The sequence below is a fragment of the Pseudophryne corroboree genome, chromosome 8 (assembly GCF_028390025.1).
Source record: "Pseudophryne corroboree isolate aPseCor3 chromosome 8, aPseCor3.hap2, whole genome shotgun sequence".
Lineage (NCBI taxonomy): Eukaryota > Metazoa > Chordata > Amphibia > Anura > Myobatrachidae > Pseudophryne > Pseudophryne corroboree.
This window is the reverse complement of record NC_086451.1, coordinates 389,305,174-389,449,352: the sequence shown is the minus strand read 5'-3', so window position 1 is coordinate 389,449,352 and position 144,179 is coordinate 389,305,174. Positions and strand designations below refer to the sequence as shown.

At 47.9% G+C, this 144,179-nt stretch overlaps 1 protein-coding gene across 2 annotated transcripts; it reads left to right on the top strand.

Moving 5' to 3' along the window:
• The first annotated feature begins 35,586 nt into the window (after positions 1-35,586).
• Positions 35,587-136,004, top strand: LOC134947842 (uncharacterized). 2 transcript variants are annotated; one of them, XM_063935698.1, is made up of 6 exons: positions 35,590-36,010; positions 60,654-60,787; positions 87,369-87,499; positions 115,833-115,941; positions 124,426-124,539; positions 135,760-136,004. In XM_063935698.1, the coding sequence occupies exons 1-6, from the start codon at positions 35,719-35,721 to the stop codon at positions 135,895-135,897; spliced, it is 918 nt and encodes a 305-aa protein (XP_063791768.1). In that variant the 5' UTR covers positions 35,590-35,718; the 3' UTR covers positions 135,898-136,004. The 2 variants fall into 2 exon arrangements, with proteins under 2 accessions (XP_063791769.1, XP_063791768.1); XM_063935699.1 differs by lacking the exon at positions 124,426-124,539 and having other exon boundaries at positions 35,587-36,010.
• Positions 136,005-144,179: the final 8,175 nt, after the last annotated feature.

Here is a 144,179-nt window from a genome sequence, read left to right as displayed (position 1 = left end):
CGATGCCAAAATATCTCGATGTCGTAAGAGCTTTGAAAATTTATGTCGCCTGAACGGCTCAAATTAGGAAATCAGAGGCTCTGTTTGTCCTATATGCTCCCAACAAAATTGGGGCTCTTGCTTCTAAGCAGACTATTGCACGCTGGATCTGTAATATGATTCAGCATGCCCATTGTACGGCTGGATTGCCGTTGCCGAAGTCAGTGAAGGCCCATTCTACCAGGAAGGTAGGCTCATCTTGGGCGGCTGCCCGAGGTGTCTCGGCACTTCAACTTTGCCGAGCAGCTACGTGGTCGTGTTCAAACACTTTTGCTAAGTTCTACAAGTTTGATACCCTGGCTGATGAGGACCTCATGTTTGCTCAATCGGTGCTGCAGAGTCGTCCACACTCTCCCGCCCAGTTTGGAGCTTTGGTATAGACCCCATGGTCCTTTTTGGAGTCCCCAGCATCCTCTAGGACGTAAGAGAAAATAGGATTTTAATACCTACCGGTAAATCCTTTTCTCCTAGTTCGTAGAGGATGCTGGGCGCCCGTCCCAGTGCGGACTGTTACTTGCAGTTGTATTGATGGTTGTTGTTTCGGTTACACGAAGGTTGTGTATCGGTTATATCCAGCTTGTTGCTGTTTTTAGTTCATTCTGTTAACTGGTATTGCTTGTAAACCATGTTGTACGGTGTTTGGTGGTGTGAGCTGGTATGTTTCTCACCCTTGGTTAACAAAAATCCTTTTCCTCGAAATGTCCGTCTCCCTGGGCACAGTTCCTATAACTGAGGTCTGGAGGAGGGGCATAGAGGGAGGAGCCAGTCCACATCCATTCAAAGTCTTATAGTGTGCCCATGTCTCCTGTGGATCTTGTCTATTCCCCATGGTCCTTTTTGGAGTCCCCAGCATCCTCTACGGACTAGGAGAAAAGGATTTACCGGTAGGTATTAAAATCCTATTTTATATATATATATATATATATAGAGAGATCCAGAAGAAACAGCGGCACTCGAGGATTTTCGTGAAGCAATGAAAATTGTATTCAAAAAAGGTTACAGATCGGCTATCTGTAACCTTTTTTGAATACAATTTTCATTGCTTCACGAAAATCCTCGAGTGCCGCTGTTTCTTCTGGATCTCTGCATTTCTTCCACAGAAGGCACCGGGGTACCTTTACGCCAGTCAGGAGAGTGCCAGTCCCATTTGGGATATATATATATATATATATATATATATACACATACATACATACATACATACATACATACATACATACATACATACATACACACATACACATACTAGATATGGCCTGGCTTTCCAGATGATTAGGATAGTGGTCCCTGGTGCCCTCACGTTCCAATGAGGAACGGATATTCTGACAAGTGTGCGGCACTCGGGTACATAACTTCAAACGGCACCACTGGCAGATATGGGTTTGGCATGGGTGACCGGCGCTTGGGATCCCGCGATCACCATACCAAGGCTGGGATCCCAGGGATTAGAATGCCGGCGAGCGGGAGGGGAGGCGAGCGCAACAAAGCCCTTTGCGGGGTCGGTGGCGAACACAGGTTGGTTTTATTCCCACTCTCTTGGTGTCGTGGACACCCAGGAGTGGGAATAGTCCCTGTTAGTCGGCATTTTGAGGTGGCGGGATGTAGGCGTCGGTCTTGTGACCACTGCCGGTCACATAACTACATCCCGTAAATATAACCCTCTGTTGGTGATATATGCTGAAAATTATTAATGTAATGGTCTGTACATTTTATAAATGAAGGCTACGCTGATAACCTCAGCACATGCAAAAGCTTAAACGCCTACAATTTAGTAGAGAGCGCCCCCTTGTGACCTTACCAGCATCATTGCTAAGTATTGTTTGAATATTTTAACATAGAACAGTTCTCCTCAACATTAAATAATACACACAATTCTCATTTAGTATTTATTGAACCCACTATGAAATATATATAGATTTGCACCACAGATATTGATCCTGTAAATAATACAATTATCAAGCTCATAGCAATACCAGACACATAAATAAATACTAAGGGACCACACAAAGCGATTTAATTTAACCGCTTTTTACCGGTCACATCAATGAGTATTATATGTTTGTCTGTCCCCTAATTATATTATTTTTTAATAATAAAAGTTAAGTTTACCATTTACAATTTCTACAAGCATGCCCCACAGAGTGTTCTGTCTGTGTCTAACATATCTTTTATTGTGTAGGTATTTTGCTGACGCAAAATAATTTCTTTTTAATAAAATGAATACATGTATTTTACAATACATTGCACCACACATAGGGCCTGATTCAGAGATGTACTCAAACATAATGGTTTACGTACCTCTCTGATGGTTATAGTTCTGCGCCTGCACAGGATCAGCACTGCGCATGCGCAGATCAGTCAATGCAAAGACGGTCGCAGTGCCCCCTAACCTGAAACATGATGACTTGCCACTGCCGCTTAGGGACACGTGAGACCAGTGGGAATTTTAAGAACAGGGGCGTGACTGCCCAATTTTGTAGGTGTGACAAGGCCAGGGTCTTCAGATGCAGATTTCCTGGCCTCTGCTGCAAGTTTACACCAGGCATCCTTGGTGACCTGATGATCTGATGCCGCATCTTCAGACGGAGCAGAGACTCAAGAAGCCGACAGGCAGGGCCGGTTCTAGACCTTGTGGCGCCAAGGGCGAAAGTTTCCCCCTGTAGCTGTGCCCTCAGTAGTTGTGCCCCCAGTAGTTGTGCTCCAAGTACTGTGCCCCCAGTAGTTGTGCTCCCAGTACTGTGCCCTCAGTAGTTGTGCCCCCAGTGCTGTGCCCCCTGTAGAGTTGTGCCCCTAGTAGCGCCGCTTATTATCAAAAAAATTAAAAATACTCACTAGCCCCGCTCTTGCTTCCCAACTGCTGCTGGCGCCGCTCCTCAGATCTATGGGAGAGACGTCATGACATCTTTCCCATAGCACAGCACAGACACTAGAGGTCAATTATGACCTCTAGCATCTACAGCAACTCCCACAATGCCGTGTGGTGCGCGATGATGTCAAGCACCAGTAGCGGGGAAAGGTCCTCTCCACGAAGGGAAACTAGACGCTACCCCAGTAGCGGCTCTTGCCACGGCGGCGGCGCCACAGGGACAGTGGCGCCCTGGGAAAAAAGCCTGCTTGCCCGTGGCAAGAGCCGCTACTGCCGACAGGAATCGCCTATTTACACAATCCGCCTCCTTCAGCATTAGAGAATTATCGCATAGCAGCTGCTGCTCTGTGATCTGAATCCACCTCTGAATCAGCCCCATAAACAATATGCAAGTATACCTGGTCAATAAAGCCGATTCTGATTCTCTTCATTCTCCTTTAGAAGTACAAGTGTAACAGAAATGCATTGGACTCTGGGAATGCCAGAAACACATCGGCTATACATGATTACGTTCCATGGACTCATATGTGACCAGAGAGTTAGAACTGGGCTGCAATGGGGCATTGGTTCAGTATGATTTACCGACGGACACAGTACCGATGGTCATAATCCCGACAGCCACTGACCTACAATCAAAATACAGACATGGGGGTATATTTACTAAAATGGGAGTTCTATTTAAGATGGGATGTTGCCCATAGCAACCAATCAGATTCCAGGTATTATATTCTAGAAGGTGCTAGATAAATGAGAAGAAGAATCTGATTGGTTGCTATGGGCAACATCCCATCTTAAATAGAACTCCCATCTTAGTAAATTTACCCCATGGTCACAATACCGACATTCATTGTGCCGACATGTTCAAAATGCCAACATAGTCAGGATACCGACATGAGTTTTTTGTGGGTTTTTTGTGTCAATGTCAACATGGACGCCGTCTAAGTGTACTGTGTCCCCGTGCATTGCTCGTGCGGGCACACTATTATATTACCCCTGCAGGTCCACTGGGATGGCAAAGTATGAACAAGTCTGTTTTTGGGCAAAAACTCCTTAAAAACACGTCTGCATTTCAATTGTCGGTATTCTGACCAAGTCGGCATGTTGGGCATGTCGGTATTTTGACCGTGTCTGTATTTTGACTGTCGGTCAATGGCTGTTGGGATTATGACCATCTGTAAATCAGTTGCTACCCATCCAGGGAAGTACAGGCTATGTAAAGCTGTTTTCAGGAGTATCAATTGCACCAAGTATAGGCTGGTGCACATCTGCAGTGACAGTCATGATAAGCAGGGGTGTAACTCCCACAGGCAATGGAGATACCTGCCTCTGGGCTCTAAGCTCTAAAGGGGCACCTGTGTGGTTCACACCAGTGGGATGAAGGTGTGACTACTGCTCTTCCAACGGAGCTTATTGGTGTGCCCACTGCTGCAGAGCTAATCATCTCTGTCCCAGGAGTCCTTCTAATACCTGCAATGGGGACAGGACAGCTCCTGCCGGTACAGATCAGCCTGCACTACAGCAAGAGACGGTGCACCTGGACTATGAGATGGGACCCACCGGTGAATTCTGCATGCTGCAGATGACTGAATCTCATGAGCATAGCATAGCTTGAGCTCTGTCAATTCACTTCAGGCGCTAGTGCCTGTAGACTGACTGAGAGAGATATCTATATAATTATGATATCTATATAACCCCAGATGATAAGTACTAGTTGTCAAGTATAGAGGACAGATGTAATGCAAGGGGATGCAGTTAAAATGTCGGCTTTCAGGTGACCGACGCCAGAATCCCGAGAGACGGAGAAATACCGATGGACGGAATCCTGAACGCCGCCCGGTATTCCCACTCGGTTGGTCGGTCGACATCACCAACCAAGGGGTTTATTTACTAATATTCATGTTTCAGTCGGTTTGTGTAGTGTTTAAACTCATTTTTTAGCAACTTTTTGAAACTATGGGGGTAATTCCAAGTTGATCGCAGCAGGAAAGTTTTTAGCAGTTGGGCAAAACCATGTGCACTGCAGGTGTGGCAGATATAACATGTGCAGAGAGAGTTAGATTTGGGTGGGTTATTTTATTTCTGTGCAGGGTAAATACTGGCTGCTTTATTTTTACACTGCAAATTAGATTGCAGATTGAACACACCACACCCAAATCTAACTCTCTCTGCACATGTTATATCTGCCTCCCCTGCAGTGCACATGGTTTTGCCCAGTTGCTAACAGAATTCCTGCTGCGATCAACTTGGAATTACCCCCAATATACGCTAATTTACGAAGCAGTCGAGTTGTAGGTTTTCGTGTTTTCCGATATCGATGCCAGTCGGGTTTTTTTTTAGCACATTTACGGCCATCAGTTTATTTGCGTTCGTGTTTTTGATGTTTTTACTGGTTTATTTTCTATGTTGAACGCGGCAGGGTTATTTATGAACCACGGCCGCATTTTCACTTTTAGTTTTGATTTTCATCTCCGTTCGTGATTGGTTGTGTTTCAGATGTAGGAGTGTCTGTGCGCAACCATGTAAATACGCCCCAAACCATCCGCACCTCGTGGGTTTAGTTAGTGGTGAGGAGGGAGCTTGTGCTGTGGAGGTTGGTGAGTAGTTGGTTTGGTGAGGAGTTTTTGGGCGATTTCTGAGTGTAGTATTGTGTTTGAAAGTAGTCTTGTCATTCTTGTAGTCTTGTTTTTTTTGGTTTTGTCTCATTTTTTGTCCAAGTTTTTTTGCTCCAGAGTCCCTTGTCAGTGTGTGTGTGTGTGTGTGTGTGTGTGTGTGTGTGTGTGTGTGTGTGTGTGTGTGTGTGTGTGTGTGTGTGAGAGAGTTGTGCAGTGGTAGTGGAGGAGTGTGTTGTTTGTCTTATTTTTTTTCTGTGTTAATTGTTGAACCACACAATTATGTCTGCCTCAGAGGTGGGTGAGGTGGCTGAGATGAGTGAGGTGTGAGTGATGGGGAGGAGGTTGGTCAGGTGGAGGGGGTGAGTGAGAGTGAGGTTAGTGAGGTGGGTGAGGTTGCTGCAGCAGCCTCAAGTGACAGTGATAGTGACAGTAAGACAGCTCTGCAGCCACGCACCACTACTAAGACTGGGCGGAATGTAAAGTTTAGTTACAGTATGCTGAAAATGTGGCATTGGTGCGGGATCTGATGAAGTATCAGCGGCAGCTATTTGGGCCTGAGTCCGCCAAGGTGCCAACACGGAAGAAGACGGTGTTGTGGGCGAAAGTTGTTGCTGCTGTAAATAGTGAGGGGATGGTCAAGCGGACGGAGGACACGTGCCGCAAACGGTACTATGACATAAAGCGACGTGTCAAGTCCAAAATGGCCAAGGAGGCGAAGTCGGCTCACAAAACCGGTGGTGGACAGCCCTATATTGCCAGATATCTGGACTATGAGGAGACCATGCAGAGTTTAATACCTCCTGAAGTAGTGTCTGCAACCCATGTCCGTGATTCCGATCTGCCCAGGAAGGATGGTGAGCATGTGTATTTGTCTTAACATTCTATTACATTACTTCTGTCGTAATTTTTTGGGTAAATGTGTGTCATGTGACGTTGCATATTACTCCCATCTTCATGTGTGCGTCAGCAAAGACATTGTTTTGGGTAATGTTTTCTACAAAAGCCAATGTGAATAGTACTTTATTGTATGTCATGTGGTTTTTTAACAGTACATTTTCCATGTGTAGTTTGGACTTGGTGTGTCATTGAATTGTCCAGCAATAATGTTTTCCTTTTGCACATGTTACAGTTTGCAAGTTGGACTATGTTTTTTATTTCAGTTATCCATGTGCAATGTTTCAAAAACAGTGGTTGACATATTAGAGGCTGGAGTAGTGCAAAGTGGCTTTGAAGCCAGTTACATGTGTAATTTCAGTAGTACTGTATGTAATCTTGTTTTACACAAACCCACTATTTTTTGGTTAATTTTGAGTAGTGACGAGCGGGTTCGGTTCCTCAAGATCCGAACCCCCCCAAACTTCACCCATTTTACACGGTTCTGAGGCAGACTCGGATCTTCCCGCCTTGCTCGGTTAACCCGAGTGCGCCCGAACGTCATCATCCCGCTGTCGGATTCTCGCGAGATTCGTATTCTATATAAGGAGCCGCGCGTCGCCGCCATTTTCACTCGTGCTTTGGAGATGATAGCGAGAGGACGTGGCTGCGTTCTCTCAGTTTCTGTGTTCAGTGTGCTGCAAATATCTGTGCTCAGTGTACTTGCAAATATCTGTGCTCAGTGTGCTGAAAATATCTACGTTCTCTGCCTGAAAAACGCTCCATATCTGTGCTGCATTGTAGTATATAGTAGGAGGACAGTGCAGAATTTTGCTGTGACCACCAGTATATACTGTATATAGCAGTACGGTACAGTAGTCCACTGCTCTACCTCTGTGTCATCAAGTATACTATCAATCCATACCTGTGCTGCATTTTAGTTGTGTGCAGTATATAGTAGGAGGACAGTGCAGAATTTTGCTAACCACCTGTATATATATATAGCAGTACGGTACAGTAGCCCACTGCTCTACCTCTGTGTCGTCAAGTATACTATCCATCCATACCTGTGCTGCATTTTAGTTGTGCGCAGTATATAGTAGGAGGACAGTGCAGAATTTTGCTGACCACCAGTATATATATAGCAGTATGGTACAGTAGTCCACTGCTCTACCACTGTGTCGTCAAGTATACTATCCATCCATACCTGTGCTGCATTTTAGTTGTGCGCAGTATATAGTAGGAGGACAGTGCAGAATTTTGCTGACCACCAGTATATATATAGCAGTATGGTACAGTAGTCCACTGCTCTACCTCTGTGTCGTCAAGTATACTATCCATCCATACCTGTGCTGCATTTTACTTGTGCGCAGTATATAGTAGGACAGTGCAGAATTTTGCTGACCACCAGTATATATATAGCAGTACGGTACAGTAGTCCACTGCTCTACCTCTGTGTCATCAAGTATACTATCCATCCATACCTGTGCTGCATTTTAGTTGTGCGCAGTATATAGTAGGAGGACAGTGCAGAATTTTGCTGACCACCAGTATATATATATAGCAGTACGGTACAGTAGTCCACTGCTCTACCTCTGTGTCGTCAAGTATACTATTCATCCATACCTGTGCTGCATTTTTGTTGTGCGCAGTATATAGTAGAAGGACAGTGCAGAATTTTGCTGACCACCAGTATATATATAGCAGTACGGTACAGTAGTCCACTGCTCTACCTCTGTGTCATCAAGTATACTATCCATCCATACCTGTGCTGCATTTTAGTTGTGCGCAGTATTTAGTAGGAGGACAGTGCAGAATTTTGCTGACCACCAGTATATATATAGCAGTACGGTACAGTAGTCCACTGCTCTACCTCTGTGTCGTCAAGTATACTATCCATCCATACCTGTGCTGCATTTTAGTTGTGCGCAGTTTATAGTAGGAGGACAGTGCAGAATTTTGCTGACCACCTGTATATATATATAGCAGTACGGTACAGTAGTCCACTGCTTTACCTCTGTGTCGTCAAGTATACTATCCATCCATACCCGTGCTGCATTTTAGTTGTGCACAGTATATAGTAGGAGGACAGTGCAGAATTTTGCTGACCACCAGTGTATATATATATATATATATATATATATATAGCAGTATGGTACAGTAGGCCATTGCTATTGATATATTACTGGCATATAATTCCACACATTAAAAAATGGAGAACAAAAATGTGGAGAGTAAAATAGGGAAAGATCAAGATCCACTTCCACCTCGTGCTGAAGCTGCTGCCACTAGTCATGGCCGAGATGATGAAATGCCATCAACATCGTCTGCCAAGGCCGATGCCCAATGTCATAGTAGAGAGCATGTAAAATCCAAAAAACAAAAGTTCAGTAAAATGACCCAAAAATCAAAATTAAAAGCGTCTGATGAGAAGCGTAAACTTGCCAATATGCCATTTACGACACGGAGTGGCAAGGAACGGCTGAGGCCCTGGCCTATGTTCATGGCTAGTGGTTCAGATTCACATGAGGATGGAAGCACTCATCCTCTCGCTTGAAAAATTAAAAGACTTAAGCTGGCAAAAGCACAGCAAAGAACTGTGCGTTCTTCTAAATCACAAATCCCCAAGGAGAGTCCAATTGTGTCAGTTGCGATGCCTGACCTTCCCAACACTGGACGGGAAGAGGTGGCGCCTTCCACCATTTGCATGCCCCCTGCAAGTGCTGGAAGGAGCACCCGCAGTCCAGTTCCTGATAGTCAAATTGAAGAGGTCACTGTTGAAGTACACCAGGATGAGGAAATGGGTGTTGCTGGCGCTGAGGAGGAAATTGACAAGGAGGATTCTGATGGTGACGTGGTTTGTTTAAGTCAGGCACCCGGGGAGACACCTGTTGTCCGTGGGACGAATATGGCCATTGACATGCCTGGTCAAATGACATAAAAAATCACCTAGTCGGTGTGGAATTATTTTAACAGAAATACGGACATTTGTCAAGCCATGTGTTGCCTTTGTCAAGCTGTAATAAGTAGGCGTAAGGACGTTAACCACCTAGGAACATCCTCCCTTATACGTCACCTGGAGCGCATTCATCAGAAGTCATTGACAAGTTCAAAAACTTTGGGTGACAGCGGAAGCAGTCCACTGACAACTAAATCCCTTCCTCTTGTAACCAAGCTTCTGCAAACCACACCACCAACTACCTCAGTGTCAATTTCCTCCTTAGACAGGAAAGCCAATACAGGTTGAGTAGCCCTTATCCAAAATGCTTGGGACCAGAGGTATTTTGGATATCGGATTTTTCCGTATTTTGGAATAATTGCATACCATAATGAGATATCATGGTGATGGGACCTAAATCTAAGCACAGAATGCATTTATGTTACATATACACCTTATACACACAGCCTGAAGGTAATTTTAGCCAATATTTTTTATAACTTTGTGCATTAAACAAAGTGTGTCTCATTCACACAATTCATTTATGTTTCATATACACCTTATACACACAGCCTGAAGGTCATTTAATACAATATTTTTAATAACTGTGTGTATTAAACAAAGTTTGTGTACACTGAGCCATCAGAAAACAAAGATTTCACTATCTCACTCTCACTCAAAAAAGTCCGTATTTCGGAATATTCCGTATTTCGGATATTTGGATATGGGATACTCAACCTGTAGTCCTGCAGGCCATGTCACTGTCAAGTCTGACGAGTCCTCTCCTGCCTGGGATTCCTCCGATGCATCCTTGAGTGTAACGCCTACTGCTGCTGGCGCTGCTGTTGTTGCTGCTGGGAGTCGATAGTCATCCCAGAGGGGAAGTCGGAAGACCACTTGTACTACTTCCAGTAAGCAATTGACTGTCCAACAGTCCTTTGCGAGGAAGATGAAATATCACAGCAGTCATCCTGCTGCAAAAGCAGATAACTCAGGCCTTGCCAGCCTGGGTGGTGTTAAACGTGTGTCCGGTATCCACCGTTAATTCACAGGGAAGTAGACAATTTATTGAGTTAGTGTGTCCCCGGTACCAAATACCATCTAGGTTCCACTTCTCTAGGCAGGCGATACCGAGAATGTACACAGACCTCAGAAAAAGAGTCAACAGTGTCCTAAAAAATGCAGTTGTACCCAATGTCCACTTAACCACGGACATGTGGACAAGTGGAGCAGGGCAGACTCAGGACTATATAACTGTGACAGCCCACTGGGTAGATGTATTGCCTCCCGCAGCAAGAACAGCAGCGGCGGCACCAGTAGCAGCATCTCGCAAACGCCAACTCGTTCCTAGGCAGGCTACGCTTTGTATCACCGCTTTCCATAAGATGCACACAGCTGACAACCTCTTACCCTCTTACGGAAACTGAGGAACATCATCGCACAATGGCTTACCCCAATTGGACTCTCCTGGGGATTTGTGACATCGGACAACGCCACCAATATTGTGCGTGCATTACATGTGGGCAAACTCCAGCACATCCCATGTTTTGCACATATATTGAATTTGGTGGTGCAGAATTATTTAAAAAACGACAGGGGCGTGCAAGAGATGCTGTCGGTGGCCCAAAGAATTGCGGGCCACTTTCGGCATTCAGCCACCGCGTGCCAAAGACTGGAGAACCAGCAAACACTCCTGAACCTGCCCCGCCATCATCTGAAGCAAGAGGTGGTAACGAGGTGGAATTCAACCCTCTATATGCTTCAGAGGATGGAGGAGCAGCAAAAGGCCATTCAAGCCTATACATCTGCCCACGATATAGGCAAAGGAGGGGGAATGCACCTGACTCAAGCGCAGTGGAGAATGATTTCAACGTTGTGCAAGGTTCTGCAACCCTTTGAAATTGCCACACGTGTAGTCAGTTCAGACACTGCCAGCCTGAGTCAGGTCATTCCCCTCATCAGGCTTTTGCAGAAGAAGCTAGAGAGATTGAAGGAGGAGCTAAAATGGAGCGATTCCGCTAGGCATGTGGGACTTGTGGATGGAGCCCTTAATTTGCTTAACCAGGATTCACGGGTGGTCAATCTGTTGAAATCAGAGCACTACATTTTGGCCACCGTGCTCGATCCTAGATTTAAAGCCTACGTTGTATCTCTCTTTCCGGCAGACACAAGTCTGCAGAGGTGCGTAGACCTGCTGGTGAGACACTTGTCAAGTCAAGCGGAACGAGACCCGTCAACAGCTCCTCCTTCACATTCTACCGCAACTGGGGCTGCGAGGAAAAGGCTAAGAATTCCGAGCCCACCCGCTGGCGGTGATGCAGGGCAGTCTGGAGCTAGTGCTGACATCTGGTCCGGACTGAAGGACCTGCCAACGATTACTGACATGTCGTCTACTGTCCCTGCATATGATTCTGTCACCATTGAAAGAATGGTGGAGGATTATATGAGTGACCGCATCCAAGTAGGCATGTCAGACAGTCCGTACGTATACTGACAGGAAAAAGAGGCAATTTGGAGGCCCTTGCACAAACTGGCTTTATTTTACCTAAGTTGCCCCCCCTCCAGGGTGTACTCCGAAAGAGTGTTTAGTGCAGCCGCTCACCTTGTCAGCAATCGGCGTACGAAGTTACTTCCAGAAAATGTGGAGAAGATGATGTTCATCAAAATGAATTATAATCAATTCCTCCGTGGAGACATTCACCAGCAATTGCCTCCAGAAAGTACACAGGGACCTGAGATGGTGGATTCCAGTGGGGACGAATTAATACTCTGTGAGGAGGGGGATGTACACAGTGAAAGGGGTGAGGAATCGGAGGATGAGGAGGAGGTGGACATCTTGCCTCTGTAGAGCCAGTTTGTGCAAGGAGAGATTGATTGCTTCTTTTTTGGTGGGGGCCCAAACCAACCAGTCATTTGAGTCACAGTCGTGTGGCAGACCCTGTCGCTGAAATGATGGGTTTGTTAAAGTGTGCATGTCCTGTTTATACAACATAAGGGTGGGTGGGAGGGCCCAAGGACAATTCCATCTTGCACCTCTTTTTTTCTTTCATTTATCTTTGCATCATGTGCTGTTTGGGGACTATTTTTTGATGTGCCATCCTGTCTGACACTGCAGTGCCACTCCTAGATGGGCCAGGTGTTTGTGTCGGCCACTTGGGTCGCTTAGCTTAGCTTAGCCATCCAGCGACCTTGGTGCACCTCTTTTTTTCTTTGCATCATGTGCTGTTTGGGGACTATTTTTTAAATCTGCCATCCTGTCTGACACTGCAGTGCCACTCCTAGATGGGCCAGGTGTTTGTGTCGGCCACTTGGGTCGCTTAGCTTAGTCATCCAGCGACCTCAGTGCAAATTTTAGGACTAAAAATAATATTGTGAGGTGTTCAGTGTTCAGAATAGACTACAAATGAGTGGAAATTATGGTTATTGAGGTTAATATTACTATGGGATCAAAATGACCCCCAAATTCTATGATTTAAGCTGTTTTTGAGGGGGTTTTGTAAAAAAAACACCTGAATCCAAAACACAACTGAATCCGACAAAAAATTTTCAGGGAGGTTTTGCCAAAACGTGTCCGAATCCAAAACACGGCCGCGGAACCGAATCCAAAACCAAAACACAAAACCCGAAAAATTTCCGGTGCACATCACTAATTTTGAGTCTGTATTTGTACCCTGACACAACACTGCAGACTTAGTTACCTTACTATTCTGATGTTTGTTTTTTGGGGGGGTTTTGTTTTTGGCTCATATTGTGCTAATGTGTGTTTGGAGTGCCACATCACAGAGCATTTTCTATATTGCATCTTTCATTAATTACATAACATTTTTAAATGAAGATGTATGTGTTTTGGCTTGTTAGTGTATGTATTTGTAATTGTGTCCTATGTCTGTGTCCTGTACATTATTTCCTGTGTTGCACTTTCCATAGTGCATATGGCTATTGGCCAATGTGTGTGTTTTAAAACATTATTTATGTTTTTGGTCAGAAATTATTCCTACAGAAATAAACATTTTTTAAAGATTTAATGCTTATAAACATAATGGGTGGATGTATCAACAATAGCATGAATAAATGAGTTATTTTATTTGTTTAATTATTTACAGTGTTAAAAAAAGCAGTACTGGTCAGCCTACAGTCACTCCCATGACATCTGATGATGATGACGCTGCGGAAGCAGGTAAAGTGTCCATTGTAGTATAGGTTATGTTGTAAAGGAATGGCCATAACAAAAGTACACTTTAAATCCTAGATCCATCAAAAGAAGTCTTGAGCAGCAGAAGGAGGACTCCTGTAGCACACCAAACAATAATACATGTGGCAACAAAGAAAGCAAGGTCTGATGTCCAATCACAACCACAGCAGTCTACCCCGCCACTACAGTTTCTTCGGTCCCACCACTCCAAATTTTGGACACACCTCCAAGACGCCAACCACACTCCCCTCATCTTGATTGTGAGTAAGAAACTGTAATGAATAAAAAAAATTCTCAGCTCATAATAATCCATTTAATTAGACTAATTCACTCAAAATTCATCAAAATCTGCTATACTTACCGAAAACAATAAAACATCAAATGGATTCTGAGCAAAATGGCCTTGTCCACATCCAGTAAAGATATGTCCACTTCAGCCATACAGCAGCAGATTGTGTGGAAGATGCTGCAACATAAACACATGTGTAACCTTGGCAAATAGTAAGGTTTTTTTCCTCAATTTCACTTACGTGTTTGTCCTAACATTGGCACCAACATGCAAAAACATTACTTTGTTTTTGTTGTAAACACTATAAGGCAACACATTATGATTTAAAGTGTGTTTTTATGGTGGAGTATGTCTGATCTACCATACAACTCATGTGCTTGCTTTAAGAATGAAGTAACCAGACACATTTGCCACAAACAGGAATATGTCTGTATTTAAGTTCTGAGTGATGATATTGCTATGCTGAATATCTGAAAGCACCATTTAAATACATGTGTTTCATGTTTATTGCTTTGTTTTCATTTCTCAAACATATGTCTAACTAACGCCAAAATGATTCTAATTCCAGATTCTAGTACTGGTACCAGCATCCCGACGCAACAGCAGCAACACAGTGACACGGATGAGACAATCATTTTACAAATGCAGCCAGTAATCGAATGAATCAGCAACCCAGCACCTGTGAGTACACTACCACAGCAAAGCACTCCACCACCACAACACAGCCCAACAACACCAGTAGCACAAGGCCCTGATCAAGTGTTTTGGGACAGTTGGGCTACACAGCAGGCCACTAATCAAGATTGCCTGCGTAGGCAGACCCAAATTTTTGCTAACCTACCATCTCACCTCAGAAGAATCAGCAGAAATATCAGTCGCCAAAATGAACCAACCACCAGAATTGCCAATACCATGGAAATCATGCGTGCAGACATTACACATGTCATGGGCAACTTACAACGCATAATGGAAGAACAGCACAGACAACAGCAAAGCTACATCAACATCTTAGAAAACAATCAAATGATCAATGAATCTATCACTAGAATTTTAGAAAATTAAAATGCTGCAACACGTGAACTCAATGCCACCCTCACTAACCTCAATGAAACACTCAGATCCCAGCACCAATAGCAACCAAGCAGCAGTTCTGGTACGACTACTCCTATTCTATCGCCAGTGTCCTCACCACCAAGGCGCTCTACCAGATCACGCCAACACGACAGTGGTAAAGGCAAAGGCCAGTCCAAGCAGCCAACACAAAAAAAATAAAAAATAGAGACACCGGTTTCTGTATAGAGAAGAAAATAAACACAGTTAGTAAGTGTAGGTTTGTCACAATATATATAACACTTAGCACCTTCTCAATTTGTTCAACATCATTAATTATAAGTGTTACAAACAACAACAGGATTTTCTCTGAAGTCCTAGTGGATGCTGGGGACTCCGTAAGGACCATGGGGAATAGCGGCTCCGCAGGAGACTGGGCACAAAAGTAAAGCTTTAGAACTACCTGGTGTGCACTGGCTCCTCCCCCTATGACCCTCCTCCAAGCCTCAGTTAGATTTTTGTGCCCGAACGAGAAGGGTGCACACTAGGTGGCTCTCCTGAGCTGCTTAGTGAAAAGTTTAGTTTTAGGTTTTTTATGTTCAGTGAGACCTGCTGGCAACAGGCTCACTGCATCGAGGGACTAAGGGGAGAAGAAGCGAACTCACCTGCGTGCAGAGTGGATTGGGCTTCTTAGGCTACTGGACATTAGCTCCAGAGGGACCGATCACAGGCCCAGCCATGGATAGGTCCCAGAGCCGCGCCGCCGGCCCCCTTACAGAGCCAGAAGACAGAAGAGGTCCGGAAAATCGGCGGCAGAAGACGTCCTGTCTTCAACAAGGTAGCGCACAGCACTGCAGCTGTGCGCCATTGCTCTCAGCACACTTCACACTCCTGTCACTGAGGGTGCAGGGCGCTGGGGGGGGGCGCCCTGAGACGCAATAAAAACACCGTGGATGGCAAAAAATGCATCACATATAGCTCCTGGGCTATATGGATGAATTTAACCCCTGCCAGAATACACAGAAAAACGGGAGATAAGGCCGCCGAGAAGGGGGCGGAGCCTATCTCCTCAGCACACTGGCGCCATTTTCCCTCACAGCTCCGTTGGAGGGAAGCTCCCTGGCTCTCCCCTGCAGTCACTACACTACAGAAAGGGTTAAAAAAGAGAGGGGGGCACTAATTACGCGCAGTATTAAAAATACAGCAGCTATAAGGGGAAAAACACTTATATAAGGTTATCTCTGTATATATATAGCGCTCTGGTGTGTGCTGGCAAACTCTCCCTCTGTCTCCCCAAAGGGCTAGTGGGGTCCTGTCCTCTATCAGAGCATTCCCTGTGTGTGTGCTGTGTGTCGGTACGTTTGTGTCGACATGTATGAGGAGAAAAATGATGTGGAGACGGAGCAGATTGCCTGTAATAGTGATGTCACCCCCTAGGGGGTCGACACCTGAGTGGATGAACTGTTGGAAGGAATTACGTGACAGTGTCAGCTCTGTATAAAAGACAGTGGTTGACATGAGACAGCCGGCTACTCAGCTTGTGCCTGTCCAGACGTCTCATAGGCCGTCAGGGGCTCTAAAGCGCCCGTTACCTCAGATGGCAGATATAGACGCCGACACGGATACTGACTCCAGTGTCGACGGTGAAGAGACAAATGTGACTTCCAGTAGGGCCACACGTTACATGATTGAGGCAATGAAAAATGTTTTACACATTTCTGATAATACGAGTACCACCAAAAAGGGGTATTATGTTCGGTGAGGAAAAACTACCTGTAGTTTTCCTGAATCTGAGAAATTAAATGAGGTGTGTGATGATGCGTGGGTTTCCCCCGATAACAACTGATAATTTCTAAAATGTTATTGGCATTATATCCTTTCCCGCCAGAGGTTAGGGTGCGTTGGGAAACACCCCCTAGGGTGGATAAAGCGCTCACACGCTTGTAAGAACAAGGGCTCTACCCTCTCCTGAGATGGCCGCCCTTAAGGATCCTGCTGATAGAAAGCAGGAGGGTATCCTAAAATGTATTTACACACATACTGGTGTTATACTGCGACCAGCAATCGCCTCAGCCTGGATGTGCAGTGCTGGGTTGGCGTGGTCGGATTCCCTGACTGAAAATATTGATACCCTAGATATGGACAGTATATTATTGCCTATAGAGCATTTAAAAGATGCATTTCTATATATGCGTGATGCACAGCGGAATATTTGCCGACTGGCATCAAGTCTAAGTGCGTTGTCCATTTCTGCCAGTAGAGGGTTATGGACACGACAGTGGTCAGGTGATGCGGATTCCAAACGGCATTTGGAAGTATTGCCTTATTAAGGGGAGGAGTTATTTGGGGTCGGTCTTTCAGACCTGGTGGCCACGGCAACAGCTGGGAAATCCACGTTTGTACCCCAGGTCGCCTCTCAACATAAGAAGACGCCGTATTATCAGGCGCAGTCCTTTCGTGGGCAAGCGGGCAAAAGGTTCCTCATTTCTGCCCCGTGACAGAGGGAGAGGAAAAAGGCTGCAGAAAGCAGCCAGTTCCCAGGAACAGAAGCCCTCTCCAGCCTCTGCCAAGCCCTCAGTATGACGCTGGGGCTTTACAAGCAGAATCAGGCACGGTGGGGGCCCGTCTCAATGAATTTCAGCGCGCAGTGGGCTCACTCGCAATTAGACCCCTGAATCCTTCAGGTGATATCTCAGGGGTACAAATTGGAATTCGAGACGTCTCCCCCTCGCCGTTTCCTAAAGTCGGCTTTACCGATGTCTCCCTCTGACAGGGAGGCAGTTTTGGAAGCCATTCACAAGCTGTATTCCCAGCAGGTGATAATCAAGGTACCCCTCCTGCAACAGGGAACGGGGTATTATTCCACACTGTTGTGGTACCGAAGCCGGACGGCTCGGTGAGACCGATTCTAAATCTAAAATCTTGAACACTTACATACGGAGGTTCAAATTCAAGATTGAGTCTGACTGAGTCAGAGCAGTGATTGCGAACCTGGAAGAAGGGGACTACATGATGTCTCGGGACATCAAGGATGCTTACCTTCATGTCCCAATTTACCCTTCTCACCAGGGGTACCTCAGTTTTGTGGTACAGAACTGTCACTATCAGTTTCAGACGCTGCCGTATGGATGGTCCACGGCACCCCGGGTCTTTACCAAGGTAATGGCCGAAATGATGATACTCTTTCGAAGGAAGGGAATTTTAGTTATCCCTTACTTGGACGATTCCCTGATAAGGGTAAGATCCAGGGAACAGTTGGAGGTCGGTGTAGCACTATCTCAGGTAGTGTTGCGGCAGCACGATTGGATTCTCAATATTCCAAAATCGCAGCTGATTCCGACGACTCGTCTTCTGTTCCTAGGGATGATCCTGGACACAGTCCAGAAAAAGGTGTTTCTCCCAGAGGAGAAAGTCAGGGAGTTATCCGAGCTAGTCGGGAACCTCCTATAACCGAGCCAAGTCTCAGTACATCAATGAAAGGGTTCTGGGAAAAATGGTGGCTTCCTACGAAGCAATCCCATTCGGCAGATTCCACGCAAGAACTTTCCAGTGGGACCTGCTGGACAAATGGTCCGGGTCGCATCTTCAGATGCATCAGCGGATAACCCTGTCACCAAGCACAAGGCTGTCTCTCCTGTGGTGGTTGCAGAGTGCTCATCTTTTAGAGGGCCGCAGATTCGACATTCAGGACTGGGTCCTGGTGACCACGGATGCCAGCCTGCGAGGCTGGGGAGCAGTCACACAGGGAAGGAATTTCCAAAGTTTATGGTCAAGCCTGGAGACATCACTTCACATAAATATCCTGAAGCTAAGGGCCATTTACAATGCTCTAAGCTCAGCAAGACCTCTGCTTCAAGGTCACCCGGAGTTGATCCATTCGGACAACATCACGGCAGTCACCCACGTAAACAGACAGGGTGACACAAGAAGCAGGAGGGCAAGGCAGAAGCTGCAAGGATTCTTCGCTGGGCGGAAAATCATGTGATAGCACTGTCAGCAGTATTCACTACGGGAGAGTGGGGACTTCACCCAGAAGTCTTCCACATGTTTATAAAACTCGACAAGTATTGCGCCAGGTCAAGGGACCCTCAGGCAATAGCTGTAGACGCTCTGGTAACACAGTGGGTGTACCAGTCAGTGTATGTGTTCCCTCCTCTGCCTCTCATACCCAAGGTACTGAGAATTATAAGATGGAGAGGAGTAAGCACTATATTCGTGGCTCCGGATTGGCCAAGAAGGACTTGGTAACCGGAACTTCAAGAGATGCTCACGGGGGATCCGTGGCCTCTACCTCTAAGAAGGGACCTGCTCCAGCAAGGACCCTGTCTGTTCCAAGACTTACCGCGGCTGCGTTTGACGGCATGGCGGTTGAACGCCGGATCCTGAAGGAGAAAGGCATTCCGGATTAAGTCATTCCTATCCTGATCAAAGCCAGGAAAGATATAACCGCAAAACATTATCACCGCATTTGGCGAAAATATGTTGCGTGGTGCGAGGCCAGTAAGGCCCCGACGGAGGAATTTTCAACTAGGTCGATTCCTACATTTCCTGCAAACAGGAGTGTCTATGGGCCTGAAATGGGGGTCCATTAAGGTTCAAATTTCGGCCCTGTCAATTTTCTTCCAAAAAGAACTAGCTTCAGTTCCTGAAGTTCAGACGTTTGTGAAAGGGGTACTGTATATACAGCCTCCTTTTGTGCCTCCAGTGGCACCTTGGGATCTAAATGTAGTTTTTGGGTTCCAAAAGTCACATTGGTTTGAACCACTTAAATATGTGGAGTTAAAATATCTCACATGGAAAGTGGTCATGCTGTTGGCCCTGGCCTGGGCCAGGTGCGTGTCAGAATTGGCGGCTTTATCCTGTAAAAGCCCTCATCTGATTTTCCATTCGGACAGGGCGGAATTGAGGACTTGTCCTCAGTTTCTCCCTAAGGTGGGTTTCAGCGTTTCACCTGAATCAACCTATTGTGGTGCCTGCGGCTACTAGGGACTTGGAGGACTCCAAGTTGCTAGACGTTGTCAGGGCCCTGGAAATATAGGTTTCCAGGACGGCTGGAGTCAGAAAATCTGACTCGTTGTTTATTCTGTATGCACCCAACAAGCTGGGTGCTCCTGCTTCTAAGCAGACTATTGCTCGTTGGATTTGTAGTACAATTCAGCTTGCACATTCTGTGGCAGGCCTGCCACAGCCAATATCTGTAAAAGCCCATTCCACAAGGAAGGTGGGCTCATCTTGGGCGGCTGCCCGAGGGGTCTCGGCTTTACAACTTTGCCGAGCAGCTACTTGGTCAGGAGCAAATACGTTTGTAAAATTCTACAAATTTGATACCCTGGCTGAGGAGGACCTGGAGTTCTCTCATTTGGTGCTGCAGAGTCATCCGCACTCTCCCGCCCGTTTGGGAGCTTTGGTATAATCCCCATGGTCCTTACGGAGTCCCCAGCATCCACTAGGACGTCAGAGAAAATAAGAATTTACTTACCGATAATTCTATTTCTCGTAGTCCGTAGTGGATGCTGGGCGCCCATCCCAAGTGCGGATTGTCTGCAATACTGGTACATAGTTATTGTTACCAAAAAATCGGGTTATTGCTGTAGTGAGCCATCTTTTCTAGAGGCTCCTCTGTTATCATGCTGTTAACTGGGTTTAGATCACAAGTTATATGGTGTGATTGGTGTGGCTGGTATGAGTCTTACCCGGGATTCAAAATCCTTCCTTATTGTGTACGCTCGTCCGGGCACAGTATCCTAACTGAGGCTTGGAGGAGGGTCATAGGGGGAGGAGCCAGTGCACACCAGGTAGTTCTAAAGCTTTACTTTTGTGCCCAGTCTCCTGCGGAGCCGCTATTCCCCATGGTCCTTACGGAGTCCCCAGCATCCACTACGGACTACGAGAAATAGAATTATCGGTAAGTAAATTCTTATTTTTTGCAACACATTTATTCTTTAACATCTTTGTATTTGTTTGGAGGAGGAAAAAGTTATTTGATCTGCACATTGATCTTAGCGTGCAGTAATAATACCACTTGATTTTTTTCTAATAATTACTCTTTCTAGATTCCAATCATTCTCATATCCTGCAGACAGACTAATTGGCAGCCATGCAGATTCATCCATGACCAATACAACTTACAATGTGAATTTTAACTCTTTTACATTTCTTCTGTAGACGACATTACAAGAATAACACAATTGAGTTGACTAAAAAGGTCCTAATATGTTGTGTAAACATTTAGATAATTCAGTCCCAAAATGAATGACATTATTGTTGTGCCATGTTTGTGTGTGTTAAAAATGATTAATTATATTCTTTCTTACACATGATGCATAAACAAAGAAATTGTAAATATTTTAATGTACAAAAATAATGTGTTTAATAATGGATATATGTTGAAAACTGTGTATTGACTTACAAATCTGCAAGTTTACTCCAGCAAACATAACAAAATAAATAATTTTGGATGATACTAAGTTTGTGTCCCTTAAATACGATGGAGCATCACACATAGGGACACATGTATTCCTCAAGGCTAACATATTATATGTGGAGAAGTGTTACATTAGGACGTTACACACATTCATAAAGTAAACAACAGATTATGAGTGACATGCCTGAAGTCTGGATAAGGGTTAATAAACTTGTACTGATAATGTCTTAAAAACACACATAATCCACATAGTAATTTTTTTATTATTTTAGAGATTTTAAATAAAAAACACAATACACATGCTACATTTGTTTTGCATAAAGCGAGGGTATGTTTGTATGTCTCAAGGAGACAGACACATTCTGAGTAATGGTTTTTAAACAAAAAATGTGGCAACATATATTTAGGCTTACACAACAAATGAAAGAAGCCAACAAAACTTACCTTAAAAATTACTATGTATGAGGTCTTGCCTAATCTGCCTCCCTACATCTGTACTCCCAAGTATCACCAGATGTCTCTAATTCCTCTGCTTGCTGGCTGCTTTCTTCATCCTCCTCCTCCTCATCAACATGTGGCAGATCTTGTTGCAAACACATGTTATGAAGAAAGCAGCAGAACACAATTTGAGTCACCTTCAAGGGACTGTACAACAAAAGGCCACCAGACTTATCCAGACACCGAAACCTAGATTTCAGCACACCAAAACATCTTTCTATCACATTCCGCGTGGACTTATGTGCATGATTGTAATTGTGTTCAGCAGGGGTATCAGGTCGGGACAATGGAGTTGGAAGCCAAGAGAAACAGCCATATCCTCCATCACCTGAAAGACAGATATAATAACGTGATTCATGTTAAGATACAGCAACACATAAGTAACACACTGTATTTGGCCAAAGTATACACAGGCCTACACATATCAAATTACATACCCAGCAGCCATCCATCTGGCATTTGTCCGTCCTCAAACTTATCAAAGAGGGATGACTGACTGAGGATGAAGGAGTCATGGCAGCCCCCAGGGTAACCAGCAACAACACTCATTATTTTGAGTTTTGCATCACAAACCACCTGCTCATTTGTGGAGTGGTCTAGATGACGATTAGTATAGATGTGCTGCCTGCCCCTAGGTGGTCTCAGCTGAATGTGTGTGCATTCTATGGCTCCCATCACATTGGGCATGCCAGCAAGCTCATAGAAATCTACCCTGACGGCATGCCACTGAGACTCCTGGGTAGGGAAGCAGATTGAGGCATCGATGTGGGGCTGCAAAACAGCCAACACCTGTGTGTATATTTGATAGAAAATAAAACATGAGATTTTAGGACAGAACTGGCCACTGAGAGTAAGTAAAACCAACCCAAAACAGAGGAGGTAGTTAGGTATACATCACCTGTGTTAATATTCTTGAAAATGAGGGCTGTGAGGTTCCAATGACATCCCCAGACACAGCCTGAAAGCTCCCAGTAGCCATAAAGTGCAACACAGCCAGGAGTTTGTGCAGGCCTGAGACAGGGCGAGAGCGTGCTGTCTCAGGGTCTAGGCCCAGTTTGACAAGGTCATACAGATGGAAAATGTTGTTACGATTTAGACTGAACATCTGTATGACCCTGTCATCGGACAATGCGTTCAAGTTTAAACACACCCTAAAAAAACTAGGCCTGTGCAGCCTCCGTGGAACCTGTACAACCTGCTGACCATGTTCAGTTTCTTGGCCCTGGTTACTTACAGGCTGATGTCTGAGTCTGAGGAATCCCACAGCACACAAAAGATCACTGGTCCACAGTCCTGCTGCCATTTCTGAGTGTAGGTTGTTTGAAATGGGCCTAAGATCCTTTCATAGGCATCTTAATTCAGGTGTGAATGATTTGTAAGTGGCAACACATGTAAACACGCCTGAAAAAAGCAGGTCTATTTTTTTTGCTGCTTTTTTTAACGAATCGCAAAAAAATACGACCGCAATTGAGCACTCAGAGACTAACACCCAAATACGAATGAATAGTGAATACCCATGTTGTATGAAATAACAGCCGCGTTTGACCGATGGTCTATTCATTTGTATTTCTGAACTTTGCCGGTAAAACCATTACGAATAGCCCAAACACTGCCGAGATTTGTGCTCAGTGAATTCCCGTGTTGGGACTTAGCAAAAAAAAACACAAATCGGACAAACTCGAATTATTAGTAAATATAGGCCCAAGTGGGAATAGAACCTGTGGCAAGCGATGCATGCCACCGTCCCCCAAAGCGTGGTGAGCCCGCGAGGGGACTCGCTGCCGGGATTCCGACAGACGGGAGGCTGGCATCCCGTCTGTCGATAACACATACCGAATCCAACGCAACATGTACCCAACACTGCAATTTTTCCAAAGCGCTATTGAACAGCAGCTTAATATATTTGTTTCCTCCTGCCCAAATGCTGTCACCCTTCTGACAACTCAGACGTATCTGTGGCAAACTCTTGTACAAAAATTGCGCTTGATTCAGAGTTGCACACAAATTGTCTGAATCTATACACTTCCTGGTTAATGTAAATATCGAATAAGCCAATCATGTGTCAACAACTGAATGCATAAAAACATGCAGACATGGTTAAGAGGCTCAGTTGTTGTTTAGGCTAAACACCGAAATGGGGAAGAAATGACATCTAAGTGGCTTTGAATAAGGAATGATTGTAGGTGCCAGATGCGGTGGTTTGAGTAACTCAGAAACTGCTGATATCCTGGGATTTTCACACACAGCAGTCTCTAGAGTTTACAGAGAATGGTGGACAGAGCAATAAATATCCAGTGAGCAGTAGTTGTGTGGGTGAAAATGCAAATAAGAGTAATAAGAGAAACCCCCTGACTGGTTCAAACTGAAAGGAAGGCGAAAAGAACTGAAATATTCATGCGTTACAACACTGGTATGCAGGAGAGCACAGCACGTAGAACCTCAAAGTGGATGGGACACAGCAGCAGCAGACCTCACTCAGTTCCACTCCTGCTAGGAACTGGAAACAGAGTCTACACTGAGCAGAGGCTCACCACAACTGGGCAGCTGAAGGTTACATAATGTAGCCTGGTCTGATGAATCTGCAACAACATGCTGATGGTAGGGTAAGAATTAGGTGTAAATAACATGAATCCATGGATCCATCCTGGCATGTACGTGGGTTGAAGTATGTGAAATTAGATTCAGTGCATTCTCATCAGTGACAGAACAACCAGGACTATGGGACATAAAAGATGTGGCCAGAGGACAGGATGTGGCTTAAGCATACTTACCTACTCTCCCGGATTCTGCGTGAGACACCCGGTTTCTCGGGTAGTCCCCCGCAGCCCCGGAAGAGTGGGCACCCCTCCCGCATTCTGCCCACTTCCTATTGAAGTGGGCAGAATGGGGATGATAATAATACAGCAAAATAGAGGACCTGGCAGAGGAGGCGATGGAATTATATGCTAATTGCATCATTTCAGCTCCACCTCCTATGAAAATATCACCCAATCCCGGACTTTTCCATGTGTGTGGGCGGGGCCTAATGGTGTCATTAGATCGGCACCGCCCACCTGCTTCTCCTCTCCAGGCATCTCCCGGAGAGATTAAAGAAGTCGGCAAGTATGGGCTTAAGGCATAATTGTGGCGTTGCATCTACAGTTTGCACTGGGATAAGCCCAGAACTGCAGAGTAGGACAGACACCTATACAGGTTGAGTATCCCATATCCAAATATTCCAAAATACGGAATGTTACGAAATACAGAATTTTTTGAGTGAGAGTGAGATAGTGAAACCTTTGTTTTCTGATGGCTCAATGTACACAAACTAACACACAAAGTTATCAAAAATATTGTATTAAATGACCTACAGGCTGTGCGTATAAGGTGTATATGAAACATAAATGAATTGTGTAAATGTACACACTTTGTTTAATGCACAAAGTTATTAAAAATATTGGGTAAAATTATTTTCAGGCTGTGTGTATAAGGTGTATATGAAACATAAATCCATTCTGTGCTTAGACTTAGGTCCCATCGCCATGATATCTCATTATGGTATGCAATTATTCCATAATACGGAATATCCAAAACACTTCTGGTCCCAAGCATTTTGGATAAGAAATACTCAACCTGTACTACACAGAGGAGAGCATACATATTCTACGACTGGCTTCCAAAGCACAGTGCAGATTAAGACATGTAGCTTCTGGGAAATAAAAAAACACATGTAGAAATCAGTACAGAGTAATGAAGCTCAGTTTCTTTCTAACAGATCTACAAAAATGATGCTATGGAAGGATAGGGATGGGTAGGGTGTAACAGAGGAACTGGCGAGACTAGGAAGCATATATTCTAACGATCAAATTTGAGACTTTAATTTTTATGGGATGTTATTTGCAACAGTCATAAATGTAATAGGGAAAGCATGTATCACTGAACACATGCAGAGACAGGGACTGCAAAAATAATTAGGATTAGTAATCACTTTACTTTCATTTATCGTGGTTGTTGCACTATTCTGCATGTGCAGCCTGCTGACTGTGCATGCAAAAGTAGAGTGTAACCCATAGGCTATAATGGCTTCTGTGTGCTGACTCTCTTGTGTAATATCGCTATAAAGTGGGTTCGTACCTGAAGCTCTGTCGTTTTTGTGGTCGGCCGTATCCACTCTTTTACGATGTCGAGGCCAGCGACTATTCTTCCCGTCACCTGTAAGGCTGGGACAGAAGGACCAGGAGAACCCCGGAAGGACAACCCAAACACAATATGCTCAAGGACCACTACACATGGAGCCGGTGACATTATTGAGCTGAAAATATCAGTCACCGCTATAACTCAATTTTTACTATGAGCAATTGCAAAGGTCGAACATCATTTCAATACCCTGAATCTTTCCCTGTCTATAACAGTATTTGCAGCTTAGGTATCTCAAAGGCATGACAACAATCTGATCAAACAATCATACATACTGTATCACATACTATAGTAATTATTTGAACGATAATGATATTTGGAGGTAAGAAATGTCCTGACAGTAATTTGGAAGCACTCCCTAAACCGTCCATAAGATGGCGTTACACGCTGGGCACTAATGTTCAGTTCCTGCGCCTCAGTGGGCGTTTGCGGTCAGTGTCCCTTTTAACAGAACTTCCACCCTAACAGAGAACTCCTGGGAAGACGTCAGTGGGCGTTAGGTCAGTATTCATAGGAAGGTGTGCAGAACTAACTGTTGGTAATACAACACAGCAGCAATGGCTAACGTTACTAACCGTATTTGTATCCATGGAAAAGGTAAGTCACTGAGGGTCACTCTACTCCTAAGCAAAATATCGCCCCAGGCAGACGGGCACGCCGTAGAAGCTGGTGGCTCTCTACACAGCTTGGCTTTTAGAGGAGCTCACACAGAAATAGCTCATACAGAGTGTCACTGTAAGGGCCAGGTATGATGGAAGCTGAGGGGAGCTTTTTAAGACTGGAATGGGCAGGGGCGTCCCCGTTTGTACCCTGTACATTTTATTACAGCTGGACCTCACTGACCCAGTACCTGCTACAGGAGTGGACGCTCCTGTTGATTGTCTCGCTTCTGTATGTGGCAGCAGCTTTTCTTGTCTTCTCCTGCGCGACGGTGCTTCCTGTCTGCACCTGTCGCGGCTCTTACTCGGCAGCCTCGGACGTTAGGTCCGCTCCCCCCTAGTGCCGTGTAGTGGTAGTCGGCGGCGCCTCCCTGGCTGACCGCGTTCTCTCTCCGCTGCCTGAACCCCTTGCTGGCGGCAGCTGACAGGTGTCCGCTCTCTGTTCCCCGCTGTGGCTGGCGGCTCCCTGTTCTCCTCTGCGGAGGCCCTGTCACGTGGCTTCCACCTCATGTGCGGCTCTGCTCACCCGCGCTCTCCACAGCCACCTCTCCTTTTAAGACGTCCCCTCCTCTTCTCTTGGCGCCTTTCAGTCCTCCAATCCCTGGGGCTCCAGATCTTCCCGCTCTCCGGGGTCCGGCGGCTGTCCTGGGTCCCAGTGCCCTCAGATGTTAACAGGCAGCAGGTAGGGAATATAACCCTATCAGTGCCAGTGAAATAACCAAAAGGGTCTTTAGGCAGCACTGGCTGCAGTTAACGCCATGAGGGGGGGTACTAGGGGTATCCCCAAACATGGGTACCACATGTCCCCCTGGTGAAAGGATGCGTGTCCTCACGCATGTGCAGTAAGTCAAAGTCTTTAACATGAATCTCTCAATTCAAAAATAACATTAAACACGTGCAAACGAATCAGGTATAAGTATACATAAAAAAACAGTTAACATTTTACTCTCTATACCTGTGTGCTACATCTCGACCTTCTGGTCTCGACTACAGGAATGTCGCTCTCACTAGGAGTGGTAATTAGACTAGGCCGATCCTGGCTTTCAACAGGCCCGTCAAACACCGGGTCTGGAGCTACAGGGGGTGCTGAATACAGTGGTGGTAGGCCGCCCATGAACACTAAGAGTTCCATGGGATCGTGTAAGGGTATGCCCCCCAGGGTCTCCCGTCCCTCTGCCACAGGTAAGTCTGCACTCTTCGTCGGTAGTTCTATGGTACAAAGTTTGAGTTGGTCTCTTGGTACAATGCTGACTGGACCTTCGGGCCCTTACGGATCTCGTAGGTATACCGTTCGCCCTCAGGAACGCTGACCACGACCTACGGGCAACTCTCCCACATAGCGTCAAGCTTGCTGGTGCGTTGATTCCGTTTCTTCCAGACAAGGTCTCCAGTCTTCAATGCCTCAGGTCGGATGTTGGCATTGTAGTTCATCTCCTGGCGATGCTGAGCATGCTCCACTCTTTTTGTTACAATTTCTCGGGCAGCTTCTATTCTTTGCTGGTGCTTACGAACCCAGTCGGTCCTTGGATCGACGGGAGGGACCACTGCAGGGGCCAATTCCAGGTCCTGGGGTAATTTGCCTCGTCGGCCAAACATGAGGTAGTACGGCGTGAAGCCGGTAGAGCAATGTTCAGTGTTGTTGTAGAGGTAGGTTAAGTCGGAGAGTACGGTCGGCCACTTTGTGCGATCTTCGGTTGCCAGGCTCCGGAGCATCCCGATGAGGGTTTGGTTAGCTCGTTCGCACAGCCCATTCCCCTGCGGGTGATAGGCTGTTGTTCGAGCTTTCCGGAAGCCGTAGTAGGAACAAAGTTAGTGAAATAACTGTGACTCGAAGGCAGGGCCCTAGTCGGTCAAGATGCAGTCTGGGTACCCGTAAGGTCTGGCGAAGTGCTTTAAAAATAGTTTGGCCGTGGTTTTAGCAGTGAGATCTTTGGCCGCGACGGCTACTAGGAATTTACGGTAGTGATCCGTTATTGTAAGGGCATACAGATATCCATTGGTGCTCGGTTCCAATTTCACATGGTCCAGGGCAATGATCTGTAGTGGATGTCGGCTCTTAATGGGATGCAGAGGGTTCTTTTGGGTAGCGTCAGGCTGTCTTTTCTTTGTACATAGGACACAGTCACGGCACCATCTTTCCACATCTTCTCGCATGCCCACCCAGAAATACCGCGTGCGTAGGATGGCTTCAGTCTTTTGGGTGCCGAAGTGTCCGGATTTGTCATGGTAGGCTGTGAGCAGAAGGGTGTTCTGATCTTTAGGGACAATCACCTGAGTGACTGGTTGGTGGGTACTTGGATCTATGCTGGCACGCACCAGGATCCCGTCTTCCAGACGAATGCGTTCCCTGTGCCATAGTAACTTGATCAGTTCTGGGTCAGCTTTGGGCCATTGGATCCGAGTTAGCTGGCATTGCTGTCGTGCTAAGGCCATGAGTTCCCTCAGGACTGGACTCTTCCTCTGTCTCTCGCGCCAATCGACTGTGGGAGCATCAAGTATGGCGTTTCCCGCCAGTGGAATTCCTGTGACTGACAGGGGTCTGATGTGACCATTCGTCCCTTTCGAGAGACTTTAAACACCGGGGTTTCGACATCCTTATCCACATCTCTATCTTCCTCCGCTACATCTACAGTGGGTAATTGGGAGAAGGCGACAGCGTTCCTGTTGGACTTCCCACTTCTGTAGGATACGGTGTACTGGAAATTTGCTAGTCGGGATACCCATCTCTGTTCAAGAGCTCCGAGCTTAGCAGTAGACAGATGTGCCAGCGGGTTATTATTCGTTATGATGACGAACGGTGTGGCTGCCAGATAATGTTTAAATTTCTCGGTGACGTCCCAGATGAGGGCGAGCAACTCCAGCTTAAATGCGCTGTAATTCTCACAGTTCCGCTCAGTCTTGCGAAGGCTGGCGTATGCGATAACTCTTTCACGCACATCCTGCACCTGGGAGAGTACGGCTCCTAGCCCCCGGTGACTGGCGTCTGTGTACACTTGAAATGGTTTTTCATAATCGGGATAGGCCAATAACGGGGCTTCGATTAAGGACATTTTCAACTGGTGAAAGGCTCGCTGCTATTCCTCTCCCCAACATACCAAGGACGACCCTTTTCGCTCATGACCCGATCGGCCTCCAAGTAATTCATGCAACGGGGCCACCACTGCGGCAAATTGTTCAATGAAGCATCTATAGTAGCCCACGAATCCCAAATAACTTCGGACATCTCTGACGGTCTTGGGGACTGGCCAGTCCTGAACAACTCTGATCTTCTCCGGATCAGGCATCACACCCTCGGCGCTGATGACATGTCCAAGATACTGGACTTTGAACTTGAGCAGGTAACATTTGCTCGGTTTAAGCTTCAGGCCGCAGTTGGTCAATTGTTTGAACACTTCTTCCAAGTGTCGCAGATGGTCCTCGTAGTTTCTCGAGAAGATTATCACATCGTCGAGGTACAACAGGACCATCTCGAAGTTGCGGTGTCCAAGACAGTGCTCCATGATGCGCTGGAAGGTGGCCGGAGCATTGCAGAGCCCAAATGGCATCCTCATAAACTCGAATAAGCCCACTGGCGTTGTGAAAGCCATCTTCTCGATGTCTTCAGGGGCCATTTGGACCTGCCAGTAGCCGCTGGTGAGGTCCAGTGTGGAGAAATACGCTGCCGTCTTTAAGGCCGTCAGAGATTCTTCGATTCGGGGAAGCGGATAGGCGTCCTTGTGAGTTGCAGCATTGAGCCTGCGATAATCTACGCAGAAGCGCAGACTACTGTCTTTCTTCTTCACTACCACTAGTGGAGCGGCCCATGGGCTGTGGCTTTCACGGATGACCCCAGCCTCTTTCATCTCCGCGATCATGTTCCTCACTGACTGGTACATGGCTGGAGGGAGGGGTCGTGTCGTTCCTTGATAGGAGGGGCTGTCCCTGTGGGGATGTGATGATACACTTCGTCCGCTTGCCCAAAATCAGAAGGGTGTTGGCTGAATGCTGCAGCGTTGCGTCGCACAATCTGTAATACTCTGTCTCTTTTATCAGTAGGGGTGTCAACATCACCGATCTGGATCTCAGCACACCATGGGGTTCTTCCTCAGTCGCGACGGTTCTTCGTCTGCCGCTCCGGATTGAGCTGCGGTTACACCCTGTCTCATGATGTCTTGGAAGTCGATCCAACTGACCTTCGTCACAGGACAGTACTTGTAGAGTCTGATGGCGTACGAGTGTGGGTTCAGAAGACGGACCGGTACCCTCCCGTGTACCACAGCGAATGGCTGTTGTCCATCCCAGTCACAGGGTTCCACCAGAGCCTCGTAGTCCCCCCCCCCCCCGGACCAATTCTTGTTTTGCACCACACCACTTGCTCAAGGTTCGGTTTCAGTATAACAGGTTGGCGGTCAGTGATTCGGTCCTTTCCAATCTCACCCTGACCATTAACGAATTTCCTTCGGCCCTCTAGCACTTTGACGGTCTGTTGTAGGGCCTTTCGTTCCATAGGGGCCGCGGTCTTCATCTCGTGTCATAGGGCCTCTACTAGCTCCTCTGGACAATTTCTCAGAATGTTCATGCCCAGGATCACGGGTGGCAAGTGCGCGCTGGGCGCGGTGGTGATGAGGTATCCTTGGCGGGTCAAGGCGGCGTTTCCTACTTCCACATCGGCTTCCCAGTAGCCCTGGAAGGCGATGGGTTGTCCACTGCTGGCTAGCAGGTGGTGCCATGTAGTGGGTGGGGACACAATGGTGGCTTCGTCCCAGTGTCGAAGGAACTCCATGAGTCGGATTGTAGAGACTTGTAAGCCCGTATCCAAAAGAGCCGGTATCTTGGTCCCATCGATGCGGATGTTCAGGTGGGGGCACTCTCCAACACACTGGGGCCACCAACCCCGTGACAGCGGACCTGTCAGTGGTTCTCCTCCCGAGGGTCATCCCTCGCCTCGGGGTCCCCCCGTTTAAAGGGTCAGGTGGACAGTTTTGTTTGATGTGTCTGCTCTGGTGACTACCCCTACAAATCGGTCGACCCTGTGGATCAAACCGATCGGTAGGCCGTCGGCCTGACTCCCTCGTGACCTCCCATCGAGGGTGGTTTCTTCCACCGCGTTCTTGACACCATTCTCTGCGTCGGCTTCCGCTTGGTTCTTTGCCAAGTTCTTCTAGCCTCTGGTTCATCAGGGACAGGCTGAGCGTCACTTCTGACATCTGTCGTTTCAGGGCTTTGATAGGGTCTGGCCCTGGTGGGGCCTGTGCCTGCTGAAGGACTGCCCCCGCTTGGGTGGCGGCATCTACATTTTTGTACGGAGTGGTGCTCTGGAGGTTTTCTTCGTCCACTTTCCTTGGTGCCTCGTCGTCTTCAGTCCCCTTGCCCTGATTCAATCCTAGTATCTGTAGAACATCTTCTTTAAATGCAGAGAAAGAACTGTCTGGCTTTTGGCATCTCCACATTCGTAATTGTGACCGAATTGCTTCGCCTTGTGCTCCTTCAATAAATAAATTAATTAGGGTGTCATCGGTCAGTCCAACATCCAGTGGGTCCAGCGCTTGTACTGCCCTCAAGGCTTCCTGTAGGCCGAGTCCAAATTCCCGTAAAGATTCACCTGGTCGTTGCTTTCTCGCATATAGACGGCTCTTTAGTTCTGCTACTGTTTTGCATTCAAATATGTTCCTTAATTTCTGGAGTATACAATCTGCACTCTTCTTCTCATTATCCTCCCATGCTTCTACTTCCCTCAGTGCTGGGCCTGTTAATTGTCCCTTCAGGATCTCTACTTTTTGTTCTTCCGTGAGTGTATATAGGCGAAACATGGAGAGCATTTTGTCTCTGAATGCCTTGAAAGTACTTGAGCCAGGGACTTGTTTTCCTGCGTATGTCGGCAACCATGGGGCCCCAAAGTAATATGGCATGGTAATAGGTGATGCAGTTGTCCCTGTCGGGTTTCCGGGTGCCGCTGGTGGTTGTCCCTGTCCCGAGGACGACTCAGGAATGTCTGGGTTCGACATCTTGAAACGATCCTGTTCGCGGACGCCAAGTATAACATCTCTATAAAGTGGGTTCGTACCTGAAGCTCTGTCGTTTTCGTGGTCGGCCGTATCCACTCTTCAACGATGTCGAGGCCAGCGACTATTCTTCCCGTCACCTGTAAGGCTGGGACAGAAGGACTAGGAGAACCACGGAAGGACAACCCAAACACAATATGCTCAAGGACCACTACACATGGAGCCGGTGACAACCATTTATTGAGCTGAAAATATCAACCACCGCTATAACTCAATTCTTACTATGAGCAATTGCATAGGTCGAACATCATTTCAATACCCTGAATCTTTCCCTGTCTATAACAGTATTTGCAGCTTAGGTATCTCAAAGGTATGACAACAATCTGATCAAACAATCATACATATCACATACTATAGTAATTATTTGAACGATAATTATATTTGGACGTAAGAATTGTCCTGACAGTAATTTGGAAGCACTCCCTAAACCGTCCATAAGATGGCGTTATACGCCGGGTACTAATGTTCAGTTCCTGCGCCTCAGTGGGCGTTTGCGGTCAGTGTCCCTTTTAACAGAACTCTTCCACCCTAACAGAGACTCCTGGGAAGACGTCAGTGGGCGTTAGGTCAGTATTCGAATGAAGGTGTGCAGAACTAACTGTTGGTAATACAACACAGCAGCAATGGCTAACGGTACTAACCGTATTTGTATCCACGGAAAAGGTAAGTCACTGAGGGTCACTCTACTCCTAAGCAAAATATCGCCCCAGGCAGACGGGCACGCCGTAGAAGCTGGTGGCTTTCTACACAGCTTGGCTTTTAGAGGAGCTCACACAGAAATAGCTCATGCAGAGTGTCACCTTAAGGGCCAGGTATGATGGAAGCTGAGGGGAGCTTTTTAAGACTGGAATGGGCATCCCCCTTTGTACCCTGTACACTTTATTACAGCTGGACCTCACTGACCCAGTACCTGCTACAGGAGTGGATGCTCCTGTTGATTGTCTAGCTTCTGTATGTGGCAGCAGCTTCTCTTGTCTTCTCCTGCGCGACGGTGCTTCCTGTCTGCACCTGTCGCGGCTCTTACTCGGCAGCCTCGGACGTTAGGTCCGCTCCCCCCTAGTGCCGTGTAGCGGTAGCCGGCGGTGCCTCCCTGGCTGACCGCGTTCTCTCTCTGCTGCCCGGACCCCTCGCTGGTGGCAGCTGGCGGGTGTCCGCTCTCCGTTCCCCGCTGTGGCTGGCGGCTCCCTGCTCTCCTCCGCGGCAGCCCTGACACGCGGCTTCCACCTCACGTGCGGCTCTGCTCACCCACGCTCTCCACAGCCGCCTCTCCTTTTAAGACGTCCCCTCCTCTTCGTTTGGCGCCTTTCAGTCCTCCAATACCTGGGGCTCCAGATCTTCCCGCTCTCCGGGGTCCGGCGGCTGTCGTGGGTCCCAGTGCCCTCAGATGTTAACAGGCACCAGGTAGGGAATTTAACCCTATCAGTGCCAGTAAAATAACCAAAAGGGTCTTTAGGCAGCACTGGCTGCAGTTAGCGCCATAAGGGGGGGTACTAGGGGTATCCCCAAACGTGGGTACCACACTTGTCCTATGGCACGAAGACCCTGAGATGCCAGAGGTGCACCCTCCAACCTAGCAAGAGCAATATTGTGCATGTGCAATTCTCTGTGCATCCTTTCTTCCTTTACACCGTCCATAGTATACAACATGCGCCTGAGTGTTTCCACATAGAACAGACTGTATACAGCACCAAAGAGACCCCAAATACCGCTGTCACCACTGCTATTACCAGTCCGCTACCACCACTGCATATGTGCTTACCATGGGTGCACTACAATGCCCAGCATTAACCCTATACCCAGCAACTGGATATCCTGCATCCTGTGCCTGCTGCATATAACATTAACCCGGTGTTATTCTTTACCTGCTATTTGTTAAGTTTATCTACTGTGTGGTCTAACCTCCATCACACCTACTACCATCATAGGATCTGCCTATACAGATGCTGTTAGCTATCGGGACCTAACTCCGGAATGGCTTGGTACATTCGGCAAGAAAGCAGCCACCATAGGGCCTAATTCAGACCTGATCGCAGCAGCAAATTTGTTCTCTAAAGGGCAAAACTCTGGGGGTCATTCTGACCTGAATGCTCGCTGCAGTTCTTCGCAGCGCAGAGTTCCAGGTCAGAACAGCTGTCATTGCCTAGTGATCGCCTCTGCCTAATTGACAGGCAGAGGCGGTCGCTGGGCAGGAGGGGGCGACACGGCGTCGTTTGGCCGTCGTTTTGTGGGCGTGGTCTGGCCCACTGCTAGAATTATTTAATCGCAATTCTGCTAATCTTTCGTTCGCAATTCTGCTATGCTAAGATACACTCCCAGAGGGCGGCGGCCTAGCGTGTGCAATGCTGCTAATTGCAGCTAGCGAGTGAACAACTCGGAATGAGGGCCAATGTACATTGTTTTTGGGCAGATATCTGTTGTGGTCCCTTGTAAATATGTTTGAGAATACTTAATATTTGCCAGTATCCACTGGCGTTTCTATAATGGGTGTAGTGTGTGCGGTGCAATATGCCGTGTCGATACCGGGTTATTTGTGCGATGTGAGAGGGGTATTAAAGCGCCCCTGCCGGTGTCCCCCGAAAAAGGGTGTTATTGTGTGACAGCCCGCAAATAATAATTGATAAATAGGCCCTATGCAATGTATTTTTAGGCATAGGGTGATGAAGAGGATAAATGAAACATTTTGCATCCTATTCAGGAAGAATCATACAAGAATATATTAAAGCAATCTAAATACAAGCATTTCTATAAACTGCGAGATTCTGTAATAAGTGTTTGCATTTATATGCTGATGCTTAATGAATACACTGTGAACAGTTGAGGGCTATGTGTTGTGTGTATATAGCGGTATATACTGTATATCTTCTGCTCGGGGGATTATGATGGTAATTGGCTGGGTTGCTAGGTGGCAGTGCTGCTTTTGTATAATGTGAGAAAACAGCTTTTCTCCTCTGAGAGGCAGAGAGCGGCAGGGGGAGTACAGAAAATGAAGGGAGGGGAATTAAGATGAATACACTGTGAGCCGTGCTGCTCGTTATTAAGAATATCAGCTAAGCCGGGGCGAATGAGGACGTTTCTGGGGTCTTACAAGACCCCGCATAAGAAAGCGAACACATTTCTCAGCCACCCAATGGCTGCTGCTGCTGACCATCGAATGGACGCAGGGATTGTCAATACCTCGGTGGGATCCGCATTGGAGACCGGAGCAATGGTAGGAGAAGGGGTGCAGGAGACAGAGGAGATGAGGAACGAGGGGTCTCTGGTGCTATGGGGCGAGTTCCAAGGGACACAGCAGAATGAGGCAGAGGGGGCGAGTGACTGGCACACGAGTGGCCTACATGGATGTGGGCCTGAAGGTAAGGATCAGTCTCTGTGTCATTTATCACAGCCGATGGGTATTGTTGTTCTGTTATATATAGAAATGACTGCAAATACATGTATGGTAATAAAGATGGGTCTACGTCATTGTCAGGTATGCGTCATGCTAAGGTGATACGTGCATTTTATTTCACAATGTTTCCGCACATTCCATACACTGCACATATGTCTTTTTTACATATTACACGTATGTAGATATTATATACAGTATGTTCCACAACTGGCACTTTACATACCAAACATAATATCACATGCCATTGCTGGTAAACCAAGATTAATGGTCTTAACCCCTCGCACCAGCCCCTCTAATCCCCCATAATGCTACAGTGTATATGCAGGAATACTAATGTACAGGCTAAATCTGTGTGACCTGGAAATAAAGTGTCTGTTTCTTGTACCACGTGCTGTATAGGTAATAATAATATTCTCTGCTCTCTAGTACAATACCCTGCTGTGTGATACACTGTAATTCGGCCAGTAAGGAACCAGTGCAGAGTGTCAGGAGTTTATACCCCCTCCCTGTAGATCCATTGTATTTACAAGGTGTAGTGTAGACAAATGATAGGAACTGCTTACTGTTCTTTGTTATTAAACAATCTGACCTATGGGGTTATTTGTGTAATGGCCAGCTTATTATGATTTTATACATGGTCAAGTCACATTATTATGACCACCTCCTACATTTGACTTTGGCAGCACGTAGCCCGTGAAGTATGTCACGTGTGGTGTGCTGTCTTGGTGGGTATGTAAGGTGTGTGACAGGCCGTCTGCACACCTACCACTCGTTGCTGTCATGGGAAAAGGGGTGAGTTGCAAAAATGGATGATTATCAACTTTCAGGCCAAGGATGGCAGTATTCCTGAAACAGAGCAGATTTATGAACTGGCCGCGTGCTGCTGTGGTGAAGGTGTATAGTGACTGGACAAATGGCACCGTTGCAAATAAGCAACGTGGAAACTGCGGAGCACCATGTACCAGTGACGTGCGGTGGGGTGAGGCAGAGCCATTCCTGTTATACTTACGTTTGTGCCAGAGTTTTGACTGTATAAAGTATATGATAAATACAAAGAATATGTTAAAAATATCTCCTTTGCATTATTCTAATAATTTTTATAACCAAAACTGTGGAGTAAAAAGTCTATGGTAGGGGAGGCAGTGCCTCACCTGTGTATCTTTTCCGCACATCTCTGATCAAAACTCACCAAATTTCCAGGAGTTTATACTGCTGCACCTGTGTATAATGCCCAGATGTACCCTTTGGCTCATATATTGTGTGTAAATCTGGCTCTGGGACCAGCTAGTGCCTCCTGAGCCATTTAGCTCACTGCACGTCCCTGCCATGTACCATTGATGTGAGAGGTGGACGTCAGCTACAAAGGTGCATGAGGGATGACTGACATGCTACAGTGGAGCACCTCACCGTCAAAATGAACCTGGGGGCTACCAGACGTGTGTCTAAAACGACAGTTTGGCCCATCTAGCTGCTGACCGTGCTGCATACAGGGTTTTCTGGCTATTAGCTGGTGGTCACAATAATGTGACATGTGCAGTGTCGGACTAAGGCATGTAGGGCCCCGGGAAAATGCCGTGGTAGGGGCCATACGCACACGCAGGGGGGGTTTCCCGAGTACCTAGAAACCCCCCTGGCCGTCGATCTATCGCAGACCTGACCAATTTTTTTTTTTTCATACAGTCCGGAGTTCCAGTAGTGTTATGGCCCTTCTGCTGCTGCGGCTGCCTCCTTACATACACAGTGACACTGCAAGGATGGCAGCTGGATGCATGTAGAGGGCGCTGAAGCGGGAGTGCGCAGCTCCTCTCAGGAAACTGCATTCTTAGCATGGGGATTTAGGTGAGGAGCATGCAGTTACGTCACTCCCAGAGGCAATGGAAGGATTTGCCTCTGGGCGCCAGCTGTCAAGAGGGCATAGTGTAAGTAACAGGAGCCGTGCGAAGGGCCAGTGCACGCCGGGACCAGTGCGGGTTTACTGAAACAACAATACTGGCAACCACCCCAATGGCCTGTCTGTATGTAGTTTAGGACCGTTTTATTTTTGTTTTTCTAAGCTTTCTTTTTTTCTCACATTGACTTGTGAGAGGGGAAATCAGGAGCATTCCGGAGGACTCTGCTACGATTCAATCTGAGGCAGCAGCAGGGGAATCCCTGCAAATGCAACTCTCACTCACTGCAGTGCCCAGTCTCTCCCATTATCTCAGCACAAGGATCGGAAGAGCATGTGCTGAGCTCTGATTGGAAGAGCTCGGCACATGCTGATTAGAAGAGACCCTGATTGGTGGAGACTGACACCTGCTTCCCTGACCCCCTGGGACATTGAGGATCTGTCAGCATGGTACCCTTCTGTAAGTAATCAGGCTGCTCCTCTGTCCCCACGGTTAATGCTCATGTTCCCATAGCTCCTGCATATATCTTCCACCCTCTGTTCACTGCTTCTGTCTCTCTCCATCTTCTGCATGTTTCTGTCTCTCTATATTCTATGCCCACCATCTGTGTCCCCCTCTCTCTGCCCAGCATCTGCCCCCCATCTGTAGCCACCATCTGTCCCCCCATCTATCTGCCCACCAGCTGCCTCCTCCTCTCTTTGCCCACCATCTGTTCCCCCGTCTCTCTGCCCACTATCTGCCACCCTGTCTCTCTGCCCACCAGCTGCTTCTCCCCTCTCTCTGCCCACCAGCTGCCTCCCCCCCCTCTCTGCCCAGCATCTGTCTCCCCCTTCTCTCTGCCGAGCATCTGTTTTCCCCCACTCTCTCTGCCCAGCATCAGGCTCCCCCCTCTCTCTGCCCACCAGCTGCCTCCCCCTCTCTCTGCCCGGCATCTGTCTCCCCCCCCCCCCCACTGCCCAGCATGTTTCCCCCCTCTTTCTGCCCACCATCTGCCCCCCCCTCTCTGACCACCGTCTGCCAACCCTCTCTCTGCCCACCAGCTGCCTCCTCCTCTCTCTGCCCAGCATCTGCTGCCCCTTCTGCACAGCATATGACTGCATCAATTAATTGGAAACCCCCCTTTAAAAAATCCTGCGTTTGCCACTGGGGGCCCATGTTAGGGGTGTGGCCAGTCTGCAGAGGGGGTGTGGCCTGCCACCTCATTGGTTTGACTAACCATTAGAGCAGTGGTAGCCAACCCTGGTCCTCGAGAGCTACCAACAGTTCACGTTTTCCATCTCACCTAGCAGGTACACAGGTGCAGTCATTACTAACTGACACATTTTAAAAGATCCACAGTTGGAGCTTAATTACTTAACTTGTGATTCTGTGAGGAGACCTGGAAAACGTGAACTGTTGGTAGCTTTCGAGGACCAGGGTTGGCTACCCCTGCCTGCACTAGAGAGTGCAACTTTTGGGCCCCTTCAAAAATATAAACAGTAAATTCAGCTGCTGCATGCATGATAATGTACCAGATTAATAACAGATTAATAACAACTATGCACTGTAGAAAATACACCATAGTCCAGTATAAGGTAACATATGTTTCTCTTACGTCGTAGAGGATGCTGGGGACTCCGTAAGGACCATGGGGTATAGACGGGCTCCGCAGGAGACATGGGCACTATAAAGAACTTTTAGTATGGGTGTACACTCCCTCTATGCCCCTCCTCCAGACCTCAGTTAGATCCTGTGCCCAGAGGAGATTGGGTGCACTACAGGGGAGCTCTCCTGAGTTTCTCTGAAAAAGAATTTTGTTAGGCTTTTTATTTTCAGGGAGCACTGCTGGCAACAGGCTCCCTGCATCGTGGGACTGAGGAGAGAGAAGCAGACCTACTTAAGTGATAGGCTCTGCTTCTTAGGCTACTGGACACCATTAGCTCCAGAGGGAGTCGGAACGCAGGTCTCCCCCCGCCGTTCGTCCCAGAGCCGCGCCGCCGTCCTCCTCACAGAGCCGGAAGATAGAAGCCGGGTGAGTCTAAGAAGAAAAGAAGACTTCAAGGCGGCAGAAGACTTCAGATCTTCACTGAGGAGCCATTGCTCCCACACACTAGCAGGCACTGATGGGTGCAGGGCGCAGGGGGGGCGCCCTTGCAGCAATATAAACCTCTGGACAGGCATTATATGGATATTAGGCTGCGGAGGCAGTTAATATATAAATCCCCCGCCATTTTTTATACAATTGAGCGGGACCGAAGCCTGCCGCTGGGGGGGGCGGAGCTTGGTCCCTCAGCACTAACCAGCGCCATTTTCTCCACAGAGCACTGCAGAGAAGCTGGCTCCCCGGACTCTCCCCTGCTGAACAGGTGACAGGGGGCTGAAAAGAGGGGGGCGGGGGGGCACTTGTAAGGCGCAGTGAGTGTATTACACGATTATTATATATATATATAAAAGCGCTATATCTGGGAATTTGTTTCCAGTGTCAGTTGGCGCTGGGTGTGTGCTGGCATACTCTCTCTCTGTCTCTACAAAGGGCCTTGTTGGGAAACTGTCCCCTTATAGATATATCCCTGTGTGTGTGGGGGTGTCGGTACGTGTGTGTCGGCATGTCTGAAGCGGAAGGCTCGTCCAAGGAGGAGGTGGAGCAGATGATTGGTGTGTCTCCGTCGGCAACGCCGACTCATGATTGGTTGGACATGTGGAATATGTTAAATGCAAATGTGACCTTCTTACATAAGAGAATGGACAAAGCAGAGTCCAGGGAAAAAGCAGGGAGTCAATCCACGGATTGGACTGGGTCACAGGGCCCTTCAGGGTCTCAAAAACGTCCCCTATCCCAAATAGCAGACACTGAAACCGACACGGATTCTGACTCCAGTGTCGACTACGATGATGCAAAGTTACACCCAAGGGTGGCCAAAAGTATTCATTATATGATTATTGCAATAAAAGATGTTTTGCACATCACTGATGACCCCTCTGTCCCTGACACAAGGGTGCGCATGTATAAGGAAAAGAAACCTGAGGTAACCTTTCCCCCATCTCATGAACTGAACGAAGTGTTTGAAAAAGCTTGGGAAACTCCAGACAAAAAACTGCAGATTCCCAAGAGGATTCTTATGGCGTATCCTTTCCCTGTACAGGACAGGGTACGGTGGGAATCCTCGCCCAGGGTGGACAAGGCTTTAACGCGTCTGTCCAAGAAGGTGGCGCTACCGTCTCCAGACATGGCAGCCCTCAAGGATCCTGCTGATCGCAGACAGGAAACTACCTTAAAATCTATTTATACGCATATGGGTGCTTTGCTCAGGCCGACGATAGCATCGGCATGGGTTTGTAGCGCAGTTGCAGCGTGGACAGATACCTTATCAGCTGACTTTGATACCCTAGACAGGGATACCATTTCACTGACCTTAGGTCACATTAAAGATGCAGTCTTATATATGAGAGACGCTCAAAGAGACGTTGGGCTGCTTGGTTCCAGAGCCAACGCCATGGCTATTTCTGCGAGACGAGCTCTGTGGACCCGCCAATGGACGGGGGATGCAGACTCAAAGAAGCATATGGAGGTTTTACCTTACAAGGGTGAAGTTTTGTTTGGGGATGGTCTCGCGGACCTGGTTTCCACAGCTACCGCGGGTAAATCTACTTTTTTACCTTTTGTTCCCCAACAGCAAAAGAAAACTCCACAGTATCAGATGCAGTCCTTTCGGACTCATAAGGCCAGAAGAAGTCGGGGCTCCTCTTTCCTCACCAGAGGTAAGGGTAGAGGAAAGAGAACACCTGCTTCGGCTAGTTCTCAGGAGCAGAAGTCCTCCCCGGCTTCTGCTAAATCCACCGCATGACGCTGGGGCTCCACTGAGGGAGTCCGCACCGGTGGGGGCACGTCTTCGACTCTTCAGCCAGGTCTGGGTTCTTTCAGACGTGGATCCTTGGGCGATGGAGATTGTATCCCAAGGCTACAAACTGGAATTCGAAGAGGTGCCCCCTCGCCGATTTTTCAAGTCGGCCTTGCCAGCTTCTCCCCCGGAGAGGGAAGTAGTATTGGCTGCAATTCAAAAGCTGTGTCAACAGCAAGTGATTGTCAACGTTCCCCTGGTCCAACAGGGGAAAGGGTACTATTCAACCCTGTTCGTGGTCCCGAAGCCGGATGGTTCGGTCAGACCCATTTTAAATCTAAAATCCCTAAACCTGTACTTGAAAAAGTTCAAATTCAAGATGGAATCGCTTTATGGTATAACTGGACGTGAAGGATGCCTACCTTCATGTCCCCATATATCCTCCTCATCAGGAATACCTGAGATTCGCTGTACAGGACTGTCATTACCAGTTTCAGACGCTGCCGTCTGGGCTTTCCACGGCACCGAGGATTTTCACCAAGGTGATGGCGGAGATGATGGTGCTCCTGCCCAGGCAGGGAGTCACAATTATCCCGTACTTGGACATTCTCCTGATAAAAGCGAGATCGAGAGAGCCAGGGTGTCTCTCCTGTGGTGGCTGCAAAGTGCTCACCTTCTAGAGGGTAGCAGGTTCGGCATTCAGGACTGGGTTCTGTTAACCACGGACGCGAGCCTCCGAGGATGGGGAGCAGTCACACAAGGAAGAAATTTTCAGGGACTATGGTCAAGCCAGGAGGCTTGTCTACACATCAACGTGCTGGAATTGATGGCCATATGCAACGGCCTACGACAGGCAGAGAATCTTCTTCGCGACCTACCGGTGCTGATTCAATCAGACAACGTCACAGCCGTGGCTCATGTAAACCGCCATGGCAGGACAAGGAGCAGAGTGGCGATGGCGGAAGCCACCAGGATTCTTCGCTGGGCGGAAAATCACGTAAGCATTCTGTCAGCGGTCTTCATACCAGGAGTGGACAACTGGGAAGCAGACTTCCTCAGCAGACACGATCTCCATCCAGGAGAGTGGGGACTTCATCAAGAAGTCTTTGCAGAGATAACAAGTCTTTGGGGACTTACTCAAATAGACATTATGGCGTCACGCCTCAACAAAAAGCTTTGGAGGTATTGTGCCAGGTCAAGGGACCCTCAGGCAGTAGCGGTAGACGCCCTAGTGACACCATGGGTGTTTCAGTCGGTCTATGTGTTCCCTCCTCTGCCTCTCATCTCAAAAATATTGAGAATCATAAGACGAAAAAGAGTACAGACAATACTCGTTGTTCCAGATTGGCCTCGAAGGGCCTGGTATTCAGATCTTCAGGAAATGATCACAGAAGATCCGTGGCCTCTTCCTCTCAGGGAGGACCTGTTGCAGCAGGGGCCCTGCGTATTCCAAGACTTACCGCGTCTACGTTTGACGGCATGGCGGTTGAACACCGAATCCTAGCTGGGAGAGGTATTCCGGAGGAAGTCAACCCTACTCTGATAAAGGCTAGGAAGGAGGTGACGGCGAAACATTATCACCGTATCTGGAGGAAGTATGTATCTTGGTGTGAACTCAAGAATGCTCCTACGGAAGATTTCCATCTGGGCCGTTTTCTCCACTTTCTACAGACAGGAGTGGATATGGGCCTGACGTTAGGCTCCATTAATGTACAGATTTCGGATCTATCTATATTCTTTCAGAAGGACTTGGCTTCTCTCCCAGAAGTCCAGACTTTTGTGAAGGGAGTGCTGCACATCCATCCTCCTTTTGTGCCCCCTGTGGCGCCTTGGGACCTTAACGTGGTGTTAAGTTTCCTAAAATCTCACTGGTTTGAACCTCTTCAAACGGTGGAATTAAAATTTCTCACTTGGAAGGTGGTCATGTTATTGGCCTTGGCATCTGCAAGGCGGGTATCCGAATTGGCGGCCTTGTCTCACAAGAGCCCCTATTTAATTTTCCATGTGGATAGAGCAGAGTTGAGGACTCATCCTCAATTTTTGCCTAAGGTGGTTTCTTCATTTCATATGAACCAACCTATTGTGTTGCCCGTGGCTACGGATGACTTGGAGGAATCCAAGTTCCTGGATGTAGTCAGGGCCTTAAAAATGTATGTAGCCAGGACGGCTCGGGTTAGGAAAACAGAGGCACTGTTTGTCCTGTATGCAGCCAACAAGGTTGGCGCTCCTGCTTCTAAGCAGACCATTGCTCGCTGGATCTGTACCACGATTCAGCAGGCTCATTCTACGGCTGGATTGCCATTACCAAATTCTGTAAAGGCCCATTCCACTTCTTGGGCGGCTGCCCGAGGTGTCTCTGCATTACAGCTTTGCCGAGCAGCTACTTGGTCGGGTTCAAACACTTTTGCAAAATTCTACAAGTTTGATACCCTGGCTGATGAGACCCTCGCGTTTGCTCAATCGGTGCTGCAGAGTCATCCGCACTCTCCCACCCGGTTTGGAGCTTTGGTATAAACCCCATGTTCCTAACGGAGTCCCCAGCATCCTCTAGGACGTAAGAGAAAATAAGATTTTAAACCTACCTGTAAATCTTTTTCTCCTAGTCCGTAGAGGATGCTGGGCGCCCGTCCCAGTGCGGACTAAATCTGCAAGACTTGTATATAGTTGTTGCTTACATAAGGGTTATGTTACAGTTGGGATCGGTCTTTGACTGATACTGTGTTTTGTTCATACTGTTAACTGGTTGCGTATATTCCAGGTTATATGGTGTAATTGGTGTGGGCTGGTATGAATCTTGCCCTTAGATTAACAAAATCCTTTCCTCATATTGTTCATCTCCTCTGGGCACAGTTTCTCTAACTGAGGTCTGGAGGAGGGGCATAGAGGGAGGAGCCAGTGCACACCCATACTAAAAGTTCTTTATAGTGCTCATGTCTCCTGCTGAGCCTGTCTATACCCCATGGTCCTTACAGAGTCCCCAGCATCCTCTACGGACTAAGAGAAAAAGATTTACCGGTAGGTTTAAAATCTTATTATAATGTATAATTCAAGTGCACAGTTTGGAACCTGATCTCTAGAGCAGGAGGTGGGCCTACACTGCAGGCAGTGGGGCCCACTGGTGGTTTCCCCTGTACCCCTGTGGGCCAGTCCAAGCCTGGACATGTGTACAATATAATGGGTAAAAAGTTTTAAAACAGAAAACCAAGATAACCATGTGATATGAAGTTTACCCCATCCATAAATGCCATCCTTTTCTTATTTGTAGGTGCCAGATTCTAACAGTGAATAGAGTTACATTCTATTAATGCTGATGTGTGGAGAGTGTGAATGCTAGGAGGGGAACATTTTTTTGACATGAATGATGCTTTTCAGAGCAGGACAAAGCCTTCCAGTTATTGTATGTTTGGGAATCAGAGGGTAACACTGCACTAGCAGAGCCCCCAAGAATTCTACAAGCCAATGAGGGGTGGACAGTCTGCACTCCTTTTTTTATCTTACAGTTTTTGGGGTTCACATATGCACTTTGCTAGTATAGGAATGTTGTATACACTACAAACACAGTATTCCGCCACCTAGTAAGTAAAATAATACTTAACTGTTTTCTGGATCACTGGGTGTAGTGCGACATCTCCTGTGTTAGATCTTTATTAAATTCGTTATTAACCTAAATTTGCAGAACTTTTTAATAGAGATGAGCGCCGGAAATTTTTCGGGTTTTGTGTTTTGGTTTTGGGTTCGGTTCCGCGGCCGTGTTTTGGGTTCGACCACGTTTTGGCAAAACCTCACCGAATTTTTTTTGTCGGATTCGGGTGTGTTTTGGATTCGGGTGTTTTTTTCAAAAAACCCTAAAAAACTGCTTAAATCATAGAATTTGGGGGTCATTTTGATCCCAAAGTATTATTAACCTCAAAAACCATAATTTACACTCATTTTCAGTCTATTCTGAATACCTCACACCTCACAATATTATTTTTAGTCCTAAAATTTGCACCGAGGTCGCTGTGTGAGTAAGATAAGCGACCATAGTGGCCGACACAAACACCGGGCCCATCTAGGAGTGGCACTGCAGTGTCACGCAGGATGTCCCTTCCAAAAAACCCTCCCCAAACAGCACATGACGCAAAGAAAAAAAGAGGCGCAATGAGGTAGCTGTGTGAGTAAGATAAGCGACCCTAGTGGCCGACACAAACACCGGGCCCATCTAGGAGTGGCACTGCAGTGTCACACAGGATGTCCCTTCCAAAAAACCCTCCCCAAACAGCACATGACGCAAAGAAAAAAAGAGGCGCAATGAGGTAGCTGACTGTGTGAGTAAGATAAGCGACCATAGTGGCCGACACAAACACCGGGCCCATCTAGGAGTGGCACTGCAGTGTCACGCAGGATGGCCCTTCCAAAAAACCCTCCCCAAACAGCACATGACGCAAAGAAAAAAAGAGGCGCAATGAGGTAGCTGACTGTGTGAGTAAGATAAGCGACCCTAGTGGCCGACACAAACACCGGGCCCATCTAGGAGTGGCACTGCAGTGTCACGCAGGATGGCCCTTCCAAAAAACCCTCCCCAAACAGCACATGACGCAAAGAAAAAAAGAGGCGCAATGAGGTAGCTGACTGTGTGAGTAAGATAAGCGACCCTAGTGGCCGACACAAACACCGGGCCCATCTAGGAGTGGCACTGCAGTGTCACGCAGGATGGCCCTTCCAAAAAACCCTCCCCAATCAGCACATGACGCAAAGAAAAAAAGAGGCGCAATGAGGTAGCTGACTGTGTGAGTAAGATAAGCGACCCTAGTGGCCGACACAAACACCGGGCCCATCTAGGAGTGGCACTGCAGTGTCACGCAGGATGGCCCTTCCAAAAAACCCTCCCCAAACAGCACATGACGCAAAGAAAAATAAAAGAAAAAAGAGGTGCAAGATGGAATTGTCCTTGGGCCCTCCCACCCACCCTTATGTTGTATAAACAGGACATGCACACTTTAACCAACCCATCATTTCAGTGACAGGGTCTGCCACACGACTGTGACTGATATGACGGGTTGGTTTGGACCCCCCCCAAAAAAGAAGCAATTAATCTCTCCTTGCACAAACTGGCTCTACAGAGGCAAGATGTCCACCTCATCATCATCCTCCGATATATCATCGTGTACATCCCCCTCCTCACAGATTATCAATTCGTCCCCACTGGAATCCACCATCTCAGCTCCCTGTGTACTTTGTGGAGGCAATTGCTGCTGGTCAATGTCTCCGCGGAGGAATTGATTATAATTCATTTTAATGAACATCATCTTCTCCACATTTTCTGGATGTAACCTCGTACGCCGATTGCTGACAAGGTGAGCGGCGGCACTAAACACTCTTTCGGAGTACACACTTGTGGGAGGGCAACTTAGGTAGAATAAAGCCAGTTTGTGCAAGGGCCTCCAAATTGCCTCTTTTTCCTGCCAGTATAAGTACGGACTGTGTGACGTGCCTACTTGGATGCGGTCACTCATATAATCCTCCACCATTCTTTCAATGTTGAGAGAATCATATGCAGTGACAGTAGACGACATGTCCGTAATCGTTGTCAGGTCCTTCAGTCCGGACCAGATGTCAGCATCAGCAGTCGCTCCAGACTGCCCTGCATCACCGCCAGTGGGTGGGCTCGGAATTCTGAGCCTTTTCCTCGCACCCCCAGTTGCGGGAGAATGTGAAGGAGGAGATGTTGACAGGTCGCGTTCCGCTTGACTTGACAATTTTCTCACCAGCAGGTCTTTCAACCCCAGCAGACTTGTGTCTGCAGGAAAGAGAGATCCAAGGTAGGTTTTAAATCTAGGATCGAGCACGGTGGCCAAAATGTAGTGCTCTGATTTCAACAGATTGACCACCCGTGAATCCTTGTTAAGCGAATGAAGGGCTCCATCCACAAGTCCCACATGCCTAGCGGAATCGCTCCGTGTTAGCTCCTCCTTCAATGTCTCCAGCTTCTTCTGCAAAAGCCTGATGAGGGGAATGACCTGACTCAGGCTGGCAGTGTCTGAACTGACTTCACGTGTGGCAAGTTCAAAGGGCATCAGAACCTTGCACAACGTTGAAATCATTCTCCACTGCACTTGAGACAGGTGCATTCCACCTCCTATATCGTGCTCAATTGTATAGGCTTGAATGGCCTTTTGCTGCTCCTCCAACCTCTGAAGCATATAGAGGGTTGAATTCCACCTCGTTACCACTTCTTGCTTCAGATGATGGCAGGGCAGGTTCAGTAGTTTTTGGTGGTGCTCCAGTCTTCTGTACGTGGTGCCTGTACGCCGAAAGTGTCCCGCAATTCTTCTGGCCACCGACAGCATCTCTTGCACGCCCCTGTCGTTTTTTTAAAAATTCTGCACCACCAAATTCAAGGTATGTGCAAAACATGGGACGTGCTGGAATTTGCCCATATTTAATGCACACACAATATTGCTGGCGTTGTCCGATGCCACAAATCCACAGGAGAGTCCAATTGGGGTAAGCCATTCTGCGATGATCTTCCTCAGTTGCCGTAAGAGGTTTTTAGCTGTGTGCGTATTCTGGAAAGCGGTGATACAAAGCGTAGCCTGCCTAGGAAAGAGTTGGCGTTTGCGAGATGCTGCTACTGGTGCCGCCGCTGCTGTTCTTGCGGCGGGAGTCCATACATCTACCCAGTGGGCTGTCACAGTCATATAGTCCTGACCCTGCCCTGCTCCACTTGTCCACATGTCCATGGTTAAGTGGACATTGGGTACAACTGCATTTTTTAGGACACTGGTGAGTCTTTTTCTGACGTCCGTGTACATTCTCGGTATCGCCTGCCTACAGAAGTGGAACCTAGATGGTATTTGGTAACGGGGGCACACTGCCTCAATAAATTGTCTAGTTCCCTGTGAACTAACGGCGGATACCGGACGCACGTCTAACACCAACATAGTTGTCAAGGCCTCAGTTATCCGCTTTGCAGCAGGATGACTGCTGTGATATTTCATCTTCCTCGCAAAGGACTGTTGGACAGTCAATTGCTTACTGGAAGTAGTACAAGTGGGCTTACGACTTCCCCTCTGGGATGACCATCGACTCCCAGCAGCAACAACAGCAGCGCCAGCAGCAGTAGGCGTTACACGCAAGGATGCATCGGAGGAATCCCAGGCAGGAGAGGACTCGTCAGAATTGCCAGTGACATGGCCTGCAGGACTATTGGCATTCCTGGGGAAGGAGGAAATTGACACTGAGGGAGTTGGTGGGGTGGTTTGCGTGAGCTTGGTTACAAGAGGAAGGGATTTACTGGTCAGTGGACTGCTTCCGCTGTCGCCCAAAGTTTTTGAACTTGTCACTGACTTATTATGAATGCGCTGCAGGTGACGTATAAGGGAGGATGTTCCGAGGTGGTTAACGTCCTTACCCCTACTTATTACAGCTTGACAAAGGGAACACACGGCTTGACAAATGTTGTCCGCATTTCTGGTGAAATACTTCCACACCGAAGAGCTGATTTTTTTGGTATTTTCACCAGGCATGTCAACGGCCATATTCCTCCCACGGACAACAGGTGTCTCCCCGGGTGCCTGACTTAAACAAACCACCTCACCATCAGAATCCTCCTGGTCAATTTCCTCCCCAGCGCCAGCAACACCCATATCCTCCTCATCCTGGTGTACTTCAACACTGACATCTTCAATCTGACTATCAGGAACTGGAAACTGGTGCAAATGGTGGAAGGCGCATGCTCTTCACGTCCAGTGTTGGGAAGGTCAGGCATCGCAACCGACACAATTGGACTCTCCTTGTGGATTTGGGATTTCGAAGAACGCACAGTTCTTTGCGGTGCTTTTGCCAGCTTGAGTCTTTTCAGTTTTCTAGCGAGAGGCTGAGTGCTTCCATCCTCATGTGAAGCTGAACCACTAGCCATGAACATAGGCCAGGGCCTCAGCCGTTCCTTGCCACTCCGTGTGGTAAATGGCATATTGGCAAGTTTACGCTTCTCCTCCGACAATTTTATTTTAGGTTTTGGAGTCCTTTTTTTACTGATATTTGGTGTTTTGGATTTGACATGCTCTGTACTATGACATTGGGCATCGGCCTTGGCAGACGACGTTGCTGGCATTTCATCGTCTCGGCCATGACTAGTGGCAGCAGCTTCAGCACGAGGTGGAAGTGGATCTTGATCTTTCCCTAATTTTGGAACCTCAACATTTTTGTTCTCCATATTTTAATAGGCACAACTAAAAGGCACCTCAGGTAAACAATGGAGATGGATGGATACTAGTATACAATTATGGATGGACTGCCGAGTGCCGACACAGAGGTAGCTACAGCCGTGGACTATTGTACTGTACTGTGTCTGCTGCTAATATAGACTGGATGATAATGAGATGTAGTATGTATGTATAAAGAAGAAAGAAAAAAAAACCACGGGTAGGTGGTATACAATTATGGATGGACTGCCGAGTGCCGACACAGAGGTAGCTACAGCCGTGGACTACTGTACTGTGTCTGCTGCTAATATAGACTGGTTGATAAAGAGATGTAGTATGTATGTATAAAGAAGAAAGAAAAAAAAACCACGGGTAGGTGGTATACAATTATGGATGGACTGCCGAGTGCCGACACAGAGGTAGCTACAGCCGTGGACTACCGTACTGTGTCTGCTGCTAATATAGACTGGTTGATAATGAGATGTAGTATGTATAAAGAAGAAAGAAAAAAAAAAACACGGGTAGGTGGTATACAATTATGGACGGACTGCCGAGTGCCGACACAGAGGTAGCTACAGCCGTGGACTACCGTACTGTACTGTGTCTGCTGCTAATATAGACTGGATGATAATGAGATGTAGTATGTATAAAGAAGAAAGAAAAAAAAACCACGGGTAGGTGGTATACAATTATGGATGGACTGCCGAGTGCCGACACAGAGGTAGCTACAGCCGTGGACTACCGTACTGTGTCTGCTGCTAATATAGACTGGTTGATAATGAGATGTAGTATGTATAAAGAAGAAAGAAAAAAAAACCACGGGTAGGTGGTATACAATTATGGACGGACTGCCGAGTGCCGACACAGAGATAGCTACAGCCGTGGACTACTGTACTGTGTCTGCTGCTAATATAGACTGGTTGATAAAGAGATGTAGTATGTATGTATAAAGAAGAAAGAAAAAAAAACCACGGGTAGGTGGTATACAATTATGGACGGACTGCCGAGTGCCGACACAGAGGTAGCTACAGCCGTGGACTACCGTACTGTACTGTGTCTGCTGCTAATATAGACTGGTTGATAAAGAGATGTAGTATGTATGTATAAAGAAGAAAGAAAAAAAAACACGGGTAGGTGGTATACAATTATGGATGGACTGCCGAGTGCCGACACAGAGGTAGCTACAGCCGTGGACTACTGTACTGTGTCTGCTGCTAATATAGACTGGTTGATAAAGAGATGTAGTATGTATGTATAAAGAAGAAAGAAAAAAAAACCACGGGTAGGTGGTATACAATTATGGACGGACTGCCGAGTGCCGACACAGAGGTAGCTACAGCCGTGGACTACCATACTGTACTGTGTCTGCTGCTAATATAGACTGGTTGATAAAGAGATGTAGTATGTATGTATAAAGAAGAAAGAAAAAAAAAACACGGGTAGGTGGTATACAATTATGGATGGACTGCCGAGTGCCGACACAGAGGTAGCTACAGCCGTGGACTACTGTACTGTGTCTGCTGCTAATATAGACTGGTTGATAAAGAGATGTAGTATGTATGTATAAAGAAGAAAGAAAAAAAACCACGGGTAGGTGGTATACAATTATGGACGGACTGCCGAGTGCCGACACAGAGGTAGCTACAGCCGTGGACTACCGTACTGTACTGTGTCTGCTGCTAATATAGACTGGTTGATAAAGAGATGTAGTATGTATGTATAAAGAAGAAAGAAAGAAAAACCACGGGTAGGTGGTATACAATTATGGATGGACTGCCGAGTGCCGACACAGAGGTAGCTACAGCCGTGGACTACTGTACTGTGTCTGCTGCTAATGTAGACTGGTTGATAAAGAGATGTAGTATGTATGTATAAAGAAGAAAGAAAGAAAAACCACGGGTAGGTGGTATACATATATGGATGGACTGCCGAGTGCCGACACAGAGGTAGCTACAGCCGTGAACTACCGTACTGTGTCTGCTGCGACTGGATGATAAATAATGATATAAAAAATATATATATATCACTACTGCAGCCGGACAGGTATATATTATATAATGACGGACCTGCTGGACACTGTCTGTCAGCAGAATGAGTTTTTTATAGAATAAAAAAAAAAAACACCACACAAGTCACACGACGAGTGTTTAACTTTTTCAGGCAATCACAATATAGTATACTACTAACTATACTGGTGGTCAGTGTGGTCAGGTCACTGGTCAGTCACACTGGCAGTGGCACTCCTGCAGCAAAAGTGTGCACTGTTTAATTTTAATAATATGTACTCCTGGCTCCTGCTATAACCTATAACTGGCACTGCTCCCCAGTCTCCCCCACAATTATAAGCTGTGTGAGCACAGTCAGATATATACATAGATGATGCAGCACACTGGGCTGAGCAGTGCACACAGATATGGTATGTGACTGAGTCACTGTGTATCGTTTTTTTCAGGCAGAGAACGGATTATATTAAATAAAACTGCACTGTCTGGTGGTCACTGTGGTCAGTCACTACTAAACTCTGCACTCTCTACAGTACTCCTAAGCTCCAGTAAATCAAGTGTCTCTGTCTCAAATCAATCTCACTCTCTCTCTTCTAATCTAAATGGAGAGGACGCCAGCCACGTCCTCTCCCTATCAATCTCAATGCACGTGTGAAAATGGCGGCGACGCGCGGCTCCTTATATAGAATCCGAGTCTCGCGAGAATCCGACAGCGTCATGATGACGTTCGGGCGCGCTCGGGTTAACCGAGCAAGGCGGGAAGATCCGAGTCGCTCGGACCCATGAAAAAAAACATGAAGTTCGGGCGGGTTCGGATTCCGAGGAACCGAACCCGCTCATCTCTACTTTTTAAGGAGTGACAGTGTGGATTCTAGCAGGTAAGTCCAAATGAGTCCAGTTCAGTAGTGTTAGGTTGTGTTGAGAGTGAGACAGGTCAGTGTGAGCAGTGGCAAGAGATTGATGTTCTGAGGTCAGTGCAACCAAAGAGATGAGATAGTGGGATAGGAACATGCAGAGCCGGCCCTAACCAATATGATGCCCTAGGCAAGATTTTGGCTGGTGCCCCTTAGCACAACCGCTGGTTCCGCCTCTGACCTTTCACCTCTTTCCCAGCACCATCACCCCTCACCCATAGCAGTCCTTATTTTGGTGTTTGTACCCCCCTATATTTTAAATAGGAACAGTTCGCACATTTGGCACACAGCCCAAAAAGGGATGTGTTTTTGCTGGCAAGGGGCAAGGCCACACAACAGTACCCCCAATTCCAATTATGCCGCACAGTACTGCAACTTTATTCACATGTGATCATTATTTATTTATTAGCAGTTTCTTATATAGCGCAGCATATTCCGTTGCGCTTTACAATTAGAATTACAATCATGCGATAGTGTCCATAATTCCTATTACATCCCACAGTAGTGTCACTTTACCTTAAACGTTACTCCTCACAGTAGAGCCCCTAATTCACATTACACCACACTCTATTGCTCTTTATTCACATTAGACGACACAGTAGTGCCCTTTCTATATGCAATGCCACATAGTAGAGCACCTTATACACATAATGCCACACATTAGTAATGCATTTATACACATAATTCCACACAGTAATGACCCTTACACATATGAAACACATTTTTAATGTCCTTATAAACATAATGCGCCTTACACATTATGACAACCTATATTAATGCCCTTTTACACATAATGTCCCTTACACATATGCTGCACATTATTAATGCCCTTATACACATAATGACGCACATAGTGCCCCCTACACATTTGCTGCACATTATTAGTGCCCCTATACACATAATGACACACATACAGTAGTACCCTGTTGCACATATGCCGCACATTATTAATGCCCTTATACACGTAATGACACACGTAGTGCCCCTTACACATATTCCGAACACTACTGCACAACCAACCCACTCACATGCACACAGCACTCACACTGCCACTAACACTGTGACCTCTGCCTCTGCTTGGATACAGATGTGTCCTCATAAATCTTGCCTCAATGCTAACGTAGGACACCTTTTTTTTATGAAAATGCATCTTATTTGCATTGCTATGTGACTAGAGTGCACAAGCCGCTTCTGCTGGTTAAAATGATATGCAGCATGCCTATATACTGTGTGGGACTGTGGCTGTCTCTGCATATGAAATGCTACACAGAGAATATAGGCATGCTGCATATCATTTTAATCAGCAGAAGCTGCTGATGCCCCCAGGCATATAAAATGCCCTAGGAAATTGCCTAGTTTGCCTATGCCTATGGCTGGCTCTGGGAACATGTGACGATCCTGATTCCGAGAGAGAGAGAGAGATGCGGATAGATAAGTTTTCTCTTATGGTAAGACAGATGTTGACTGCATGATGAGGCTAGTGTTGAGTGTCTAAACTCGTGTAAAGGAGAGATTGATGCAAAGAGCCAGAGTCCAGACTAATTTGAATATTATGGGCCTGATTCAGAGATGGACAGAATGCTTATGTTTGCACAGTGCGCAAAAAGTTCTGAAAATACCTACAGCAGACGCGTTATTTATATATTTATTATTTATTATTTATTAACAGTTTCTTATATAGCGCAGCATATTCCGTTGCGCTTTACAATTAGAACAACAGTAATAGAACAAAACTGGGTAAAAACAGACAGACATAGAGGTAGGAAGGCCCTGCCCGCAAGCTTACAATCTATAGGGAAATAGGCATAGATACACAAGGATAGATGCTATCTATTGCATAATGGTCCACCAGATTGCTAGGTTCTTAATGGGTTGTATGATATGATCACCCAGCAATGTCGGGCAAGTGTCAGGAGGGTGTGAGACAGTGAGAGTAAAGAAACACAAGATATGTGATGTTATGTGTACTGTACAGAGAGGATGTAATTAGATAGGGAAGCACTGAAGGTTATGTGGGTGGGTCTGGAATTTGATAGGCTTGTCTGAAGAGGTGAGTTTTCAGGGAACGTTTAAAGGTTTGGAGACTAGAGGCGTTCCGGACTGTATGCAGAGACCACTGCTGCATATGGAGATGCTGGCATTAGAACTGGGGTTGTAAAGCTGTCTGCGTTCCTGGGGCGGTAGCCTGAAGTGAAAGAAAAGAAAAGGCCGTCTCATGGGCGTTTTATGGGAGTGTCATGGCTATGTCAGTGAGCACAGCTGTGTTCCCAAACGCAGATCCGCAGCCACAGAGGCCATGTTAGAGGAATTTCAGAAGGAGACACTGCACCTGCCATAGACTGATACAAGTGTCAATGGTGCACATGATGATAATCACTGGCAGAGTGTTCAGAATCACTGGCAGAGATGTACTGTCCATGGACAATGAAAGTGGGAGACTCAGGGCTTTCATGGCCCGACACACTCTAGTTACACAATGGCTAGGCTGAAAGGCCCTATGTGTCAGCTAGGATGAGAATACCAAGCATGATCAGTCTGGTTTACTACAGAGACTACAGATTCTGCCAGTGGAATTATGGCTAGATATCCAAATATTGGCCCTCATTCCGAGCTGTTCGCTCGCAAGCGGATTTTAGCAGATTTGCTCATGCTAAGCCGCCGCCTACTGGGAGTGAATCTTAGCATCTTAAAATTGCGAACGATGTATTCGCAATATTGCGATTACACACCTCGTAGCAGTTTCTGAGTAGCTCCAGACTTACTCGGCATCTGCGATCAGTTCAGTGCTTGTCGTTCCTGGTTTGACGTCACAAACACACCCAGCGTTCGCCCAGACACTCCTCCTTTTCTCCAGCCACTCCTGCGTTTTTTCCGGAAACGGTAGCGTTTTTCCCCACACGCCCATAAAACGGCCTGTTTCCGCCCAGTAACACCCATTTCCTGTCAATCACATTACGATCGCCAGAACGATGAAAAAGCCGTGAGTAAAATTCCTAACTACATAGCAAATTTACTTGGCGCAGTCGCAGTGCGGACATTGCGCATGCGCATTAAGCGGAAAATCGCTGCAATGCGAAGATTTTTACCGAGCGAACAACTCGGAATGAGGGCCATAGTCTCATTATAGTTCTATTAGATCCACAAGATCTCAGGGAAGGCTAAGGAGAAGAGTCACTGAGTAGAGCCAAAAGTAACAGGCCTGGGAACAATGCAAGTTACAATGTGTCGTTCTGCCAAATAAAAGTCACTTTGGAGAGGTGTGAATGACACCGAGGGCCTGATTCATAAGTAGATGCTAATACAGTAGCGACTTGTCTCAGCTGCTACTATGAAATTATGCTAATGCCACATCTGATGGTCTTTGTCTACTGAGACACCCACCAGCTGCAAGCTCTGTTCTGCTGCTGTGCACAAATAGTCACGCTACTTCCCACCTTATGGAGAAGGTGATGGCAATCTGCAGAAAGGAAAAGTGTCAAGCGGTTGGGGAGCTTGTCAAAAGCTTTGACTTCTGGGTAAAAGCTAACTAGCGATGGTCATCAAGGAAGCCCCCATCAGTGCTTTTAGCATTCCTATTGTGGGTAAGGTAGGACTGAACTGGGGGGTGGGAAGATCAATAAAGAGGGCAGAATATGGTGGATGCTGGGGATGGACCTAAGCACTGTTCCTCTTCACCAGATAGAAGTAAAAAAACATTGCCTCTTAGCAATGGTGGAGAATTAATGGATCTCCACCATCAATGGCAAAACCATCGGCCATTGGTGGCAAACGGTCATCCATAATTATAAACCCCATCCACTAACCAAATGGAAAAGGGAGAGAACTAATGGGTGGTAGTGGATAGAAACCCAAAACCAAAGGGAGTTATTGCTATGAGAGTGCTGAGGTCTGCAGTGAAGGTGAAGTGCAAACTACTCAATCAATCTCATTTAGTCCCGGTAGCAAAGATTTGGTTATGGCCTCCTACAGTCCAATGAGAGTGCATGTGGAGATTCTCTGCAGAGGAAAGAAACTTCTTCAAAACATGTTACTAGTGTGATGAATTAGTCCTCCAACTGTAGGCGTACAGCTATATCAATGATACCTTGTAGTTGCTGCAAGGTTGCTCTGACTAAAGAGAAAACAGTGAGAAAGGGGAGATTGCATCATACGATGGAGCCCTTATCTTCCGTTGCATATAATAATGGAAAGAAGTATAAAGCAGTAGCATGGGCAGACCAAAGCACAGCTAGAAGTTATGACTAATATTGGTCTGGTGTAAGAGTTTGTTACGTAGAAATGGGATAATACCTTTTTAAGAAGGGCAAAAGTAAAGTCCAGGTGGAATATGTGTAAGTCAAGTTCATGTTCAGTGTGGTTGAGCAGAGTCCAGAGTGATGAGTTGGAGCTCTACAAGACAGAGATGTTACAAGATCCTAAAGAGTCGATAAGTTGGTGTGAAGTACTAAGAATGCAATGCATTTGTTTGCGCAGTTAAGCAATTTTTTTGCAACTGCAATCATGAAAAGTCCAGAAAACCCCTACTGCACTTCCGGTACTCTTACTGTTGCATATGGACTCACTTGCAAAAGAGCTAGCAGCAGAAAACCATAGGGGGTCCTGAGTGTGGACTGAGTGGTGGCCTGAAGTGGTCGCAAAAAAAGTCCTTCTCATGGCGAGTCAGCGAACGCGGTTGTCTTCTCAAATGCAGAGCCACAGCCACAGAGGCTATGTTTAGAGGAATTTCACAATGTGTCAGCCATAGGCTTTCGCGAGTGTCGATGGTACATGCAATGGAGATCGATGGTGGAGTATCCAGAACCACCAATGCAGTTGCACTGTTTGCTGACTTTGAAAGTGGGTGTCTCAGCGCATGTACTCGCTAACGCACACTGGTGCAGAAGCAGGGTCGGACTGGCCCACAGGGGTACCAGGGAAACCACTGGTAGGCCCCACTGCCTGAGAGCCCACTCCTTCCTCTAGGGATCAGGTTCCAGACTGTGCACTTGTATTATACATGGTAGATATGTTGCATTATACTCAGTGGCGTAACTAGAAATTTTTCTCCCCCAAGCCAAAAAATTCTTCGGCGCCCCCCCCCCCAGAATTGGCACTAGTAAAGGGACAAATATGCGCGCCCAAACAGGGTGTGTGACTTCGTTGAAATGGGCGTGGCTTCGCATAAAGGGGCGTGGCATTGCAGGAAAAGACTACCTTATACCCCAGTTTTGCAACCTGCACGCCCAGACGTTAGCCACCACAGGAAAGAAAAATAATCCTGATTCATGCCCCTTACATTATTTGTCATTTTTCCTCCTTATAGTAATGCCCAGTATACATTATGCCACATACTGCAATGGCCCTTAGACATTATGCCACACACAATAATGCACATGACACAATATGCACACACTGTAATGCCCCCGACACATTATGCCACACACCGTAATGCCTGTGACACATTATGACAGGAATCGCAATGCCCGTTATACATTATGCTACACACTGCAATGCCCCTGATACATTATAGCACATACAATGTCTGTGACACATTATGACACACACTGCAATGACCCTGAGACATTATACCACATACCACAATGCTCGTGATATAGTATACAACACACCGTAATGCCTGACACATTATGACACACACCGCAATGTCCATGATACATTATGCCACACACCGTAATGCCCATTACACATTAAGTTCTACAGTAAGGCTTCTAATTACTTTTAAATTACCTGCTCGTTGCCAGGGGTTTCATGCTCTTGGTTCCATGCACGGTGCCAGGGATTTTCATGCTCAGGGTGTCATGCTCGTTGCTAGGGGGTAGTGCTTGTTGGTAGGGCTGTGCTCCCAGTGCCACATATGCCCCCAGTGCCATATATTCCCCCACAGTGCCAGATACATGCCCCCAGTGCCAAATATACCCCCCCAGTGCCATATATGCCCCCAGTGCCAGATATTCCCCCACAGTGCCAGGTATATGCCCCCAGTGCCAGATATTCCCCCACAGTGCCACATATGCCCCCTCAGTGCCTGCTCCCCCCAGTGCCAGATATCCCCCCACAGTGCCAGGTATTTGCCCCCAGTGCCAGATATTCCCCACAGTGCCACATATGCCCCCTCAGTGCCTGCTCCCCCCAGTGCCAGATATTCCCCCACAGTGCCAGGTATTTGCCCCCAGTGCCAGGTATTCCCCCACAGTGCCACATATGCCCCCTCAGTGCCTGCTCCCCCCAGTGCCAGATATTGCCCCACAGTGCCAGGTATATGCCCCCAGTGCCAGATATTCCTCCACACAGTGCCAGATATTCCCCCACAGTGCCGCCAGGTACATGCCCCCAGTGCCAGATATTCCCCCACAGTGCCTGCTCCCCTATCCCCCCCCCGCCTCCTTTGTGTTGGAGGGACACGGAGGACACAGCGCGCGCCTCTCCCGTGTCCTTCCTGGCTCTCCTGCGGGTCTAATAAAGGAAGTGCCGGTTCGTGAGCCAATCAGAGCTCACGAACGGCACTTCCTTTATTAGACCGGCCGGAGAGCCAGGAGGGACACTGGAGAGGCGCGCGCGGTGCCCTCCGTGTCCCTCCAACACAGCAGCGGAGGGAAGGAAACCGCAGATTGACATGCTCGTCCGCATGTCAATCTATTCTAAGTCAGTGGCGCCCCCGCAGCCCCTCGCCCCCAAGCCACCGCGAGGACTGCGGGGGCAGTAGTTACGCCACTGATTATACTGCTCTAAACTATTGTGTATTTTAAGCCTCTGTGGAGGCTGGCCACACCCCCTTTGTAGGCTGGCCACACCACAAAGTATGGGCCCCTATAACTGCATTCCCCCGGTGGGCCCTTCATGTCCCAGTCCGACACTGTGCAGAAGAGGAAGAAGCCACCACTGCAGTAAATGCGCTTTTTCTTGTATGGTGTTTTCCTGCTTACATTTGGGGAGCAAACATGTCCAGCTCTCCATGACGCCACTACGTTCATCAGTTATGTCTGTGCACCATTTCACCTGTCTCCCCTGGGTTTCATCTTTAATCACACCTGTATGTGCAGGGACCTCTATATACCCAGTCTGACTCATGCATCACGCATGGAAGAGAGAGACTGAGCTACAGATAGGTGTTTGACCTAAGGGTATTGCCAAACTGGGGTCAATGAGGATGTGCCACCACATCACAGATCCCTGCAAATTGGTGGTTACACTTTATCTTAGCAAAGTCTATTACCATATATGAATTTATTGTTTGTCTCTGCATGAGTGGGGGAAAGCATTTTATTGCTTGCATATTATGTTGGGTGTGGTATGTTATGTTCACATTAATAATGTTGACATAAGAATGACCATGTAGACATCCATCGTGTCAACATGGATGAAATGTCATCCTGACATTCTGGGTCCCGGTGGTCATATGAGGGGGCTCAGAGCCCTTCCCAGCAAGGAGTAAGAAGTAAAGAGATAGCTTACATTATTACTTTGGAGTACGGACTAGGCAAAATAGGTGCATGCTCAAAGGTTGGGCCATGCAAGTGTGGGCTACAATGGTCTACCACCATCTAAAGAAGCTTTTCAGAGTTTGGTAAATTACCAGTTACCGCACTCCGCATAGACAGCTATGGGGACTGTGTTAGCAACCATAATAAAGGCCCCTATACATAGACAATGCGGCAAGCCTCCAAAAATGTCTTTTTTTTTAGGTATTAACAAAAACATGGTTTCATGTTAATTACGCGCCTAAGTGAATTACTTTTTGTTAAAATAAGATAATATGTGAAATGTTACAAATCCTCTAAATTATTACTTTCTCCCTCCACAGAGAGCTGGGTTGCGTTCAGAGACGGAGAAAACGAGAAGGCAGATGGGCAGGAAACACACATATCGCAACATGGTGGACGCTGGTGGTGTGAAGACAGCACAGAGTTGTGTACGAGAGAGAAGTCTATAGACAAAGTGAGCCTGAAAGAAATATACCACAAGAGTAAATGTTTACAATGATCTGATCAGCTGTTTAACCTTATAGCAGTGTTTCCCAAACTGTGTGCCGTGGCTCCCTGGGGTGCCTCGGGACACTTGCAGGGGTGCCTTGGATTAGTGGTCCAGGACCAATTCAAATTATTTATGGTCAATGTAATAGGCAAAACTAGTGCTAGTAGCTGTCAGTCATAAAATATGTGGTCAAACAGAAGCAAATCTTGTCCCTCACCACACAACTGACCCTAAGGATGACATATAAACACAATCTACTTAATTTAATATTTCTTTCTAAATTTCTCAATAAGAAATTTTTGGCCTAGGGATGCCGTGAAAAAAATTCTGATACTCTAGGGCGCCGTGATTCAAAAAAGTTTGGAACCCACTGCCTTATAGCATCAATTCAATTAGGCGCAACTACGTTGCGCCCGTAAGTGCAGCTATATGCCACCGGACCCGTAGATTTTTGTTCACGGCCACATGAGAGTAAGAATGGGCTGTGAAGGGATCCATTACTACCTGTAACCATTGTAAGTTAATATCTAAATCATAAATAAGATGTGGTTCTCTTCAAGAATCTGCTTAGTAAAGCCATACACGTGTACATCTGCAAAATGAATGAGCTCGGTACTAGACTTGGGTTGGTGCATATATTGGACCTGATTCAGAGGTAAACGCAGTCTTATTACACAACAGCATCTGTGTCTTTATGCAAATGCTGCGACCGATTCTCTGCCTACTGAGACGCCCACTGGCAGATGAGGCATTCCGTTACGGAATGTACTAAGATACATCATCATTGCAATATCAGTCTCAACATCATAGTTTGCACATACCCTATGGCAGGTGCTATTTCTCCAGCTGAAAATGGAAAGTGCGTCTGGCTAGAACCCTGGTTACCTCTCAGGAACGCCCACTGCCTGTCAATCTCTCTGAATGCAATTTAATTTCGTGTCTCAAAACAGTAACCATTGGGACGCTGCAATTCTGATACTCCTCTCACATGCTCATACACTGTGATACCTGGGAGAATTCCATCTAAAGAGACAGGAGATCGCAGGGGCGATATTCAATTGATGCTGTTTATTGTGTTGATTGCGCTCATTAGCATCAGGTTTAGCCACGAAAAACAGGTAAAACCTGACTAAACTAATGGACGCAATTGCAAAAAAAGTGCCACTTGGGTGCCCAAACGGGACAGTTTTCTCACATTTCAGCTCGCCAGCACAGGGAAGCTGCAAGCTGAAATATGTCTCGCTTCAGCTCAGTGCGCCCAAAAGGAGCAACAATTGAATTGTTCCATTGGGCGCCATCTAGTGGCGGCTGTGGGGAGAAACAATTGAATTCCCCCCTGAGCGTCAGAAGCAATCCCTCGCACATTACATTCATCTCAAGTGACGTTTTCACTGGTGAAAGTATATAACACTGGTGATTTAGCATGTACAGTATGTTTATATGCTGATATACGATATGATATATAAAAGCATTGCACAGTGGCGATGCTTTTGTACCTGGTGAGTAGCTCCCTGCCAGCGCAGCTCCTGCGCTCTGGCAGGGAGCTACTGGCCGCGTCCTGGGTTGCAGCGGCTGCGTGTGACGTCACTCAGCCGCCGCGGCCCGCCCACCCAATGGTCCGGACATGCCTCAATTGTCCGGACCTCGCCCCTCCAACGGCATTCTAAAACCATTGTCATGCCCCCTCCCACCCCGCAACCGCCTCTGCCTGTCAGTCAGGCAGAGGCGATCGCAGCCCAGAGATCTCACTGGGCTCCTGGGGTGTGCACGCGCAGTGCGGATGCTGGGCGTGCACACTCTACAAAGATTCAGACTGCGATCACTGCAGCGCAGTCTGAATTAGCCCCACTGATGTAAAGCGAGTAGAGCGCCCCCTGAGGAATTATCCAGTATTAGTACTGAGGCAACGTGTCCTTTCCGGGTGTGCCTATGGGGCTGATACAGAGTCGCCCACTGTATGACCGCTTTAGTGTATTTTTCCATGGTCGCATCTGTGACTTTATGCTAATATACATGTGCGTCTGAAGGTGCATACAGTCCATACACACGGAGAGATTTTGACTGAGCATTTTCCCTTGAACTGCCAGTAGCAGATATGGACTAAGCGTGCAAGCAATTTTGGCTATGGGCGATTTTGGCTAACTCATTCAAGCAAGGGGATGCTTTTTCTTTTCCAGCGACCTACACAGTCTATTTTTTGCAGCGATAGCGACCTGGCGGGAACGTGCATCGCTATCGCTGGCTGTGTACACACAGAGCGATATGCACTAACTTTCTGAGTGATTTTGACTATAGTCAAAATTGCTGAGCTATATCGCTCCGTGTGTATGGACCTTGACCGTGCAAGGACTGAGACATCCACAATGTGCGTCTTTAGATGCTGCCACCATACGCACCATCAGAACTAGCACCTGCCCCATGTGATGCGCTGATCCTCCATCTGATTATGGCCTACAATGTAAGCGATTAAAGGGCCGTACTGAAGGGGAGATTTCCCCAGAGATGTGTGCTGAGCGGTCTAGCACAGACCGCTCAGCACGCATCTCTCTGTGCTGAGCGAGGGGCAGACACGGGGGGGCGCTCATTTCACCCAGCGTTGAAATGAGCGACCTGCTAGACTGTGCCTGCATGCAGGCCAATCTAGCACCGGCGAAAGCGACACGCGGGACTGCGCATCGCTGTCGTCGGCACCCCTACACACGGAGCGATGTTCAGCTAATTTCTAAGCAATCTAGTCAGATTGCTTAGAAATTAGCTGAACATCGCTCCATGTGTTCCCCCTTTAAGTGTTACAACCATTTATGTGGCACATCCGCGACACTCCCGTAACAAACCCATAACATAGTGCATTTTAATGCGGGTGAATAGCCGTGGGATCCAGACAAAGGGTTGACAGTCAACAGGTCAACATGCATTACATCGACATGACAGTGGTCGACACCGCAAAGGGTCGACATGCAGGGTTTTTTTATATTTAATTTTTTTCAGCTTTTTCATGCTTTACCGTCCATGTGGACTATAATTGGGAATAGTAACCTGTGCCAGGCGGAGCGAGGCACTTTGCCCGAATTATGGGGAGTGAAGTGAGTCATGCGGGAGGATTCGGTACACTTACTGGGGTACAACGTGCTAATACAGAGAAGATTACAACAAAACTAACTAAAAAAAGAATGTTGACATTTTCCTGTGTCGACCTTTCCTGTGTAGACCTTTAGTCAATGTCAACCTTTTGTTAATGTCGACCTTGTGCATGTCGACATTTTGAGGTCGACCTATACACTGTCGACCTAATAACTGTCGACCTTGTATACCACGCCCAATAGCCACCTCCCATTCACTGTCCAATACATTCCCAATAGGGATGTAGTTGGAATCCCGGCGATCAGAATCCCGACGGTCAAAATACCGACGCCAGAATCCCTCCCGCCAGAATGCCAGCAGCGCCGCCATAGCTATTCCCACTACTGGGTGTCCACAACACCCATGGAGTGGGAATAGATCCTGTGGCTTGCCCTCCTGCCGGCATTCTGATGGTTGGGATTCCGGCGGTCGGTATTTTGACAATTGCGATTCCGACCGTCGGGATCCCGCACCCAACCCACCCAATACATTTTCGACCGTGCAACTCTGTGCTCACACACCGTGAGATGCACACCCTGTGTGACATTGTAGCCATGCGCAGATGAAAAACATTGGCCCTCATTCCGAGTTGATCGCTCGGTATTTTTCATCGCATCGCAGTGAAATTCCGCTTAGTACGCATGCGCAATATTCGCACTGCGACTGCGCCAAGTAATTTTACAATGGAGATAGTATTTTTACTCACGGCTTTTTCATCGCTCCGGCGATCGTAATGTGATTGACAGGAAATGGGTGTTACTGGGCGGAAACAGGCCGTTTTATGGGCGTGCGGGAAAAAACGCTACCGTTTCCGGAAAAACGCAGGAGTGGCCGGGGAAACGGGGGAGTGTCTGGGCGAACGCTGGGTGTGTTTGTGACGTCAAAACAGGAACGACAAGCACTGAACTGATCGCACAGGCAGAGTAAGTCTGAAGCTACTCTGAAACTGCTAAGTAGTTAGTAATCGCAATATTGCGAATACATCGTTCGCAATTTTAAGATGCTAAGATACACTCCCAGTAGGCGTAGGCTAGCGTGTGTAACTCTGCTAAAATCGCCTTGCGAGCGATCAACTCGGAATGAGGGCCATTGTTCATTTGTGGGACATATCAGCACTGTGTGTGGCTCAGAATCAGGCCCTATGAGGTAAATTTACTAAGATGGGAGTTCTATTTAAGATGAGATGTTGTCCACAGCAACCAATCAGGTTCCAAGTATTATATTCTAGAACATAGGTTCTCAAACTCGGTCCTCAGGAGCCCACACAGTGCATGTTTTGCAGGTCTCATCACAGAATCACAAGTGAAATAATAAGCTGCACCTGTGGGCCTTTTAAAATGTGTCAGTGAGTAATTAATACTAGTGATGTGCACCGGAAATTTTTCGGGTTTTGTGTTTTGGTTTTGGGTTCGGTTCCGCGGCCGTGTTTTGGGTTCGACCGCGTTTTGGCAAAACCTCACCGAATTTTTTTTGTCGGATTCGGGTGTGTTTTGGATTCGGGTGTTTTTTTCAAAAAACCCTAAAAAACAGCTTAAATCATAGAATTTGGGGGTCATTTTGATCCCAAAGTATTATTAACCTCAAAAACCATAATTTACACTCATTTTCAGTCTATTCTGAATACCTCACACCTCACAATATTATTTTTAGTCCTAAAATTTGCACCTAGGTCGCTGGATGACTAAGCTAAGCGACCCTAGTGGCCGACACAAACACCGGGCCCATCTAGGAGTGGCACTGCAGTGTCACGCAGGATGTCCCTTCCAAAAAACCCTCCCCAAACAGCACATGACGCAAAGAAAAAAAGAGGCGCAATGAGGTAGCTGTGTGAGTAAGATAAGCGACCCTAGTGGCCGACACAAACACCGGGCCCATCTAGGAGTGGCACTGCAGTGTCACGCAGGATGTCCCTTCCAAAAAACCCTCCCCAAACAGCACATGACGCAAAGAAAAAAAGAGGCGCAATGAGGTAGCTGTGTGAGTAAGATAAGCGACCCTAGTGGCCGACACAAACACCGGGCCCATCTAGGAGTGGCACTGCAGTGTCACGCAGGATGTCCCTTCCAAAAAACCCTCCCCAAACAGCACATGACGCAAAGAAAAAAAGAGGCGCAATGAGGTAGCTGTGTGAGTAAAATAAGCGACCCTAGTGGCCGACACAAACACCGGGCCCATCTAGGAGTGGCACTGCAGTGTCACGCAGGATGTCCCTTCCAAAAAACCCTCCCCAAACAGCACATGACGCAAAGAAAAAAAGAGGCGCAATGAGGTAGCTGTGTGAGTAAGATAAGCGACCCTAGTGGCCGACACAAACACCGGGCCTATCTAGGAGTGGCACTGCAGTGTCACGCAGGATGTCCCTTCCAAAAAACCCTCCCCAAACAGCACATGACGCAAAGAAAAAAAGAGGCGCAATGAGGTAGCTGTGTGAGTAAGATAAGCGACCCTAGTGGCCGACACAAACACCGGGCCCATCTAGGAGTGGCACTGCAGTGTCACGCAGGATGTCCCTTCCAAAAAACCCTCCCCAAACAGCACATGACGCAAAGAAAAAAAGAGGCGCAATGAGGTAGCTGTGTGAGTAAGATAAGCGACCCTAGTGGCCGACACAAACACCGGGCCCATCTAGGAGTGGCACTGCAGTGTCACGCAGGATGGCCCTTCCAAAAAACATTCCACAAACAGCACATGACGCAAAGAAAAATTAAAGAAAAAAGAGGTGCAAGATGGAATTGTCCTTGGGCCCTCCCACCCACCCTTATGTTGTATAAACAGGACATGCACACTTTAACCAACCCATCATTTCAGTGACAGGGTCTGCCACACGACTGTGACTAAAATGACGGGTTGGTTTGGACCCCCACCAAAAAAGAAGCAATTAATCTCTCCTTGCACAAACTGGCTCTACAGAGGCAAGATGTCCACCTCATCATCATCCTCCGATATATCACCGTGTACATCCCCCTCCTCACAGATTATCAATTCGTCCCCACTGGAATCCACCATCTCAGCTCCCTGTGTACTTTGTGGAGGCAATTGCTGCTGGTCAATGTCTCCACGGAGGAATTGATTATAATTCATTTTAATGAACATCATCTTCTCCACATTTTCTGGATGTAACCTCGTACGCCGATTGCTGACAAGGTGAGCGGCGGCACTAAACACTCTTTCGGAGTACACACTTGTGGGAGGGCAACTTAGGTAGAATAAAGCCAGTTTGTGCAAGGGCCTCCAAATTGCCTCTTTTTCCTCCAGACTGCCCTGCATCACCGCCAGCGGGTGGGCTCGGAATTCTGAGCCTTTTCCTCGCACCCCCAGTTGCGGGAGAATGTGAAGGAGGAGATGTTGACAGGTCGCGTTCCGCTTGACTTGACAATTTTCTCACCAGCAGGTCTTTTAACCCCAGCAGACTTGTGTCTGCCGGAAAGAGAGATCCAAGGTAGGCTTTAAATCTAGGATCGAGCACGGTGGCCAAAATGTAGTGCTCTGATTTCAACAGATTGACCACCCGTGAATCCTTGTTAAGCGAATTAAGGGCTCCATCCACAAGTCCCACATGCCTAGCGGAATCGCTCCGTGTTAGCTCCTCCTTCAATGTCTCCAGCTTCTTCTGCAAAAGCCTGATGAGGGGAATGACCTGACTCAGGCTGGCAGTGTCTGAACTGACTTCACGTGTGGCAAGTTCAAAGGGCATCAGAACCTTGCACAACGTTGAAATCATTCTCCACTGCACTTGAGACAGGTGCATTCCACCTCCTATATCGTGCTCAATTGTATAGGCTTGAATGGCCTTTTGCTGCTCCTCCAACCTCTGAAGCATATAGAGGGTTGAATTCCACCTCGTTACCACTTCTTGCTTCAGATGATGGCAGGGCAGGTTCAGTAGTTTTTGGTGGTGCTCCAGTCTTCTGTACGTGGTGCCTGTACGCCGAAAGTGTCCCGCAATTCTTCTGGCCACCGACAGCATCTCTTGCACGCCCCTGTCGTTTTTTTAAAAATTCTGCACCACCAAATTCAAGGTATGTGCAAAACATGGGACGTGCTGGAATTTGCCCATATTTAATGCACACACAATATTGCTGGCGTTGTCCGATGCCACAAATCCACAGGAGAGTCCAATTGGGGTAAGCCATTCCGCGATGATCTTCCTCAGTTGCCGTAAGAGGTTTTCAGCTGTGTGCGTATTCTGGAAAGCGGTGATACAAAGCGTAGCCTGCCTAGGAAAGAGTTGGCGTTTGCGAGATGCTGCTACTGGTGCCGCCGCTGCTGTTCTTGCGGCGGGAGTCCATACATCTACCCAGTGGGCTGTCACAGTCATATAGTCCTGACCCTGCCCTGCTCCACTTGTCCACATGTCCGTGGTTAAGTGGACATTGGGTACAGCTGCATTTTTTAGGACACTGGTGAGTCTTTTTCTGAGGTCTGTGTACATTTTCGGTATCGCCTGCCTAGAGAAGTGGAACCTAGATGGTATTTGGTAACGGGGGCACACTACCTCAAGAAATTGTCTAGTTCCCTGTGAACTAACGGCGGATACCGGACGCACGTCTAACACCAACATAGTTGTCAAGGCCTCAGTTATCCGCTTTGCAGCAGGATGACTGCTGTGATATTTCATCTTCCTCGCAAAGGACTGTTGGACAGTCAATTGCTTACTGGAAGTAGTACAAGTGGTCTTCCGACTTCCCCTCTGGGATGACCATCGACTCCCAGCAGCAACAACAGCAGCGCCAGCAGCAGTAGGCGTTACACGCAAGGATGCATCGGAGGAATCCCAGGCAGGAGAGGACTCGTCAGAATTGCCAGTGACATGGCCTGCAGGACTATTGGCATTCCTGGGGAAGGAGGAAATTGACACTGAGGGAGTTGGTGGGGTGGTTTGCGTGAGCTTGGTTACAAGAGGAAGGGATTTACTGGTCAGTGGACTGCTTCCGCTGTCACCCAAAGTTTTTGAACTTGTCACTGACTTATTATGAATGCGCTGCAGGTGACGTATAAGGGAGGATGTTCCGAGGTGGTTAACGTCCTTACCCCTACTTATTACAGCTTGACAAAGGCAACACACGGCTTGACACCTGTTGTCCGCATTTCTGTTGAAATACCTCCACACTGAAGAGCTGATTTTTTTGGTATTTTCACCAGGCATGTCAATGGCCATATTCCTCCCACGGACAACAGGTGTCTCCCCGGGTGCCTGACTTAAACAAACCACCTCACCATCAGAATCCTCCTGGTCAATTTCCTCCCCAGCGCCAGCAACACCCATATCCTCCTCATCCTGGTGTACTTCAACACTGACTTCTTCAATCTGACTATCAGGAACTGGACTGCGGGTGCTCCTTCCAGCACTTGCAGGGGGCGTGCAAATGGTGGAAGGCGCATGCTCTTCACGTCCAGTGTTGGGAAGGTCAGGCATCGCAACCGACACAATTGGACTCTCCTTGTGGATTTGGGATTTCGAAGAACGCACAGTTCTTTGCGGTGCTTTTGCCAGCTTGAGTCTTTTCAGTTTTCTAGCGAGAGGCTGAGTGCTTCCATCCTCATGTGAAGCTGAACCACTAGCCATGAACATAGGCCAGGGCCTCAGCCGTTCCTTGCCACTCCGTGTGGTAAATGGCATATTGGCAAGTTTACGCTTCTCCTCCGACAATTTTATTTTAGGTTTTGGAGTCCTTTTTTTACTGATATTTGGTGTTTTGGATTTGACATGCTCTGTACTATGACATTGGGCATCGGCCTTGGCAGACGACGTTGCTGGCATTTCATCGTCTCGGCCATGACTAGTGGCAGCAGCTTCAGCACGAGGTGGAAGTGGATCTTGATCTTTCCCTAATTTTGGAACCTCAACATTTTTGTTCTCCATATTTTAATAGGCACAACTAAAAGGCACCTCAGGTAAACAATGGAGATGGATGGATACTAGTATACTTATGGATGGACTGCCGAGTGCCGACACAGAGGTAGCTACAGCCGTGGACTACCGTACTGTGTCTGCTGCTAATATAGACTGGATGATAATGAGATGAAATCAATATATATATGTATGTATATATAATATCACTAGTACTGCAGCCGGACAGGTAGATAATATATTTATTAGGTAATGATGACTGATGACGGACCTGCTGGACACTGTCAGCTCAGCAGCACCGCAGACTGCTACAGTAAGCTACTATACTATAGTAGTATGTACAAAGAAGAAAGAAAAAAAAAAACCACGGGTAGGTGGTATACAATTATGGATGGACTGCCGAGTGCCGACACAGAGGTAGCTACAGCCGTGGACTACCGTACTGTGTCTGCTGCTAATATAGACTGGATGATAATGAGATGAAATCAATATATATATGTATGTATATATAATATCACTAGTACTGCAGCCGGACAGGTAGATAATATATTTATTAGGTAATGATGACTGACCTGCTGGACACTGTCAGCTCAGCAGCACCGCAGACTGCTACAGTAAGCTACTATACTATAGTAGTATGTACAAAGAAGAAAGAAAAAAAAACCACGGGTAGGTGGTATACAATTATGGATGGACTGCCGAGTGCCGACACAGAGGTAGCTACAGCCGTGGACTAACGTACTGTGTCTGCTGCTAATATAGACTGGATGATTGATAATGAGATGAAATCAATATATATATATGTATGTATATATAATATCACTAGTACTGCAGCCGGACAGGTAGATAATATATTTATTAGGTAATGATGACTGACCTGCTGGACACTGTCAGCTCAGCAGCACCGCAGACTGCTACAGTAAGCTACTATACTATAGTAGTATGTACAAAGAAGAAAGAAAAAAACAAAAACACGGGTAGGTGGTATACAATTATGGATGGACTGCCGAGTGCCGACACAGAGGTAGCTACAGCCGTGGACTAACGTACTGTGTCTGCTGCTAATATAGACTGGATGATTGATAATGAGATGAAATCAATATATATATGTATGTATATATAATATCACTAGTACTGCAGCCGGACAGGTAGATAATATATTTATTAGGTAATGATGACTGATGACGGACCTGCTGGACACTGTCAGCTCAGCAGCACCGCAGACTGCTACAGTAAGCTACTATACTATAGTAGTATGTACAAAGAAGAAAGAAAAAAAAAAAACCACGGGTAGGTGGTATACAATTATGGATGGACTGCCGAGTGCCGACACAGAGGTAGCTACAGCCGTGGACTAACGTACTGTGTCTGCTGCTAATATAGACTGGATGATTGACAATGAGATGAAATCAATATATATATGTATGTATATATAATATCACTAGTACTGCAGCCGGACAGGTAGATAATATATTTATTAGGTAATGATGACTGATGACGGACCTGCTGGACACTGTCAGCTCAGCAGCACCGCAGACTGCTACAGTAAGCTACTATACTATAGTAGTATGTACAAAGAAGAAATAAAAAAAAAAACCACGGGTAGGTGGTATACAATTATGGATGGACTGCCGAGTGCCGACACAGAGGTAGCTACAGCCGTGGACTAACGTACTGTGTCTGCTGCTAATATAGACTGGATGATTGATAATGAGATGAAATCAATATATATATGTATGTATATATAATATCACTAGTACTGCAGCCGGACAGGTAGATAATATATTTATTAGGTAATGATGACTGATGACGGACCTGCTGGACACTGTCAGCTCAGCAGCACCGCAGACTGCTACAGTAAGCTACTATACTATAGTAGTATGTACAAAGAAGAAAGAAAAAAAAAAAACCACGGGTAGGTGGTATACAATTATGGATGGACTGCCGAGTGCCGACACAGAGGTAGCTACAGCCGTGGACTAACGTACTGTGTCTGCTGCTAATATAGACTGGATGATTGATAATGAGATGAAATCAATATATATATATGTATGTATATATAATATCACTAGTACTGCAGCCGGACAGGTAGATAATATATTTATTAGGTAATGATGACTGATGACGGACCTGCTGGACACTGTCAGCTCAGCAGCACCGCAGACTGCTACAGTAAGCTACTATACTATAGTAGTATGTACAAAGAAGAAAGAAAAAAAAATACCACGGGTAGGTGGTATACAATTATGGATGGACTGCCGAGTGCCGACACAGAGGTAGCTACAGCCGTGGACTAACGTACTGTGTCTGCTGCTAATATAGAGTCTAGACTGGATGATAAATTATTGATAATGAGATGAAATCAATATAATATCACTAGTACTGCAGCCGGACAGGTACTATATATATTTATTATGTAATGACTGATGACGGACCTGCTGGACACTGTCAGGTCAGCAGCACCGCAGACTGCTACAGTAAGCTACTATAGTAGTATGTATAAAGAAGAATGAAAAAAAAAAAACCACGGGTAGGTGGTATACAATATTATATATATATATATATTATATACAATTATATATATATATATATATATATATATATTAAACTGGTGGTGATTGATTATTAAACTGGTGGTCAGGTCACGTTGCAACTTGCAACTAGTACTCCAAGTCCTAAGCAGACAATCACAAAATATATTATTATACTGGTGGTCAGTGTGGTCACAACAATGGCAGTGTGGCACTGACTCTGGCAGCACAAGTGTGCACTGTACTAGAGATGAGCGCCGGAAATTTTTCGGGTTTTGTGTTTTGGTTTTGGGTTCGGTTCCGCGGCCGTGTTTTGGGTTCGACCGCGTTTTGGCAAAACCTAACCGAATTTTTTTTGTCGGATTCGGGTGTGTTTTGGATTCGGGTGTTTTTTTCCAAAAAACCTAAAAAACAGCTTAAATCATAGAATTTGGGGGTCATTTTGATCCCAAAGTATTATTAACCTCAAAAACCATCATTTCCACTCATTTTCAGTCTATTCTGAATACCTCACACCTCACAATATTATTTTTAGTCCTAAAATTTGCACCGAGGTCGCTGGATGACTAAGCTAAGCGACCCTAGTGGCCGACACAAACACCTGGCCCATCTAGGAGTGGCACTGCAGTGTCACGCAGGATGTCCCTTCCAAAAAACCCTCCCCAAACAGCACATGACGCAAAGAAAAAAAGAGGCGCAATGAGGTAGCTGTGTGAGTAAGATAAGCGACCCTAGTGGCCGACACAAACACCGGGCCCATCTAGGAGTGGCACTGCAGTGTCACGCAGGATGTCCCTTCCAAAAAACCCTCCCCAAACAGCACATGACGCAAAGAAAAAAAGAGGCGCAATGAGGTAGCTGTGTGAGTAAGATAAGCGACCCTAGTGGCCGACACAAACACCGGGCCCATCTAGGAGTGGCACTGCAGTGTCACGCAGGATGTCCCTTCCAAAAAACCCTCCCCAAACAGCACATGACGCAAAGAAAAAAAGAGGCGCAATGAGGTAGCTGTGTGAGTAAGATAAGCGACCCTAGTGGCCGACACAAACACCGGGCCCATCTAGGAGTGGCACTGCAGTGTCACGCAGGATGTCCCTTCCAAAAAACCCTCCCCAAACAGCACATGACGCAAAGAAAAAAAGAGGCGCAATGAGGTAGCTGTGTGAGTAAGATAAGCGACCCTAGTGGCCGACACAAACACCGGGCCCATCTAGGAGTGGCACTGCAGTGTCATGCAGGATGGCCCTTCCAAAAAACACTCCCCAAACAGCACATGACGCAAAGAAAAATTAAAGAAAAAAGAGGTGCAAGATGGAATTGTCCTTGGGCCCTCCCACCCACCCTTATGTTGTATAAACAGGACATGCACACTTTAACCAACCCATCATTTCAGTGACAGGGTCTGCCACACGACTGTGACTGATATGACGGGTTGGTTTGGACCCCCACCAAAAAAAGAAGCAATTAATCTCTCCTTGCACAAACTGGCTCTACAGAGGCAAGATGTCCACCTCATCATCATCCTCCGATATATCACCGTGTACATCCCCCTCCTCACAGATTATCAATTCGTCCCCACTGGAATCCACCATCTCAGCTCCCTGTGTACTTTGTGGAGGCAATTGCTGCTGGTCAATGTCTCCGCGGAGGAATTGATTATAATTAATTTTAATGAACATCATCTTCTCCACATTTTCTGGATGTAACCTCGTACGCCGATTGCTGACAAGGTGAGCGGCGGCACTAAACACTCTTTCGGAGTACACACTTGTGGGAGGGCAACTTAGGTAGAATAAAGCCAGTTTGTGCAAGGGCCTCCAAATTGCCTCTTTTTCCTGCCAGTATAAGTACGGACTGTGTGACGTGCCTACTTGGATGCGGTCACTCATATAATCCTCCACCATTCTTTCAATGTTGAGAGAATCATATGCAGTGACAGTAGACGACATGTCCGTAATCGTTGTCAGGTCCTTCAGTCCGGACCAGATGTCAGCATCAGCAGTCGCTCCAGACTGCCCTGCATCACCGCCAGCGGGTGGGCTCGGAATTCTGAGCCTTTTCCTCGCACCCCCAGTTGCGGGAGAATGTGAAGGAGGAAATGTTGACAGGTCGCGTTCCGCTTGACTTGACAATTTTCTCACCAGCAGGTCTTTCAACCCCAGCAGACTTGTGTCTGCCGGAAAGAGAGATCCAAGGTAGGCTTTAAATCTAGGATCGAGCACGGTGGCCAAAATGTAGTGCTCTGATTTCAACAGATTGACCACCCGTGAATCCTTGTTAAGCGAATTAAGGGCTCCATCCACAAGTCCCACATGCCTAGCGGAATCGCTCCGTGTTAGCTCCTCCTTCAATGTCTCCAGCTTCTTCTGCAAAAGCCTGATGAGGGGAATGACCTGACTCAGGCTGGCAGTGTCTGAACTGACTTCACGTGTGGCAAGTTCAAAGGGCATCAGAACCTTGCACAACGTTGAAATCATTCTCCACTGCGCTTGAGACAGGTGCATTCCACCTCCTATATCGTGCTCAATTGTATAGGCTTGAATGGCCTTTTGCTGCTCCTCCAACCTCTGAAGCATATAGAGGGTTGAATTCCACCTCGTTACCACTTCTTGCTTCAGATGATGGCAGGGCAGGTTCAGTAGTTTTTGGTGGTGCTCCAGTCTTCTGTACGTGGTGCCTGTACGCCGAAAGTGTCCCGCAATTCTTCTGGCCACCGACAGCATCTCTTGCACGCCCCTGTCGTTTTTAAAAAAATTCTGCACCACCAAATTCAAGGTATGTGCAAAACATGGGACGTGCTGGAATTTGCCCATATTTAATGCACACACAATATTGCTGGCGTTGTCCGATGCCACAAATCCACAGGAGAGTCCAATTGGGGTAAGCCATTCCGCGATGATCTTCCTCAGTTGCCGTAAGAGGTTTTCAGCTGTGTGCGTATTCTGGAAAGCGGTGATACAAAGCGTAGCCTGCCTAGGAAAGAGTTGGCGTTTGCGAGATGCTGCTACTGGTGCCGCCGCTGCTGTTCTTGCGGCGGGAGTCCATACATCTACCCAGTGGGCTGTCACAGTCATATAGTCCTGACCCTGCCCTGCTCCACTTGTCCACATGTCCGTGGTTAAGTGGACATTGGGTACGACTGCATATTTTAGGACACTGGTGAGTCTTTTTCTGACGTCCGTGTACATTCTCGGTATCGCCTGCCTAGAGAAGTGGAACCTAGATGGTATTTGGTAACGGGGGCACACTGCCTCAATAAATTGTCTAGTTCCCTGTGAACTAACGGCGGATACCGGACGCACGTCTAACACCAACATAGTTGTCAAGGCCTCAGTTATCCGCTTTGCAGCAGGATGACTGCTGTGATATTTCATCTTCCTCGCAAAGGACTGTTGAACAGTCAATTGCTTACTGGAAGTAGTACAAGTGGGCTTACGACTTCCCCTCTGGGATGACCATCGACTCCCAGCAGCAACAACAGCAGCGCCAGCAGCAGTAGGCGTTACACGCAAGGATGCATCGGAGGAATCCCAGGCAGGAGAGGAATCATCAGAATTGCCAGTGACATGGCCTGCAGGACTATTGGCATTCCTGGGGAAGGAGGAAATTGACACTGAGGGAGTTGGTGGGGTGGTTTGCGTGAGCTTGGTTACAAGAGGAAGGGATTTACTGGTCAGTGGACTGCTTCCGCTGTCGCCCAAAGTTTTTGAACTTGTCACTGACTTATTATGAATGCGCTGCAGGTGACGTATAAGGGAGGATGTTCCGAGGTGGTTAACGTCCTTACCCCTACTTATTACAGCTTGACAAAGGCAACACACGGCTTGACACCTGTTGTCCGCATTTCTGTTGAAATACTTCCACACCGAAGAGCTGATTTTTTTGGTATTTTCACCAGGCATGTCAGTGGCCATATTCCTCCCACGGACAACAGGTGTCTCCCCGGGTGCCTGACTTAAACAAACCACCTCACCATCAGAATCCTCCTGGTCAATTTCCTCCCCAGCGCCAGCAACACCCATATCCTCCTCATCCTGGTGTACTTCAACACTGACATCTTCAATCTGACTATCAGGAACTGGACTGCGGGTGCTCCTTCCAGCACTTGCAGGGGGCGTGCAAATGGTGGAAGGCGCATGCTCTTCATGTCCAGTGTTGGGAAGGTCAGGCATCGCAACCGACACAATTGGACTCTCCTTGTGGATTTGGGATTTCGAAGAACGCACAGTTCTTTGCAGTGCTACTGCTTTTGCCAGCTTGAGTCTTTTCATTTTTCTAGCGAGAGGCTGAGTGCTTCCATCCTCATGTGAAGCTGAACCACTAGCCATGAACATAGGCCAGGGCCTCAGCCGTTCCTTGCCACTCCGTGTGGTAAATGGCATATTGGCAAGTTTACGCTTCTCCTCCGACAATTTTCTTTTAGGTTTTGGAGTCCTTTTTTTACTGATATTTGGTGTTTTGGATTTGACATGCTCTGTACTATGACATTGGGCATCGGCCTTGGCAGACGACGTTGCTGGCATTTCATCGTCTCGGCCATGACTAGTGGCAGCAGCTTCAGCACGAGGTGGAAGTGGATCTTGATCTTTCCCTAATTTTGGAACCTCAACATTTTTGTTCTCCATATTTTAATAGGCACAACTAAAAGGCACCTCAGGTAAACAATGGAGATGGATGGATACTAGTATACAATTATGGATGGACTGCCGAGTGCCGACACAGAGGTAGCTACAGCCGTGGACTACCGTACTGTGTCTGCTGCTAATATAGACTGGTTGATAATGAGATGTAGTATGTATAAAGAAGAAAGAAAAAAAAAACCACGGGTAGGTGGTATACAATTATGGATGGACTGCCGAGTGCCGACACAGAGGTAGCTACAGCCGTGGACTACCGTACTGTGTCTGCTGCTAATATAGACTGGTTGATAATGAGATGTAGTATGTATAAAGAAGAAAGAAAAAAAAAACCACGGGTAGGTGGTATACAATTATGGATGGACTGCCGAGTGCCGACACAGAGGTAGCTACAGCCGTGGACTACCGTACTGTGTCTGCTGCTAATATAGACTGGTTGATAATGAGATGTAGTATGTATAAAGAAGAAAGAAAAAAAAAACCACGGGTAGGTGGTATACAATTATGGATGGACTGCCGAGTGCCGACACAGAGGTAGCTACAGCCGTGGACTACCGTACTGTGTCTGCTGCTAATATAGACTGGTTGATAATGAGATGTAGTATGTATAAAGAAGAAAGAAAAAAAAAACCACGGGTAGGTGGTATACAATTATGGATGGACTGCCGAGTGCCGACACAGAGGTAGCTACAGCCGTGGACTACCGTACTGTGTCTGCTGCTAATATAGACTGGATGATAATGAGATGTAGTATGTATAAAGAAGAAAGAAAAAAAAACCACGGGTAGGTGGTATACAATTATGGATGGACTGCCGAGTGCCGACACAGAGGTAGCTACAGCCGTGGACTACCGTACTGTGTCTGCTGCTAATATAGACTGGATGATAATGAGATGTAGTATGTATAAAGAAGAAAGAAAAAAAAACCACGGGTAGGTGGTATACAATTATGGATGGACTGCCGAGTGCCGACACAGAGGTAGCTACAGCCGTGGACTACCGTACTGTGTCTGCTGCTAATATAGACTGGATGATAATGAGATGTAGTATGTATAAAGAAGAAAGAAAAAAAAAACCACGGGTAGGTGGTATACAATTATGGATGGACTGCCGAGTGCCGACACAGAGGTAGCTACAGCCGTGGACTACCGTACTGTGTCTGCTGCTAATATAGACTGGTTGATAATGAGATGTAGTATGTATAAAGAAGAAAGAAAAAAAAACCACGGGTAGGTGGTATACAATTATGGATGGACTGCCGAGTGCCGACACAGAGGTAGCTACAGCCGTGGACTACCGTACTGTGTCTGCTGCTAATATAGACTGGATGATAATGAGATGTAGTATGTATAAAGAAGAAAGAAAAAAAAAACCACGGGTAGGTGGTGGTATACAATTATGGATGGACTGCCGAGTGCCGACACAGAGATAGCTACAGCCGTGGACTACCGTACTGTACTGTGTCTGCTGCTAATATAGACTGGATGATAATGAGATGTAGTATGTATAAAGAAGAAAGAAAAAAAAAACCACGGGTAGGTGGTATACAATTATGGATGGACTGCCGAGTGCCGACACAGAGGTAGCTACAGCCGTGAACTACCATACTGTGTCTGCTGCTAGTATAGACTGGATGATAAATAATGATATAAAAAATATATATATATCACTACTGCAGCCGGACAGGTATATATTATATAATGACGGACCTGCTGGACACTGTCTGTCAGCAGAATGAGTTTTTTATAGAATAAAAAAACACCACACAAGTCACACGACGAGTGTTTAACTTTTTCAGGCAGACAATCACAATATACTGGTGGTCAGTGTGGTCAGGTCACTGGTCAGTCACACTGGCAGTGGCACTCTGGCAGCAAAAGTGTGCACTGTTTAATATGTACTCCTGGCTCCTGCTATAACCTATAACTGCTCCCCAGTCTCCCCCACAATTAAGCTGTGTGAGCACAGTCAGATATTATACATAGATGATGCAGCACACTGGGCTGAGCACAGATATGGTATGTGACTGAGTCACTGTGTATCGTTTTTTTCAGGCAGAGAACGGATTATATTAAATAATAATAAAACTGCACTGGTGGTCTCACTGGTCAGTCACTAGTATAACTAACTAACTACTATCAGCAAAATTCTGCACTCTCTGAGTACTCCTCCTAAGCTCCAGTAAATGAAGTGTCTCACTCTTACTCTCCTATCTATTTCTAAACGGAGAGGACGCCAGCCACGTCCTCTCCCTATCAATCTCAATGCACGTGTGAAAATGGCGGCGACGCGCGGCTCCTTATATAGAATCCGAGTCTCGCGATAGAATCCGAGCCTCGCGAGAATCCGACAGCGTGATGATGACGTTCGGGCGCGCTCGGGTTAACCGAGCAAGGCGGGAAGATCCGAGTCGCTCGGACCCGTGTAAAAAAAACATGAAGTTCGGGCGGGTTCGGATTCAGAGGAACCGAACCCGCTCATCTCTACACTGTACGTTATATGTACTCCTGAGTCCTGCTCTCAGACTCTAACTGCTCCCCACTGTCAGTGTCTCCCCCACAAGTCAGATAATTAATACAATACACAGTCACACTATCTAATCTATATCACTTCAGCAAGTAGTATAGTAGTATAGTAGTACTCCTCCTAATAGTAATAATGCTCCCCAAAATACTGTGTCTCTCTCGTCTCTACTGTGTCTCTCTCTTCTCTAAACGGAGAGGACGCCAGCCACGTCCTCTCCCTATGACTCTCAATGCACGTGTGAAAATGGCGGCGACGCGCGGCTCCTTATATAGAATCCGAGTCTCGCGAGAATCCGACAGCGGGATGATGACGTTCGGGCGCGCTCGGGTTAACCGAGCAAGGCGGGAAGATCCGAGTCGCTCGGACCCGTGAAGAAAAAACTGAAGTTCGGGCGGGTTCGGATTCAGAGGAACCGAACCCGCTCATCACTAATTAATACACCTGTGCCCCTGCTGGGTTACCTGCAAAACATGCACTGTGTGGGCTCCTGAGGACCGAGTTTGAGAACCTATGTTCTAGAACAGGGCTGGCCAAACCAGTCCTCGAGATCTACCAACAGTTCACATTTTCCAGACCACCTAGCCGGTGCACAGGTGTAGTCATTACTAATTAAGATGTGCTGCATTCATTCCTAACTGACAATTCTACAGATCTCCAGGAGCCCTGGAAAACATGAACTGTTGGTAGATCTTGAGGACCGGTTTGGCCAGCCCTGTTCTAGAAGGTGCTAGATAAATGAGAAGTAGAATCTGATCGGTTGCTATGGGCAACATCCCATTTTAAATAGGATTCCCATCTTAGTAAATTTACCCCTATGAGTGAAGTTATTTTAGATAAATGGTGAGAGAAGTAAAATGTTATATTTACCCATACTTGCCGACTTTAAATATCTCCTCTCCGGGAGAATCCCGAAGAGGAGACGCTGCAGGAGACTTCGGGGGGCGGGCTATGACATCATTAAGCCCCGCCCCCACATCGGGAAACACCGCAATTTGCGGGTCCACGGGAAGGGGACGGGGCTAAAATGACGCAATTTGCGTAATTTTAACCCCTTCCCCACCCCACGGACTCGCGTATACGGGAGTTTATCTCTTCATCCTGCTCGCATCACTAGGGTGCAAGCAGGATGCGGGAGACCTGCCTAGTCTTCCGGGGGTACGGGGGGCTACCCCAAAAAACAGGAGCCTCCCGCAGCTTCCGGGAGAGTAGGCAAGTATGTATTTTACCATATGTTCTGTGAGGTCAGTTGTTACCAGCACTCACTCAGGTCTGTCTCACGGAGTTAGTGTACCCAGTAATATATTATAATACCGGTGCTCTATAGCAATTGGTGTGTGAAGGGTAACTATTAGCTGTATCCAGGACACTTCCCCCACTGTGTAGCTCCATGTAACAATATCATCACATTCAGGGGCCTAGTCTTCATCACTGAAGGGCCCGTTACACATACAGAAACACTAGGTTCCACATGATTTATGTAGAGGGTCCATTCATTATTAGGGACCCGTTAGAGCTGCCTAATACTCAGGCCCCCGATAATGTACAGGCCGCTGAATGAGCTGCAAATGATTTATTGCATCCAGTTATAGTAATTGAATTGCTGATGGCATGATTCAGGACAGTAAGGTCCCCAAGTGAAGTGACATCAGTACTAGGAATGGTAATCACCGGGGTTTTTTATGACAATTAATCAAATCAAGCAATCATACTGTATTTATGCAATCAGTCGCAGGAGATTTAACTGTGCAACTGAACATCACTTGCCTTTGGTCACTGTTAGGGTTATGTATGGGCTTGGCATAAGACTATTGGATTTAGACTACCATTATTTACTTAAAAAATATCTCATCGCTCTCAAAACAAATGGGGTGTCAATAACCGTGGGTTCTAAAAGAGAAAAAGGGAGAATGGCGGGTGTCTCAGTATAGGGGGATCAGCAGTCATGAGCAGTTTTAGTTGTTTGTGATGTTAATAAAAGGGGGGAGGTACCTGCTTTCTACCTTACTTTATCAGGAAGAAGGTCCCTCCTTGCCGGCAAGCGTCATCTTCCCAGTGTATTTGGGAAGATGACGCTGGCCACTAGAGAACAGACTCTGGTACAGTGACAGAGTCTTTGTTTTCTATGTGCGGCACCATCTTCCCAAAGAGATCACCAGGAAGATGGCATTGTCAATGTTGGCAACAGCCCAGCGGCACAGGTATACTTGGTATACATAGGTATACAATACATAGATTTGATAAAGAGCCAGCAAGCACTAGGACCCAAGTTTGTGTGGTAACCAATGAGGAGGCTGGAGCTGCAGCTCCAGGCGCTCCCTGTTCACACTGCATCCCAACTTCCCCACTGCCAGCCAGCCAGAGGCCATCCCGGGCACGGGGTTCAAATTCCAGCATCTAGTAAGCCTGTTGCAAATGGCGGTTTAGAAGGCATCACTAGCCCTCACTGCACCAAACAGTTTCCCAGTGCTTCCTCCTCCACTTCCTACACCACCATGCTAGGTGCAGCCAAGCTCAGCCTCAGCTTCAAAAGGGGGCCCGCATGATTGTGACAGGGCTGTCGTGCAGATGTATACTGCTGCTTGTCGGAGATCCTGCTCGATTCTTCCACAAATTGAAAATGAGCAGTGCGTGTCCTGCAGCCTGAGTATCAGTGCAGTGCCCAAACACAAGGCATGCTGCTCCTACCACCACTGAATTTAATAATGATATTGATTATTCGTGACATACGTATATAAGTGTTTTTGTATGTATGTATGTATGTATATATATATATATATATATATATAGTATTCACAAGGCATAGGCACTCACCACTTAATTCAAATGTAAAGTGTTTTATTCGGTCATAGCAGCATCAAACTAGCCAATAGGCTGGTGCATAGTCGACGTTTCGGTACCTTGATGGGCCTTTGTCAAGAAATACAGCAGTGTAACAAGATCATCCTGGAACCCATATCACCAGTCTAACCCTAATATAGTCCCTTATATAGCAACACCACTTGAGCCAGCCCACCTCTCATTCACAACCAGGAAGTGAGGAATAAATATAGCCACATGTAATAAAACCAGGGTTGCCTACCCTCCCGCATTCAGCGGGAGGCTCCCGTTTTTTACATGAGCCTCCCGCTGCCCCGCAAAACCTCTGGGTACTCCCGGTTTTCTGTGTTGCCTGCCGATTATACGAACTGCGCATGCGAGAGTTCGACATGCCTGGGGGCGGGACCTGCATAGCGACGTCATGAAGTGGGCATTATGTTATTTAAACGACAGCCGCTACCGCTACCCACAGCCGCGGTAGCCTACATTTAAATAACATGACACCCACATTATGACATCCCCCATGCAGGCCCCGCCCCCGACATTCCAGGTTCACGCATGCGCAGTTTGCACTATCGGCGAATCTAGAATGCCGGAGACAGGGCCTGCACGGATGATGACATAATGTGGGCCACCGCGGGATTGTGGATAGCGGTGGCCGCATAGAAGGATCTTCCTCATAGTATCGTCGGAGAAGGAGAGGATTTCTAAGCGGCAGTGTCACCAGCGCGGGCGGCAGCATTGGTAGTCTCTTCTTTCTTCCCCCACAACGGTAGCCTGTTACAACTAAAATGTAAAGTAATTAAACCGCATCATGGGGCTGCATGCTGCAATGTGGATGGTGCTGCATGCTGCTGCTGCTGCATGATGGATAGGGCAGTCCAAACTAGCTGGGCAAACTGATGCAACAATAAAGCCTTTTTTCCCCTCACCTCAGAGTGGTATGCATTAAAGGAACACTGTGGTAAAAACTCAGTTGTCTGGGTTTTTACAGCATTTCCCTTATGTGCTAAGCCCTCTATCCCCAGGCTTCTTATAGAATCCTAATGGGTTTCTTTCCTCACTGTGCTGTGAGACGGATCCAGTTGGATCCCTCCCAGCATTCCCCGCGGCTACAGCACATACGCAAACGGACTCCTGGGGCCGATACCCGGAAGTCCAGTGACAGACGCTCATCGCAAAGGACAGCTCTTATTGAAAGCGCTGTCCTCTGCGGTACTAATCGCATATGTTAGTGCATATGCAAACAGTAGCACTGTGATGTTCGTGCATATTCAATTAGTACCGTCTTTTAGTGCATCCCGCCCGTGTCACCTGGCACACATAGCCACCGTAATACATGGGGGTGGAAGCGGTATCAGTGCACAGAATGTGCACTGATACCACTTCCTCCCATATTGCCGGGTCATACTTCTATCCCACAGTGTCCACTGCCACCAATGAGTCTCTGGCATAGCATAAGGGGCAGCATATATTTATATACAACAGCAATTGCGCCCTCACTTATCGCCACTACATCCAGCATGGGGTCCATATTGGGGGTTATTAGGGATCTCAATTATAGAAGTGGGGTGTCACATTGTGTATATATATATATATATATATATATATTTATATATATATATATATATATATATATATATAAATGTATTCCTAAAAATGCTGTGTTGTTTAGCGGTCACTAAAATGCTTTCCATATTGCCTGGTGGGCACAAAAGTACTCTCAGTATTGTATGATAGTCACTAAAATTCTCTAGGTATTGTATGGTGGTCATTAAAATGCTCTCAGTATTGTATGGTAGTCACTAAAATGCTCTTCGTATTATCTGGCATCATTAACATGCTCTCCATAATGTCTGGTGGTAATTAAAATGCTCTCAGTATAGTCTTGTGGTCACTAAAATGCTCTCCGTATTGTCTTGTGGTCACTAAAATGCTCTCCGTATTGTCTGGTGGTCACTAAAATGCTCTCTGTTTTGTCCAGTGGTCACTAAAATGCTCTCAGTATTGTCCGGCAGTCACTAAAATGCTCTCCATATGGTCTGGTGGTCATTAAAATGCTCTCCGTATTGACTGGTGGTCACTAAAATGCTCTCCGTATTGACTGGCGGTCACTAAAATGCTCTCCATATTATCTGTTGATCACTGAAATGCTTTCCACATTGACTGGTGGTCACTAAAATGCTCTCCGTATTGTCTGCCAGTCACTAAAATGAGTGGCAATAGATATGCGCATAAGTGGAGCTAGACACGCCCTTTGGGCGGAACATGACTTGCCCCCTCAAAATGGCACTTCGCGCAGTGCATTCTGGTCACACCTACAATCTCCCTGAAACTAGTTTTCAAAAGTAGGCAAGTATGAACAAAACATATCCCAACTCACTAGGGTCACCCCTCAAGGTGTATATAAACCCTCAGGCTATATATATATTCAAAAACCGCTAGGTTACTGCGCTAGAAAATGTTAGAAAACTCAAGAATCGTACAGATACTGTAAGTCCCGTGCGTTCCACCACCCGTGGAACGCACGCCGGCCTCGAGTACCAGGAAGTGACATCAGGCGCCTGTTACCACGGCAGCGCCGTATTGCGCGCTACCATGGCAACCGCTGTACACAGCGGTAGCGGCTCTGACGTAGCGCTACTGAACTGGATCTATCAGCTGCATTAAAGAGGTGACCAATGGTTCCCAATGTGATATTTACACAAAATCAACCTCAGGTGCGTAATACCACGGACGCGCCATATTATGCGCTACCATGGTAACCGCTATACACAGCGGTAGCGGCTCTGATGTAATACTGCTAAAAGGAATCTATCGGCCGCATTGCCCATTCTACAAAGGTCCCCAATGGTTCCCAATGTGATGTTTACATAGAATCTTTAACCAACATTTGTAGCAGTCTATTGTGGCTCAGAGGGTGTCACTACAATAGGACAGAGGGCTAAAACACCCAGAAAAAATCCACAAAAATACTACAAAATACACAATAAAAACTACTAATTGGAATAATCCAAAATTGGACCATCCCAAAAAATAAGAGACAAAAACAAAATCTATCATAATATAAACTCATATAGTGCCAAGCTCTGTCAAACTACCTGAAGACCTATCTCAGAAAAATATTATATGAATTATATTCATTAAGTCCACGTGGCGCTATAGTGTCCAGCTCGTGGACCCATTTGACTTCCCTCTGTCGCAGAATCTTCTCTCTGTCACCCCCTCGTTCTAACTTAGGGATATGGTCAATAAGCATACATTTGAGACTAGAGATGGCATGTCCCAATCGTGCAAAATGTTTAGCAACCGGTTTATCAGAAGATTTTGTGACTAATGCTGCCCGAATGGAGGTCCTGTGATTCGCCATTCAGTCACGAAAACAGCGTGTCGTCATACCAACATAATAATAGCCACACGGACAGATTATTATATAGATCACATGATCCATTCTACAATGTAGCCTATGATGTATCTTGATTTTCCGTCCACTATGTGGATGTGTGAAAAACTGTCCCACCAACATTGATCTACAAGTGGTGCAATATATATATATATATATATATATATATATATATAAAATCATGTAGAGAGGCACTCTTGGCTCAAAATAGGTAATGCTGGGGTGTCTTCCTTAACATACATATACAAGCTCCCATAAACAGTAGAACAGGTGGCACTCCAACGGACTTTACAAGGTGCAAAATAGCTGGTTCTTTACCAACATTTCAAGGCCCAATCAGCCATTTCATTCTGTGAGGCCATGCCCCTTGTGAGGCCACACCCATTATCTGAGAGCAAGCATGCCTTAAGTGCAGGAAAGTATAACTATTACAATTTAGCTATCATGGTCCCCCCCTGACATTTTCTTCTGGATCTGCCCCTGGGTGTGCGTGCTCAACAATGTGGAAAGATGGGCCACAAAATGCTGTCAATGGAGAATAAGTTTGATAAATCCACCTAAATCCTGTTAGGGTAGGCTAGATCCAGGGTCGGCTCGAGGCATGTTCTAATGGATCGGACTCTTAAGGGCGGCCGTCTGCCCTTTCAAATCAGGTGCCGGTTCGTCAGCCAATCAGAGCTCGCGGACCGGCGGCTCCTGATTGGCTGCCAGACTACGAGCTTTGATTGGCTCACAAACTGGTGACTGATTTCACATACCCACCGCCGGAGACTGGACTGTGGTGCAGGAAAGGCGTGGGGCACTGTGGGGGAATATGTGTATCTGGCACTGTGGGGGCATATGTGCATCTGGCACTATGGGGCATATGTGTATGTGGCACTACTGGGGGCATATGTGTATCTGGCACTGCCCTACTGGGGGTGCATGTGTGTCTGGCACTACTGGGGGTGTATGTGTATCTGGCACTGCATTACTGGGGTCATTTTGTGTATCTGGCACTCAACTGGGGTCATTATGTGTATCTGGCACTCTACTGGGGGCATTATGTGTATCTGGCACTATACTGGAACATTATGTGTATCTGGCACTATACCAAGGAAATTATGTGTAAGGAGCACTACTGTGGGCGTTATATGTAAGGCCGGTAATTGTGTGTGTAGAGGGGTGTGTGAGAATATATTTATAGTTCGATGTCCTAATATAAAGCTGTGATAACACACCCACTTTTCCAGGATCGCAGTTTCGGCGCGCGCATTGAGGGGGGGGGGGGGAGGGTGCTCCAAAATTTCTTGCTCAGGGTGCACTCCTGCTTCAATCCATAAACCATTGTTTCACTACGTTACAGTCCTTCTTTATAAATGAAACTGAGGGGTCTATTTACTATGCCTTGGATGGTATAAAGTCGCTGGAGATAAAGTACCAGCCAATCAGCTCCTATCTGTCATTTTTCAAACACAGCCTGTGGCATAGCAGTTAGGAGCTGATTGGCTGGTACTTTATCTCCAGCAACTTTATCTCCATCCGAGGCTTAGTAAGTAGACCCCTAAATCTGCTAAATTCCTATATACAGAAAGCATGTTCGGGCCCACAGAGGTAGGTCCTGTAATGTTACTTGCTGCAATGTAATGATCTGTGTTTTCCCATCTCCTTCATGTTGCAGAGCAGTGTCGGAAACATATTTGAACAATGCTTTCCTTCAGTGTTACATCCACACGTAGAAGACGATGTTCAGCCCCTGGAATTACCATTACACGAGGACTGCTCTCATGGACACACACAGATCTGGAGACGGTAGGAGAGAACTGTCTATCTATGGCATAAATGACATGTACTCTTATGTTAGAATGATATAGCAGGAAAATTGCCAGCTACAATTAGCTATGGCCTCTCTGGGTAAGTACAAGCTGTCGGCAGTGATAGGCTCGTCAAGGGGCACTATGAGGTCAATTTTAAATCAATAAAAAAAAAAAAATATATATATATATATTGATCAACAGTGATGTGTTTCATGGGCTAAATTGCACGTATACTAACACTAAAAAATTCCTACACAAAATGGCTGTTAGTAAATGAGCAATTTATGATGTTAATCTATTCCCCCACATTTGAAATCTATTAGAAAAAAATAAAATATATATAAAACAATCTTGATTCCGGCACTCTACATCTGCATGCAAAAAATACTGAAACTTGCCGCGGTGCCCTCAGTATCACACTGCACAGAGGCAGTGTTACTTACATACATTCACAGTTCTGCGGCACTCAGGAAAAAATGACAGTTGACCAGGAGCCCTGCCTTTCTGTCGTTTTTTTCCTGAGTGCCGCAGAAGTATATATTTATATTCAGATACTGGTGTGTATATGATGCGACCTGCTGTACATGCTGTCCCTGTTGTATTTTCCTGATGATGATCCTGAGGGATCGAAACGTTGAAATGAATTATCTTTCTGAGAAATCACCTTGATAAGTCTAATTAAAATCAATGCTTTTTACGTGCAAATCTCTGGTGAGTGCCCCTCTATGCTATCTTTCTATACGTTGACGTCTGGACCTCAGTTGACGTTATATGTTTTCTGTGCGAGTGCGACCACATCTGGAATTTTATATATATATATATATATATATATATATATAAAACATAAACAACAATGGTGGCACTCCTGGGCCATTAAATTGGTGGAAACAACAACTGTGCTTTAATCAACGTTTCGGGGCACTCCCCCCCCCCCCCCCCCCCCCTCACATCCCGTCATCAGGACACAGTGTGTGTCCTGATGACGGGGGGAAGTGTTCCGATATGTTGATTAAAGCACAGATTGTTTTCTGTTGTTTTTTTTACCAGCAGTGCTGTGCTGCTCCAGTGAGACCGCAGACGGCTCCAGGGACAGCGTCTCTGACCCACCTGTCTGCCCGCAGCTGGCTCTGATGCTGTGCTGGTGAGCTCCAGTACCTGGGATCTCTCCAATGCCGGCTACTGTCGTAAACTCTATTGTCAGGCAGTGCTGCGACTAACGTGTCGTGCACCGTGCAATCTATAGAAGCGAGCTGTTGGTGCTGTGTTTTTCAGCAGGCTACAATAAACATCCTAGTGATATTTGGTGGACCCCCTTCTTTAAAGTAAAGCATTCATAACCCTGGAACCAGAAATAAAGACTTGAATTTTGGCAGAAAATTGCTAGCTATTTATTTGTCCCTATCCATTATCATACCTGTAATAGAGAATTAATTAATATGCCGATCCAGCCGGCATATGGTGGCAGCCAAAAGAACGGCTCAATTAACCTAAATTAACCTTAAATAACTAACCATTCGAACCGATCCTAAATTTACTAAAACTATCACAAACCGGTAATAGGTGACAACTCAACCCCCACAGTGACTACCCACCGCTCCTGGGTGCCCTGCTGCTGCCTTCCCGGACGGGTGGTCAAGCGGCCATAAGTCGATGGAGGTGAGTGCACCTAAACCACACCAAAACTGTAAAACACTACAGTTTTCCATACAAATACAAAACTGCCGTTCTTTTCCGCCAACAGCGAAAGACTCATCCCCAAAGTCTTTCGCACCGCCACCATAAACCTACCCTAACTCCTGCAAAACGAAACCTAGATCCTCCAGAAAAAACATCATCCCCTCATTGGATAGATGTACTCCATCAGGCCGGAAAAGGTGGCTGTCTCTGAACCGAATCCTAGGGTGGCGAACCACCCTCCCTCCGTGGGACAGCACCCACTTTGCCACCGCCCCGTTCACCTTTTTCCGGGCCTCGTCAATCTGGCGCCCATCCGCCACACCCCTCCAACACAACCTTGGCACCATCATTGAAAAAATCAACACACAATTGGTCCATACTGCGGCCACACTTGCCAGATCCTGTATCATGGCCCACCGCAGGTCCAAGGATGTCCTCTTCCCCAGGTCGTTGCCACCTAGATGGACAACCAAGACCCTAGGGACTCCATGCTTGCTGGCCTGACTAACTAGCCTACTCCTCAGCTCGCTCCACATCATCCCTCGCCAGCCAAGCCATCTGACACCCTGCGTTCCAAGCAACGCCTGAGCCCCCTCCGAGGCCACCAACCTGGCTGCCCAGTAAATGTAAGAGTGGCCAACCACCCAAATAGCCAAATTGTCTTCAAACAAACCTGAAGGGGAACAGAGGGGTAAAATTGATTACTAAAAGGCTTATTAATTGCTTTCACTGAAGGATCTGCCAAAAGAAAAAACTTTAGTTCTCGCTATTGCAGCAGTCACGGCCTAGCCGATCTGCACCAAGCTTCGTTGCCAATTTGAAGCGCAAATAGACACACAAAGGGGGAAGTTCAAATAAAAGCAAACAAAATTAAAACATGGGGGGGGGGGGTATAAAATGGGAAACACATGTAATAACTCAGCTGGAGGTGAAAGCGTAAAGACCTGCTGAGGGACTCTGATTAGAACAGATTAGCCGAATTGTAGATTAGAATTCAGTCCGTCAAGTCAGGCAAAAAATCGCAAAATAACTCCAGACCCCCGCTGCCGACTCATGCCAGCAACGGCGAGTAGCTAATCCCTGAGTAGGATAAAAAAAGGGGGGAAACACTAACAGACGCACAATACCATAACTCACAGAACTGGAACAACATAATACATTGCAAATAAAACAAGGCACCAAGCGCAATCCGACCTCTCATGCAACGGGGCGAATATATCGTCTGTAACTTGACGACTTCCATCGCCCCACCACCTGGATTTCAGTTCTGGAGAAACCCGCCGCAGCAGCCGACGTCGCAGCGCCTATTCGAAAGGAATGGGTACCGAACGCAGCGGGTGGGAGGCCCAAACTTGCCAAACAACGACTCAGCATCCAACGAAACTGGTATTTCGTCACTGGCAGCCCGTCATAATGCAAAAGCCATGACCCCTTCCTACCGGGTCGCACCGCCACATATTGCATTGCCAGACCTACAGGGCAAACGCTCTCCTCTCGCGCTGGAACCAAAGTGACCCAGCGACCTCTCCCCACTTGATCCGTCTTAGAGCGCCGCAATCTGCACAGCAAGGACCTCTCGCCCACTACCACGTCTCCGACCAGCATGCGCGAATCTGCTCTCTTGGAAGGCGCTACCAACTCCGAAACCCTAAAGGCCCCGTGGTAAGCCATTGAGAACGCCAAACTGAACAAAAGCGTCTCAAACCTGGACGACGCGACTCGTCCCACCGCCGCGATGACGGCCGGCAACAAAGCCGCATCGATGGGCCGCCTCCTATCCGGTGGCATCGGCGCTACTCGCGCCCACCCTTTCATTGCCTTCCGCAGAACCTCGCTTTTTGTCACATCAGGGACGCCCCGCAGCTTGCAGAAAAATGATACCCCGGCCAAGTACCGTGATACCACCGCTCGGGACCTACCGGAAACATAAAGCTGCCAAATAAAAGAAAGCATCAGCCGATGCCTGCTCTTACCTTGTTGCTGACGACCTTGGACAAACTCCTCCCACTCGCTCCAAGCTTGTCCGTAAGCCTTGAGCGTGGCTGGCGCGACTGACCGCAACGCTAGACCCTCCAGTCCGGCCCGATCACCTGCCAAACATAACCCGGACAGTGAAAACCTTGCTCCTCGGCCTCGGGTGCCAAAACCCAAAACCTCTCCCACTGTCCACGCGACAACGCGTCGGCAATTCCATTCTCCAACCCAGGCACGTGTTGTTCCCGGAACCATAGATTCCTACGCAAGCACGTCAAAAGCAATTGCCCAAGCACCCGCAGAACCACCAGCGATCTTGCCCTCTGGTTATTGATCGCATGCACCACGCCTAGATTATCGCATCTAAACAATATGCTGCGATTAGCCAAACGATCGCCCCAGACCTCCAACGCTACCATAATGGGAAAAAGCTCCAGAAGCACCAGATCTTTTGTTAGACCTTCGCAATGCCACTTTGCCGGCCAGGATGCCGCGCACCAAGATCCCTCAAGAAAACAACCGAATCCAGAGGCACCCGCTGCGTCGGTGAACAGCTGCAACCGCTCGCTGTCCACCGCCGGCGCCTGCCATATACACACTCCGTTGAAATCCTCCAGGAACGAGGCCCACACAGCCAAATCCCTTTTTATTTCGGAGGACAAACGCACGAAATGATGTGGCCTGGCACACCCCGCCGTCGCCCTTTCGAGCTTCCGGCAGAAAACCCTGAACATCGGTATTACCCGACAAGCAAAGTTCAGCATGCCCAGCAAGGACTGCGCCTGCCGCAGCGTGACTTTACGCGAACCGTCGAACCGGCAAATGGTCTCGCGGAGCTTCGAAACCTTGTCCCGGGGCAGGCGACACTCTCCTGCCACCGTGTCAATTTCAATTCCCAAAAATGACAAACAGGAGGCCGGACCCTCCGTTTTGTCCACGGCCACGGGAACACCGAAGTGGTAAAAGAGAGCCCGAATGCTGAAAAGCAAGTCGCCGCACCTTGCATCGTTAGCCGGACCCGCACACAGGAAATCATCGAGGTAATGGGCGACCCCGTGACCCCCTGACGAAGACTCCACGCACCAATGAAGAAAAGTGCTAAAGCGCTCGAAAAATGAGCATGAAACGGAACATCCCATCGGCAAGCATTTGTCGATGAAATACTCCGCCCCAATCCGGAAACCCATAAAACGGAATGAGTCCGGATGCAATGGCAATAACCTAAAAGCTGACCCAACATCAATCTTAGCCATGAGGGCCCCGGACCCGTAGCTGCGGACCATCGCTAGCGCCTCGTCAAATGACTGATATACCACCGAGCAATGAGCCGGTGGTATTGCGTCGTTGACCGACGCCCCCGGCAGGTAAGAAAGATGCTGGATGAGCCGGAAAGCGCCTGGAGTCTTCTTAGGAACCACCCCGACCGGAGAGATGACCAAGTCATCCACCGGGGGTGACAGAAACGGTCCCTCCATCCTGCCCAACCTGACCTCCTTATCCACTTTCTCTCGTAGCACTACCGGCAAGGCTCGGGCAGATTGGAGGTTCCTCTGCGCGCGCACGGACACTTCACTCGCAACAGGCAAGCGAAAACCAAACTTAAAACCGTCAAACAAAAATTTTGCATCCCCACTATTCGGATACAACTCCAACCACCTGACCATCGCTTCCAACTTAACTGGTGTTGGAGCTCTGCAGAGCGGTCCCGCTCGCGGCCTGCCTGGTGTACGCTTGCTTACCCCGAGTCCCCTGACGACCCCCTTTGAAACAAGAGGAGGCTGGGTGTGCTCCTCCACACTGCTGGCAGGAGTGACGAAAACGACACTGCTTGCCAAAGGAACATGTTCCGCTGTTAAACGCGAAACATTTCCCTCGTGTGGCAGGACGCCCTCCCGCGCGAACGGTCAATCCACCAGTCCTGGCAAATCCTCCGTCCGCGCCGGACCCTTGGGCTGGTGCGCCTGCGCGTCGCCCGCCCGCCCGCCCCCTGTTTCTGAGGCTCTTCCTCCTGCTGCGAGGCCCGGGTTACTTTGAGCCAGACCTCCACGTCCTTAAATCCGAAGTCCATGACCCGTAAGCCGTCTTGCTTCTCCCGAAACTCCTGATCATACCGGCGCCATTCCGAGCCCGCGGATGTGCGCTGCATGTCGTGTACGAGATGCAAATACCGGATAACGTTCATGTGCTCTTCCGGCCTATCCTCCAAGTAGCATGCTGCAAACACCCAGAAACCGGCCAGCCAATTATCGAAGGACCTGAAAGCCTCCGCCCCCATGCCCTTCTTAGCGGCCGCCGCCTTATATTCCTTCTTCATGGCCTTTGTCAATACGAATATGTCCACGAAGTCACCCCTACGGATCTTTTTGCGGCAGCTGTCTCGGAGTCCCCGCATCACTGCGGTGTACTCGCAGCGCACGACCCCAGGCAGATCGCGCCGCTTCTTAGCCCTACGCTCCTCCTCACTAGCTTGCTTGCGCCTCTTACGCCTCTTCTGCTGCTTCGCTGCGCGCCTGGCAAATTTCGCCGCCCTCTTCCTTGCCCTGGAAGTGCTATCCATATCGGACGCCTGCGACGACAGAGAAGATGAAGAGGAGGAAGAAGAAAAGCTACGCGAACTCGAGCTCGTGGTTGAAACCGATACAGACTGAACCAACTCACCGGATGCCGTCGACCGCTCCGACCTGGAATCCTCATCCGCTTCAGCCCACACGTCGTCCTCCACGAAGTCCGCCAAATCCACCTCTTCGCGGTTCCCTGTAATAGACAAAGCAGAGGGGGACCCGGCCCGCGCATGCGGCGCACGCCGGGCCCCGCGCCTGGGAGGCGCTGTGGGCGCGTGCCCTTGTCCATCCTGCTCCGTATCTAGCTCAAGCTCCGCAGCGGCCGCCCCAAGCTCTCGGCAGGCTCGTGCCACCCGCTGCGCCGCTGAGGCCCTCTGCCTGCCAGGCCCACTGGCTCCCGCAGACTGGCCGAAATCTCTCACCGCCTTCGGGGAGGCTACTGCGGCTAGCGGCCCCAACGCCTCCACTACTGTGGCCAGAGCCGACGCCAGCGCTCCGGGGGATCCCGCTTGTCGCGACCCCCTTCCACGGCCCCCGCAGGGCCTCCGTTCCGTGCCTGGCCGCGAGCCCGCGCCCCGCCGACTGACGGACGCGACCCGGGAACCCGGCACCCTCCGACCCGGCGGGGAAGCGGGGGCCCTCCGACTGAGCCACCCACTCTCCCCCCTCGGAGAACGCCTCCTCCCCGCCTAGCGGGTCAGACACATCACCCGATCCCGGGGAGGACCCGCTGTAACCCGAAGCGGCGCGTCTCGCGGCCGTGCGGCCGCTGACCCATTCCCTGTCCCCCCTCCTCCCCCGAGGGCCGCTGCGCCCCGACTCAGGAGGAGTGGCCCTGAGAATACAGGGAAAATTGTGGTGCAGCAGCGCGCATTCCCCCGCGCATAGTACTGCCCGCAGATTGCTCACGCGCATGCTGTGCGCGCTCCCCCCTTCCGCTCATTGCGGTGGCCCCATCCGCCAGCGCAACACGCCTGCGCCCAGCGTTACCGTCCAGCGACCACCGCTGCACCCCCCCGCCGCGCCCCCTCCCCTGCCGGACTCCGGCATCCGGGGAGTCAAGAGCGGGGACAGAGGTATTGACGGCCACCTCGTGCGCGCGTCCCACCTCCTCCCGCCATAGAAGTCCCGGCTCGTTCTCCGTCAACAGCCGCCGCGCGAGGCTCCCGGATAGGCCCCGCGCGGCGACCGCGCCGATCCCCGATCCTCCCTCCCTCCCCGCCCGGCACTTGCACTCGGCCGCGGCAAGGGAGGAGAGACAGGGGCTGAGGTTGCACCTCCGGAGCGCCTTCCGCGGCGCGCGGGCGCCCGCCAACACCGTGGACTCCACTGATCCCTGAGGTGAGGGCCGCAGCCCGTCACCCTCAGGGCGGCCTGCAAGGACCTCCGGTCCCCCACGCCGCCCCTGCCTGGCCGCCTCGACCGGCCCGCCCCCCAGCGGCGAGGCCGACCTGGCCCGCCGTGGAACGCCTGAGCCCGCGGTTGTGGAGGCCCCGAGGGACGGAGCCCCGTCCCCCAGGCCACCCAACTCATCATCCTGCCCAGCTCGACCCGCCTGACCCGCGGTACCGAGCCGGGAGCCGCAGCACGCATTGCGGGCGGGCAGACATAATAGCAGGGATAAGTACAGGTGGAGAGGAGGATATATACCAAAAGGGGGGAGGTAATCTGTGTAAACGTGCACAGTTATGTGTAAAACAAAAGCCTGCACTGCAGCACTCACCTAGCAAAGCAAATCACCAACAAAGAGATCTAAGATGGCCTCACCTTCCCTATATATATCAAACCCTCCCCTTAAAAAGGCTGTACTTTCCTAACAGCTAGGTCCACCCCTCACCAGATGTTTAACTCTTTCCTTTCCTATGCAGTCAATTCTCTCTCCTCCTGGCTGTCTGCACAGCACCAACTGATATCAAGCTGCCATCTACATACCATTTAGAGGACACGCTTCCCCACGCTTTTGCTTGTTAACAGGTGCAGTCACCGATGTTCATAGGCATGCGCACCCGCCGTGCCTGGTGCGCACAGGCACCCCCTAATGCCCAGCACCCTACTCACCAGATTTACCCCGCTATGCAGGTCCAAGGGGGCACAGTGATCAAACTGAAAATAAACTACAGCTCCCAGCAGCCCTTGCTGTCAGAAGTATCGGAAGCTGTAATTTATTTTCAGTGTGCAGGGGCGGATTGGACCTCTTTAAATGTCCCCGACCCTCAGTGGCCTTCCGGCCAGGGAATCCTGCCCGCACCACCCACCACCCTGGCACCACAGCAGCACCGCATACCCATACCTCCCAACATGACCCTCTCCAGGAGGGCCACAATGCTCTGTTTCTGGACTTTTCTCTTAATGTATGATTGCCGGCACCTGGTTTGAACAAGTTAATGGGTAAGAAAGGTGTTTCAGAACAGGTGATGGCAATCACCAATTAAAAGGGAAGTCCAGGAGCAGAGCATTCTGACCCTCCTGGAGAGGGTCATGTTGGGAGGTATGTCATACCCACCATTGCTCCGCTGAGCAAGGTTCGTGGTGCTCGGCGGCATGACTTTACTGCAGCAGGGAAGCTCCAACTTTGTTAGGGCTGCTTCTAGGAGTGCATCCGCTTCCTGATCCTCAGCTTGCTGCTTGGCCTCACCGTCCACCGGATCCTGGCTCCCAGAAGGTGAGGGCAGCTGGCAGGATACAGAGATGTAGAAGGGGGGGGGGGGGGGGGGAGGCAACACACATAGAGAAATAGAGGGGGGGATGATTATATGACTGAGAGCCGACACAGTGGGGGAGATGATGATGTAGCTGAGAGACGACACGGGGGGATGGCATGGCTGAGAGGAGATAATGGTGTGTCTGAGAGATGCAAGGGGGAGGCTCATACTGTGTGGCGTAATGTGAATATGACTAATACTGTGTGGCGTAGTGTGAATTTTCGGCTCATACTGTGTGGCGTAATGTGAATATGGCTCATACTGTGTGGCATAATGTGACGAAAGGGGCGCTACTGTCAGTAGCTGGTGAGCATGGGGACATGTGGGACAAATCCGGATGTCCTGCAGAGAAGGGAAAGAGGCCAATGTGGCTCTGATGGCACATGTGTAAATGTTACTTCTGTTATATTAAAACTCAAATGTTCGGCCCCCTAAATCTCCCATATTTTCAGAGTGGCCCACTCAAAATCAGGATGTAGGTGCTGAGGTTGCAAGGTGTGGGGTGTGTGTGTGTGGGGTAAGGGGAATGCATATTCACCTGGGCCCTCTTGTTAATTCCGCCACTGGGTCAGGGATAGGTTGGGGAAGTGTAAGCAGCGATAGGGTGCAGCGGCGGCTAGGACTCAGGGTTATGCCATAGCGGACAGTCAGTTCCGGCCAGTGGTCACATTATTATGTTTCATTTTATTTCTCTGGGGTGAATTTTATCTACTTTATCATTAGGAACTAGGAAGAAATTAGATTAAGCCATGTGATTTTACTGAGAGAATGTAAAATAGTGCTAGACACGCCCAAAAGGCGGTGCCAGACACAAACCTCCATTGGTGCACACCTAATAAAATTACCTGCACACGCCTATGCCGATGATACAGAAATCAAAGGCTCACTTTGCTAGCTTTCCACGTGATAGTGGAAACTAAGAACCTGGACAACCTCCAACTCTCACAGAGTACAGTATCACTGCAGCAGCTTTGTGGTGAGTTTAAAGACAGACTTTATTATCGCACTGTGCTCCCAGTTAGCAGTATCAACCTTCTTACTGTGCTCCCAGATGGGGGGATTGGTGTAGTTTATAGGGGGGAGTAGTGTAGTGATGTAGTGTACCATATAGGGTATATAATGTAGTAATGTATTGCAGTATATAGGGACATGTAGTGCACTGATGTGGTGTAGCATATAAGGGGATGTAGTGTAGTGATGTAGTGTAGCATATAGGGTATGTAGCGCAGTGGATAGGGAAATGTAGTGCAGTGATGAAGTGTTATGATATAATGCAGTGATATAGTGCAATGTATGGGGGGACACAGGGTGGCATGTAGTGGAACATGCTGCTGGGGGGGCATGTGACGCTTTGGGCATTTGGGGCACATAGGGGGATATTGTCCAACAGTATCCAACTTTTTATCCGTAATTTTTGATAATCTGATTATTTTAGGCTGACAGGGTCTGTTTGTTTGTTTGTTTGTTTGTTTGTTTGTTTGGGAATTGTTTTATTTTTTTATGTATTTTTTTATGTATTTATTTATTTATTTATTTTTTTGGGGGGGGGAGCGCAAATTACTGACTTTTTGCCGGGTGACGAAAATCCTAGTCTCGGCACTGCTATATATCTAAGTATATATGTATAATTTCGGGAGTGTAACAGCCAGTCTTTCATAAATGACTATTTCCTAAGGCGGCCATACAGTATGCAATTATCTGTTAATCAGGTCGATAACTGCACAGTGTATGGCTGCCACAGAACAGCAATTATCACTCTATCTATCTATCTATCTATCTATCTATCTATCTATCTATCTATCTATCTATCTATTTATCTATCTATCTGTCTACCTATCAGGCATGAGAATTCCTTCAGCATGCCCGACACGTGTGATAACTGCTGTTCAGATCTGTCTGTCTGGTGGTGAGTTTGCTCTCAGTGTATGGCCAGCATAGACTGGGGCGTTACAGGCATAATAGAACCCGGTGTAAATACTGTAGCACTTCATCTACATTCTGTAATCTGGAAATTTTTGAGCGGAGATAAAAGCCAGAAGAACGCAAACATGGGAAGAACATGTAGCCTCCACAATGATAGTTTGGAATGAAACCCTAGTACTGTGAGTCAGCAATGTTGGCCACTGTGCAATCATTCTGCACAGGGCACATATACAATCTAAAAGTAATATAAATATGACACCTAAGACTAGAGTACACAGTAGAGATGTGCACCGGAAATTTTTCGGGTTTTGTGTTTTGGTTTTGGGTTCGGTTCCGTGGCCGTGTTTTGAGTTCGAAAGCGTTTTGGCAAAACCTCACCGAATTTTTTTTGTCGGATTCGGGTGTGTTTTGGATTCGGGTGTTTTTTTCAAAAAACCCTAAAAAACAGCTTAAATCATAGAATTTGGGGGTCATTTTGATCCCAAAGTATTATTAACCTCAATAACCATAATTTCCACTAATTTTCAGTCTATTCTGAACACCTCACACCTCACAATATTATTTTTAGTCCTAAAATTTGCACCGAGGTCGCTGGATGACTAAGCTCAGCGACCCAAGTGGCCGACACAAACACCTGGCCCATCTAGGAGTGGCACTGCAGTGTCACGCAGGATGGCCCTTCCAAAAAACACTCCCCAAACAGCACATGACGCAAAGAAAAAAAGAGGCGCAATGAGGTAGCTGTGTGAGTAAGCTAAGCGACCCTAGTGGCCGACACAAACACCTGGCCCATCTAGGAGTGGCACTGCAGTGTCACGCAGGATGGACCTTCCAAAAAACACTCCCCAAACAGCACATGACGCAAAGAAAAAAAGAGGCGCAATGAGGTAGCTGTGTGACTAAGCTCAGCGACCCAAGTGGCCGACACAAACACCTGGCCCATCTAGGAGTGGCACTGCAGTGTCACGCAGGATGGCCCTTCCAAAAAACACTCCCCAAACAGCACATGATGCAAAGAAAAAAAGAGGCGCAATGAGGTAGCTGTGTGAGTAAGCTAAGCGACCCTAGTGGCCGACACAAACACCTGGCCCATCTAGGAGTGGCACTGCAGTGTCACGCAGGATGGCCCTTCCAAAAACGACTCCCCAAACAGCACATGACGCAAAGAAAAATGAAAGAAAAAAGAGGTGCAAGATGGAATTGTCCTTGGGCCCTCCCACCCACCCTTATGTTGTATAAACAGGACATGCACACTTTAACCAACCCATCATTTCAGTGACAGGGTCTGCCACACGACTGTGACTGAAATGACGGGTTGGTTTGGACCCCCCACCAAAAAAGAAGCAATTAATCTCTCCTTGCACAAACTGGCTCTACAGAGGCAAGATGTCCACCTCATCATCATCCTCCGATTCATCACCGTGTACATCCCCCTCCTCACAGATTATAAATTCGTCCCCACTGGAATCCACCATCACAGCTCCCTGTGTACTTTGTGGAGGCAATTGCTGCTGGTGAATGTCTCCATGGAGGAATTGATTATAATTCATTTTAATGAACATCATCTTCTACACATTTTCTGGAAGTAACCTCGTACGCCGATTGCTGACAAGGTGAGCGGCGGCACTAAACACTCTTTCGGAGTACACACTTGTGGGAGGGCAACTTAGGTAGAATAAAGCCAGTTTGTGCAAGGGCCTCCAAATTGCCTCTTTTTCCTGCCAGTATACGTACGGACTGTCTGACGTGCCTACTTGGATGCGGTCACTCATATAATCCTCCACCATTCTTTCAATGGGGAGAGAATCATATGCAGTGACAGTAGACGACATGTCTGTAATCGTTGGCAGGTCCTTCAGTCCGGACCAGATGTCAGCATCAGCAGTCGCTCCAGACTGCCCTGCATCACCGCCAGCGGGTGGGCTCGGAATTCTGAGCCTTTTCCTCGCACCCCCAGTTGCGGGAGAATGTGAAGGAGGAGATGTTGACAGGTCGCGTTCCGCTTGACTTGACAATTTTCTCACCAGCAGTTCTTTGAACCCCTGCAGACTTGTGTCTGCCGGAAAGAGAGATCCAAGGTAGGTTTTAAATCTAGGATCGAGCACGGTGGCCAAAATGTAGTGCTCTGATTTCAACAGATTGACCACCCGTGAATCCTTGTTAAGCGAATTAAGGGCTCCATCCACAAGTCCCACATGCCTAGCGGAATCGCTCTGTGTTAGCTCCTCCTTCAATGTCTCCAGCTTCTTCTGCAAAAGCCTGATGAGGGGAATGACCTGACTCAGGCTGGCAGTGTCTGAACTGACTTCACGTGTGGCAAGTTCAAAAGGTTGCAGAACCTTGCACAACGTTGAAATCATTCTCCACTGCGCTTGAGACAGGTGCATTCCACCTCCTATATCGTGCTCAGTTGTATAGGCTTGAATGGCCTTTTGCTGCTCCTCCAACCTCTGAAGCATATAGAGGGTTGAATTCCACCTCGTTACCACTTCTTGGCCCTCATTCCGAGTTGTTCGCTCGGTATTTTTCATCGCACCGCAGTGAAAATCCGCTTAGTACGCATGCGCAATGTTCGCACTGCGACTGCGCCAAGTAACTTTACTATGAAGAAAGTAATTTTACTCACGGCTTTTTCTTCGCTCCGGCGATCGTAATGTGATTGACAGGAAATGGGTGTTACTGGGCGGAAACACGGCGTTTCAGGGGCGTGTGGCTGAAAACGCTACCGTTTCCGGAAAAAACGCAGGAGTGGCCGGGGAAACGGTGGGAGTGCCTGGGCGAACGCTGGGTGTGTTTGTGACGTCAACCAGGAACGACAAGCACTGAACTGATCGCACAGGCAGAGTAAGTCTGGAGCTACTCTGAAACTGCTAAGTAGTTAGTAATCGCAATATTGCGAATACATCGGTCGCAATTTTAAGAAGCTAAGATTCACTCCCAGTAGGCGGCGGCTTAGAGTGTGTAACTCTGCTAAATTCGCCTTGCGACCGATCAACTCGGAATGAGGGCCCTTGCTTCAGATGATGGCAGGGCAGGTTCAGGCGTTTTTGGTGTTGCTCCAGTCTTCTGTACGTGGTGCCTGTACGCCGAAAGTGTCCCGCAATTCTTCTGGCCACCGACAGCATCTCTTGCACGCCCCTCTCGTTTTTTAAATAATTCTGCACCACCAAATTCAAGGTATGTGCAAAACATGGGACGTGCTGGAATTTGCCCATATTTAATGCACACACAATATTGCTGGCGTTGTCCGATGCCACAAATCCACAGGAGAGTCCAATTGGGGTAAGCCATTCTTTGATGATCTTCCTCAGTTGCCGTAAGAGGTTTTTAGCTGTGTGCGTATTCTGGAAAGCGGTGATACAAAGCGTAGCCTGCCTAGGAAAGAGTTGGCGTTTGCGAGATGCTGCTACTGGTGCCGCCGCTGCTGTTCTTGCGGCGGGAGTCAATACATCTACCCAGTGGGCTGTCACAGTCATATAGTCCTGAGTCTGCCCTGCTCCACTTGTCCACATGTCCGTGGTTAAGTGGACATTGGGTACAACTGCATTTTTTAGGACACTGGTGAGTCTTTTTCTGAGGTCTGTGTACATTTTCGGTATCGCCTGCCTAGAGAAATGGAACCTAGATGGTATTTGGTACCGGGGACACAGTACCTCAATCAAGTCTATAGTTGGCTCTGCAGTAATGATGGATACCGGAACCACGTTTCTCACCGCCCAGGATGCCAAGGCCTCAGTTATCCGCTTTGCAGCAGGATGACTGCTGTGATATTTCATCTTCTTCGCAAAGGACTGTTGGACAGTCAATTGCTTGGTGGAAGTAGTAAAAGTCGTCTTACGACTTCCCCTCTGGGATGACCATCGACTCCCAGCAGCAACAACAACAGCGCCAGCAGCAGTAGGCGTTACACGCAAGGATGCATCGGAGGAATCCCAGGCAGGAGAGGACTCGTCAGAATTGCCAGTGACATGGCCTGCAGGACTATTGGCATTCCTGGGGAAGGAGGAAATTGACACTGAGGGAGTTGGTGGGGTGGTTTGCGTGAGCTTGGTTACAAGAGGAAGGGATTTACTGGTCAGTGGACTGCTTCCGCTGTCGCCCAAAGTTTTTGAACTTGTCACTGACTTATGATGAATGTGCTGCAGGTGATGTATAAGGGAGGATGTTCCGAGGTGGTTAACGTCCTTACCCCTACTTATTACAGCTTGACAAAGGCAACACACGGCTTGACAAATGTTGTCCGCATTTCTGTTGAAATACTTCCACACCGAAGAGCTGATTTTTTTTGGTATTTTCACCAGGCATGTCAATGGCCATATTCCTCCGACGGACAACAGGTGTCTCCCCTGGTGCCTGACTTAAACAAACCACCTCACCATCAGAATCCTCCTTGTCAATTTCCTCCCCAGCGCCAGCAACACCCATATCCTCCTCATCCTGGTGTACTTCAACACTGACATCTTCAATCTGACTATCAGGAACTGGACTGCGGGTGCTCCTTCCAGCACTTGCAGGGGGCATGCAAATGGTGGAAGGCGCATGCTCTTCACGTCCAGTGTTGGGAAGGTCAGGCATCGCAACCGACACAATTGGACTCTCCTTGTGGATTTGTGATTTCGAAGAACGCACAGTTCTTTGCTGTGCTTTTGCCAGCTTAAGTCTTTTCATTTTTCTAGCGAGAGGCTGAGTGCTTCCATCCTCATGTGAAGCTGAACCACTAGCCATGAACATAGGCCAGGGCCTCAGCCGTTCCTTGCCACTCCGTGTGGTAAATGGCATATTGGCAAGTTTACGCTTCTCCTCCGACGATTTTATTTTAGATTTTTGAGTCCTTTTTTTACTGATATTTTGTGTTTTGGATTTTACATGCTCTGTACTATGACATTGGGCATCGGCCTTGGCAGACGACGTTGATGGAATTTCATTGTCTCGGCCATGACTAGTGGCAGCAGCTTCAGCACGAGGTGGAAGTGGATCTTGATCTTTCCCTATTTTTGGAACCTCAACATTTTTGTTCTCCATATTTTAATAGGCACAACTAAAAGGCACCTCAGGTAAACAATGGAGATGGATGGATACTAGTATACTTATGGATGACGAGTGACTGACGACACAGAGGTAGCTACAGCCGTGGACTACCGTACTGCGTCTGCTTGTATAGAGATGATAATGATATAAAAAATATATATATATATCACTACTGCAGGTATATATAATATAATGACGGACCTGCTGGACACTGTCAGCAGACTCCTAAACTACTAGTATGAAGAAGATAGAAAAAAAAAAACCCACCACAGGTAGGTATACAATTATGGACGAGCACTGACGACACAGAGGTAGCTACAGCCGTGGACTACCGTACTGCGTCTGCTAGTATAGAGATGATAATGATATAAAAAATATATATATATCACTACTGCAGGTATATATATAATATAATGACGGACCTGCTGGACACTGTCAGCAGACTCCTAAACTACTAGTATGAAGAAGATAGAAAAAAAAAAACCCACCACAGGTAGGTATACAATTATGGACGAGCACTGACGACACAGAGGTAGCCACAGCCGTGGACTACCGTACTGCGTCTGCTAATATAGAGATGATAAAGATGATAGAGATGAACAAAAAAAATATAACACTACTGCAGGTAAATATTTATATAATATAATGAATGACGGACCTGCTGGACACTGTCAGCAGAATGCGTTTATAGAATAAAAAAAAAAAACACCACAGGAGTGTTTAACTTTTTCAGGCAGACAATATACTGGTGGTCACTGGTCAGTCACACTGGCAGCAAAAGTGTGCACTGTACTCCTGCTATAACTGCACCCCAGTCTCCCCCACAATTCAGCTGTGTGAGCAGTGAGCACTCAGCACAGTCAGATATACATAGATATATCTTGCAGCACACTGAGGCTGAGCACAGATATGGTATGGAGCGTTTTTTTCAGGCAGAGAACGGATTAAAAAAACCTAGCAAAACTCTGCACTGACTGTACTCCTCCTAACAGTTCTCCTCAATCCTCCCCACAATAAGCTAAGCAGCAATCAGATCAACTAACTACTAACAGTAACTATAAACGGAGAGGACGCCAGCCACGTCCTCTCCCTATCAATCTCAATGCACGTGTGAAAATGGCGGCGACGCGCGGCTCCTTATATAGAATCCGAGTCTCGCGATAGAATACGAGCCTCGCGAGAATCCGACAGCGGGATGATGACGTTCGGGCGCGCTCGGGTTAGCCGAGCAAGGCGGGAAGATCCGAGTCTGCCTCGGACCCGTGTAAAAAGGCCGAAGTTCGGGGGGGTTCGGATTCCGAGGAACCGAACCCGCTAATCTCTAGTACACAGATGGTGTTTTGGTTAATTAAACCTTCACCCTGAAAAGTTAATCTTCAATGTTTCTCATTATTTGCACTGTCATGTTGTTCGCTCGTTCTTTTTCATCGCATCGCAGCGATTTTCCGCAAACTGCGCATGCGCAATGTTCGCACTGCGACTGCGCCAAGTAAATTTGCTAAGAAGTTTGGTATTTTACTCACGGCATTACGAGGTTTTTTCTTCGTTCTGGTGATCGTTGTGTGATTGACAGGAAGTGGGTGTTTCTGGGCGGAAACTGGCCGTTTTATGGGAGTGTGTGAAAAAACGCTGCCGTTTCTGGGAAAAACGCGGGAGTGGCTGGAGAAACGGGGGAGTGTCTGGGCAAACGCAGGGTGTGTTTGTGACGTCAAACCAGGAACAAAACTGACTGAACTGATCGCAGTGTAGGAGTAAGTGTCGAGCTACTCAGAAACTGCTTAGAAATTTCTATTCGCAATTTTGAGAATCTTTCGTTCGCAATTTTGCTAAGCAAAGATTCACTCCCAGTAGGCGGCGGCTTAGCGTGTGCAATGCTGCTAAAAGCAGCTTGCGAGCGAACAACTCGGAATGAGGGCCATAATACTATATATAAGTGTCTGGTGTATAGCACATCACTGTTCAACAGAACTTAAAGTTATATTTACTAATGTATCACATGAGAAATTCAAATTAATTGTTAAAAACAAACAAAGTGAAAGAATCAGAGAACAGATCCGGTTCGAGAACATAGACGTAATCAGCAGACTCCAACTTCTCCCCAAAGAAGCCACTCAAGCCAGATACAGTATATGTAAAAACTCCCCCCGATACACTGTAGCACAACTGCGCAATAATACAGTAATTTCAGACAAAACTTTGGAGGTTTCTAGAAACCAGTAGGGGGAATGGGCAAGGTAACAGAGGAGAAAAGGAATCATGAGGCAGGATCCCCGTATTTTGGCCTAAAATTGCTGGGATTTGAATCCTGAGATTTGAGTTTCCAATCCCGAGATTTCAGGATTAGTCAGGGCATGCGCATTTTTCATGCCTGGCATCACTGAGCACCTGCAGCAGACGGCTCAAATGTTGCCAGGCTCCCCCTGCCCCTGGATGTGCGCAGCATGATGTGATGTCAAAGGTCACACTGCGCAGCCCAGCGCCAACTGCTCTATCCGCACACGCAGCCCTATGCCAGCTGTGCTGCCCGCCCCACAAGAGAGAAGGGTAAATCACCGTGGGCAATGCTGAGCTGGGTGGGGGGAGCATGAAATAATATATTTCTCTAACGTCCTAGAGGATGCTGGGGACTCCGTTAGGACCATGGGGAATAGACGGGCTACGCAGGAGATAGGGCACTTTAAGAAAGCTTTGGATTCTGGGTGTGCACTGGCTCCTTCCTCTATGTCCCTCCTCCAGACCTCAGTTTTACACTGTGCCCAGAGGATGAAGGGCGCACTGCAAGGAGCTCTCTTGAGTTCTTTGCTACAGAAAGCATTTTTGTTTGGATTTTTACTTTTTTCACAGGGAGCACTGCTGGCAACAGGCTCCCTGCATCAAGGGACTGAGGAGAGAGGGGCAGACCTACTTTACTGATAGGATCTGCTTCCTCGGCTACTGGACACCATTAGCTCCAGAGGGGGTGAACACAGGTTCGTCCTGGGCGTCCACCCCCGGAGCCACGCCGCCGTTCTCCTCACAGAGCCAGAAGAACAGAAGCATGAAGACGTCTCAGGCGGCAGAAGCCTTCAGCTTCACAGAGGTAATGCACAGCACTGCAGCTGTGCGTCATTGCTCCCATACACCTCACACACTCCGGTCACTGTAAGGGTGCAGGGCGCAGGGGGGGGCGCCCTGGGCAGCAATAATAACACCTCTTAGATGGCAAATAGGTATATACATGTACAGCTGGGCACTGTACATGTATATAATTGAGCCCCCGCCATTTTACACGATTTTGAGCGGGACAGAAGCCCACCGCCGAGGGGGCGGGGCTTCTCCCTCAGCACTCATTAGCGCCATTTCTCTCTCCACAGAACGCTGAGAGGAAGCTCCCCGGACTCTCCCCTGCTTACACACGGTGAAGGGAGTTTAAAAAGAGAGGGGGGGGGCACATAATTGGCGGATAAAGTATAATACAGCGCTGCTGGGGAAAAGCATTCTGTGTTGGTCTCCAGGTTGTTGCGCTGGGGTGTGTGTTGGCATACTCTCTCTCTGTCTCTCCAAAGGGCCTTTCAGGGGATACTGTCTTCAGAAAAAGTTTCCCTGGGTGTGTGCAGTGTGTCGGTACGAGTGTGTTGACATGTTTGATGAGGAAGGCTCGCTTAATGTGGAGGGGGAGTGCTTGAATGTCAGGTCGCCGTCGGCAACGCCGACACCGGACTGGGTGGATATTCTGAATGTCTTGAATGCAAATGTAAATCTCCTGCATAAAAGATTAGACAAAGCTGAAGCTAGGGATCAGTCAGGTAGCCAGTCCATGCCTGTCCCTGTGGTGCCAGGACCTTCAGGGTCTCAAAAGCGCACCATATCCCAGGTCGCTGACACAGATACCGACACAGATACTGACTATAGTGTCGACTATGAGGATGCAAAATTACAGCCGAAGGTGGCAAAAGGTATTAGGTACATGATTATTGCCATAAAAGAGGTTTTGCATATCACGGAGGGACCCCCTGTCCCTGACACGAGGGTTCACATGTATAAAGGGAAAAAAGCCTGAGGTCACGTTTCCGTCCTCATTTGAGCTAAGCGAATTATGCGAAAAGGCTTGGGAATCTCCGGATAGGAGACTCCATGTTCCCAAAAGGATTCTCATGGCGTATCCTTTTCCACAGAAGGATCGGATATGATGGGAATCTGCGCCTAAAGTAGACAAGGCGCTGACACGCTTATCCAAGAAGGTGGCACTGCCTTCTCCGGATACTGCTTCCCTCAAGGATCCTGCTGATCGCAAGCAGGAAATTACCATGAAGCACATTTACACACATTCATGAACTATAGTTAGGCCGGCCATGGCGTCGGCCTGGGTTTGTAGTGCTGTCGTGGCATGGGCAGACTCCTTATCTACGGAGATGGACACCTTGGATAGGGATACCATTCTAATGACCATGGAGCATATCAGAGATGCTGCCTTGTATATGAGGGATGCTCAGAGAGACATTTGTTTACTAAGCTCTAGAATAAACGCTATGTCTATTTCTGCTAGGCGGCTCTTGTGGACCCGACAGTGGACGGGAGACGCCGACTCAAAGCGGCATATGGAGTCATTGCCTTACAAGGGGGAGGAGTTGTTTGGAGAAGGCCTCTCGGACCTAGTCTCTACTGCTATGGCCGGTAAATCGAATTTTTTACCTTATGTTCCCCCGCAGCATTCTAAGAAGGTACCACATTATCAAATGCAGTCCTTTCGTTCCAATAAAAACAAGAAGGTACGAGGATCGTCTTTCGTTGCCAGAGGTAAAGGCAAGGAAAAAAAAAAAGCTGCACTCAGCTAGTTCCCAGGAGCAGAAGTCCTCCCCTACTTCCGCAAAGTCCACAGCATGACGCTGGGGCTTTCCCGGGGGGCGGGGGGGGGGGGTCAGATCAAGTGGGGGCACGTCTTCGTCTTTTCAGCCAGGTCTGGGTTCAATCACAGGTGGTTCCCTGGGCAATAGAGATTGTTTCTCAGGGATACAGACTGGAATTCGAAGACATGCCCCCTCGCCGGTTTCAAATCGGCTCTGCCGGCTTCCCCGTCAGAGAGGGAGCTAGTGTTAGCAGCAATTCACAAATTGTACATTCAACAGGTGATAATCAAGGTTCCTCATCTCCAGCAAGGAGAGGGTTATTATTCATCCCGGTTTGTGGTACCGAAACCGGACGGTTCGGTCAGACCCATTCTAAATCTAAAATCCCTGAACCTGTACTTGAAGAGGTTCAAGTTCAAAATGGAATCGCTCAGAATGGTCATCGCCATCCTGGAGGGAGGGGATTGGATGGTGTCCCTGGACATAAAGGATGCGTACCTTCATGTTCCGATTTCCCCCCCTCACCAGGCGTTTCTAAGATTTGCAGTACAGGATTGTCACTACCAATTTCAGACGTTGCCGTTTGGTTTTTCCATGGCCCCGAGAATTTTCACCAAGGTATTAGCGGAAATGATGGTGCTCCTGAGCAAGCAGGGAGTCACAATTATCCCGTACTTGGACGATCTCCTTATAAAGGCGAGATCTCAGGAGAAGTTGCTGGACAGCGTGTCTCTGTCCGTGAAGACGTTGCAGATGCACGGCTGGATTCTCAATTTACCGAAATCCCAGCTAGTGCCTGCAACGCGTCTGACCTTTTTGGGCCTGATTCTAGACACAGACCAAAAAAGTGTTTTTCTTCCAGTGGAGAAGGCTCAGGAGCTCATAGCCCTGGTCAGGAACCTTTTAAAGCCAAAAAAGGTTTCGGTGCATCATTGCACAAAGGTTCTGGGGAAAATGGTGGCTTCATACGAGGCCCTCCCCTTCGGCAGGTTCCATGCGAGGACTTTCCAATGGGACCTATTGGACAAATGGGCCGGGTCCCATCTACAGATGTAGAAACAGATCACCCTGTCTCCCAGGGCCAGGGTATCTCTCCTGTGGTGGCTGCACAGTGCTCACCTCCTAAAGGGTCGCAGGTTCGGCATTCAGGACTGGATCCTGGTGACCACGGACGCGAGCCTCCGAGGTTGGGGGGCTGTCGCACTGGGAAGAAATTTCCAAGGTCTCTGGTCAAGCCTAGAGACTTGTCTCCACATCAATGTCCTGGAGTTAAGGGCCATTTACAACGCCCTACGCCAGGCGGAGGAGTGGCTTCAGAACAAACCGGTTCTGATTCAGTCGGACAATATCACGGCAGTGGCTCATGTAAACCGCCAAGGCGGCACAAGGAGCAGAGTGACCATGGCAGAGGCGACCAGGATTCTGCGCTGGGCGGAAGGCCATGTAAGCGCACTATCAGCAGTGTTTATCCCGGGGGTGGACAACTGGGAGGCGGACTTCCTCAGCAGGCACGACCTGCATCCGGGAGAGTGGGGACTTCATCAAGATCGTGGATCGGTGGGGACTGCCTCAAATAGACATGATGGCGTCCCGTCTCAACAAAAAGCTAAAGAGGTATTGCGCCAGGTCAAGAGACCCTCAGGCGGTAGCGGTAGACGCTCTGGTGACACCATGGGTGTTTAGATCGGTCTATGTGTTTCCTCCTCTGCCTCTCATACCCAAGGTGTTGAGATTAATAAGACTAAGAAGGGTAAGAACAATTCTCATTGTTCCAGATTGGCCAAGGAGGACTTGGTATCCGGATCTGCAAGAGTTGCTCACAGAAGATCCGTGGCCTCTTCCTCTAAGGCAGGACCTGCTGCAGCAGGGGCCCTGTCTGTTCCAAGACTTACCGCGGCTTCGTTTGACGGCATGGCGGTCGAACGCCGGATCCTAGCTGAAAAAAGGATTCCGGAGGAGGTCATTCCTACCCTGATCAAGGCTAGGAAGGATGTGACATCGAAACATTATCACCGTATATGGCGGAAATATGTTTCTTGGTGTGAGGCCAGAGCTGCTCCTACGGAGGAGTTCCATTTGGGCCGTCTGCTTCACTTCCTTCAAACGGGAGTGAATTTGGGCCTAAACTTAGGGTCCATAAAGGTCCAAATTTCGGCCTTATCCATTTTCTTTCAAAAAGAATTGGCTTCCCTTCCTGAAGTACAGACTTTTGTGAAGGGAGTGCTGCATATTCAGCCTCCCTTTGTACCTCCGGTGGCGCCTTGGGATCTTAACGTGATATTAAGTTTCCTTAAGTCACCTTGGTTTGAACCACTTAAAACAGTGGCGTTGAAATACCTCACTTGGAAAGTGGTCATGTTGTTGGCCTTAGCTTCTGCAAGGCGTGTTTCGGAATTAGCGGCTTTATCATATAAAAGCCCATACCTGATTTTTCACGTGGATAGGGCAGAGTTGAGGACTCGTCCTCAATTTCTGCCCAAGGTCTCATCTTTTCATATGAACCAACCTATTGTCGTGCCTGTGGCTACACGGGACTTGGAGGACTCAGAGTCCCTGGATGTGGTCAGGGCTTTGAAGATTTACGTGACCAGAACAGCTAGGATCAGGAAGACTGAAGCTCTGTTTGTTCTGTATGCGGCCAACAAGGTTGGCGCTCCTGCTTCAAAGCAGACAATTGCTCGCTGGATCTGTGACACGATTCAGCAGGCGCATTCTACGGCAGGATTGCCGTTACCTAAATCGGTTAAGGCCCATTCCACTAGGAAGGTGGGCTCTTCTTGGTCGGCTGCCCGAGGGGTCTCGGCACTACAACTGTGCCGAGCTGCTACTTGGTCGGGATCAAACACCTTTGCAAAGTTCTATAAGTTTGATACCCTGGCTGAGGAGGACCTCCTGTTTGCTCAATCGGTGCTGCAGAGTCATCCGCACTCTCCCGCCCGTTTGGGAGCTTTGGTATAATCCCCATGGTCCTTACGGAGTCCCCAGCATCCTCTAGGACGTTAGAGAAAATAGGATTTTACTTACCGGTAAATCTATTTCTCGTAGTCCGTAGAGGATGCTGGGCGCCCGTCCCAAGTGCGGACTTCTTCTGCAAGACTTCTATTTAGTTATTGCTTACATAAGGGTTATGTTATAGTTGGTCGGTCTTGAACCGAGGCTATGTTACTTGTTCATACTGTTAACTGGGTAGTTTATCACAAGTTATACGGTGTAATTGGTGTGGCTGGTATGAATCTCGCCCTTAGGTTACATAAATCCTTTCCTCGTACTGTTCATATCCTCTGGGCACAGTTTCTCTAACTGAGGTCTGGAGGAGGGACATAGAGGGAGGAGCCAGTGCACACCCAGAATCCAAAGCTTTCTTAAAGTGCCCTATCTCCTGCGGAGCCCGTCTATTCCCCATGGTCCTTATGGAGTCCCCAGCATCCTCTACGGACTACGAGAAATAGATTTACCGGTAAGTAAAATCCTATTTTTTTTCACCAACCCAATCCCAGGAATCCCAGGATTGAGTGTTTTTCAATCCCTAATCCCGGGATTGAAAAAAAAAGGCCTGGGATTGACCTCCCTAATCATGGCTGAACAGAGGCGGATCCAGAAGAAATTAACTTGGAGGGGGGGGGGGGGCAGTGGTGTTAGGGATATTTATAAGGTTAGTGCGGCATATATACGGCTCACATGCTTCCAGGAAATGGGTGTGGTCTCAGAGGATATGCCACCCCCCTTAAGCAACACCCCTGATTTTCATCACAATGGGGGGCTTGGGGTACGTATAATGAACAAGGCCAAGACCCTTACCTGCTTGCTGTGTCTCGGGTCTTGTATCCTGGTCAGTGACAGCGTCCTCTTGATGGCTGTTTTAAGTGACGGCTACCGGCTGGCTCCTCTCCGCAGTCTGTGCACAGCACCTTGGCTGAAGCACAAGTTACAAAGTCAGTCATTAAAAAAAAGCGGGAACAGTGCAGTAACAATGCGATCAGGCTATATTGGCCCAATAGCGGCTGATGCTAGAGTAATTGATAACTGGGCCACCTACACTGGAAGAGTGGGATGGAGGGACCCACCAGAACTGTTGAAATATTTGTAGCCATTTGGGATGGTGATAACAATAGGTGCGCAGCGGATGTGAAAGTGACTGTCACGCCACACAGAATGTCCCTAAGCCCAGAGTACTGGGTTTATTTGTAACAGCAGGTACACGCACTGGCGTGTTTATAATGTGTGCAGTGTGTGCGGTGCACACAGGCCCCTAAGTCAAGGGGGGCCCACACCACACCCATTTCTTGAATACTCACCCCTCTGGAGTCCAGTGCAGATGGCAGCAACGCTGTAGCAATCACCATGAAAATTGCGTGGCGGACATTTTCACAGCGCTTTGCGTATGCGTAGTAGAGAAATCGCTGGGAAAATGTCTGCCACGCCATTTTCCCAGATATCTGCACAGCCGGCAGAGAGGAGCTCGCCGGGTCGAAGGAGGCCGCACACGGGCTACTCCTCTCTTTGGGGGGTCATTCCGAGTTGATCGCATGGTAGCAGTTTTTTGCAGCCGTGCGATCAGGTAGTCGCTGCCTATGGGGTATTTTAGCTTAGCAAGTGTGCGAGCGCTTGTTCAGGGGAGCTGTACAAAAAGTTTTTGTGCAGTTACTGAGTAGCTCTGAACTTACTCAGCCACTACAATCACTTCAGTCTGTCAGGTCCCGGAATTGACGTCAGACACCCGCCCTGCAAACGCTTGGACACGCCTGCGTTTTCCACGGCACTCCCAGAAAACGGTCAGTTGCCACCCAGAAACGCCTTCTTGCTGTCAATCACCTTGCGATCGCAGCTGTGTTCGCCTTCTTCGTAATGTTCCACGCTAACCCGCCGTTTCACGTCGCCGGGCAGTGACACGCCTGAGCATTGCGGTCGCCGCACATGCGCAGTTCAGACCTGATGGCACAGCTGCGAACAACTGCAGCGTGCGATCGGGTCGGAATGACCCCCTTAAAGCATCCCTGGATAGACGGTCTGCACTCAGTTTGCAGGGGTTAAAACGGTGGTACAGTGGGGGAGCCTCTAGCATACATGGGTTGCTGTGTATTGTAGTGCACCTGAGGCATAATGCACCATTAAGCTGCATCACCCTCCAAGGCTTGATAAATCTGGGCCTTACTGTAAAGGCAGCGGGATGCTAGTGCAGCAGTGATAATATATGGAAGATTGACTGCCCTAGTGGCTGTAGCAGGGTCCGGGGAGACTACAACTCAGGGCCGGATTAAAGCTTGTGGGGGCCCCAGGACAACTAAAATGTGAGTGTGTCTTCAATAAAATTACTCCTTGCCCTGTGTTCCCCCCTGCTTCCTATTATTATTAGTACGTAAACAAATAAGCAAAACAAGTCATAAAAGTGACTTACAGTTCAAGACAATATAGGACTAGTACAGGGTATATAAACAAAGCGTGGTTAGCAGACGATTAGTTGCATACCTCCAAACTTTAATGATTTATGCGGGACAGTCCCGTTTTTTTTGGGACGGTCCCACCCGCGGGTTGCAGTGTCTTGCGGTGGGAGGGGGGGGGGCATTTGGGAGGGCTTCTGTCACTGCTGCTCTGCTTAGCAGATCAGCGGTGAATAGATGCTGTACGCATGCGCACAGCGTCTATTCACAGGTGACAGAGGGAGAGGAGGCATGCCAGCAGCTCACAGAGCGCTGGGCATGCCCCATAAGGGACGGTAAAAGGGGGCGTGACATGCAGTCGCGACTCTGCTGTGCGGCCACGCCCCTTTCACATAGCCCACGTCCCTTTTCGGGCACGCGCTTCGCGCACAGCATGGTCCCTCTTTGTGAATTGAAAAGTTGGGAGGTATGTAGTTGTAGTGTTTCTGTGATGGTGTCTGTTATTGACCCGTTATAGAACATTCTAGAGATCACACATACTGTAGGTAGATATCAGCTTTGGTATCCGGTCTCTAGGTCAACAATACTTAAGTAGACACTATCTAGGTCGACCACTATTGGTCAACAGTAAGTAGGTCGACAAGGTTTCTAGGTCGACAGGGACTCTAGGTTGACATGTTCTAGGTCGACATGACAAAAGGTCGACATGAGTTTTTCACATATGTTTTTTCATTTTTTGAACTTTTTCATACTTTGCGATCCACGTGGACTACAATTGGGAACGGTAACCTGTGCCGAGAAAACGTCACCAAAAAAAGTGCAAAAACTCATGTCGACCTTATGTCATGTCGACCTAGTACATAACGACCTAGAGTCCCTGTCGACCTAGAAACCATGTCGACCTACTTACTGTCGACCAATAGCGGTCGACCTAAGTGTGGTCGATCTTGGATACCACACGATCAGCTTTCAGGACTTGATTATTTGCCAGAAATGTCTCTAGAATATTCCAATATCACTGCAGTGCCCTCTACTGGGTCCTCCACAACTGGCAACAAGTCTTTAATAATGCATTACCATGAGCAATTATGCCTGGGATAGTGTCCGTCCCCTAGTGCCAAATGTCTCTGGGAGGCGGTGTTACTGACGGTGAGCTCCTTCATCTTGGGTAAGCAGAGCGCGCAGTGGAAGCGTGTATGTGAGCTGAGAGACTTGCAGCGCTCCTCCGCGTACCGCACCTCCGGAGCTAAGTCAGAGCCGGGCGTGCATCACTTCTCATTCCCAGCGGGTGTCAGACTGCACGGCCGTGCAGTCCTCCATCCTTACCACTGGAGCCATTCCCGTGGTCAAACTGAAGCCACATCAGGACACTGATAAGTACCGCTATAATAGCTGTGTTACCTTGTATGTTATAACAGACCTAATTACTTACAAATGCTGTATACTCAAGTCACCTGTGTGTGTATTACTAATAAACCTGCAATGCTGTTTAACTCATTAGAGTGTGGACTAACGTCACTGTGACTGCACCAAGCACCGCAATACTCTGCCAACAGTTTTGTATCTGGAACACAGCATGTTGCACTGCAAAGGGTACACATACATATATTATTTTTGCATGTGGGGTAAGTACTGGCTGCTTTTGCATGTAGTCCACAAATGTTGGGCAGCTTTATAGGCCCTACACACTGGCTGACATCACTCAAAGATATGAACGATCTTGTTCATTAATGAACGAGATACCGTTCATATCTTTGAGTGTGGAGTCACCAACGATGAACGATGCGCGGCCCCGCGCTCGTTCATCGTTGGTGCTCCGTCGGCTGTGTATGCAGGCCAATATGGATGATCTCGTCCATATTTACCTGCACTTGTATGGAGCCGGGTGATGGGGGAAGTGAAGAAATTTCACTCCTCCCGTCACTGCCCCCCCGCCCCCCTCCCCAGCCGGGTCGCCCGTCGGCCGTATCCGCCGTCGGGCAGCTCGGCGGCAGATCGGCCAATGTGTAGGGCCCTTAAGTTTTACCCTGCAATTTATATAACAGTTTGGACACACTTCTCCCAAATCTAAATCTCTCTGCACATGTTACATCTGCCCCACCTGCAGTGCAGCATGGTTTTACCAAGGTGTAAAGTCACCTGCTGTTTTTTGCTTTGCTCCCAATTCAGAATCAGCCCTGTATGTTTATACATCTAACTTGCTTCTTTGTGCTGAAAATTATGTCTTAAATGATATTAAAATAATTAATATGATTGCAGATGGGGTCTGTCCCACCACACAAGAGATCCTGATCATCTGTATAAGTTGGAAGGTTCCCATCTATGCAGCGCCTACCTCTCATCCCTCCACATTGATCCCACTGATAAGGTGAGTGTGCCATCAGACTTTGTGGGCACCATAGCAATATTTTGAAAGGGCCCTGTCCCAATACTTCTACAGAGACATCTCTCTGCAGCAGTTGTTAATTTTATGTCCCATAACATACTTCCCAACTTTTAGGTCTATACGGTCAGGATGCTCAGAAAAGGGGGCGTGGCCACATGACACTGACCCGTGGACCGGCATTTTGGGGGCGTGCCCAGCGCTCCCGAAGCAGCTGGGCAGTCCCCTGCTCACCTCCCAGCACTGAATTGATGCTATACGCATGCACACATCACACATTTGATCACTCGCTTTGCAGAGCAGAGCAGTGGGTGATCAAATCCTCCACAACTGCCCCCCCGTCCTGGCTGCAGGACACTGCTACCTGCAGGAGGGACAGTGGGACAGTTGGGAGGTATGCCCATAATAGTGCATAGTTTATTTAATGAACCATATTATGCCACATTACATATTATGCCACACTATAGCACCTCCACTTCATATTGTGTCACTTTACACTGCCCCAGTTCATATTATGTAACATTATTACGTCCTCCAGTTCATTGTATACAACATTACAACGAGCAGGTCCAGGGGTGTACCTAGATGTATTGTAGTCTCCAAGGCAAAAGTTTGTAAGGACCCCCGGGAAGCGGTTAGCATATCGGCAGTCGGGGTCCCGGCGATCACAGTAGAGACGCCGAAATCCAGACAAGCGGTGAAACGCAGATCACTGAAATACTGGCGACACAGGCTATTCTTCCTCCGTGGTTGTCCAGCGTGGCGAGTGCAGCGAACCCGCAAGGGGCTTTCTAGCACTTGCCCCGCTGCCGGCATACTGGCGGCTAGGATGCCGCTGTCGGTATACTGATGGCTGGCATCCTGGCCGCTGGTATATCATACTGATTCCAGGGCCCCTATGTACCACCCAGTGGTGAAACAATTTATATAACACATGTAACTAATGCAGGGAAGGTGGCCCCTCTTAGCTCTGGGCCCCATAACAGCTGCACTCCCAGTACCTATGGTAGCTACGCCCTTCTTTATACCCTTGACTTGTAAGCCTGTCACTATTCATTCACTGTGCAGGGGAACGATGAATAAAAGACATAAACCAGCTACATTATAGAACAATTTGCAAAGTACACAAACTATTTTCCAATAATCTATTTATCAATAATTGCATACTTAACTGTATCTGGGCGCAATATTAGAACCCCAAAATTGCATTGCAGTATGCAATTATTCCACCCCTATGTACACCCGCAGGGACAGGGGCTCTGAAAAGAAGTCCGTCCACGCAATGTGTTCGGACCTCTAGCGGGACTCCGACGCATGCACAATCTGCTGATCACCCATGGTGACCACTGGCTAGCTTCATTATTATTTTCTGCATTCTGTAATGGATACTGTACAAGATCAACATTATATAATAATAAGAATTTACTTACCGATAATTCTATTTCTCGTAGTCCGTAGTGGATGCTGGGGACTCCGTCAGGACCATGGGGAATAGCGGCTCCGCAGGAGACAGGGCACAAAAGTAAAAGCTTTAGGATCAGGTGGTGTGCACTGGCTCCTCCCCCTATGACCCTCCTCCAAGCCTCAGTTAGGATACTGTGCCCGGACGAGCGTACACAATAAGGAAGGATTTTGAATCCCGGGTAAGACTCATACCAGCCACACCAATCACACTGTACAACCTGTGATCTGAACCCAGTTAACAGCATGATAACAGCGGAGCCTCTGAAAAGATGGCTCACAACAATAATAACCCGATTTTTGTAACAATAACTATGTACAAGTATTGCAGACAATCCGCACTTGGGATGGGCGCCCAGCATCCACTACGGACTACGAGAAATAGAATTATCGGTAAGTAAATTCTTATTTTCTCTGACGTCCTAAGTGGATGCTGGGGACTCCGTCAGGACCATGGGGATTATACCAATGCTCCCAAACGGGCGGGAGAGTGCGGATGACTCTGCAGCACCGAGTGAGAGAACTCCAGGTCCTCCTCAGCCAGGGTGTGCCCCTGACCAAGTAGCAGCTCGGCAAAGTTGTAAAGCCGAGACCCCTCGGGCAGCCGCCCAAGATGAGCCCACCTTCCTTGTGGAATGGGCATTTACATATTTTGGCTGTGGCAGGCCTGCCACAGAATGTGCAAGCTGAATTGTACTACACATCCAACTAGCAATCGTCTGCTTAGAAGCAAGAGCACCCAGTTTGTTGGGTGCATACAGGATAACAGCAAGTCAGTTTTCCTGACTCCAGCCGTCCTGGAAACCTATATTTTCAGGGCCCTGACAACATCTAGCAACTTGGAGTCCTCCAAGTCCCTAGTAGCCGCAGGTACCACAATAAGCTGGTTCAGGTGAAACGCTGACACCACCTTAGGGAGAAACTGGGGACGAGTCCGCAGCTCTGCCCTGTCCGAATGGACAATCAGATATGGGCTTTTGTGAGACAAAGCCGCCAATTCTGACACTCGCCTGGCCGAGGCCAGGGCCAACATCATGGTCACTTTCCATGTGAGATATTTCAAATCCACAGATTTGAGCGGTTTAAACCAATGTGATTTGAGGAATCCCAGAACTACGTTGAGATCCCACAGTGCCACTGGAGGCACAAAAGGGGGTTGTATATGCAGTACTCCCTTGACAAACTTCTGGACTTCAGGAACTGAAGCCAATTCTTTCTGGAAGAAAATCGACAGGGCCGAAATTTGAACCTTAATGGACCCCAATTTGAGGCCCATAGACACTCCTGTTTGCAGGAAATGCAGGAATCGACCGAGTTGAAATTTCTTCGTGGGGCCTTCCTGGCCTCACACCACGCAACATATTTTCGCCACATGTGGTGATAATGTTGTGCGGTCACCTCCTTCCTGGCTTTGACCAGGGTAGGAATGACCTCTTCCGGAATGCCTTTTTCCCTTAGGATCCGGCGTTCAACCGCCATGCCGTCAAACGCAGCCGCGGTAAGTCTTGGAACAGACATGGTACTTGCTGAAGCAAGTCCCTTCTTAGCGGCAGAGGCCATGAGTCCTCTGTGAGCATCTCTTGAAGTTCCGGGTACCAAGTCCTTCTTGGCCAATCCGGAGCCACGAGTATAGTTCTTACTCCTCTACGTCTTATAATTCTCAGTACCTTAGGTATGAGAAGCAGAGGAGGGAACACATACACCGACTGGTACACCCACGGTGTTACCAGAACGTCCACAGCTATTGCCTGAGGGTCTCTTGACCTGGCGCAATACCTGTCCAGTTTTTTGTTCAGGCGGGACGCCATCATGTCCACCTTTGGTCTTTCCCAACGGTTCACAATCATGTGGAAGACTTCCCGATGAAGTCCCCACTCTCCCGGGTGGAGGTCGTGCTGAGGAAGTCTGCTTCCCAGTTGTCCACTCCCGGAATGAACACTGCTGACAGTGCTATCACATGATTTTCCGCCCAGCGAAGAATCCTTGCAGTTTCTGCCATTGCCCTCCTGCTTCTTGTGCCGCCCTGTCTGTTTACGTGGGCGACTGCCGTGATGTTGTCCCACTGGATCAATACCGGCTGACCTTGAAGCAGAGGTCTTGCTAAGCTTAGAGCATTGTAAATTGCTCTTAGCTCCAGTATATTTATGTGGAGAGAAGTCTCCAGACTTGATCACACTCCCTGGAAATTTTTTCCTTGTGTGACTGCTCCCCAGCCTTTCAGGCTGGCATCCGTGGTCACCAGGACCCAGTCCTGAATGCCGAATCTGTGGCCCTTTAGTAGATGGGCACTCTGCAGCCACCACAGAAGAGACACCCTTGTCCTTGGAGACAGGGTTATCCGCTGATGCATCTGAAGATGCGATCCGGACCATTTTTCCAGCAGATCCCACTGAAAAGTTCTTGCGTGAAATCTGCCGAATGGAATCGCTTCGTAAGAAGCCACCATTTTCCCCAGGACCCTTGTGCAATGATGCACTGACACTTTTCCTGGTTTTAGGAGGTTCCTGACTAGCTCGGATAACTCCCTGGCTTTCTCCTCCGGGAGAAACACCTTTTTCTGGACTGTGTCCAGAATCATCCCTAGGAACAGCAGACGTGTCGTCGGAGACAGCTGCGATTTTGGAATATTTAGAATCCACCCGTGCTGTCGTAGAACTACTTGAGATAGTGCTACTCCGACCTCCAACTGTTCTCTGGACCTTGCCCTTATCAGGAGATCGTCCAAGTAAGGGATAATTAAGACGCCTTTTCTTTGAAGAAGAATCATCATTTCGGCCATTACCTTGGTAAAGACCCGGGGTGCCGTGGACAATCCAAACGGCGGCGTCTGAAACTGATAGTGACAGTTTTGTACCACGAACCTGAGGTACCCTTGGTGAGAAGGGCAAATTGGGACATGGAGGTAAGCATCCTTGATGTCCAGGGACACCATATAGTCCCCTTCTTCCTGGTTCGCTATCACTGCTCCGAGTGACTCCATCTTGATTTGAACCTTTGTATGTAAATGTTCAAATATTTCAGATTTAGAATAGGTCTCACCGAGCCGTCTGGCTTCAGTACCACAATATAGTGTGGAATAATACCCCTTTCCTTGTTGTAGGAGGCTTGTGAATTGTTTCCAATACTGCCTCCCTGTCGGAGGGAGACGTTGGTAAAGCAGACTTCAGGAACCTGCGAGGGGGAGACGTCTCGAATTTCCAATCTGTACCCCTGGGATACTACTTGTAGGATCCAGGGGTCCACTTGCGAGTGAGCCCACTGCGCGCTGAAACTCTTGAGACGACCCCCCACCGCACCTGAGCCCGCTTGTACGGCCCCAGCGTCATGCTGAGGACTTGGCAAAAGCGGTGGAGGGCTTCTGTTCCTGGGAATGGGCTGCCTGCTGCAGTCTTCTTCCCTTTCCTCTATCCCTGGGCAGATATGACTGGCCTTTTGCCTGCTTGCCCTTATGGGGACGAAAGGACTGAGGCTGAAAAGACGGTGTCTTTTTCTGCTGAGATGTGACTTGGGGTAAAAAAGGTGGATTTTCCAGCTGTTGCCGTGGCCACCAGGTCCGATGGACCACCGACCCCAAATAACTCCTCCCCTTTATACGGCAATACTTCCATGTGCCGTTTGGAATCTGCATCACCTGACCACTGTCGTGTCCATAAACATCTTCTGGCAGATATGGACATCGCACTTACTCTTGATGCCAGAGTGCAAATATCCCTCTGTGCATCTCGCATATATAGAAATGCATCCTTTAAATGCTCTATAGTCAATAAAATACTGTCCCTGTCAAGGGTATCAATATTTTCAGTCAGGGAATCCGACCAAGCCACCCCAGCGCTGCACATCCAGGCTGAGGCGATCGCTGGTCGCAGTATAACACCAGTATGTGTGTATATACTTTTTAGGATATTTTCCAGCCTCCTATCAGCTGGCTCCTTGAGGGCGGCCGTATCTGGAGACGGTAACGCCACTTGTTTTGATAAGCGTGTGAGCGCCTTATCTACCCTAAGGGGTGTTTCCCAACGCGCCCTAACTTCTGGCGGGAAAGGGTATAACGCCAATAATTTTCTATCGGGGGAAACCCACGCATCATCACACACTTCATTTAATTTATCTGATTCAGGAAAAACTACAGGTAGTTTTTTCACACCCCACATAATACCCTCTTTTGTGGTACTTGTAGTATCAGAAATATGTAACACCTCCTTCATTGCCCTTAACATGTAACGTGTGGCCCAAATGGAAAATACGTTTGTTTCTTCACCGTCGACACTGGAGTCAGTGTCCGTGTCTGTGTCTGTGTCGACCGACTGAGGTAAATGGGCGTTTTAAAGCCCCTGACGGTGTTTGAGACGCCTGGACAGGTACTAATTGGTTTGCCGGCCGTCTCATGTCGTCAACCGACCTTGCAGCGTGTTGACATTATCACGTAATTCCCTAAATAAGCCATCCATTCCGGTGTCGACTCCCTAGAGAGTGACATCACCATTACAGGCAATTGCTGCGCCTCCTCACCAACATCGTCCTCATACATGTCAACACACACGTACCGACACACAGCACACACACAGGGAATGCTCTGATAGAGGACAGGACCCCACTAGCCCTTTGGGGAGACAGAGGGAGAGTTTGCCAGCACACACCAAAACGCTATATTATACAGGGACAACCTTATATAAGTGTTTTCCCTTATAGCATCTTAATGTATATAATAATATCGCCAAATAAGTGCCCCCCCTCTCTGTTTTAACCCTGTTTCTGTAGTGCAGTGCAGGGGAGAGCCTGGGAGCCTTCCTAGCAGCGGAGCTGTGTAGGAAAATGGCGCTGTGTGCTGAGGAGAATAGGCCCCGCCCCCTTTTTGGCGGGCTTCTTCTCCCGTTTTTCTGACAACCTGGCAGGGGTTAAATACATCCATATAGCCCCAGGGGCTATATGTGATGTATTTTTAGCCAGCATAGGTACTTTCATTGCTGCCCAGGGCGCCCCCCCAAGCGCCCTGCACCCTCAGTGACCGTTGGGGTGAAGTGTGCTGAGAGCAATGGCGCACAGCTGCAGTGCTGTGCGCTACCTCATGAAGACTGAGAAGTCTTCAGCCGCCGATTTCTGGACCTTGCAAGGGGGTCGGCGGCGCGGCTCCGGTGACCCATCCAGGCTGTACCTGTGATCGTCCCTCTGGAGCTAGTGTCCAGTAGCCTAAGAAGCCAATCCATCCTGCACGCAGGTGAGTTCACTTCTTCTCCCCTAAGTCCCTCGTTGCAGTGAGCCTGTTGCCAGCAGGACTCACTGAAAATAAAAAACCTAACAAAACTTTTACTCTAAGCAGCTCTTTAGGAGAGCCACCTAGATTGCACCCTTCTCGGCCGGGCACAAAAACCTAACTTAGGCTTGGAGGAGGGTCATAGGGGGAGGAGCCAGTGCACACCACCTGATCCTAAAGCTTTTACTTTTGTGCCCTGTCTCCTGCGGAGCCGCTATTCCCCATGGTCCTGACGGAGTCCCCAGCATCCACTTAGGACGTCAGAGAAAATAACAGGTCTATTACATAACGCATATAACGGACATTTGGGGTCTATGTAATAAGCCTTGGAGAGAGATAAATGATCAACCAATCAGCTTCCAACTGTCATTTTCAAACGCAGCTTGTATGTGTCAGTTAGGAGCTGAGTGGCTGGTACTTTATCTCTCTACAAGGCTTAGTAAATAGGCCCCATTGTTTCTTGAATATTAGATGTCAGAGCAGGAAAACTGCACAGGAAAATATTATATATATATATATATATATATATATATCCTGATGTGTGAGTAAATGATGAATAATTATTCAGATTATTTAAAATGATAAATCCCCTGTCTTTATGAATATGCATTATGTATACTGTTGGTTTCTAATGATCAATCAATCAATCAATCAATCAATCAATCAGTCAATCACTGAGGATGATAGAATAGGTATACACTGTAAATTTCTGATTATTTCTAAATAAACATTTCAAATGCCAGCATTAATATATGGTGCGGACGCAATGCGCATCTTATTACCATATACGATAAAAGTGCGCTGTACGTCGCAAACACTACATCCCTTAAGAGAAAACAAGTACTCACGCACATTGTAGGTTGAGGTCCAACGCTCAGAGATGTATATATTTGATATTAAAAGGGTATGCATACAATATAACACATGTACAGTAGATATATGGTTACAGAGTTACAATTACACAAGAAGCAGTTGTAGTTACATAAGGATCAATTACAGCCAGCATACTTCACCCTGTCTCTGAATGCACAGTCTGCTCCATCTTTTAGAATCTGCACCAACAGCAACAAAAAACAACCCTTCTTGGGTGAGGGGGAAATACCTATATACTGTGTATTGGGGAAGTACATGTCTGGGACTGAGTCTTCTGTTATTGGTCCAGGGGAGGGAGATCTCTCATTCATGATGTGTTATTGGTCAGTTTGAGGGCTTTTGTTCTAGGTTGCTGGCACATGTGTCTTCAGGAAATCCTTTGTATTTATACATTTGGTCATAACTCATTGTTGCAATGTGCTACAGTCTAATCATAGCTATCAAATTAACACACTAATTCTCCTGATCATTTTGACACTAAGCATGATATGTTTAACTTGTTCCATTCCAATAATACATATATATATATATATATATATATATATGATGTTATAACTCTGTTATATAAATACATTATAATGTCTGGTGCTTGACATGTTTAATTTATGTGTTGTATGAAATATGTGTTGAATATATCTTTGTGGCTTGTCTGTGTGAATGCGTATGCTACCATATATGCGCAAAACGCACGAACAGAGACCCATCTGTTTGGAGTTTGTATGTGGTGTGTATGTTATATTTTTGACTTCGACAACACCCACATGGCACTGGCCATTCCCACACTTCACTGGTTACAGCTCCTTCTCTTCTCCCAATGGGGCAGATTTCACTGGACTATTCTAGACTATGTAGATATTAATGTTGTAACATTTTACTTTGCACAGACTCCACCGCACAGAACCAAGTTTCCAGCATCCCCTCCAGCCCCTAAACAGAGGCAGCATCCGCACAAGTTATGCACAGGACTGGGGCGAGAGCCAGAGCTCAAACTAACAAAGGTCAGACACCTCTTATATTTCTCCTTTTACACAGAGTATTGGGGCATACCTGACTACTCTCTCGAAAGGTACAGGAGACTCCTCATTTTTCAGGTAGCCTCCTGGATGCCCGGAAGAGTGGGTGGATCTCTCGCATCCTGTTTATGTCATACTAAAGTGGGCAGGAAAGGAGATTATGGGAATTGCAGCGCAGTAGTGCAGGGCAGGGCTTAAATGACACAAATTTGCAGCATTTTCCCGCAATAGTAGTGGGTGGAGCTCCAAAGTAGGGGGCCCATCAGGACTTTACCTGGCCCCTGACAGCCCAGTCAGGGGACCAGGTAACCTGACCCTGTACATAAGAAACAAGCAATCTTCCAGTTATGCACTAGTAGTAGAGAGAACCTAAAGGGGGGTACACACGGAGCGATGTTCAGCTAATTTCTAAACAATCTGACTAGATTGCTTAGAAATTAGTAGAACATCGCTCCGTGTGTAGGGGTGCCGACGACAGCAATCGCCGGGGCTAGATTGGCCTGCATGCAGGCACAGTCTAGCAGGTCGCTCATTTCACCGCTGGCAGCGGCTGCAGGCCAGGGAGCGATGAGTAGCTCCCCGCCAGCACGCTAAAGCTGCGCGGGTCGGGAGCTACTCCTGAAGTGCAAAGGCATCGCCGCTGTGTGATGCCTTTGCACTTCTGCGAGGGGGGGCCGGACTGACATGCGGGGCGGACTAGCCCTGTGCTGGGCATCCCCCCGCATGTCAGGGAAGATGATCGTAGCTGTGACAAATTTAGCACAGCTACGATCAACTCGGAATGACCTCCTAAAGGGCATATTTATTAACATTATTTTTATTAAACAAGTGTGAAAAAGGGTGTTTTCACACTCTTTTCACATTATTTTAGTATCACTCACATGTCTTAAAGGGCTTTTGGAGCAGTTTTCGTGAAAAACTGCTCCAAACTGCTCCAAACCCCTTAATTGTAATTTTTTTAGTAACCCACATCGCATTTCCCATACTTATAATGGGAAATGCGATATGGCCGAATTTACTAAAAAAAAATATGTGAAAAAACACAGCACTATGCCCCAGCTGGTGTAATGACAGGGCAGCACTGCGATAAGCAGCTCTTTGCACAGCTTTCTCTGCCCCCCCCCGGCAGAGAAAGCTGTGCTGGACCAGGCTCCGGTGATCAGCCCTGTGTGTCCAATGTCTACAGCTGATCACCTTGAAAAAACAAAAAGTTAAAAAAAACAAAAAAACATACTTACCAGCAGGGCCGCCATCAGTGGGGTGCATGGGGCACAGCTGTCCCGGGCCCAGACTCTCTGACAGAGAGATGAGGGCCCGGGGTGCTCATGCAGCCACCTGCCCGCCCGCCGCCGTCCCCGCCGTTCCGCGGTTGTCCCTGCTGTTCTACCGCAGTCTTCCGACCCTCCAGCAGCTCTGTATTGAAAACTTCCCTCCCAAAATGGCTACCGCCACAGAGGAGACAGTTATTCAAGATACTAGGAGGAGCCCTCTAGTATCTTGAATAACTGTCTCCTCTGAGGCGGCAGCCATTTTGGGTGGGACGTTTTCAATACAGCTGTAGGAGGACGGAGGAGAGCAGCAGAACAGCGTGGAGGCGGGCAGGCAGCGGCATCAGCATCCCGGGCCCTCCCAACAGCGGCACATGTATGTATGTATGCATGCATGTGTGTGTATATTTCTCTGACGTCCTAGTGGATGCTGGGAACTCCGTAAGGACCATGGGGAATAGACGGGCTCCGCAGGAGACTGGGCACTCTAAAGAAAAGATTAGGTACTATCTGGTGTGCACTGGCTCCTCCCTCTATGCCCCTCCTCCAGACCTCAGTTAGAATCTGTGCCCGGCCAGAGCTGGGTGCTCCTAGTGGGCTCTCCTGAGCTTACTAGTAAAGAAAGTTTTTATTAGGTTTTTTATTTTCAGTGAGCTTCTGCTGGCAACAGACTCACTGCTACGTGGGACTAAGGGGAGAGAAGCAAACCTACCTGCTTGCAGCTAGTTTGTGCTTCTTAGGCTACTGGACACCATTAGCTCCAGAGGGTTCGAACACAGGCACCTGTCCTCGATCGTCCGTTCCCGGAGCCGCGCCGCCGTCCCCCTTGCAGAGCCAGAAGAACAGAAGCTTGAAGACGACGAAATCGGCGGCTGAAGACTCCTGTCTTCATTAAGGTAGCGCACGGCACCGCAGCTGTGCGCCACTGCTCCCAGCACACTTACACACTCCGGTCACTGTAGGGTGCAGGGCGCTGGGGGGGGGGCGCCCTGGGCGGCAATTGAAGTACCTTTGGCATAAAAACATACATATATACAGTCTAGCACTGTATATATGTAAAAACCACCGCCATTTTTTTACATGAAAAGCGGGACAGAAGCCCGCCACTGAGGGGGCGAGGCCTTCTTCCTCAGCACACCAGCGCCATTTTCTCTTCACAGCTCCGCTGGAAGCAGCTCCCCAGGCTCTCCCCTGCAGTATCCAGGTACAAGACGGGTTAAAAAGAGAGGGGGGGGGACATAAATTTAGGCGCAAAACAATACAAAAAAGCAGCTATTGGGTAAATCACTTATTAGCAGTGAAAATCCCTGTGTTATATAGCGCTGTGGTGTGTGCTGGCATACTCTCTCTCTGTCTCCCCAAAGGACTTTGTGGGGTCCTGTCCTCAGTCTGAGCATTCCCTGTGTGTGTGCGGTGTGTCGGTACGGCTGTGTCGACATGTTTGATGAGGAAGGGTACGTGGAGGCGGAGCAAGGGCAGATAAGTGTGGTATCGCCCCCGTCGGGGCCGACACCTGATTGGATGGATATGTGGAAGGTCTTAAATGACAATGTAAACTCCTTACATAAAAGGTTTGATGACGCTGCAGCCTTGGGACAGCCGGGGTCTCAGCCCGCGCCTGCCCAGGCGACTCAGAAGCCGTCAGGGGCTCATAAACGCCCTCTATCTCAGATGGTTGACACAGAGGCCGACACGGAGTCCGACTCCAGTGTCGACGATGATGAGGCACATTTACAGTCTAAAATGACCAAGGCCTTCCGATACATGATAATTGCAATGAAAGATGTATTACACATTTCTGAGAGTAACCCGGTTAATACCAAGAGGGTTTATATGTTTGGGGAGAAAAAGCAGCCAGTGATTTTCCCCCCATCTGATGAATTAAATGAATTGTGTGAAGAAGCGTGGAGTTCCCCTGATAAGAAATTAGTGATTTCTAAGAGGTTACTGATGGCGTACCCTTTCCCGCCAACGGACAGGTTACGTTGGGAAACATCCCCTAGGGTGGACAAGGCGCTGACACGCTTATCTAAAAAGGTGGCCCTGCCGTCTCAGGATACGGCCGCCCTAAAGGAGCCTGCGGATAGAAAGCAGGAAGCTATCCTGAAGTCAGTGTATACACACTCTGGTACTCTACTGAGACCTGCTATTGCTTCAGCCTGGATGTGTAGTGCTGTAGCAGCGTGGACAGATACTCTGTTAGACGACATAGATTCCCTCGACAGAGATACTGTCTTGCTAACCCTGGGCCATATCAAAGATGCTCAGAGGGACATTTGCCTGCTGGGCTCTAGAATTAATGCTATGTCCATTTCTGCCAGGAGGGTCTTATGGACTCGGCAATGGACAGGAGATGCTGATTCTAAAAAACACATGGAGGTTTTGCCTTATAAGGGTGAGGAATTGTTTGGGGACGGTCTGTCGGACCTCGTGTCTACAGCGACAGCTGGAAAGTCGACTTTCTTGCCTCAGGTTTCCTCGCAGCCTAAGAAAGCACCGTATTATCAAATGCAGTCCTTTCGTTCCCAAAAAGGCAAGAGGGTCAGGGGCGCATCCTTTCTTGCCAGAGGCAGGGGTAGAGGAAAAAAGCTGCACCATGCAGCCAGTTCCCAGGAACAAAAGTCCTCCCCTGCTTCCACTAAGTCCACCGCATGACATTGGGGCTCCACAGGCGGAGCCAGGTGCGGTGGGGGCGCGTCTCCGAAACTTCAGCAGCCAGTGGGTTCGCTCACAGGTGGATTTTTGGGCTATACAAATTGTATCTCAGGGATACAAGCTGGAATTCGAAGCGACTCCCCCCCACCGTTACCTCAAATCAGCCTTGCCAGCTTCCCCCATGGAAAGGGAGGTAGTGCTTGCGGCAATTCACAAGCTGTACCTCCAGCAAGTGATTGTCAGGGTCCCCCTCCTTCAACAGGGAAGGGGTTACTATTCCACAATGTTTGTGGTACCGAAACCGGACGGTTCGGTGAGACCCATTCTGAATGTAAAGTCCTTGAACACTTATATAAAGAAATTCAAGTTCAAAATGGAATCGCTCAGAGCGGTTATTGCAAGCCTGGAAGAGAGGGATTTTATGGTGTCGCTGGACATCAAAGATGCTTACTTGCATGTCCCCATTTACCCACCTCACCAGGAGTACCTCAGATTTGTGGTACAGGACTGTCATTACCAATTCCAGACGTTGCCGTTTGGCCTGTCCACGGCACCGAGAATATTTACCAAGGTAATGGCCGAAATGATGATACTCCTTCGGCAGAAGGGAGTTATAATTATCCCGTACTTGGACGATCTCCTCATAATGGCGAGGTCCAGGGAGCAGTTGTTGATCAGCGTAACACTCTCTCAGGAAGTGTTACTACAGCACGGCTGGATTCTGAATGTTCCAAAGTCGCAGCTGATTCCTACGACGCGTCTGCTTTTCCTGGGCATGATTCTGGACACAGAACAGAAGAAGGTGTTTCTCCCGGTGGAGAAGGCCCAGGAATTAGCATCTCTGGTCAGGGACCTCCTGAAACCAAAACAGGTATCGGTGCATCACTGCACGCGAGTCCTGGGAAAGATGGTGGCTTCATACGAAGCCATTCCCTTCGGCAGGTTCCATGCAAGGATCTTTCAGTGGGATCTGTTGGACAAGTGGTCCGGATCGCATCTTCAGATGCATCGGCTGATCACCCTGTCCCCAAGGGCCAGGGTGTCTCTTCTGTGGTGGCTGCAGAGTGCTCACCTTTTACCCATGTAAACCGCCAGGGCAGCACAAGAAGCAGGATGGCAATGGCGGAAGCCACAAAGATTCTTCGATGGGCGGAGAATCACGTGCAAGCACTGTCAGCAGTGTTCATTCCGGGAGTGGACAACTGGGAAGCAGACTTCCTCAGCAGACACGACCTCCACCCGGGAGAGTGGGGACTTCATCAAGAAGTCTTCCAACTGATTGCAAACCGATGGGAACTGCCACAGGTGGACATGATGGCGTCCCGCCTCAACAAAAAGCTAAAAAGATATTGCGCCAGGTCAAGGGACCCTCAGGCGATAGCTGTGGACGCTCTAGTGGCACCGTGGGTGTACCAGTCGGTATATGTGTTTCCTCCTCTTCCTCTCATACAAAAGTACTGAGAATAGTAAGAAAGAGAGGAATAAGAACAATACTCATTGTTCCGGACTGGCCAAGAAGGACTTGGTACCCGGAACTGCAAGAAATGCGCACAGAGGACCCATGGCCTCTGCTTCTCAGACAGGACCTGCTGCAACAAGGGCCCTGTCTGTTCCAAGACTTACCGCGGCTGCGTTTGACGGCATGGCGGTTGAACGCCGGATCCTAGCGGAAAAAGGCATTCCGGATGAAGTTATTCCTACGCTGATAAAGGCTAGGAAAGACGTGACAGCAAAACATTATCACCGTATATGGCGGAAGTATGTTGCTTGGTGTGAGGCCAGAAAGGCCCCTACAGAGGAATTCCAACTGGGTCGTTTCCTGCACTTTCTACAGTCAGGGGTGACTATGGGCCTAAAATTGGGGTCCATAAACGTCCAGATTTCGGCCCTATCCATTTTCTTTCAAAAAGAACTGGCTTCAATGCCTGAGGTTCAGACATTTGTTAAGGGAGTGCTGCATATTCAGCCCCCTTTTGTGCCACCAGTGGCACCCTGGGATCTTAACGTTGTGTTGGATTTCCTGAAATCCCACTGGTTTGAGCCACTTAAGACCGTGGAACTAAAGTATCTCACGTGGAAAGTGGTCATGCTGTTGGCCTTAGCATCGGCTAGGCGTGTGTCGGAATTGGCGGCTTTGTCATGTAAAAGCCCATATCTGATCTTCCATATGGACAGGGCAGAATTGAGGACTCGTCCCCAATTTCTCCCAAAGGTGGTGTCATCGTTTCATTTGAACCAACCTATTGTGGTGCCTGCGGCTACTCGGGACTTGGAGGACTCCAAGTTGCTGGACGTAGTCAGGGCTTTGAAAATATATGTTTCCAGAACGGCTGGAGTCAGGAAGACTGACTCGCTGTTTATCTTGCATGCACCCAACAAGCTGGTGCTCCTGCTTCAAAGCAAACTATTGCTCGCTGGATCTGTAGCACGATTCAGCAGGCTCATTCTGCGGCTGGATTGCCGCATCCAAAATCGGTGAAGGCCCATTCCACAAGGAAGGTGGGCTCTTCTTGGGCGGCTGCCCGAGGGGTCTCGGTCTTACAGCTTTGCCGAGCAGCTACTTGGTCGGGTTCAAACACATTTGCAAAGTTCTACAAGTTTGATACCCTGGCTGAGGAGGACCTTGTGTTTGCTCATTCGGTGCTGCAGAGTCATCCGCACTCTCCCGCCCGTTTGGGAGCTTTGGTATAATCCCCATGGTCCTTACGGAGTTCCCAGCATCCACTAGGACGTCAGAGAAAATAAGAATTTACTCACCGGTAATTCTATTTCTCGTAGTCCGTAGTGGATGCTGGGCGCCCGTCCCAAGTGCGGACTTTCTGCAATACGTGTATATAGATATTGCTTAACTAAGGGTTATTGTTATGAGCCATCCGTTGAGTGAGGCTCAGTTGTTGTTCATACTGTTAACTGGGTAAGGTTATCACAAGTTGTACGGTGTGATTGCTGTGGCTGGTATGAGTCTTACCCTGGATTCAAATTTCCTTTCCTTGTAATGTCAGCTCTTCCGGGCACAGTTTCCCTAACTGAGGTCTGGAGGAGGGGCATAGAGGGAGGAGCCAGTGCACACCAGATAGTACCTAATCTTTTCTTTAGAGTGCCCAGTCTCCTGCGGAGCCCGTCTATTCCCCATGGTCCTTACAGAGTTCCCAGCATCCACTACGGACTACGAGAAATAGAATTACCGGTGAGTAAGTTCTTATTAATACACACACACACACACACACACACACACACACACACACACACACACACACACACACACATACACACACACACACACACATGTTGACTGGTGCAATTCTAAAGCTGACTCCTCCACAGTGGGGGGAGGGGGCTGCCTATTTTGTCAGTCTCGGGCATGTATACTGTGTGTGTGTGCAAGCCTCCCGTTTCCCTATCACACACATACACACACGTTAACTGGTGCAATTCTAGAGCTGACTCCTCCACAGTGGGGAAGGGGGGGGGACCCTGCCTATTTTGTCAGTCCCGGGCCCCGCAATTTCTGATGGCAGCCCTGCTTACCAGTCCCAGGAGCAGGAGATCGGTGCTCCGGTAAACGCTCCCATGCACCGGGTCCTCCATGTGCTGCACTGTGACCCCTTTGCAGTACAATGATGCTGTAAAACGGCAGCTCACTTTACAGCACCTGGGGTCACAGCACAGAAGAAGGATCCGGCGCCCGGCAGCTTCCTGGAAGTAGCGGACACCGGCTCCTGGGACTGGTAGGTATATATCTCCGGGGGAAGGGCTGTTTGTTGTGTGGGGGTAGTTGCGACAGAGGGGGATCACAGCGGTGGTGGTAGCGGCAGACGCCGGCGCATGCAGGACATTGGGGTATTTTTCACGAAAAATACCCCAATGATGCTGCAGAGAGGCATCACAGAAACAGCTTTCTCGCAAGCTCTGTCCCTGCATGCGATAATTGATACATCCATGCAATGAACTCAATTATCGCATTGCCAGTTTGGCCGATATTATCATCAGATGTGGATGGTGATAAATCGGCCCCTAAATCTGCCACATATCACTTTATCTCTATGTCCTGGAAATCTGGTGTATTGATCTTATCACTATACTCTAGGAGGCATATTTACCAACTGCAATATAAAATGCGGTTGTGGTAAGACAATTTCACCCCAAATCGCAATGTAGTCATGGAAATGACTGCTTGCATTTGCCATAGTTGGGGCTCTGGGTCAGTGCTTCCAGAAAAAGCTCTGTCCCGGTGAATGCCTAAAAGCAAAGTGATAGCTACTTTTATCAGTTTGCTTTCATATTCAGCATTGGTGCGTCTACTGTCACATGTGTGAGTGGGACTGATGGAGAGGGATCCAGAGGATTCCTCTCTAGTAAATTTTGCAAAAAAGTAGCCCATATGGGCTAACTCCATCTTTGTATATCCAATTTGCATAGCAGCCCCATTGAAATATAGGGGGCCAGATTTTGCGGTCGGAAATTGAGAGTAAGAAGCAGCTATCAGAGCAGGGCCGGCTCCAGGCCTACTAGCACCCTGAGCGAGAAAATGTAAAAGCGCCCCCCCCCCCCCCCCCCATGCGCGCGCCGAAGGCGCGCGCGCTCCCGGAAAAGTGGGTGTGGCCTCTGGAAAAGTGGGCGTGGACTCGTAACTTCATATCATCAAACTGTAAAAATATTTTCACACAATTAGCAGCCTTACACATAGCCACAGTAGTGTTCCTTACACACAAAGTCTCCAGTATAGTGCCAGATACACATAATGTGCAGTGCCAGATAGACATGACATGCCTCCCAGCAGTGCCAGATAGACATGACATGCCTCCCAGCAGTGCCAGCTACACATGACATGCCCCGCAGCAGTGCCAGCTACACATGACATGCCCCGCAGCAGTGCCAGCTACACATGACATGCCCCCCAGCAGTGCCAGCTACACAGGATAGTGTTCACTTTTTAGGGCATGGTGCTGATCACAGGGAGGGCACATTTTTAAGTTAGGAGGGCAAAATGATGTACATACTGCTTGTTGTTCCCACACCTATATGTCAAAGCATGGACAGTGCGCGCCGAAGGCGCGCAGCAAAAATTAATGGGAGTTACTTCGTGGGGAAGGTACGTGGCCACATAATAGTGGCAATTTGCATTACACCACACAGTAGTGCAGCTAATACACACTGCACCAGGTAGAACCTCCTATACACTTTGCGCCAGGCACAGCACTGAGACACATTGCCTAGCCACAGACGCCTAGCGGGAACACTACATGACATGCCCCCCAGCAGTGCCAGCTACACGTGACATGCCCCCCAGCAGTGCCAGCTACATAAATGGCCACACAGTGCCAGATATGCACCCACAGTTCAGATACATAAATGCCCCCAAAGTGCCAGATACATAAGTGCCTCCACAGTGCAGATATGCCCCCCACAGTGCCAGATACATGATGCCCCCGCAGTGCCAGATACATAAGTGCCCACACAGTGCCAGATATAAAAATGCCCACACAGTGCCAGATATGTCCCCACTGTGCCATATATAAAAATGCCCGCACAGTGCCAGATATGCCACCACAGGGCCAGATACATAAATCCCCCCAGTGCCAGATACATAAATGCCCACATATTGCCAGATGCATAAGTGCCCACACAGTGCCAGATGCATTATTGCCCCCCACAGTGTCAGATACATTAATGCCCCCAGTGCCAGATATGCCCCCACAGTGCCATATACATAATGCCCCCACAGTGCAGATATGCCCCCACAGTGCCAGAAACATAATGCCCCCACAGTGCAGCTATGCCCCCACAGTGCCAGATATATAATGCCCCCACAGTGCAGATATGCCCCCACAGTGCCAGATATATAATGCCCCCACAGTGCAGATATGCCCCCACAGTGCCAGATACATAATGCCCCCACAGTGCAGATATGCCCCCACAGTGCCAGAAACATAATGCCCCCACAGTGCAGCTATGCCCCCACAGTGCCAGATATATAATGCCCCCACAGTGCAGATATGCCCCCACAGTGCCAGATACATAATGCCCCCACAGTGCAGATATGCCCCCACAGTGCAAGAAACATAATGCCCCCACAGTGCCAGATATATAATGCCCCCACAGTGCAGATATGCCCCCACAGTGCCAGATATATAATGCCCCCACAGTGCAGATATGCCCCCACAGTGCCAGATATATAATGCCCCCACAGTGCAGATATGCCCCCACAGTGCAAGAAACAATGCCCCCACAGTGCAGCTATGCCCCCACAGTGCCAGATATATAATGCCCCCACAGTGCAGATATGCCCCCACAGTGCCAGATATATAATGCCCCCACAGTGCAGATATGCCCCCACAGTGCAAGAATCAATGCCCCCACAGTGCAGCTATGCCCCCACAGTGCCAGATATATAATGCCCCCACAGTGCAGATATGCCCCCACAGTGCCAGATATATAATGCCCCCACAGTGCAGATATGCCCCCACAGTGCCAGATATATAATGCCCCCACAGTGCGGATATGCCCCCACAGTGCCAGATATATAATGCCCCCACAGTGCAGATATGCCCCCACAGTGCCAGATACATAATGCCCCCACAGTGCAGATATGCCCCCACAGTGCCAGAAACATAATGCCCCCACAGTGCAGCTATGCCCCCACAGTGCCAGATATATAATGCCCCCACAGTGCAGATATGCCCCCACAGTGCAAGAAACATAATGCCCCCACAGTGCCAGATATATAATGCCCCCACAGTGCAGATATGCCCCCACAGTGCCAGATATATAATGCCCCCACAGTGCAGATATGCCCCCACATGAATAAACATAATGCCCCCACAGTGCCAGATATATAATGCCCCCACAGTGCAGATTTTAACTTACATCATGTAACATGATCATGCCATGTAACTTACATGGCATTGTCACTGCGGACTGCGGTGCTGGGAGCCGGGAGGGGGAGTACTGCTGTGGGCCCAGGCAGGCAGGCAGGCGGGCGGGCGGCTGGACGGATGAACGATTCCGTCTGCGCTGCGCGGCGCCGGCGTCTAACGTCAGACGCCGGCGCCGCACAGCGCGCTGCGCGCACACACACACAGTTTGAAGGCTGGCTCCAGGCAGGAATATGGCGGCCGCAGCGTGCGGCGCCCTAAAAGAGTGGCGCCCCGCGCGGCCGCTCCAGTCGAACATGCCTGGAGCCGGCCCTGTATCAGAGATACTTAGATTTTGTATATAACTGAACATTATAATCTAGGTCATTGAGAACAGCAATGATCACTACTTGTCTGCGTTTCTCCAGGTGGCATCTGTATCCGTCCACGTCACCGGATTCAGCCCCTCCCACCACCTGCAGTCCCTGTTCCAGCACTGGACCCAGCCCAATGGGAAGACAAGACTGAAGGTTGCCTATGACTTTAACCGCAGCCTCCTTGTGTAATGACCTCTGGGACTCACATTTCAGAGTTTTGGTAATATTTGGCAGCAGAGTTGTGGATTTTTATGTCACAGAAAAGTATATTTTCTACAATAAAAGCTAGCGATTAATATGTTATCTTTTTATATCTGTTCTAAACTAGGATTTGCAATGCCTACAGTACAAGTAACATATAGGATTTGCAATGCCTACAGTACAAGTATCATATAGGATTTGCAATGCCTACAGTACAAGTAACGTATAGGATTTGCAATGCCTACAGTACAAGTAACGTATAGGATTTGCAATGCCTACAGTACAAGTAACATATAGGATTTGCAATGCCTACAGTACAAGTAACATATAGGATTTGCAATGCCTACAGTACAAGTAACATATAGGATTTGCAATGCCTACAGTACAAGTAACATATAGGATTTGCAATGCCTACAGTACAAGTAACATATAGGATTTGCAATGCCTACAGTACAAGTAACATATAGGATTTGCAATGCCTACAGTACAAGTAACGTATAGGATTTGCAATGCCTACAGTATAAGCACTGGCGTATTTATAATGTGTACAGTGTGTGCGGGCCCCGGGGGTCCAGGGGGGTCCACACAGCACACCCTGCACCCATTAATATAAATACTTACCCTCCAGAGTTCCGCGGCGCAGCAGCAGCGCTGCCGAAATCATTGGGACAAATTGCGTGCCGCCATTTTCCTGGAGATTCGCGCATGCGCAGTATGAAAATCACTGGGAAATTGGCTGCCTATAGTATAAGTAACATATAGGATTTGCATTCCCTACAGTACAAGTAACATATAGGATTTGCAATACCTGCAGTATAAGTAACATATAGGATTTGCAATGCCTACAGTATAAGTAACATAGGATTTGCAATGCCTACAGTATAAGTAACATATAGGATTTGCAATGCCTACAGTATAAGTAACATATAGGATTTCCAATGCCTACAGTATAAGTACCGTATAGAATTTGCAATGCCTACAGTATAAGTAACATAGGATTTGCAATGCCTACAGTATAAGTAAAATATTGGATTTACAATGCCTACAGTATAAGTAACATACAGGATTTGCAATGCCTACAGTACAAGTAACATATAGTATTTGCAATGCCTACAGTACAAGTAACATATTGGTATGTTTTTTTCTTCATAATTTGAGGTAAACGTGTTGCAGACAGTGTACTTTGCCAAAGGTAAACAAATCCCACTTACTGCATTTGCAGATCAGGCTGCATGTGCCAAATACCAGGTCACACACAATGCACTCCCAGCTATGAAGACTATCTCAGGTAACAGAAAACAATGTGATTACCAGAGCCGTAACTAGGTGTGTGCCGATGGTGCCTTGCCCACAGCGCAAATCCACTGAGGGCGCACCATCGAGCATCACACCTGCACGGCCGCAGAGTCACTGTTTTAGGCGGCGCCGCCTGCGTCCCACTGAAGCCGCTGCCGCCCGCCCGACTGTGTCCTGCTGCTGAAGCCGCCGCCCGCCCGTGTCCAGCTTAAGCTGCTGCTGAGGTCCCGACAGCGCTGCGGCTGAGTTCTCTGCCTGTGAAGTAGACAGGAGGAGTCAGGAGCCAGCAACAGCGCTGGAAGAACGTACACATCACGTAAGTGCCTACACAGACACTACACTATACTACACTTCACTACAGTACACTACACCACAGTACACTTCACTTCACTACACTACACTACACTCTAAGGGTAGGGGGGGGGTGTAAGGGGGACTCTGCCTGCCATAATGTGTAAAAGGGGGACCTATCCTGCCGTAACGTGTAAAAGGTGGACTCTGCCTGCCGTAACGTGTAAAAGGTGAACGCTGTCTGCCGTAATGTGTAAAAAGGGGACGCTGTCTGCCGTAATGTGTAAAAAAGGGGACGCTGTTTGCCGTAATGTGTAAAAAGGGGACGTTGTCTGCCGTAATGTGTAAAAAGGGGACGCTGTCTGCCGTAATGTGTAAAAAAGGAGACACTGTCTGCCGTAATGTGTAAAAAGGGGACTCTGCCTGCCGTAACGTGTAAAAGGTGGACGCTGTCTGCCGTAACGTGTAAAAGGTGGACGCTGTCTGCCGTAATGTGTAAAAAGGGGACGCTGTCTGCCGTAATGTGTAAAAAGGGGACTCTGCCTGCCGTAACGTGTAAAAGGTGGACGCTGTCTGCCGTAACGTTTAAAAGGTGGACGCTGTCTGCCGTAATGTGTAAAAAGGGGACGCTGTCTGCCGTAATGTGTAAAAAGGGGACTCTGCCTGCCGTAACGTGTAAAAGGTGGACGCTTTCTGCCGTAATGTGTAAAAATGGGACGCTGTCTGCCGTAATGTGTAAAAAAGGGGACGCTGTCTGCCGTAATGTGTAAAAAAGGGGACGCTGTCTGCCGTAATGTGTAAAAAGGGGACGCTGTCTGCCGTAATGTGTCAAAAGGGAAATCTGCCGTAATGTGTAAAAAAGGGGACGCTGTCTGTCGTAATGTGTAAAATGGCGCTCTACCTGGTGTAGCGGTGCTACTGTGCGGCGTAATTTGAATAATGGAGACTACTGTGCACCTGATAAAGCCTTTTGATTTACCCTATGTTAAACACTATAAAAGGTTAAGAGACACAGTACGCAATTGGCGCACGAGGTACCGTAAGGGTACGCCCTTAGCGTAGCGGACGCTGTATCGGGAGCGAGCCGCTCGAGCGACACAAACGCTCGCGAGAATACGCTGTTGGTATCAAGCACACCATAAGCTGCCGATTACCGTAATGATACGCTACCAGCGTAGCGGACGCTCGAGACCACGAGGAGATCACAAGCGGCGCTGACGCTCACAGAATTAAACCTTAATAACTATACCTTAAAGAATGTACTTATACTGTAAACCTTTATGCAGTGATAATGTGTAGATGCAACGCAATGTAACCTTGTTAGTTTAAAAGCTGTATGAGCGACTGAGACGCTCAGAGAACCCTCAGAAATATAATAAACACTCAAATACCGGTCTAAGGTTCTAACACCTTTAAGAGAGAGAATGAACGTTCAATTGCAAAAGAATATACAGTACAGTTTATACACTACCAGGCTAACATAAATATCTAACAGAATTACTACACGTTAAAATACAATAGCAACACTATTACATTTAAAGGGGAAGGAGAGAGAGAATGGCTTACAACAAATAGGAGGTAAAATGGCTGCAGAGAACTTACGCACAAGGGGAAACAATCGCATGCGCCTTCCTGGATATCCAGCTCCCGATTATCAGTGATGAGAACCGTTGAGAAGAGTAGAATGGAGCTGGCCCAGGTCGGCTTGTCTTTATATACACTTACACACAGTACAGTACAATGGTCCCTATATTCTTATTGTTCATTGGACACAGGAATCCGTCTCCGCATTATAACAAAAGGTCATAGGTTGGTTCATACAGGTGGGCTGTGACTATTTCAAACTGCTCAAGTGGGAGGGAAACTCAGGTTTCCCGCCGCATGGGTAATAAACTGCAAATATAGTAAATGTCCATAAACTTCTTATAGTCATAACTATACGCACGAGCGATTAATCCGTTTCTAACCAACACCGGAATATTGCTAATTATATACCCTTCCGATGGATACTAAACACCACTGTGTAACCCCTGTCTGACCCTTCGTATCAAACAAAGAGGGATCTCTTTGTCTCTGAACATGCTACATTAACTAAACTTTCAGATTCTATCAACAGGACCATAATCTACAAAATACATTATATGACTAAAATATGTAACGATTGAGTCGCCCGCTAGACGCACACAAACTCTACCGTAAATGCGCATACCGTGCGCCTGCGAGTGCACGCGACTGCGAGTATACGCACGCACGGAAGAGCTCATGCCCGTGCAGCGGGCACACGCATGAGGTGTATATATGGCAATGTGCAGCGTGATATTTTTCTGACTTTGACAGTCCACCCTTTGGCAGTCACCAATAACTGCCACTTCCTAAAACAGTTCAAAAAAAAGAAAAATATATGTCATGTATAATACATTTCTATGATTGGGTAAGGGAGAAGAGAAGAAGGTGGGAAAAAGGTATGACCTACTGAGATAGTAGAAGCATGTATGTATGAGTCCATGTTTGAGGGGTCATGTATCATCGTGCCGTACGTGTTTTAGATCAAGCTTCGAGGTATTGCGAAGTATACATTTGAATTCCTTCTTATCCCGTGGTACGGGTCTGTGGATGGGCTGTCAAACTTTACCGAGCTCTTTTCGGCTTTTGGTTGCAACAAAATGGGGGAGCACATTTTAGTTGATGATACATGAATGGGGGGATATGTGAGTGCTGATATCTGTGCCTATATTCCCTATCGACTATGTGTGTCATTACCTGAAGGTTGTAGAGATGAAGATAAGAAGCAATTATGGTAAATGCAGTCATAAACTATGTGAGTTTAATATACATTTGTTGATTGAAGTCTTGTCTGGTGTCTTGTCTTGATGTACATGTTGACTGTAGTCTCCTGATGCTTTTGCTATAATTGCTTGAGCAAAAGCTTTCTCAATGTCCATAGACTTACAAAAGTGTTGGGCTATCGTAAAATTTTAAAATCGCTAGGGATATTGGGGGTCTATGGCATTGTCCATCAATGGTCTGTGTAAAAGGTTGTCAAATTCTTCTTCCAAGCAGATGTCTTTGTACCTTGGAGGAAAACAAAGGAGAAACGGGTGAAAGAAACGGACCGTGGAATCACATTTTCATCACAACATTGTCTCAATGGTTGGGTCGTAAATCAAATCAGTCGTTGTTATTACAGTATCTTCACTTCTTAAACTCATCACTCGGGCGCTACGTTTACACTTTGTTAAAACCCGAACGCATCTAAATATCAGACCAACCAATATGATGACACCCAGAATACACAAAAGAAATTTGCCTACATCCATGATAATACCTTGGGCCCATTCTCCTAAACCAGAGAACCAATTTCGTGGGTTCAACCATGACACCCAACCGGTCAGCTCATTACCCACGGCAGTAAGGGTGAGGTTGTGTTTCCTTCGGAACTCCCATTTTAATTGCAAAATGTCATCCATCTTTTGGTCTATGACCTCGGCTGGGTCCTCAGTGCTGTTTGTAATGTACGTGCAGCACTTTATTCCATACTGAGTCGCTAGGGTAACACAATACCCGCCTGTCACAGCCGTGAGATAATTGAGAATCATCCTATGCTGAACCAGTTCTGTTTTGTAGGCTTGTAACTCTCTCCCAGTATACCTGAATGTGTCATCATACATTTCAGTGATATTGTCTAATAAATTTGCAAGCGCAGATATATATTTATAATTTATCACTCCTCTGGCGGTACGAGTGATATCTAACGCGATTAGGAATTGAATCCCGGTGGATTCATGGATCAGGTCAGAAGCCGGATGCTCTGTTCTTTCTATCAGGTGCCGTTTAACGATGTGCTCGTAATGAGTGTGAGTATAAGGAGCTGGGGCACTGCGGTGAATATCTTTCATTTTGGTATGTGATACAGTCATTACCTCAGGCAATACTTTTCCAATATAACACAATCCCTCTGAGTTTGGGGCAAGCCACTTATACGCCTTTCTCCCGCATATGAAATATGCATCATCGGGGAGAACATATGGGACTGAATATGTTAGAACCAAGTTACACATCTTCCATGTGAACCCTCCTAACCCTAATTCTCCCATCTGTCTAGTACACGTATCCGGTTGTATGATATGTGCACAGTATCCTGGTGATACTTCTCCAACTCTTATGGTCCTACTTCCTAGGGTATACCTATATCGGAAATATTTTCCACTATCGGCTATGTGGCGTATAAGCTCTGTATCTGTAGGCATTCTATCGGCTCTATATGAAAAGGTCATGGTTTTGTTATTCCATGACACTTCCCAATTTCCCGGCTTTCGGGGATTGGAAATGTTAAAACACACTAAGGACCTATCCACATGGTATTGGTGGAGCTTCAAACTAGGAGGACTAGAGATGTTAAACCTCTTGTCCACCGGCCTCCCACCACTTAACTCAAGTACCTCCCCTATCGTTAAAGGAAATGGTACTAGTCCTGACTTGCTGTGACCTTGAGGTACTTGAGAGCATACCCAGCAGTCTGTTTGGTTTAACACCTTACCCACTAATGAGTGATAGTCACCCAATGGATGCCGGTCCATGTTAATGTTAAAACTGGACTGACATTTCTTGATGCACCCATCCTCAACTAAGTTATCACAATGCCTACAGATGCAATTTTCTTCAGCTAACAATCCTTCACAGTTCCTTCTATGGTCAATGCTACCAGATCGTTTTCTGATACTCGCCTTTGCTTGGTGATTATGTTGTTCTTGGAAATCTACGCCTCCATCTCTGTCATCAGAACCCATTCCAGAACCTCTCTCGACCTCCATGGTACTCTCGCCGGAACAGACTGCTCTGGTCAACATCATGGTCAACAGGAAAATCCGGATCACAGTCTCTTGGGGCAAGTCCATCTTATAGGAGGAAATGGAGAAAAATGAGAAGGGGGAAAGAAATAATTGAGGGAGATGGGATGGGGGTGGAGAAAAACAATAAAAGGGAACAGGGGATAGACAACTGCCTCCGATCTTATTATTTCTCAATGCTCAGGTGCCGTCTCAATCTTCCTGAAACAGACACTCCAGTGATACAACTTCCTCTACCGTCTGTTCTTTATCACGAGACCTCTCTGGATCAGCAACCTTCTTACAATGGGACGAATGAACCCAAGTCTCTCTCTCGGCAACCTTCAATGCTGTTGTGCTAATCAATAAGACTTGGTATGGTCCTTCCCATCTGTCAATAAGGCAACCTGAGCGTAGAAAATTCCGTATCATTACATAATCCCCAGGTTCAATGTCATGGCAATTACTATCTGGCAGATCAGGAATCACCAACTTCAAGTTATCATTCTGATTCCTTAGCTGTTTACTCATCTTAACCAAGTACTTTACAGTCACTTCATTGTTACACTTCAAATCATCCTGAGGGTTAATCATAACATGCGGTTGTCGACCAAACAGAATTTCAAAGGGGGACAGATTAAGAGGGGACCTGGGAGTGGTTCTGATGCTGTATAGTACAATGGGTAAAGCTTCTGGCCATGTCAATCCTGTTTCTGCCATAACTTTGCTCAATTTATTTTTAATAGTGCTGTTCACTCTTTCTACCTTCGCACTCGCCTGGGGGCGGTACGGAGTGTGCAGCTTACTATTAATTCCCATCAACTTACACATTCCTTGAAAGACATCACCTGTAAAATGGGTACCCCTATCACTTTCAATTATTCTAGGGATACCGTATCTACACACAAATTCCTGCACAATTTTCTTAGCAGTAAACATAGTGGTATTTGTGGCCGCAGGAAATGCTTCGACCCAATTTGAAAACACATCTATACAAACTAGTACATACTTCAAATTTCGACAAGGGGGTAATTGTATGAAATCAATCTGTATTACTTGAAAAGGGCCGTCTGTTGGTGGGATATGAGATGGTTCTGTTGGTATTGCTTTCCCGATATTCTTCCTCAAGCAGGTGAGGCATGTCATTGCTCTCTTACCTGCATGGGAAGAAAATCCTGGGGCGCACCAGTAAGCTCTTACTAGTTTACACATCCCTTCTTTGCCCAGATGAGTCAGCCCGTGTGCTGCTTCCGCTAGACTTGGAAGGTATGCTCTTGGTGCCACTGGTTTACCCTGTCCATCTGTCCAGAGTCCTGAGGACTCCTGGCCATATCCTTTTAACCTCCAGACTGCCTTTTCCTGTGGGGAACACAAATTTTGCATTTCACACAATTTCTGTGTGTTAACAGTATTAAATACCATCAGTTGTGTGATGTCTGTCTGTCTGGGGGTACCAGCTGCTAACTTAGCAGCTTCGTCTGCTCGGCTGTTACCAAGTGATATTGGGTCTTGGCTATATGTATGTGCTTTACACTTGATAACAGCCACTCTGTCGGGTTCCTGTATCGCTGTTAGAAGCCTTTTGATGTGAGCTGCATGCGCTACCGGTGTACCAGCTGCCGTCATGAAATTTCTGAGGCGCCATAGGGCTCCGAAATCATGGACTACCCCGAAGGCGTACCTAGAATCTGTGTAGATATTGGCTGACTTTCCCTTAGCCAATTCACATGCTCTGGTTAGGGCAACCAGTTCAGCAACCTGGGCTGAGTGAGGTGGGCCTAGCGGTTCTGCTTCTATGGTGCCTTGGTCATCTACGACTGCGTATCCAGTACACAAGTCTCCCGAGTCCGTCTGTCT

Excerpts from the sequence above, each read along its gene's own strand:
- LOC134947842 (XM_063935698.1), top strand. The coding sequence starts at position 35,719 with ATGAGGACGTTTCTGGGGTCTTACAAGACCCCGCATAAGAAAGCGAAC. Across the intron at positions 87,500-115,832 it reads CACACACAGATCTGGAGACG|ATGGGGTCTGTCCCACCACA; the intron begins GTAGGAGAGAAC and ends ATATGATTGCAG. Across the intron at positions 115,942-124,425 it reads ACATTGATCCCACTGATAAG|ACTCCACCGCACAGAACCAA; the intron begins GTGAGTGTGCCA and ends TACTTTGCACAG.